The 121,574-nt window shown below is 43.6% G+C and overlaps 7 protein-coding genes, 1 long non-coding RNA gene and 1 gene segment (V, D, J or C); 6 read left to right on the forward strand and 3 right to left on the reverse strand.

Moving 5' to 3' along the window:
• The first annotated feature begins 551 nt into the window (after positions 1–551).
• Positions 552–7,707, forward strand: LOC111836254 (AN1-type zinc finger protein 3 homolog). 2 transcript variants are annotated; one of them, XM_023797347.2, is made up of 7 exons: positions 552–892; positions 1,649–1,785; positions 2,872–2,912; positions 3,055–3,246; positions 4,712–4,777; positions 5,214–5,372; positions 5,832–7,707. In XM_023797347.2, the coding sequence occupies exons 2-7, from the start codon at positions 1,772–1,774 to the stop codon at positions 5,984–5,986; spliced, it is 627 nt and encodes a 208-aa protein (XP_023653115.1). In that variant the 5' UTR covers positions 552–892; positions 1,649–1,771; the 3' UTR covers positions 5,987–7,707. The 2 variants fall into 2 exon arrangements, with proteins under 2 accessions (XP_023653115.1, XP_023653114.1); XM_023797346.2 differs by lacking the exon at positions 1,649–1,785 and having other exon boundaries at positions 554–892.
• A 14,472-nt stretch (positions 7,708–22,179) lies between these two features.
• LOC111836253 (immunoglobulin lambda-1 light chain-like) lies at positions 22,180–25,472 on the forward strand. 2 transcript variants are annotated; one of them, XM_072703026.1, is made up of 4 exons: positions 22,180–22,312; positions 22,482–22,766; positions 24,054–24,092; positions 24,923–25,472. In XM_072703026.1, exons 1-4 carry the CDS (start codon positions 22,264–22,266, stop codon positions 25,249–25,251), a joined length of 702 nt encoding a protein of 233 aa, XP_072559127.1. In that variant the 5' UTR covers positions 22,180–22,263; the 3' UTR covers positions 25,252–25,472. The 2 variants fall into 2 exon arrangements, with proteins under 2 accessions (XP_072559127.1, XP_072559128.1); XM_072703027.1 differs by having other exon boundaries at positions 22,482–22,762; positions 24,053–24,092.
• Positions 25,473–31,071: 5,599 nt separating this feature from the next.
• LOC140581220 (uncharacterized) lies at positions 31,072–32,010 on the reverse strand. The gene is made up of 2 exons (XM_072703110.1): positions 31,908–32,010; positions 31,072–31,768 (listed from the first exon to the last, which is right to left on the reverse strand). The coding sequence occupies exons 1-2, from the start codon at positions 32,008–32,010 to the stop codon at positions 31,161–31,163; spliced, it is 711 nt and encodes a 236-aa protein (XP_072559211.1). The 3' UTR covers positions 31,072–31,160.
• A 13,334-nt stretch (positions 32,011–45,344) lies between these two features.
• Positions 45,345–51,998, forward strand: LOC140580847 (uncharacterized). Its single transcript, XR_011984033.1, has 3 exons — positions 45,345–45,402; positions 50,487–50,582; positions 51,361–51,998. It is a non-coding gene; the product is annotated as an uncharacterized lncRNA (long non-coding RNA).
• LOC140581168 (immunoglobulin lambda constant 6-like) lies at positions 45,775–47,405 on the reverse strand. The segment is given in 2 exon segments: positions 45,775–46,332; positions 47,195–47,405. Coding segments are annotated over 2 exon segments (348 nt in total).
• A 2,613-nt stretch (positions 51,999–54,611) lies between the features above and the next one.
• On the forward strand, positions 54,612–59,278 carry LOC111850696 (protein LBH-like). Of its 2 annotated transcripts, none has more exons than XM_023824877.2 (3): positions 54,612–54,839; positions 57,603–57,700; positions 58,088–59,278. In XM_023824877.2, exons 2-3 carry the CDS (start codon positions 57,626–57,628, stop codon positions 58,283–58,285), a joined length of 273 nt encoding a protein of 90 aa, XP_023680645.1. In that variant the 5' UTR covers positions 54,612–54,839; positions 57,603–57,625; the 3' UTR covers positions 58,286–59,278. The 2 variants fall into 2 exon arrangements, with proteins under 2 accessions (XP_023680645.1, XP_023680646.1); XM_023824878.2 differs by lacking the exon at positions 54,612–54,839 and adding an exon at positions 54,862–54,969.
• A 17,098-nt stretch (positions 59,279–76,376) lies between these two features.
• LOC111850678 (transmembrane protease serine 9-like) lies at positions 76,377–88,151 on the forward strand. 3 transcript variants are annotated; one of them, XM_072702967.1, is made up of 15 exons: positions 76,377–76,461; positions 79,055–79,075; positions 79,217–79,379; positions 79,693–79,961; positions 80,175–80,320; positions 80,441–80,705; positions 83,997–84,017; positions 84,175–84,337; positions 84,613–84,881; positions 85,096–85,241; positions 85,361–85,625; positions 85,915–86,080; positions 86,367–86,599; positions 86,703–86,794; positions 86,971–88,151. In XM_072702967.1, the coding sequence occupies exons 1-15, from the start codon at positions 76,407–76,409 to the stop codon at positions 87,244–87,246; spliced, it is 2,550 nt and encodes an 849-aa protein (XP_072559068.1). In that variant the 5' UTR covers positions 76,377–76,406; the 3' UTR covers positions 87,247–88,151. The 3 variants fall into 3 exon arrangements, with proteins under 3 accessions (XP_072559068.1, XP_072559069.1, XP_072559070.1); XM_072702968.1 differs by having other exon boundaries at positions 85,918–86,080; XM_072702969.1 differs by having other exon boundaries at positions 84,766–84,881.
• Positions 88,152–93,222: 5,071 nt separating this feature from the next.
• LOC111850670 (protein yippee-like 5) lies at positions 93,223–96,262 on the reverse strand. 2 transcript variants are annotated; one of them, XM_023824806.2, is made up of 4 exons: positions 96,060–96,262; positions 95,175–95,228; positions 94,507–94,689; positions 93,223–94,290 (listed from the first exon to the last, which is right to left on the reverse strand). In XM_023824806.2, exons 3-4 carry the CDS (start codon positions 94,645–94,647, stop codon positions 94,066–94,068), a joined length of 366 nt encoding a protein of 121 aa, XP_023680574.1. In that variant the 5' UTR covers positions 94,648–94,689; positions 95,175–95,228; positions 96,060–96,262; the 3' UTR covers positions 93,223–94,065. The 2 variants fall into 2 exon arrangements, with proteins under 2 accessions (XP_023680574.1, XP_023680573.1); XM_023824805.2 differs by lacking the exon at positions 95,175–95,228.
• Positions 96,263–99,494: 3,232 nt separating this feature from the next.
• On the forward strand, positions 99,495–120,051 carry LOC111850674 (phospholipase B1, membrane-associated-like). The gene is made up of 42 exons (XM_023824809.2): positions 99,495–99,534; positions 99,660–99,723; positions 100,011–100,074; positions 100,214–100,248; positions 101,638–101,713; positions 101,877–101,928; positions 102,060–102,137; positions 102,221–102,286; positions 102,649–102,719; positions 102,974–103,046; positions 103,228–103,335; positions 103,439–103,513; positions 103,887–103,964; positions 104,054–104,155; positions 104,548–104,608; positions 105,243–105,301; positions 105,398–105,471; positions 105,589–105,632; positions 107,750–107,858; positions 107,943–107,994; positions 108,306–108,386; positions 108,486–108,551; positions 108,642–108,742; positions 108,923–109,004; positions 109,267–109,371; positions 109,615–109,710; positions 110,568–110,639; positions 110,806–110,883; positions 111,609–111,669; positions 111,895–111,953; positions 115,063–115,130; positions 115,786–115,829; positions 116,192–116,291; positions 116,900–116,951; positions 117,062–117,142; positions 117,830–117,895; positions 118,099–118,193; positions 118,310–118,391; positions 118,648–118,752; positions 118,890–118,985; positions 119,100–119,174; positions 119,487–120,051. Exons 1-42 carry the CDS (start codon positions 99,499–99,501, stop codon positions 119,754–119,756), a joined length of 3,312 nt encoding a protein of 1,103 aa, XP_023680577.2. The 5' UTR covers positions 99,495–99,498; the 3' UTR covers positions 119,757–120,051.
• Positions 120,052–121,574: the final 1,523 nt, after the last annotated feature.

The following is a 121,574-nucleotide window of genomic DNA, read 5'->3' on the forward strand; positions in this document are numbered from 1 at the left end:
TATAGTAACATGGTGACAGTGACTGTAAAATAAAATACCTGGGGCTTTGCGGAAAACATTCAGGCCTTATTCCTGTAAGCCCACCCCAGAGGCCATCCATACATGTACAGTACGTTATTAGCTCAACATTCTGATAACATGTAGCCAGACATATTTTTAAGGCTATAAAAGTTTACTAACATAAACTTCTTTTGTCAGTGCCTATGTGTATTACAGAAGAATCCGAAACGTTTACAAAGATTTGGTCAAAGCTGTCGTAGTTGTTAATATCATTATCAAAAGTATGTCTATAATGAAACTAAAACAACACTAATGACTAAGCACACGCTGTTCCTAGACCCGATTTACTTTGCAATGCTCGGCCACTGGATGATTCCATTACAAATATGGGACGCACTACGTGATTTACGAAAGAAAAAAAGATACATTTTAATTAAAAACAAGTTGGCTGTATAAACTTGTTTTAAAATGAGGCAGTTAATGTATATAATACTGAGGGTTGGTGTCATTTCCTTTCCCACCCCTTTGCTGATCAGAATGAAGTGACCAACTCCCCCTTTCTTCTCTTGGCACAGCCCCATTCCAGCTGATCTGCCCTGCTTCCCGGTGCACATACGCGGGATCGTTCGTGGTCGTGTTACCGTCCAATTCCTCTTCTATCCGCGCCTGACGGCTTCTGTAGTCGTCCGGGACGGCGAGAACACTTGATGGCCTTCGGGTTTCTGGACCTCGGACCGTCTTTGTGAAGCGTAATTTCCAACGCCCGGTTTTGGCTTGAGTCCCATAACGGATAGGCCGCTTCTTCGTCCTCGGTTTAAACTATGGGGGACACGGGCAGTGAGCGCAGCAAGCCGCCCAGTTTACCGCCCCGATGTCCCTGTGGATTCTGGGGGTAAGACGCTGTATTGATAGGTTACATTATTTCGCTGAAGTGCTGGCAAGAGACCAGAAATTTATATAACCACTGGCCTTTGGTGTTGTTAAGACTCATTGTTATGGACCCGGCCTGGGGGCGGGTAGGGGGTAGTTAGCTGATTTCTTTAATTATTAGTGACATACAGATTTGGCGGGTCAGTCGGTTTGGTCATTATAATCGATCACTTTTAGTCTCTCTAGCCGAGTAACCAGAAGCTGACTTGGTGGATATATCGCAACACGGCGGTCTTGCGAAATGTCATCTCTGCTGTTTACTTTGACAGTTTCTTCATCTAGTTAGTTAATCTGTGTGCATGTCCTCAAGCCCGTTTAGCAGGTAGTCTCAGGCAAATAACTTTGAATTATGTTGCTGTCAGCCTTGGTCTCTCTGTCATTGTAGATGGCAACAATAAAGTAGGCAATAAAGAGCTGAATGACCAGTAGCATTTCCTGTCAACTTTTCCTAGGTCTCTGAGTGTGTGGGAAGGTGTAATCAACAACAATCAACCTGTTTGAATAAATGCATATGTGTTGCACAGTCTATTGGGAAAATATATATCTGGAGGACTCTGTATCCCAAAAAGCCTTAGATCGGATGGGAACAAATCAATTATTTTCATCCTGTGATGTAAGAGTATGTCAATTCTGACTGGGTGTAGTGTTTCGAGGTGGAATGGGAAGCACTATTTTCTGGTAGACTTATATTTAAGCTGTACATACTGTATGTCTGCAGTCCTTGGGGATTCAGGAAAGATTCTTCAGGAGCATCTCTAACCATCTAAAAGTTGCAGGAAGTAGCATAAGCAATTTGTTGTGTGTTACTGCCCCCTACAAATTCTGCACTAATATATAAGAAATGAGAATGTACAGGTGAGCTTTAAAGCCCCAGATACATGGGGTTAAAGTGTCTATCAAACATGTCAGTTTGCCCCTATTTATTAAAAGATGAGGCTTTCTGCCTTTTTTGTATTTGTGGGTAATTTCATGAGAGAGGTAATATTTTTCTCCCTGTAGACTGGGCTAAATTCCAATAGAGGAGTTCAGGCTTAGTAACTGTCTAGCTGATAGTTATCAGGCAATACTCTTTTCATGATAATGTCTTATATTCACAGGAATGCAGATTATCATTATTAAGACCCAATGTGTCTACTTGAAATGATGATACTTTATTGATCCCATAGGCAGTGAAGGGTATCCACCTGTAGCTGAATGTTAAGGGCCTTGCTTATGGGCCCACAGGCCTGATTATTCTGCCAAGGCTGGGCTTGAACTGGTGACCTTATGATCTCAGGCACAGAGGCTTAGCTCACTGAGCCACACCCGTCGGGTTCCCAAAGTGGCATACATCCAGTATTTTTATATGAATATTTAAACGGAGGGACTTCGACACAAGTTTGTATTCCTTCAGATTTTCATTGAAAATCTGGGTTTATGGTTTTAAACCTCCTGGTTGATGCTGTACTGTATATATCTGAGAACTTTGCTTGGCTGTGCTGTTAGCTGAATTAATCAAGTAATTACATCCAGATTGTATTCAGTAGAAAATAATTTGGGTCATTGAAGAAGATACATAAGACCCAGATTATTTTATATATATATACATTTTAAAAATATATATAAATATGCATACTAATTCATACTAAGTCATTATTAGTGGTATTTAATTAAAACACATTTCACCTAAGTTGGCAGGTTAGGCCACTGTGGCTGTGATCAGAAGGTCATGGTCCAAATCCCATGGTTGGAAAAATGCTGCAATGGCCCCAAGTACTGTCTGATCCTGCATTCTCAGTATGTCACTTTGGATAAAAGTATCTGCTAAATTAATAAATATGGATAAAAGAGATCCTTTTGATCTTAAGGCTTATGCTTCCTAAATTTAATTAGATTTTCAACTAGCATGTATGTAGGAAACCTTCTAATTGGCATTAATCTTTCTTACTGTTTATTCCCCAGCTCCAGCAAGATGAGGAACCTCTGCTCCAAATGCTTTGCAAGTGAGTTCCTAGTTGCTGTTTTCCGAACTCTGCTTGCTGCAATTCCTGTGCTTTTCATGGCAACTGCTCCGCGCCCCAGTGGAGACGACCTTGCTGTCTGTCTTGGGTCTCACCCCTCTTTTCCACATCTGTCTCATTTTAGACGTACAGAAGAAGCAGCTGGATGAGGACTGTGCTCCAGGACCCAGCCCCAGCTCTGGCAGCAGTCAGTCCTCAGCCTTTAGCAGTGACATCAGCAGCAGCAGCAGTAGCCATTCGCTCCCATCAGACCCCATCAAGTTAGAGCAGATGACAGCAGAAGACAAAGCAACCATATTAATGCCCGTTCAGGAGAGTAAGAGAAACTTTGATGCTCTTCAAAAGTATGAGTTAATCAGCAGTCTTATTTGCCCTGGTCAGGCCCTGTTCTGTGACCCAAATGGTTACCTTTCTAGTAGCAACTAAGGGCGCTTAAACCCTTAAAGTTTATGTCCACTGCATATGTTCTCCGAGACAGTCATGATTTTCATCCTTGCTGTTTAAATCACTCCTTGACGGGTTTGTGAGATATTGATGTTAAACTCCTTTTTTGTTTTATAAATACCCCAATATTTATTACAGCAAAATCACATTGCAATACTTGAAAAATTTCTAATGCTGTGCTATTAGTATATTATACAAAATTCTTTATTTCTTGTAATGACATCCTGAAATTGTTGTATCTGTTCATCTGACCTGATCGCAGTTGGGTCACTTAATTTGTCCATGCATCCATTATTTTATTTTTTTATTTAGCTTTGTTTATCATTGTTTTCTGAGTTTGCGGCTGTTTTCAAGGTGGCCGAGTTGTGTTTTATGTTGTAATTGCTTAACCAATTGACAAAGAGAGTTTCAAGTCCCACCCCAAAGTACTGAAGTGGCAAAAAAGTACTCCAGCTGGTTTGGCAATTTTGGTACTGGAACGTTTGATACTGGTACCAAAAGTACAGTATTTCGTGTGGTGGAAAAGCGCCCCAATTTACCTTCAGCAGAGATAATGTGAAGTCAAGCAAAATCACCATTGATTTCAGTTCAGCCTTGATCCAAGTATAATAATCTAGGTCAAGACTGTTAATGTCACTTGTCATCAGATTTCCAGGAAAGATTCAAGCTCCCTTTCTCTAGGTTAATACCAGCTTTCTCTATTTGTCATGCATCAATATAAGTTACTCCATTGTTCAAATTAATTGGGAGCTATTTAACTAACTTGGAAAAAGGTTGTGTGGTTCATTTAAATCATGCTTGAGGAACAGTAGGCAAAAATAATTAGGAAGAACCGTTTGCACCCCTCAGATGTCTGGTGATCCTCACTTCAAAGATCTTTCTCAGGAGGAAGTGTCTTTAATCTGTCTTCAAAGAGTCACAGTGCACTGTTTTGGTTAGTTACTTCTTATTGGAATTTTCCCAGAGGGTCCCTGCTTCCTTGCGGATAAGAACCTACAATAGCAATGTGCAGTGTGGCAAGAATCTGGCACTTTCAGGAAGGGTGCTAACACATTCTGTCTGGTATGTTATTGGCAGTCCTCTGGGGCTGCTGGGAAGGAATCTATCACTACCAGTCTACCAGAGGAAGACTTCTGGTTCACATGAGCGTGTTGGAGGTGCAAATCCCTGCGTCTCTGTTACAGCGGGGTCACTAAGGGCAGGAGTGTGCAAACGGCATATGTCTGAGTTTTTTTTTGTCCATATCTTATATGGCTCTTATATACTAAGCTTACCTATGCTCAGTCCCGCCTGCCTTCAACTGGGCCACATGACTTGTCATCTTATTTCCACCACAGAAGTTTCCAGCACAGACACAGGCTCGGCTACGCTGCTGACAGCCTCCAAACGGCCTCACGACTCAGGTATGTTCATGCCTTGAGAGGCTGCCCCTGCTTCCTTTGAGTGTGAGTTGTATTGTAGTCAGAATCGATTAAAGCTGGTTCTTGTGCACAGCCATGAATCACAGCAGTGACGCTCATGAGACTGGGCATGTAGGATAGAGCAGGGTTTCCATATTCATTTCCCCAATTTTGTTTGACAGCCTCTGTTCCTTTAAGTAGATGGATGAATGAATGAATGAATAGATGGATGAATGGGTCCCTTTTCCTGTCCAATTTCCCTGTTTCTTTTCTATATAATCCTTCATTCCAGTTCATTCACTGTATATTCCGTACGTGGTGTGATGCTCCTTAGTGATCCAGTGAGGGCCTATAGGATGGAGAAGCTTCCCTAAACAGGCTTGTTCCTCGTCCATTTGTGCTGTTGGGACTTGTGGCCCTAAGTGTTCTGTCTTCTCAGACACGGGGCCAGAAGAGGAGGCGACGGCGGCGAAGAGGGCGAGGCCCAGTGAGGAGGGTGCGTCCCACGGCGGGCAGAAGCAGAGGAGCCGGCGGCGATGCCACTGCTGCCAGAGCAAACTGGAGCTGGTGCAGCAGGAGCTGGGCCTGTGCCGCTGTGGTCAGTCACGGGGGGCGTGTGGTGGGGGCCACGCCAATGCGGGCCATGCCAATGCGGGCCATGCCATTGCGGTCAGTCACAGGGGCAGTGTGTTTGTCTTTGTGTGCGTTCCCTCACATGCGAGTCCCATGACTGTGTTACATGTGTTGAAGCTCTCATTGGCAGTGACCATTTACTGACAAGTCAACAGGTTACATTGCAAACAATAAATAAAATGAAGTTTAATTAGGGAGGCATAAAATGCCAATGGATACTTCGTAACTTTTCGTAGAATTACTTTTTTGCTGTTTTTAAGTCTTTGGTTACTACTTTGTTTTTTTCTGTTTATTCCTTTAAATAATCATTTCCAAAGTTATTCAGTGGTCCATTCAGTTATTTTATTTATATTAAGCTGGCTTGAGAATGCATGGTGATGTGATCAGCAGTGACCGGTGATTGGTGCATCTCTCCGTCTCCCAGGTAACGTCTTCTGCATGCTGCACCGTCTACCCGAGCAACACGACTGCCGTTTCGACCACCTGGGTCGCGGTCGCCAGGAGGCCGTGCTTAAGATGGTAAAGCTGGATCGCAAGGTGGGCCGGTCATGCCAGCGCATCGGGGAGGAGTGTTCCTGAGTGGAGCAGAGACAGAGAAATAAAGGAAAAAGAGGATGGGCAGGTTCTCCTGATCCACTTTGACTGGGCCGTGGCCCAGCTCTGTATGACTCTTAACTCCAAAACTCCCCCCTCCCTCCTTAGCCCCCAAGCAGATGCAGCTTAGAACACCTGTAGCCTGAGATGCACCCTCCATCCTGGTCACACGGTTTCCGTGGGACACCCTGACTGGACCCGGCATCTGATCTCACTCAGCCTTAACTTCAGCATGGACCCTGTGAAGGAGCTGACCCTAGATCCTACTGCTTTTTCTCCATGGAGTAAAAAGTGACAAACTTCAAAAAATAACTGCAGATGCAAACTTTCTGGAGGTGGAGGAACAGGGAACAGAATGCATGCTTGTTCGTGGCCCTAAGTGGGAATTGACCCCATGCCTCTGAAGCTGGCTTATAGCACACACCCCCCAGGTCGTCCTGGATGCACCTGACATGGAATGGTGCCTGGAAGCCCTCTTGTTCTGTGTCGGCCAGGCTAGGGTCATCACCTTCCCAGGGTGTCATTTTGGTTGTATCACTGGTGCACTTTGTCACAGTGTCTGGCAGTCAGTCTGCACCCAACTTCCGAAAGTGAGCGAGACCATCGACACTCTGTCCTGTCTCATTTTATGGATGGGTTGGACTGTTTCACCATTGAAGGCAAGGCTCTTAGAGTCAAAGGGCATTTTGTCCCTGGTCTCTCTCTCTCTCTCTCTCTCTCTCTCTGCCGATGAGTAATGGACTTCATGCCACATAATGGGAATGAGGTACACGTGTACAGATGAACATCAGCCTGCTTTCTGGCTGCCTTCTAGAGTGTCTTTGTTGTACATGTGGATGTTAGCGAGTCTTCGGGGGCTGGTCACACAGGGAGGATGAATGTGCACCACATGGTACCACATTGATTGGTCAGACCTGGTTGATGTGCTGATGAACTCCACCAGAACCGGCGTATGCAAGACATTAACCGCCTTTTATTCATTTGGAATGCGTGCTCTAAACTGCATTTGTCAAGAGTGGGTGACTTTCTTTCTCCTTCCTCGTTTACTGGTTTTGGTCCATTCACCGTTTCTTTGAATATGAAGTACGTTTGACAGTGGCTGCTGTTCTACCATTATATTCAGGAAATGCTCTATTTTGATGCTGGATGCTGGTGAGGAGGTTGGTGGTAAATCACAGTAAGTAGTACTGATGCGGATTTCAGTATGAAATATATTTGGATCAGTTGAGTTAAGCTGCAGAATAAAGGCTTGTGATGAAGACCAGCAGCTTGTCAGGAAGCTGGCAGGAGTTGGACGCCCGCTGTCCTGAAATGCCTCGCTCACGCCACCCTGCCTTACTTGGTCTCCTGTCCTCTTCGGCTCCTGTTCCCCGTGAGGAGCGAGCGCTGCCCTCTTAGCTCTGACCTCTTCTCCCGGCCCGGTCGGGGTCCTACACTGCTTTAGGAGGGGCTGGAGAAGGATTTTCAGCTTTTTTTGGTGAGAGCTGTACTCACAACACAGAATGACCTTATTGTCACCCAGCATCTTAAAGGATAACTCTTATTTAACACTTGTGTTTAATTACTTGTTTTATTTTTGTTTCAGATTTACAGTAGCACATACCTGCATTTTGGTTAAATTTGTGAACTAGAACTGTTCTGGAACTTTCTTTGCTTTTTGCCCTTTTTTCTTTGCTTAAAAAGGTAAATAAACTGGATTGACACTTTGTGGTGGTGGTTGTTCCATGTCCATTGACTAGGTAGTTGAAGCAGACCTGTGTTTGGCTAGAACTGAAGACCCCTGCTGTAGTGAACAATGCTGGTTGAAAACAATTAGTGTGTAACAGTTGGGTTTTGCATTTGTTTTATCAGAAGCTTTTATCCAAAGCAGCGTTTTTGAGGAAGCAGGGTCAGTCAGTCCCTGCAGCAATTGGGTGTTAAGGGCCTTGCTCAGGGACCCAATGCTGAAATCTTTCTGCCAAACCTGACATTTAAACCAACAACCTTCTGATCAAGGCATAGTGTCCTGCCCCCCCCCCCCCCCCCTCTGGAGCCCCCAAGGAAATCTGCATTCATGCTGCAAGGAATTTAATATATACATGTAGATGGTGCTGCCCTCCCTCATTTAGGTTCCCAGCAATCCCTGTTCTCCATGTTGAAGCCTAAGGACTCTAGCCTGTTACATTGTGATTGTTTCATGGATATCCATCTATATTGCCCAGGTGATGAAATGGTTACTAAAATGCTGTGTTTTCTTGGTAGATATAATCAACCTCACAAAGTGGCTTGTGGGCAGTACCAGTCCCAGCTTAAGTGGGTCATGTGCTGCCCCGTGAAGGCAAGATAAAATTGGCTGAGATATTGGCATTCCCTGAGAAGTTGGCACTCTGTTTGGCCAGCCCTCCTTATACTGTAGGCTTGATTCCCACCTTGTTCCTGTGTTTGTGCAGATTTCTTCTGGGGACTCCACACCTAGACTGTTTTAAATTTAGGCTTCGTCTCATTTGGCCCACTTGGTGTGCACATCCGTGTGCTCAGTGCAAATATTCAAGGGTGTCCCGTTTCTCGAATAAGCCAAGTGCAGAGCATTTGATGCGCTCTTTATCAACACTTTGGTAAATACTGCATGGAAGCAGTCTTTGGCCACAATGGACCTCATCAGTGACAACTAATTTTAACATCGAAAATAGGGATGCTCCTTTTGACCGTTTAACCGTTAACCGAAATAATTAATTTTAACCGAATATTACTATCAGTTAAACGGTTTAAAATGTTTTTATATATATTTTAATTATTAGTAGTAGTATGAAGTTTTGTGGCATCTCAGCTGAAGATCGCTTTTCACGTTCTAAATACACTGGGTTTGAATCGGCGACTGTGATTACAGGCACACAGGCTTAGCCCACTGAGCCATGAACACAGGTACGAGCTTTGCTGCTGAAAATGGAAACATTGGCGCAAAGCTTCAGCGGCAGAGACGTATCCGTGTGCTATATTGTAGCCGATCGGTGTAAACACTACCCAGACATGTGCTCTTGTTTTATTTCGGTTACAATGGGCGTATTCACATATTTCTTTATCCAATACTAACTGTCGGATTATCATGTTGTTATCATGCGAATAACGCAATTTGCAAGTGGGAAGGCGATCAGAGCTGCTTCGAGACGCAGACGCTTATGTCAGTCACTCTTGTTCTTTCTATTCGTATCACGAAGCTATAAAAATATATTTAGTTTCTACTTATATATATATTTGAAAAGTAGACCGTCCAAGGTTTCTGAGGGTGTTTTTTAAATGTGTATATGATAAAACCTCGCAGAGTTATTTAAATGGTTTGGCGAAATTTCTGTCAGATCCCGCCGGCGGGACCGCCGACCCCAGAGGAATTTAATATTCTAATCTAATCAGTTAACGGTTAATGTTCGGTTAACGAACGGCGGTTGTCGGTTGGGAAAATTAATTGAAATGAGCATCCCTAATCGAAAACAAAGAATTCTGTCAGTTTATCAGAGTTCAATGTATCTCCAAAGATTATATTTTCAAATCTAAAATTATATAACCAATGTTTACATAGCCTATGCTATAGGGAATGTCCCCCCAAACACAACCAATACAAAGGACAGCATGGCTGTATGGTCATGGCCGGATCTAAAAGCGGGCAAAGTTTTCTGCTCTGCTTACCGAATTGGTCAACTTTAGTCTGTAGCATCTGAATCTGCCAGTCGCATTTAGGCCTATTGGTAGTCGCCTTTGAAAGTGGAGGAGGAATTTTACCTCATTCTTATTAAAGCTCCTTCTTGTTAAAATCTATCTTTTGTTGCTGAAGTTTGTGCAATGTTGTGTTGAATAAGGATCTTTGCTAGTGGTTGATTAGTTAACTCTTAGTTAGCTAGCTAGCTAACATTACTGTTGGCTAGGAAGCTCACTATAGAACTGAACAGTGGAACCCCTGTATCTGCTGATTTGGTAACGACGGTCTCATTTTAATTTATGAATTAAACTTTATCTTAGGTATGAAAGTACACGAAAAACAAGTAGGCCTAATTTATAGTGTTTGCTAATACCCACGGTTTCGATCTCCACGGTAGGTCTTGGATCGCATCCCCCGCTGACACGGGGCACTACTGTATTTAACATTTGACAGTTTGCTAACGTTAATATCATCGCAGGGTTGCCAACTTCGGTCAGCTGGCTGGAGTGAGATTTTTCATTCGAGACAAGTCTGCACACACACGCACATTCATTTACATGTATGCAACAGTTTTATTACCTTAACTCTCCCACCGTCATCAGCACCTTTCGACGTCTGACCACCTTGTATTTCAGATGTGTGTGTGTGGGTAGGTTGCTTATTGGGTTCATGTTACACTCCTGTCCAGAATTCGGTTAAAGTGCGTGTTCTCTCCCGGCAAGCAAGTATATCCTCGTCCTTCGCTACGTCCGCAATGCCTCCGTCTGTCCGCCGCTACAGTATTGTAACTATAACAGATATAGTTTACGAATAAAAATAAAACGAACTGTATACAACTGAACATTTATTTTCAATTATACACATCCAGATATAGACATAAGCTTGAACATGCATTAAAAAAAACTGGCTACAGACAACGTACTACATAAGGTTAAAAGCAGCACGTTCAAGTGAATTATAGCACGTAATCTATCTAACCGGGTAACTTTATACTGAGCACTGTCGGCAGGGTACTCCGGCTTCCCCCCACAGTCCAAAAACATGTTGAGGCTAATTGGAGTTACCAAATTGCCCGTATGTGTATATGTGTTAAGTGAATGCGTGGTGTGTGAGTGGCGCTCCATCCTTGCAAACCCTACAGACTATTATTGTTATTTATTAAACAAGCTAAGAACACGCGAGGATCGGACAGGATACACAAAAGATACGAACGGGCAAACACAGGTGCGACAATAGGGAAATGCAACCATATAAACAACACCAGTACACCAAGGGCTATTTACATTGTCCGCGAGCATTGCAGGATATGCTGATATACAAGATACAGGTGATGTAGCACCTGCTTTGCATCAAGGTACTGTAGCTTGTAACCTTTGGGACGGTTCTTAAAGGAACCATTGTTGTTCTTTACTTAATATGTCACCATCTGAGGCAAAGGAGAGGAAGGCACTGCTCAGTCTTGGGAAAAGTAAGAGAAAACGGACATGAACCGTCCTTGTCTCACATTCATGTGTCCGTGTCCACCACAAAGGAGTTTTCATGATTTCTTTTGCACTTGAAACCAGTGAACAAGTCTATATCTAACAACTATGGACAATAATAATAATAATCTTTATTTATATGACACTTTTCATAGAAGGAATGCAGCTGAAAGTGCTTCACATATGAAAATAAAACCACAGACAGAGAAGCAACTAATAAGCTTAAAATGCTCTGTGACTACATGTTTTGCATAGGTTCCAATTCCTATTGTTTCCTGACTGTTTCCATACTTTCTTTTGCAGAAGACTGATGCCACACATGCAGTAAGACAGGAGGTGCAGAGACAGACCCAAGGAGAGAAGGCATGAACATCACAGTGTGCTCTCACATCAGTCATCTTAAATAATGCTGACCTGTCACTCAAATAAAGATGTACTTATGCAAATGCTCCTTACAGCTGTTTTTCAGCTGTTCTGGTGTCTCAGTAACAGTAGTTAGTTGATGCATGAAACCCTGGTATCCAAGTCATATTATGATGTTTTGACCTGAATTAAGATGCAGGCTGGACAAGAGGGAATACGGAGATCTCGGGGTGATGCATCAAGGAGCATGACTGATTGAGAGTCAGAGTCAGGCATGTTTTATTAATTACACCTTTACTGAGCATCACATTCCGTAACGGATACTCCGATTTGCACAACAATGGCAAATTTCCCTATAAGAAATAATGTAAATAAATTTAATTCATTCCAGACCCCCAAATGACTGCCTATTTAAACTTATCTACCTACCTAACTAATGATAAAAAGCGTTAACAATCAATATAAACCTAATGCACACATGAAAAAACACACATACTAAAGCAATAAACATGAAATAAATGACAATTTATGAGCACTTTAACTGTACTGAGGTGTGCTGATGGCAGGTGGAGACGAGGAAGGAAGGCGAAACGCGTCTTGAGCCGTACAAATTACAGCAAGTTTGTTTTGATGTTTTCCGAATTTTTGGTTGAGTTACGGCTAGATTTCAATCGAGGGACAAGTCGAAAGAAATTTGGCAGACCCATTCAACATCTGAGTTGGTTGCATTAAGAGGCATTCGAGATCCAAGGTTCTACCATAGAAGTATATTATGAAAATTGGAATTCAGCTTCTCCTTTGTAATGGGAACCTTCAGTTCTTCCTTCTCAGATGATTCCCATAGAACCCAAGACATTACAAAGAGCTTAACGAAGATGATCATTACGGACTTGCAGTCTGTTTTAATGGTTGAGGATGCAGGTATAAGTCATCTTATGAAGATGGTTGATCCCTGATACAAAATTCCTGGTAGGAAATCCCTGATGTCTAATGAAATTCCAAAGCTATATGAGCAAGTCAATAACTGAAACATTTCATAGAATCTACAAGCAGTGTGGTTTTGTACAGTAAGTCATATGTGGACAACAGAACAACTAAAGCTTATTTGACTATGTCAGGATGTTTTATTGACCAGAATTGTCAGAGGCAGGCTTGCAATCTTGAGACATTCCAAGCAGCCATACAGCACAAAATATATCTGAATTCCTCACAATAATATCTGGTGACTGGGGTATTACCAGCAAGGTCCATGCTGTTATTATGGACAATGGAGCCAATATGGTCTCAGGTGTGCAGAAAACCCACTGGAAACACATTGTGTTCTTCACACACCCTCAAATTAGTTGTGAAGGACTCCAGTAAGGCTGATATGAGGTTGGACTCCATCCTGGGAAAAGGTGGTGCATCATTTGGTTCTTCCACCATAGCATCAAAGCATCAAAGCCAAAAGAAATACAAATTCAGCTGCAATTGCCTGAGCAGAGACTAATCCAAGCAGTAGAGATGCCATGGAATTCAGTTTTGTACATGCTGGAGAGACTGTATGAGCAACAATAAGTGTTTATATTGTGCTACATCTCAGTGTATCTGCAGTGCTTTGCTCTGTGACTGTGTTGTGTTGCAGGACATTCCAGTGACGGCGGTGGTTAATTATCCCTGTTCCTGCCATCGGTGATTGGGTGCACGGCTGTTTAAATGGGTGCTGCTCCCTTGAGATAGGAGGCCTCGCTCTTCCATTAGTGATGCCCCACCCAGTCACTTTTGTCGTCATGACCGCTTTTTGCTTGTGTGAGAGACAGGCATGGCTTTGCTGTTGTCCCTTGTTTTTTTTTGTTCAGACTCCCCATGACCCAGTGGAATAAGCAGTTTGGAAGATGGATGGATGGATGGATGTGTTTTACTATTTGATCATAGTACTTCTGCAAAATACTGGACTATTTTTAACACTTATTAGCACAAAAATTATTTAATTGTACTAATATTGCTTGCTTTTGTAATACATTTGCTATTAATGGCCGGTATGTGTCATGTGATTGGCCTTTCAGTGCAATGATCATTTCATAAAAATTACAATTGCTTTAAAAAAAAAAAAACACATATCCATTTAAGAAAGTATCAGTATTGTTATTGCGAAAACTGTAATCAAAAAGTATTGGTATCATATCGAATTGGAATTGAAAGTGTGGTATCACCCATGCCTAAAAGACAACCATACAGACTCCCGTTTATTTTTCATTCTTACTCAAGCCAGCTTCCTGTTATCAGAGGGTCACATGGATGGATTTTACCAAATCAAAATTAAAGAAACTATATCCATTTGGTTTACTCATTTTAAACATGTGCTATACAAATATTGATTCAATGACTGAGTTACAGTCAGTCTTGTGTGGTTTTTATGCTGTACTGAATAATATTTATCTTTCTAGCCCACTTTAAAAAAGCAAGTTGCTGATTTGTTAACCAATGGAATTTCTTTTAAACTCTGTTATCCTTTGGAGATGTAAATCAGTGTTACCAAGTTCTTTGTTGGCCCTCCGGGCACTTTGAGTTTTCCTTTTTACATATATTTAGTGCAAAACTGATAAGGTGCAAAGACTGTACAATATGATGGACTGGACTGGCATATATGTACACAAGTAAACATATATATTATTACTGATCAGAAATGATCAGGACACGACATTTTAGTTACACTTGCAAACATTTATTTTTGACTGAGTTGGTGCGCAAGATTAGTCTAGAAGAGTGTTGTTAGCAAAAACTGCTACCAGCATTTTGTTTTTTTTTCTTACTGATATAATTTTGCAAATGGTTTTGCTTGGGTTTTTATTTCTTTGTGTTAGACTTATGGTTTGCTTGAACTATCTCAAGTCTTACTAAATAACTATTTCTTTGGAACTCTCTCTCTTTTTGGCAATACCATCCTACAGCTGGTAACTCTCCGTCTCAGCTGGTGTCAGGAGTGGGATGGCCAGTAGAGGGCAGTAGTGAGTGGTATTTTTCCCTTTTTTTTTTCGTATAGTTGCTGTTTTTCTGCTTGCATTATCTGCCCAGACAGCTTCTCGTTTGGATGTCATGGGGCCTAAAGGGGCACGCATGGTTTCTCATGACCTCCAAGTATGGAGAAAGGAACATAGCCCCAGTTCCACTGCTGAAGCCTCTTTCTTTGTTCATGTCTTTGTAGCATCCCAACGCAAAGTCCAGCCCTGTACTTATGACCAGTGGAGGGGAACAAGGAGTTAAAGAAACATCACCAGCCACCTCAAGCATCCACGAGGCCCGTCAGTGAAGCTAAGCCTATAGGTGATAAGTGTGGTTCAGCCAAGCAGAGCCTAGTTTTAAGTCTAATCTCTCTAGAGTTCCTGTGTGTTTCAGTGTGGACAGGAAGGTCATATTAAACCAATATGCCCTAATAATCCATCTAGCCAAGCTAACATACGTACAGTGCCTAGACTTAGTTCTCCAGAGAAGCCGTTAGCGCTCCATTATCATACAGTAGAACTGAATGGTCACTTTATGCCTGATCTGCACTCTCTGCCACGTGCCCTTATATATTGTATTTATTTATTCATATTTTTCTTACTTGTATTCTTTTATTTGTATAAATGCTACTGTTAACTAGGGTTTGTGAGAAAACGGTATTTCAATTCTCTGTATGTTCTGTACATGTGGCAGAATTGACAATAAAGTTGACTTTGACTTGACTTTGACTTACTGTAGTAGATAGTAGCTCAGGACTTGAAAGCTGACTTGCTTATTTGAATCAGGAGTTTTATTAAACTAGCACCACGGAAAATAATTAGGGCTTGCACAATATCGGATTTTCACTACATAATTATCATGCCCAATAGAATTCACGATAAAGGTATTATTGCCATATCTATAGAAAATTTTAGCTATATAGTAATTATTATACTGTGAATCAAAATTTATCTTAAAATTTGTTTATTTTGTGTTTTGTCTCTTTTTGGCAAATAAGTCACACTCAAAATATGAGTAATGATGTGGAGAGTCCATAACCATAACTGTACAAAGAGTACTCCAGTACTCCAGTTTTTTAATGTAAGAGCACAGACTACCACTGCTGCTACTAAGAATATTATTAAATAATTCTCTAATGTTATTTAATGTTGATACACATATGTGGCAGGGGGAGAGAGCACGTGAGCGAGTGTGTCTGCATTTATTACAGACAAACAAAGTAAACATTTATTGTGGATAAAAAACCTTTCCTGCATGTTACGCTAAAAATGCAACAGTGTTCTGTCGAGATGAGCTACTTTGTCGAGTTACTCTACCGTAGTGCTAATCGATAGCCCTAACCCTAACTCTTACCCTAACCCTAACCCTTCAAAACCCCTTAAAACCCTTACCTTAACCCTAACCCCTAAAACCTAACCCTAATCCCAAGACGGTGGAACTGCACATACGCAGAAAGGCTCGATAGCACGTCTCGATAGGTAGTATTTTTTGACAGAACACCGGTGTTCTGTTGAGTTGAGCTACTTTGTCGAGTTAGGCTACCGTAGTGCTAATCCATAGCCCTAACCCTAACCCTAACCCAAACCCCTAAAACCTAACCCTAACCCCCAGACGGTGCAATGGCACATGCGCAAAAAGGCACGATAGTACGTCTTGATAGGTAGCTCAACTCGTCAGAACACCGGCTTCCGCTCTCGTGAAACGCCATAGACTTCAGTGAGTGTACAGCACAAATAAGACAATTGTTGAGGAAAAACCTGTGAACAGCAGGTGGCAAATTTCATTTTAAAACGTGTCCGGTTGTGTGCGCATACTACAGTGATGAACTGTAAATAAGATAAATTACATAAGGCTATTTAGTTTGTTTAATAAAAGGACAAGATATAGACCTGTTCTGTAGGAAAGGTAGCCTTAAATGACTTCTGTTGTGATATGGCGCTATATAGAAAATAAAATTAACTTGGGGCGCCCCCCTAATAGAATGGTAGGGTAAACACTTTGTGGTATATGTAGCCACATTTGATAATAGCCGATTGTGTTGACATCCTTCCCAGACAACCACGACTTCACCTGTGTTCAGGTGCACATATGTGTGTGTGTGAAGGGGCGGGGCGGGTAACGCGGTCAGCAGTAACGTCATTGAAGTTATCCAATCTGACAGTAAACGGCTCATTAACAGGAATATTCTCAGTGTTGTGGTCTCGGCTGGTCTCGAAATAAAATCCCGAGTCCATGACAAGAACGAGAACAAATATGGCTGATTCAAAGACAAGATTGAGACCTTCAAAAACTGATCTTGAGTACGACAACATTTGATATTACTATAAATTTCTATCATGAAGAAATGAAGCAGTGGTGTAGTGGTAACAAGAAATTTAAGGTGGGTAAACTATATGCACAGCAGAAAGACGGTGGGTAACTATTCATATCCTTAACATTAGTGATCTCAAAAAAGGTGAGTAAACGCTCTTTTGTAAATTTAAAAGGTGCGTAAACGAAGTTTATGTGCATTTACCCTCCACTACACCACTGAATGAAGGATTTGCATTAATTAATCTGAATAATTGCATAAAATAATAATCTGGGTCCTATGAATCTTCGTCAACAACCCAAAGTGACCAGGGCAGCTCTAGCGGGGCAGTAATGTGGAGAACTGACTTGTTGGAAAGATAGTGTTCTGTGATGGTGCCAAGTGGGAAGTCACTCTATACAAGAAATATCTCCTAGATGCACTGGGACTCATCCTCAGTGATGTATCCTGAGGTCATCGGGTGTTTTAAGTCTCACAACATCATGCACCCTCACCCTGGCGACACAGCTGGGGTTGATCAGGCCCCAACCTGCGTCCCAGCAACCATCCACAGATCAGCCCTCTCCAACCAAAGCCACCTTGTGGCTTTCTCTGTGGCCTCACTTGCGGCTTGAATGGCCCTCCTCTTGGCCGCTCCTGTGACACCCAGCCGTGTGAGGACTCTGCAGAGTGATCATCCTGCAAATCCCCTACAGCTGACTTCTATGGGCTCACAGAGTGTCCCCCAGCCACATTCCCTGCATTCTATGGGCTCACAGAGTGTCCCCCAGCCACGTTCCCTGCATTCTATGGGCTCACAGAGTGTCCCCCAGCCACGTTCCCTGCATTCTATGGGCTCACAGAGTGTCCCCCAGCCACGTTCCCTGCATTCTATGGGCTCACAGAGTGTCCCCCAGCCACGTTCCCTGCATTCTATGGGCTCACAGAGTGTCCCCCAGCCACGTTCCCTGCATTCTATGGGCTCACAGAGTGTCCCCCAGCCACGTTCCCTGCATTCTATGGGCTCACAGAGTGTCCCCCAGCCACGTTCCCTGCATTCTATGGGCTCACAGAGTGTCCCCCAGCCACGTTCCCTGCATTCTATGGGCTCACAGAGTGTCCCCCAGCCACGTTCCCTGCATTCCTCCACTAGCCCCTGGTACTTGGCGTGTTTCCTCTCATCGGCTTCCTCAACACACTCTTCCCAGGGCTCTGTCAGCTCCAGCATGATCAGTTGTTTTGAGGCCTCAGAGGTGATGATCATATCTGGCCGGAGTGATGTGGTGTCTCCTGTACAATCACCCATTCTGCTGCTAATTTTTGTTGGAGAAATTGCATAACTGTGTGTATAATAATATATCTGTGTCAGCATAAGGTGTGGCATAATTAGGTAGTTCCTGTAATCAAAAGGGGTACCCACGTACTTCCAGACTTATAGTGAAATTCTGTAAAATTAATAATGTCAGCCTCCAGAAGGAGGCACTACATTCACATTAAACTTTTTTACTTCTATAAATTACTGAAAGTCAACAACATAACTGAGGGAAATGTGTGACTGTTTTCACAACTTTTACAGCACGACTAATGGTTAGTATCCATGTCAAACATCACACATTGTTAGTTTAGGTTCAAAATGCTCAAAATGCTTAATGTTCATGGTTTAAGACAGAGGTTTTTAATTGCCAGCACAAACCCACCTCGGTGAATAAGATGCAGACCTCGCTGATGGGACACTGCCCTGATAATTCCTCTCCGATTGGTTATTCTGATGTGGAATGGTGTGATCCATCCAAGGAACTACGAGGGAAAGACAGTGCCTCTGCTCAGGATCAAAGTTAACACACACACACACTGTGTAAAATGTTATATATCTTTCAATATTTAACCTCCTGAGTCCTGGGCTTTTGTTTGATGTACATGTTTTATTTCCTTTAGCTATTTAGGATTAGTAGGACCTCATAATCATAAAAACCAAACATTATTTTTTTTTAACAATTAGTAGTTTTAAACAAAAATTATGTCCTTATATGAGGACATAGGGTCTCAGGAGGTTAAACTGAATTACATTTTAAAAATTATATTTCCAGTTTGTTCAGCTATAGGCCTACTTGTATACAAAGCAACAATGGGCAGAGTCAGATGAGGCAAGGAGCAGGTTCTGATCACAGTGTGTTGCCACACCCACCACACGACAAACCACCTCAGGGATGAGAACCTGAGTGCAGCCGTGTGGTGGGTGATACCTCAGCACCACACTAGTCCGAATAGACAAGTGTGAGGTTTTTTCCAGTAGCTGGAGTGCCAATCCTACCGCTATCCGCCAACTTTTTCCATGTAAGTTGGAGGACCTCCTTATAGAGCTGGATGTAGATTAATGACATGCCCAGGATGAAGCAACTGCAGGTTAAGGGCTTTGCTCAAGGGCCTGATGGAGTAAAATCACTCCAGGAATACATGGGATTTGAACCAGCAACCTTCCGATTGTTGGCACAGATCCCTAGCCTCAGAGCCACCACTCTACCCTTGGCATAGCCAGCATGTATAAAATGCAATACACTCACTGTATTCACAATAAAACAAGCACAATAATATCAGCAGTATCCCTGTTACTTAACAAATAGCATTAGAAGGGTTTGTTTCCTCTGAAGTAGTAGGTGGCCATCTTTGGTGATCAAAAAGCGACAACTGGAGGTGGTCTCAACAGGGAAACTTGATAATTGATTGGCAGCGAATGAACAAAGTCTCTCAGGAACTCGGGAAGGAGACACTCGGGCAAAAGTAGCCGCTGCTGTCGCCCTCAGCACGCCCTGCATGTCCCTGATATGAAAAAGGTTTTCAGGTTACATGAGCGATTCAGCCATTTTGACAGATCTTGGAATTTTGTTCTACCAGCTCTGAAGGGCAGCTGAGTACAAATATGGAAATTTCAAGCAGTGGTCATTAATTAAGCAGTGATTACTGGCAGGAATGCTGCTAGAGATTTGGGGCCTCGAGAAAGCAACCCAACCCAACCCAGACCAACCCAACCCAACCCAACCCAGACCAACCCAACCCAGACCAACCCAACCCAACCCAACCCAGACCAACCCAACCCAGACCAACCCAACCCAACCCAACCCAGACCAACCCAACCCAACCCAGACCAACCCAACCCAGACCAACCCAACCCAACCCAACCCAGACCAACCCAACCCAGACCAACCCAACCCAACCCAGACCAACCCAACCCAGACCAACCCAACCCAACCCAGACCAACCCAACCCAACCCAACCCAGACCAACCCAACCCAACCCAACTCAGACCAACCCAGTAATGCTCCAAATTTGTCCTAGGAACACCCCCCACCCCCCTTTACAGCTCCCCTGGTTACTGGTCCCTCACTGGAAGCTCAGCCTAGCAGCACTGGTACCTCAGTTGGCCCCTTGACAGCTGTATGCTTGTGATGTATTATCATAGAATCAAACAAAACTGGTAACCAAACTGTTGCTGTTACACTGTCCTGTGCAGCACAACACAATAATTATTATTTCAGCAAGTAATGTGTTGCCATTTTTATTATTATTATTATTATTATTATTATTATCTTATTCCATTCTAAACCTAAAATTAGCTACATCAGAAACATAGTTGGCCAACCCTACAGACTATTTACAAGATAATTCACTCTTACATACAGTACATGTCAATTTATGTGCAGGTTTGTCTCAAATTGAAAATCTCACTCCAGCCAGCTGACCAAAGTTGGCATCCCTGTAATATTATTAATATCATTATTGTTGCTGTTGTCTTGTACAAAACATCCATTGACAGTGGCATTTATGATTTTGTTTTAATTTGGAAATTCCCCAAGAGCATGATGTATTCTTCAGCTACTACAGCCCATAGCAGTAAGACTGAGAAAATGCAGATACAGAAAACAGTGAGAAGAGGAACCGAAAGCAGCCCCCCCCTCCACACATCCTGCCCAAAAAACATAATTACCCTCTCTGAGCTCCACAGCCTCACACCTGTCTCCTCCAGCCCCCAGGGACACAATTACTCACCTTGAAAAATCAATACATTTATTATTTGGTTTATAAAGCAAAGTAGCATTTTATTAATCTCATGTTACCTGTGCAAATAGGTCCAGAATTTGAAAATGCTGCATGTGAAATGGCAAAGCCAAATTTTCTACAATTTAGCTATACTGATAAGATTAAGCTGTTTAACTTTATTAATTTATTAATTATTAAGCAATAATTCACATACTGGGATCATAAAGGGTTTTGATACCTTAATGCTCAAGATATAGCTTTTCTAATCCTTAATGGAGCAAAGAAATCTGTGTATACCATCCTCTCAATCACCATAGTGAATACTTACACTGAGCAAGATTTTTCTGGCTCCATTCTTTCATATAAATGGTTTTTTGTTTGCTTTTACCCTCTTTGTTACACATTGGTGACCATGTGAGTTTTAAAGAGACAAATAAAAACTGTGTAAAGACCCGCATGCTTTTGCAGACCACTCTAATATTGCTAAGGCCCATGGTGCACGACACTGTCCTTTGAGCGGAGTGATCTGCTAGCACAGCTCAGCAAACATCTCTGCTCTTCATTTGCATATGTTCTGTAAGCTTGGGCTGCTCTTCACCCAGCATGGTGGTGGGGGGGGGGGGGGGTTGATCGCCTAAACTCTAGCAGTTAGACTGAGAAGCTGCACAGAAACAGGTAGGTGCGGAGGATGTGAAAACTGGACACCCTCCTACTGACTTTTCAGAAGCCGCAGCTGTGACACCTGGCCCCCTGACCCCCCCAGTCTCATTCTCAAAAATGTTCAAACAGACAAAAATATGTCCCCGTACATTTTCACTCTATAGATTTATGAGATAAAGTTTTAAATTTGGATAACTTCAGTGTTTCCTGCTGGGTTGAAACTATGGTTTACAGGGCTGTATTTCATGAGGCACACTGAAGAGGAGTAGATAAAACACTTAGGATGTATTTAACACAATTCAACTAAAGCTTCCCATTCCATTCAACATCCATGACTATTAATTCAGTGCTGGGTTCCTGCCAGGCTATCTGATGAAATGCAGGACACTTTTGAAACACCAGTTCACCTAAAACATTGGCCTTCAGAACTTGGTTGGGGTCCACATCACTAAGAAACTTGTCACACACAGAACCAGAGCAGAAATCAAGCCCCCAGCCCTGGGGGTGTGAGGCTACATTACCCACTGAGGCATCAAACCACCAAAAAAAAACATCTCTTGCTAATTATTTATAGCCACTGCATTCAAATGAGAAAGATGTTTCCTGTGAAAGGAGCCCTGGGACTGATTTTTATTTTATTTTATTTTTTTTTTGGGGGGGGGGGGTGGGGTTATGTCTGCACTACAGTATATGAGCAGAAGTTCATCTCAGCTCCACAGAAGTGAGTGACTGTGTCCTCTCAGCTCTGACCCGTCTGTCTGCCAAGACCCTGACCATCAGTATGAAGCTCAGCACAACCCTGTTCACCATCATAATGGTGGCAATATCTGGTAAGGGGCTGGATACGTGACTGAGACTGCCGGTGTGATCTCTCTGTGAATATTATTAACAATGTATGACCATTCATGCAGATTGGCCCTTATAGTTTACATGCTGATTCCTTCTGAATTACAGACAGGCAAATACTAACAAAAAAATTCTGTTTTGTTAAATATGCAGGTTTGGAGGCCCTTGTGCTAACCCAGGAGAAGTCTGTGTCTTTGTCTCTTGGGGCAAATGCCAAAATATCTTGTTCACTAAGCAGTGGCAGTTGGACCATTTCTTGGTATCAACAGAAGGCTGGAAGTGCTCCTCAGTTCCTGCTGGCTGATTCTAACAGAGCATCTGGATTGTCAGACAGGTTCACATATTCCAGTTCTGGGAATCCGAAATACCTTCACATCAACGGAGTGAAGGCAGAAGATGAGGCAGTGTACTACTGTGCCTGTGCTGGCTGTGGCTCAGCCACAGTGAAACACTTCACTGAGACACTCATACAAAAACCCAAAGGGGAACCTAACTTGGGGTCGGCCTCACAGTGAAACCTTGTCACCAAGCACAGGTCCAGTACAGCTGGAAATGGATCAGACACATCACCTCCACTGGATTAACACAATTCCAAGAGCTTATTGGGGGACTATCTAGATTTTTTTCTTCACCGCTCATCCATGGATATGCAACAAGGTGGGATTTTGTGTGGCTGTAAGTCACTGTAAGTCACCAGATTTGGGGAAGGAACAAAACTCTGTGTCCTGAGTAAGTACATAAGGAACACACCCAAGCACCCTGAACAGAAATACTGCAACAGTACTCTATTTATTATCAATATATAATGAGCACAATTAATACAAAAACGCCATATATATCTTCCTGAGATTCACTGTCCTGTATATTGGACACTATATTTTTGTTCATGTCTCTCATACTATATGTCACTCCTTTAATTCCTGTTGTTCAATCCTCAAGGACCCCTCCCACCCCAATAACTCTCTGTTTTCAGGCAAACGCTTCTGCAGCCTTATGACCAGAACTGAATGGTTCCCCCAGATCATAAGGCTCATAAACCAGGACAATACTCAATGCCTCTAGGTATTGCTTCACAATGTCCCAAATTGTTGGCACATTCCTCAGGCCTCTTGCACATTGCACTTATATTGCACAGCAAAATAGTTCTTACCTATCATTTATGTATAGAATATGTACAGCTGAAAATTTCATATATTATTTTATCTTATATTATTACTTTTCCTTATTTTTTCTCTATATTTTGTTATCATGCACAGCTGAGTGACCAGGTTTACATTCCACTACATGTGTACAACTGTGTACGTGATGAATAAATGCCTTAAATCTTGAAATTGAATCTTGAATCTTGTTCCTTAAAGTGGACAATTATGGGTTTAAGATGACATCACATGTGTGGGGATGTACTTTGGACCATCCCAACACTTAAATTGAGTACAAAAAAATCTAAATTATTAAGCTTTTTTCCCACTGAATCTCTGGAAGATATAGTCTTAGTATCTGGGGAATTCTACAATTTGGCAAATACAAGAAAAAAATTGTAGTGATATGTAACATTACAAAAATAACCTGGGGTTAAATAACACAGCATGCCTCCATATGTATGTATATGTTACAAAGTTAAAAATGCCTTTACTGTGTTCAGTATCTTGAAACACTGACAGTGCTGATCCACTGAGCGAAGCTGTACACGGCTGATGGTTTTTGTTAGGCTCTGTATCACTGTGTCAGACTCCGGCTTTGGTGGGGGCACAATGCTGAATGTTGGTAAGTTAAATATCTCACATCAGAAGCAGTAGCAGGGGCCATAAGGGATCACTTTTCTACTCAGTATCAATGCATTGTGCAATATATTTATACTGTTTGTTTCTGTTCTTTTAACACATTTGTGGTCCTATCATTATTAATCATCTGACATGTTTTGGGACAAAAAATCAACTTTTTCCTCAGGCTACAAAATTTTTGTTACATTTTATCTGACATGTACACTACTGATGATTCTGAATTTGCAATTTTAACTAAAATTCTGAAATACTAACGAGTTTGTTTTCCCCTTAGATTCAAAATAATTTTCAAATTGCGAATATGCAACTGACTGTTTGTCATTTATAAATCTAAAGTGGCTCATTTGTAGAATCAGTCATAACTTAGTGTAAAATACATAACTTTTATATTTTACTATACATCAGGAATGACTGCATTAATTCAACAGGTGCAGACCTTCGTTTCTGCTTAAGAATCATCTATTAGATTGTGTTTTGAAATTAAATTAAATATAAAATACATTTGAATGAAACGATATATGTTGTTGTTTGATAGTCATAGTGCTCCTTGAAAGTCCCTGACTTAAACCACTCGAAATCTAACTGAAAATGGACAACTTTATATAATGTCCTCAAAAACCCTCTTTTACTCTTTTTAAAATAGATTAATAATGTATATTTTTATATCGCCGTGTAATTAAGTAATTTACATTAACAATCTAATCAAAAGTATTTTTCGTCCCCTGTAATACTACCATTCAGGTTAACTGTAAGCTCTTAGTACTGCACTGCACGGAGCTGACGGATCGGTCTCCCTCGCTTGTCCTCCGGCAGGTCGCTCCCCGTCTCCCCCATCGCTGAGCCTCATGCCGCCGTCCCAGACTGAACTGTCTCAGGGAAAGGCCACTTTGGTGTGCATGGCGCAGGGCTTCTTCCCAGACACGGCCGCCGTGTCGTGGACCGAAGGCGGCAGCAGTCGGACGGGCAGCGAGGTGCAAACCGCCGTGCCGGAGCGGCGATCCGATGGCACATACTCGCTCATCAGCCTACTGACCGTGACGGCGGCGCAGTGGAGCTCCGGGGTCTCCTACTCCTGCCAGATCAGACACTCCGCCCTGACCTCGCCGCTCAGCCGCAGTGTGAGCCAGGCGGAGTGCCAGTAACTGCAGCTCACCACCAGGCGAAGGCAGCACATCAGAATAAGCGATATTTGATGTTACGGCGCTTCCCAGTATTGTACTCGTCTTAAAGAAGCATGTGTGTGCTGATCGGTAAATGTGTTTGTAAAATGTTACAGTCCGAGATGATCGGAAATAAAACGCTTTCAAGTTATTGCAAATGCTTAGATAAATGGCAAGCTCAATAAAGGCAAAATACAAATGTCCGAGTTTAATTAATTAGCAGTTTGTTTTATAATTGCATGTGATTGAATGAGATTGCATGGACTGGTGTCTCTGTTCGTAGCGAGTGTGTATGTGTGAGTGTACAGGAGTGTGTATGTGTGAAATACACAGCTATTATATACCGTAACAGTAATATTCCACATGACAGATAATAGAAATACCTGCATACACGCTATCCTAACAATCATTAAAATCACCGATTCTTGAAATCTTGGCAAAAACATGTCCCACTAAGAAAAGTGCTCATTCTGTTGGAAATTAATAACATTTTCATGAATAAAAAGAACCAAGGTTATAATTAGGGGGGTCCTTTGCACATATGTAAGGTTCTTTTATAGGCTTATTTTTTATTTTTATTAATTTAATAATTATATGCTGGCCCATTGCCTACAAAATCAGTTGTCCTCAGATAGGGGATAATCATTTCAACTTGATTAAAAAAAACAAAAAGTAATAATTGAACTGAATAGGATCTTGAAAGAGTACATTGTAATATGTATTAAAAACTACAAACAGTGAGTTTTGAACAATATTTACTATTACTTTGTGGTTGCTCAAAATGTGTCCCACATATTTGTCACCACTGTCAGATATTTATAAAAAACAATAAAATCATAAAATATAAAAGGTCATTTTATATAACACACTCACATGCACATAGTAGGTCCCCCCATATCCGAGAGTGATTATAAAACAGTGTTGATAAAATAACAGACACCTTCATTAAGGGCAACCATGCTTCCTTTTAATAACTTCTTGTCAAGTAATAACTCTCTTTTAGAACAGAGACCAAAGCATTACAGTAAAATGAGGGTTAGAATACACTTAAAAGAAAACATAAGCTCAACAATGGTTATGTAACACAAGGCAGAAAATTACAGTTTAACAATTACCTGGAACGGCATAAATTGATTGGCTAAATCACACTAGGTATCTGTATGTTCATTTGTTATTTACGTGAAGTTGGATATGTTACCTTATAATACTATGTAGTCCTGGTAGTGCCGGGTGGGATGACCGATTCTCCCTGAGACGTTCATCATGTAGGGCTGGCTGTTCATTGAGCCCTCTGGGCACACTGTAGTGTGCACTGGAGAGGTGGACAGTGGAGGTTCAGCAATAGCTGCTGTGTCTTGGGAAGGAGTCAGCAGTGAGTCTTCCTGCTTCACAGGAGCAGGCTCTGGAACGTGGAGCAGGTATGTTTCTGACACAAGTGCTACTCCATGAGGCCGCAATGTAGTCGTTAGGTTGACATGTAGGGCTGTTCACTACCGCTAACGTGTCAAACCCACAGAGATTCTGCATCCTGACTGTCTGCCCTGCTGTGAAAGGTAGGAGCCTATCATAAATAGCTTGTGCTTGGAGTCGCTTGCACAGAATGGCATCTTTCACCTGGGTGGGGACGACCGGTGTTATAGTGGCCTTGCTCACAGGCATGAAGGTTCTGGTCTGTCTGGAGAGGGAAGGCCATCATGTGGCAGATTGCTACTCGCCTGAAAGTCTGGCGTGTCACGATGGCATTTCTCCAGCAGATGTTTTGCAGACCTAACTGCCCGTTCTGCTAGGCCATTGGATTGAGGGCAGTGAGGACTGCTGTGGACATGTTTGAAGTTCCAGGTGTGTGCAAAGTCAGAGAAGTCCTTGCAGACAAACTGGCTAGCGTTGTCCATCATTAGGATGTGGGGAACCCCGTGGATGGTAAAGTGCCTCTTGAGTTTCGCAATGACTGTGTGGCTTGACATCTCACGGAGGTAGTCCACCACATACCAGTCAGAATTGGAGTCAATGAGAACCAGATGTCTCCTGCCCCTCTGCTCAAATATGTACGCTGCCGTCATGGACCAGGGAAGGTCCAGAATGTCGGGCAGCTGCAGAGTTTCCTTTGTCTGATGGGGTCTCAGTGCACTGCAGAGTGCATAGCGGGAAAGTTCCCTTTCTATGTTGGCATACATGGAGGACCAGTACATATTCTCCTTGCCTCAAGGCCCGGATGACCCTGGTGAAGCTGATGAGTACAGAATTTCTGAAGTGCAGGTGGAATGAGCAACCTTTGACCACGAAGTATGAGTCCATCTTGGACCGTTAGCTCATCCTTAATAGCAAAGAAGTGCCAAAGAGTTTGGGGAAGCTGGAAGAGCACAACATCACACCCAGTAATTTCCATGAGCTGTATGCAGGTGGCATCCCTTTCAACAGCATCTCTGAGTTCATCAGTGCAACGAGAGGACAGTATCAGGATTGTCATGACCTCCAAGAGGTGATCAGCAACAGTGGGGTACGATGTGCAATTCTATGCCACGTTTGTAAATCACGTCTGTAACAATGGAGTTTCAACAACATGCCTTGGCAGCGTGGCAAGGCAGAATGCAAAGGTTTCCGCAGTATGGTGATCAGGGGCTGATGATCAGTGACAGTGCGGCCATCGATGAACTCAGGAAATTTCTGAGTCACAAATACTAAGGCCAGGATTTCATTTTCAATCTGTGAGTAGCGCGACTCCGAGGGCATGAGAGCATGCAAAGCGAAAGCACTTGGACGGCCATGCTGGAGACACACTGCCCCCAGGCCATGTTGAGATGCATTGGCTGAAAGGACCACAGGCTTGGCCCCTTCGAAGTACTGGTGGGTGGGCTGTGGCCATTTTCAACTTCTCAAATGCCAGTTCATGGGCATCATGCCAATGCCATTCGACATCCTGGTAAGTTCACTGTAGTGGGAAATAAATTTGAATAAGTAATTTGACATGCCAGGAATCTGCTGCAGGCCCTGCCTATCCTGGGACCTGGGCATTTGGCAGCCTGAGTTAGTTTTGTCTGGGTCTGGTTTTACACCATCAGCAGTGAGAAGATGCCCAGCATATCAAACAGAACTGACTCTGAATTTGCACTTCTCTAGATTTAATTTCACATTCAGCACCTGTTGAGATTCTACCGCAGATTTTCATCGTGTTCGGCTTGTGTGCAGCCCCAGATGAGAATGCCATCCGCTACTATTTCGCAAGGTTGTCCAGAGAACACTTCCTATGGAGATAAAGTATGACATTTTTAAAAACGTGTAGTGTCCATAGGTGGTCAGTTTAGATGATGCTTCATCTAGAGGGATCTGCCAGAAGCCGCACTTTGCATCAAAAAACTGAACACTTTGCACCTGGCATATCAGCAATGATCTGGGTGACATGGCTGGAGTAAATCCTGGTTCAGGTGGAGAGGCTCTATGCAGATTCTGACAGAATCATCATGCTTCCTGGCAGCAACCATGGCAGACACCCATTCAGTTGCATCCTTCTCTGGTGTGATGACACTGAGCTCAGTCATGTGACCAAGTTCTGTCTTCACTTTCTCCTTCATAGCTATTGGTACTTTTCTGGGCATGCATGTGGTGGGCTGGTAGAACCAGTGTCATGTGGTTCACAACTGGCAGTTTTCCAATGATGGTGCAGTCAAAATGGTCACTGTACTAAGGTGTTTAAGGCTGTAGCACATGGGCATCAGGTCCCAGACCAACAGCAATACTGTCCCATATACCCTGCAGCAGTTTCATGTCACAGTTAACAACATAATATCTGAATCAACCACGGGTACAATTTAGAATTGTATTTCCTTCTGTGTCAACTTGCTGTCCGCCATAAGCTATCAGATTTACCCTCTTTGCAGCATTGACAGGAATGGTGTGATGAAGTTTGCACAGTATCTACTTAGAAATGACATTACGCTTAGCACCAGTGTCACCTTTAAGCTTCAGATGCCCTCTACCATTTACGAGTGCCAGAGTGGTAAAAATGGCATCCTCCTCAGTGGTGAGGTCAACTGGGTCACAATAAAAGTTGTCTTCTGAGGAGACGTAGGGTTGACCCTCAGCTTCATTAACTTTGCCTGCCGGCTGTCCTCTGGACCTGTTGGTGAACTGAATAGTGCCCTGCACTGGGGAAGACCGACAGCATAGTGCAAAGTGATTCAGCTTGCCAGCATGCATATATTAATAGCTAATTCAAGGGTAAGGGTCTGTTCACAAAGCAACTGCTTATGAACACTGTCATTTTTGAAGCCATATACAATGCAGTCTCTTATGAATTCATTTTTAAGAGCACTGAAATTACATTTTTTCCTGAGTATTTTCAAATTTGAGACGTACGACTGCATGTATATCCAAGATAACATTTTTTTGCAGGCAGACATAACTCCTGAAACTTCATCACAAGGGTTCTTTTTCCTCTCCTACCTCATAGACAAACGAGAGAATCACTGAAATGATGTCAGCAGGTCCTTTTGTGGCAGGGCTGAAGTGCAGTGGAAATGGGTTTTTTGGGATTAAGTTAATTTTGATGGCAAAGAGGGACTTTGCAATTAATTGCAATTCATCTGATCACTCTTCATAACATATACATTAACCGTACAGACAATCTAACAACTCTACAGTGATACGTTCCAAGACCAACCACGGGTGACCGATACCATGGATAATAGAGAACCATCCACGGACACCACATGTGAGGTGATTCTCCTGTACATTATAATGAATAGGCATTATTGTCATGCCTATTCATCTTGTGAAAATGAGCTGTCTTCAAAAACTTAACATTCAGAACAAATGCATTCATTACATTCAGCATTAATACTAACTTTTATTTTAATATGTAATTGTGTTCTTACATTTACATGGCAGTACATCGTCCTCATTTTTTATATTTTTTTTTGCACTGTTTTGTTTCCTGTGTGCATTTTGGGATATTTGAAGTGGTGCTGTAATTGCGTGAGCCTTCATCACTGCGGACCACTGACCCTTATCCCTGGCCATTTGAAACACTTCAACAGCGACTGGTCTCTGGAATGTGCAAACGAAGACCGAGTGCTGAGGCAGAGTGTGAGGGACCGGTTTGGGATTGGGCCTTACATCTGCCCACAAGGACCACGTACTCACTCTTTTTGCGACAAGTCAGTCCATTTACACAGTTATACTACCCTCTAGTGACCAACCCTGGTATTACAGCCTGGTTACTACACACCCTCCCCTGTAAAAATTGCACTAATTTAGAACTAACATGGCTTTCCATAACCAAGGAATGTACAAAAATAATATTCTTTGAACTTAAACTGAACTGCTGCTAACTCATTATCAGTGGACTTAATCAGTGATTAAACTCAAGGCAGGAGAGTTGGAATTTGATTCCTGGGTCCTAACCTAACTCACCTCAATATCTTGATGGAGGTGATATTGCATAATATCCTCATACCAGCATCTATTTCTCATTTGGGCAGCACATGTTATCAAAATACTTCTCAGCATAGTGTAGCATTTGCTGCTCAGTTTTCTCAAAAATATGCAAGGACCTTGCTGAACATGAGCTACCTACAGTAGCACCTCGAGACATGACCAGGTAGATTCAAGATTCAAAGCATTTATTGTCATATGTACAGTAGAAAGTGCATTTCTCTGTGCAATTAAATTCTTACTTTGTTGTCCACACAAAAATGCCGAGGTACAATGTAATAGAAAAAAGGGAATATTAAATACGTTTAAGTGTAATGTGCAAAAGAGCTTAATGTGTAAAAAATTACAGTATGAGGTAGTATGGCATGGTATGGTAGTATGATGTCCATTAATCATACTCCTGTAGGCTGTTAAGGAGTCTGACGGCAGTGGGGGAGAAGGAGTTGTTAAGTCAGGAAGTTCTAGATTTCACACTTCTGTACCTCCGTCCTGAGGGCAGAAGTGTGAACTGTCCTTGTTGGGGGGTGTGTGGTGTCTTTGAGGATGGAGGCAGCTCTCCTCTGGACTCTGCGGTGGTAGCTGCTCTGCAAAGAGGGCAGAGGAGTCCTGATGATCTTCTCCGCAGTCTTCACCACTCTCTGCAGGCGTTTGCAGTCCATAGCTGTAGTGCTGCCGTACCACGCGGTGATGCAGCTGGTCAGTGTGCTCTCCACAATGCAGCTGTAGAAGTTGCTGAGGATCTTGGTTGACATACCAAACTTCCTCAGCCTCCTCAGGAAGTACAGCCGCCGTTGAGCCTTCTTGACTAGCTGTGTGGTGTTCAGTGTCCAGGTGAGGTCCTCACTGATGTGGACACCCAGGTACTTAAAGATGCTCACCCTCTCCATTTCAAGCTCCTGGATGAACAGTGACTGATGAGGCCTCCTCCTCTTCCTCATGTCCACTATCATCTCCTTTGTCTTGTCCGTGTTGAGGGTGAGGTTGTTGTCCTCACACCATGACACCAGACTGGCCACCTCTCTCCTGTAGGCCGCTTCGTCCCCTCCGGTGCTGCGACCGATCACAACTGCTGAGGGTTTTGGTGCCATAAAGTGAAACCCCTTTTTCACCTTACCATGTATTACCTTACACTGGAAGCAGTAAAACATCTATTCTACAACAGCTAAGAAAAAATAACTGTTATAAACGTGTCACATAATGGACCTCACCTTCCTTAATATGCAGTGGTGGCTGAGCTCCACCTGTTTCCCCAGGTCCCCGGCTTGTGTCCCGAGGTGTCTCAGCTCCACCCGTCTCCAGAGATGCGCCCATCAAGCTCCAGCTGCCTCCTGTGGTCCTGGCCCAGCTTCACTCACCACCGGGCAGCCTGTTGGCTCCTGCTTGATGCTTGCCGGAGGAAGATGCAGAGGGGGCCGCTGCCCCCTGCAGTTGTCTCTCCATTCAGCACAGTGTCCACAGTGCCCGACCCAGAGTCTAGCCCCAGAGGAGTCATTGCCTCTTGTCCTGTGCTGCCACAGCCCAACCCGAGTGAGTCCGTCGTGATATGTTCAGTCCCTTATGGCTCCTCCGTGTTCCCAGAACTCATAGCTACTGCAGCCATACCTGGCTGCCATCCCCGGTGCCCTGGCACTGCCCTGCTTGTGGCTTGGTACCCTGGTGTTTGCCCCAGAGAAAGATGCTTCCCCTGCACTCTTCTGTTCACGGAGGGGCTGTCGCTGCACCCTGTCTAGGAGGGACCGTGGCCCAGAAAGAGTGGCCTCCCCAGTGCCGGTGCCAGGAATCATGGCTTGGCCTCACTCGCTGCCAGCTACTGCGTAGGATCCAGCTCTGTCTCCTGGTCCCTCACTGGCACCCACCTCCCTGCCTGGGGTTGCCTAGACACCCTCTTATTGTCCCTGGATGTCTCATCCATGCCTGAGGTCCCACTAGCTCCTGCTTCATTGGTTCTTGCTGGCCCACCAGCCCCGGTGGTCACGGTGGCGTCCGCTTCATCTCCCGCTCTGGTGACTGACCCATTCGCTGCAGATCACCAACTGTCTGATGCCTGATCCCCGGGCCACCATCAGCCTGGAGAAGAGACTCAAGTGAGACCCAGCCAGGGGGTCTGAAATGGAACCCTCTCGGCCCAGTCTGGAGCCCCACTTCATGGACCCCCTCTGCCGCTTGTTGTATGCCCTGTCCCAAGTACCAGAACAGTTGGAATGGTATACAGAGGCCCAGGAGAGGAGCAGGCAGGCTAACCCCGCAGACCCTGATCCATCTGGCACCGTCCACCAGGACCCGTCGGCGGCCACCTTCAGGTCACCTTCACTCTCTCAAGCTCTGGTCTGGCCACCCCGACGGCGCACCCCGTTCCCTATCCCTCAGGTCCTCCCTGCTCTGCCATCCAGGTGGCGCCTTTTCTACCCTGTCTTGCAGGTCCCATTGCTCCATCGATCCACACAGTTCCCTTGTCACCCTCTGGTTTCAATATTGCAGCAGCACCCTCTTTTCCGAGTCCTGTAGGCCCCTCGACCCTTCCAGCCCTGACCCTCCTGCTCCCGTGGCACCCTTTAGCCCTGCATTCCTGGAAATCCCCTCCTGTCCTGCTGGTCCCTTTACACCCTTTCCCCTGTCCTACAGGCCCCTCGGTGCCATCCAGCTCTGTTGTTTCCCAAGCTCCACCAGACCTCATGCTGCCCTCAGTACCTCACAGTCCCACTAATCCAGAGGAGCAGGAGGCTCCACATCCCTGGGTCGGCACCCCACCACCAGAGGTTCAGAGGGGCCCCTCGCCAAGCCCCATTCCCGAGAGCCCTGCCTTTATTTCACCCCCTTGCCCTGTCCTGTTTCTTTCCCCAGTGACCCTGCCTAATGTCTTTGACCTGGGTATCCACCTGTCATCTATATTCCTGTCTCACTGTCTGTCCAGTCTGTAGCTCCTGCTACCCCTAGCCCTGTCTGTGTTCCCTTCCTGGCCCTGGTAGTACCCTGCCTTGTCTACCCAGTGTCTTGTCCTGTATTGTCACTTGTCTGCGAAACTGTCCTGGTGTGTGTCGTGCATACTGTCTTCCTGGTTGTCCCTGCTCTGGTCCAAGTTCATCTAGTTTCCCTAGTGGTGTCCTGTCTGTTCTCATGTCCAGTGTGGTCCTGTCTTGTCCCACAGAGGGCCAGGTCCTGTGTCCCTAGTGTTCTGAGCCTTGTCCTGTGTGGCTCACTTGGCCCCGATCCTGGTCTTAGGCATTCCCCCAGGTCAGTGTTAGCCCTGCTTGTCCTGTTTTGCCATCGAGTCCAGTGTCCCTGTTGTCCCATGCCCTGTTTGGTCTGTATGGGTCTCCTCCCTGGTCTGCCTCGCATGCCTGGTGCGCACACATTGGGGAGGTACTGTCATCCCACATTCCTGCCACCTTGTTCCCTCCATAGTGTGGCTCTAATGAGTCACATCTGTTGCTTCTTTTGGTTTGCGTCTTGTTTCAGCCCTAGTGTAGATCACTCCAGCTGCCTCTCATATGCTCCCTCGTCAGTCCTGTATAAGAGTTCCTCCCAGTCCTGTCCTCCCCAATCCTGTCATTAAAGGGTAATCTGCATTGTATACACAAGTCCTTCCCTGCTCTTGGTTTCCTGTTTATTGACCCCTTGTGGTCTTTTTTTGTTTCCCAGCCCCTGCTTAAGTGCACTAAAAGCTCCTTTGTCATCCACCCACTTGCTTTCACCTCCCTGATTTTGTGAAGTGACAGGAACCATACTTCTCCAGGCAGTAGGGATGGGGAGATTGATACTGCAGGATTGATACTTTGATACTCACAAACTACTCATTTGGTGTCGATTCCATTGAAAAAAATCAATAAAATATATATAAATACTAGTGCTGTCAAACAATAAATTTTTTTAATCAGATTAATCACAGGGTTGTTGTGGATTAATTTAGATTAATCACGATTAAATATCATTCATTTTTTATCTATATTAATCACAATTCATTTTGCATGAGCAAACAGACTAGGTAATATACACTCACCTAAAGGATTATTAGGAACACCTGTTCAATTTCTCATTAATGCAATTATCTAATCAACCAATCACATGGCAGTTGCTTCAATGCATTTAGGGGTGTGGTCCTGGTCAAGACAATCTCCTGAACTCCAAACTGAATGTCAGAATGGGAAAGAAAGGTGATTTAAGCAATTTTGAGCGTGGCATGGTTGTTGGTGCCAGACGGGCCAGTCTGAGTATTTCACAATCTGCTCAGTTACTGGGATTTTCACGCACAACCATTTCTAGGGTTTACAAAGAATGGTGTGCAAAGGGAAAAACATCCAGTATGCGGCAGTCCTGTGGGCGAAAATGCCTTGTTGATGCTAGAGGTCAGAGGAGAATGGGCCGACTGATTCAAGCTGATAGAAGAGCAACTTTGACTGAAATAACCACTCGTTACAACCGAGGTATGCAGCAAAGCATTTGTGAAACCACAACACGCACAACCTTGAGGCGGATGGGCTACAAAAGCAGAAGACCCCACCGGGTACCACTCATCTCCACTACAAATAGGAAAAAGAGGCTACAATTTGCACAAGCTCACCAAAATTGGACAGTTGAAGACTGGAAAAATGTTGCCTGGTCTGATGAGTCTCGATTTCTGTTGAGACATTCAAATGGTAGAGTCAGAATTTGGCGTAAACAGAATGAGAACATGGATCCATCATGCCTTGTTACCACTGTGCAGGCTGGTGGTGGTGGTGTAATGGTGCGGGGGATGTTTTCTTGGCACACTTTAGGCCCCTTAGTGCCAATTGGGCATCGTTTAAATGCCATGGCCTACCTGAGCATTGTTTCTGACCATGTCCATCCCTTTATGACCACCATGTACCCATCCTCTGATGGCTACTTCCAGCAGGATAATGCACCATGTCACAAAGCTCAAATCATTTCAAATTGGTTTCTTGAACATGACAATGAGTTCACTGTACTACAATGGCCCCCACAGTCACCAGATCTCAACCCAATAGAGCATCTTTGGGATGTGGTGGAACGGGAGCTTCGTGCCCTGGATGTGCATCCCACAAATCTGGTCTTTATCTTCGTTCACTTACAATTAGCCCGAACTGCCGTAAATCCGACAAATAATTCGACTAATCATGAAATCCAATTCTAGCCCGGTTAATTGCCATTGTTAGCAATATCAATTGATAACACATTACGCGCGGTGCTTTATGTATAAAACACGTCCACAGATAAGTTGGACGGTATAGTGTGCGCGACCGATTTAATGAGCCACAAATGAGAAGTAGTGCTTAAACAGTATAAAACTACAACTTTCCCTTCTGTTGATAAAAGGCGCAGCCATCTCAGATTCTGAACTCGGGATCCTCTGTGCTGCTCCAAGATATTTCTCAGATGTCCGAGAAACGGGAGCGCGCATGTTGTTACTTCCGGCTTCAAAACTCCGGAATAAGACTCGGAATACGAGTTCCCAGGGCAAATGGAACGCACTAAAACTGGCCAAAAAGTTTCTGATGTAAAACAAGACAATTACTGTCTTGTACTGGTTGCAATATAATTATTTGTTCTGGTGGGTATCTGTATAACCCTGTACACTAACTTGTACCAACAAAAAAGAAAACTTTTATTTTGGAGGCAAAGGAGGGTGGGGGGTGTCTGGCATGCATGTGTGAAAGCCGGGAGGAAGGCACTGGCAAGGTGACAGCTCGAATGAAAATAAAAGGTTTATTTACTTAACTTAAAATGTGTGTTTTATTATTATTAACATTGTTAGCAAAGGATAGTTAGCAACAATAGAGTCGCACCAACATTTGGTGAAGGGAAACCACATGAAAGATGGAAGAATTAAGTCTGGACCAGAGTTACTGAACATTAAATTGCAAACAGGCTCTTGCTATGGCTATGGAAAATGACAGTGTAGTGATGTTCAATCAACCTGCAAAACTTGACTTTACAAGCCTATACTGAGTTTACAATATTTATACTAAGCTTACAAACGGGACTCGTTACAAGAAAAAAATATCTTTCATAAACTACCTCAATCCCTACAAGCTGCCCAGGTGGGGTAAGGTCTGGGGCAGTTTTAAATAAACTTTGCCTTTACCCCACTGAGACTGTTTAGGCAGAGGTAAGAGAAGGCCTGAGGCGATTTTAAATAAATTTTGGATGGACACTGCATTTAGCAGTGGTGGGGAGATAATTAACCAGTACCCATACTTTTGTTGACTGAAATTTGGTGACATTTGGGAGTATTCCTTTGCAGCTATAACAGCTTCAACTCTTCTGAGAAGTCCACAAGGTTGAGGAGTGTGTTTATGTGGATTTTTCACCATTCTTCCAGGAGAGCATTTGTGAGGTCAGGCACTGATGTTGGACGAGAAGGCCTGGCTCACAGTCTCCGCTCTAATTCATCCCAAAGGTGTTCTATCGGGTTGAGGTCAGGGCTCTCTGCAGGCCAGTGAAGTTCCTCCACACCAAACTAGCTCATCCATGTCCTTATGGACCTTGCTTTGTGTGCTGGTGCACAATCATGTTGAAACAGGAAGGGGCCATCCCCAAACTATTCCCAGAAAGTGAAATTCTCCAATTTGGCTTTGAATGCTGCAGCATTAAGTGGTCCTTTCACTGGAACTAAGGGGCCAAGCCCAACCCCTGAAAAACCACCCCGCACCATTATCCCCCCCTCCACCAAATATTACACTTGGTACAATGCAGTCAGGCAAGTACCATTCTCCTGGCAACTGCCAAACCCAGACTCATCCATCAGATTGCCAAACAGCAAAGCATGATTCATTACTCCAGAAAACACGTCTCCACTGCTCTAGAGTCCAGTGGCGGTGTGCTTTACACCACTGCATCCGAGGCTTTGCATTGCACTTAGTCATGTAAGGCTTGGATGCAGCTGCTCGGCCATGTGAACCCATTCCATGGAGTTCTCTACTAACTGTTCTTCGGCTAATCTGAAGGCTGTTTGGAGGTCTGTAGCTATTAACTCTGCAGACAGTTGACAGACTACTGCTCACTGTGCATCAGCATGTGTTGTCCCCGCTCTGTGATTCTACGTGGCCTACCACTTTGCCAATTGCTTCCACTTTGTTATAATGCCACTAACAGTAGACCGTGGAATATTTAGTAGCAAGAAAATTTCACGAATGGACTTATTGCAGAGGTGGCATCCAATCACGGTACCACGCTCGAATTCACTGAGCTCCTGGGAGCGACCCATTCTTTTGCAAATGTTTGTAGAAACAGTCAGGCATGCCTAGGTGATTTTATACACCTGTGGCTATGGAAGTGATTGGGACACGTAAATTAAATGATTTGGGTGGAGAAACACCCAATGGGGTATTTCTTCAACGACCGGGTCTTGATGAAGAAAGTGGACGCCCCTAACTCATCTTATGACTGGGCTGGTTTTTCCAATTGTTGCACCGACGACTTGTTGAAAGTACGTTTTATGATTACGTCATGATCACCTCTATTCAGGACACTTTGGTATTAGGAAGACGCTAACACATTTTCTATAACATTTCTTTTCGCCTGAGGTAAGTCTTGATGTTAAGCGGTACTGTAAGTCGTGTCACACATGACAACTAGTAGGGAAGCAAAATCAGACCATTGTGCCCCATTCCCAAAACTGGGGAACCATTTGAGCATATAATAATCAATTTTGTGGGGCCGTTGCCACAATCCTGTTACCGATGAGGAGGAAAACATTCGGCAAACGTGTGCAAGTTCAAGCAAGAAAATTGTCACATTTGTTCCAAAATAAGACAGATTGCACGTGCCTGTAAAAATAAGAGAGCACAATATAAAACCCAATATGTAGAACAGAAAGTTACAGAAACCCAAGCAAATGAACTGAAAAATTATGCAGTTTTTTGAGATGCAAGAGGTTTTTGGAGTTTATTCAATAGATATGGTGTACACAGCATCCTCGGGGATTGATGGATATACTGTAAGCATGAAGATTGAGGGTGAGGATGTGGATCTACAACTAGAAACTGGTGCTGTAGTCATCCTGAAAGTACTTGCCCAATTACCATTGACAAAATGCAATTTGCCACTTTCTACCTTCTCAGGAGAACTAATTCCAGTGTTAGGACAAGTGGGGGTGGAGGTACAGTATGGAATAAAGAAAGCAATGCTGCCTCTTGTGGTTGTAAGAGGAGATGGGCCAACTTTATTAGGAAGAAACTGGCTGCACTCCAGTTAAATTGGAGGGAAATATTCTCTGTAAAGACAGTAGGGGGTGCTGTAGATAGTGAATTAGAGAAACTTATGTAAAAGCACAGATCAGTATTTGAGGATGGGCCAAGCACCATTAAGGACTTTAAGGCTTTAATTAGGGTAAGGCTAAACAAAGTATCAGGAAGGCAAACCCAGTGCCACATGCTCCAAAGGAATCTGTGGAACAAGAGTTAGGCAGACTAGAGGCCATGGATATAATATCAAATATAGATAAAAGTGAATTGGCGGCTCCAATTATTATAGTACCAAAAGCAGATAAAACACTGAGGATTTGTGGAAACTATAAAGTGACTGTAAATCAGTGTATTGAGGAGGAAATGTACCCACTTCCAAATACAGACCTGTTTGCAATGCTAGCAGGGGGTAAATTATTTACTAAACTGGATTTATCACATTCATACCAGCAGTTGGAGTTGGATAAGGAATCACAGAAGCACCTCATTGTAAACACCCATAAAGGACTGTATACTTACCACCGGCTATCCAATGGTGTCTCCAGTGCACCTTCATTTCCAGGATGGACCAAATACTTAAGGGTTTAGGACAAGTCACATGTTTCCTGGATGACATCTTGGTAACTGGCAAATCAAGAGAGGAGCATCTGAGGATTTTGGATGAGGTTCTGTGTCACCTGGAAAAGTACTATGTGAAGGCAAGCAAGTCCAAGTGCAAGTTTCTTACAGAGATTGTGGAGTATTTAGGTCATAGACTAGACCGTGAAGGGTTGCATCCCACAACTGAGAAAGTGGAGGCAATTTTAAAAGCATCTAGCCCAACTAATGTGACCGAACTCCGCTAAATTACTATGACAGGTTTCTGGGAAATCTGTCTATTCAGCTGTTGCTCTGTTCAAAGAGAAAGGTCTTTGGATTTTGACAAAAGAGTGTGAACAAGCCTTCTGAAATGCAAAGCAGCAGTTACTGGACAGCACTGTGGTTGTTCAATATGACACTAAGAAACCACTAAAACTAACTTGTGATGCCTCCACATATGGTGTTGGAGCTGTAATATCACATGTAATGGAAAATATAGAAGAGAAGCCTATCGCATTTGCGTCCAGAACCCTCACATCTGCTGTATGTAAATATGCACAGATTAAAAAGGAAGCATTGGCTATTATTTATGGAGTGAGGAAATTCCATAAATATTTATATGGTTGAAAATTCACACTCACTACTGACGATAGACCACTTCATGCTAGTCTGGGCCCAAAGTCAGCAATACCAACACTGGTTGCTCTAAGGATGCAGCGATGGGCACTCATTTTAATGGCATATAATTATGACATTGAGTATCGCAAGTCCGAAGGGCATGCCAATGTCGGTGCACTGTCTAGATTACCGAGAGCTGTTCCAGATCACACAGCTTGTCACGATCCGCTCCGTTCGATCCCGATGTGTGCCACGCCCCCTCATTATCCACGTGTGCTTTCCCAATCGTGCCCAGCTGTTCCTTGTTATTTCGACTTGTCTTCTGTATTTAGTCCATGTCTGAGTCAGTCTTCCCCAGATCCGTCATTAATGTTCGTCGATGTTTGTTGTTGCCTTGGTTCTGTTCAGTAAAACCCGTTTGCCTGCACTTCCGGCTTCGCTTGCCTGTTTGCCCGCTCGCCCACACGTACGAAACGTAACAGAATGACGGATCTCGACAACGTGCCTCCGCGGCTCGAGGACCAACGCCTCGATCTGCTCCAGGAGGTAATATACTGGCTGAACCTGCCGGAGGTCCAAGAGGACCCCGAGCTGCGGGACTTAGCCAGCCGGAGCGGGACCCTCTTGAGTGAGATGTCGCCGTCCGGGAACGCGCACACCATGGCGGAAGTGCGTGACAACCTCCGGCAGCTCGTCGACGGGGTGACGGAGAAGCGGCTCCAGCCGCTCACCCTCTCTCTGGCAACCCCGTCGCAACCACCCAACCAAAGCCGGAGGAAAAAGAAGAGGCGCAAGGGGAGAGGACTGGAGGAGACCCCGACCGTTTCCCTGGGGGCTTTCTCTCTCCGTTTTGCCTCTCTCCCCGCTGATTATCGGGAGGAGCCCCTCCCGACACAGGACTCAGCGGGGATCACTGCAGCTGCGCAGCTGCCGTCACCAGCAGCCTCCATATTCCAGGGTGGCCACCTGGAATATGAGGGGATCAGGGCTGTCTGGGATGCTATTCCCCGGATTCCCAAGGCCCTTAAAGGGACATCGCCTGTACGCCCGGCGCTGATCCTGGCGCCTATCACGGACCTGCCTACTCCGGACGTGCCTGCAGCATCAGCTGCTGCTGCTGCCGCCGCTCTGCCCGCGGCACCGCCTCCCGCTGCTGCTGCCGCCGCTCTGCCTGCGGCTCCGCCTGCAGCACCAGCTGCTACTGCCGCCGCTCTGCCCGCGGCACTGCCTGCTGCCGCCGCCGATCTGCCCGCGGCTGCGCTGCCTGCTGCCGCCGCCGATCTGCCCGCGGCTGCGCTGCCTGCTGCCGCCGCCGATCTGCCCGCGGCTGCGCTGCCTGCTGCAGCCTCCGCCGCTTTGCCCGCGGCACCGCCTGCTGCAGCCTCCGCCGCTTTTCCCCGCGGCACCGCCGGCTGCAGCTTCTGCCGCTCTGCCAGCAGCTACGCCTGACCCGCCTGTCCTGCCTGACCCGCCTGTCCTGCTTGACCCGCCTGTTCTGTCTGACCCGCCTGCCCTGCCTGTGGTCCCTGCTGCTGCTGCTGCTGCCGTTGCCGCTCTGCCCGCGGCACAACCTGCTGCAGCTGCCGCCGCTTTGCCAGCGGCACCGCCGGCTCCGGACTTGCCTGCAGCACCAGCCGCTACTGCCGGCGCTCTGCCCGCGACACCGCCTGCTGCTGCCGCCGCTCTGCCCGCGGCACCGCCTGCAGCACCAGCCGCTGAGGCCGCTGCTCTGCCCGAGGTACCTGCTGAGGTGCCCGCAGAGGCGCCCCCTGCTGGCTGCACGCCTGAGGTGCCCGCAGAGGCGCCCCCTACTGGCCGCACGCCCGAGGAGGCCGCTCTGCCTGCGGCACCGCCTGCAGCTCTGGCTGCCGCTCAGCCCAAGGCGCCTGCTGGGGCGCCCCCTGCTGGACTCACGCCCCAGGTGTTTGCTGAAGCGCCCCCTGCAGCTCCGGCCGTCGCCACTCTGCCCGAGGTATTCGCTGGGGCGGCCCCTGCTGGTCGCTTGCCCTGCTCGCCTGACCTGCCCGTCCTGCCCTGCTCGCCTGACCTGCCCGTCCTGCCCTGCTCGCCTGACCTGCCCGTCCTGTCCTGCTCACCAGCAGCCACGCCCGCAGCTCCCCCTGCTGATGCTGCCGCGCTGCTTACGGCGGCCCCTGCGGACCGCTCGCCGGCCCTGCCCGTCTCACCGGTCCAGCCCGGCTCGCCTGTCGGCACTGCAGCCACGCCCGCGACTGCCGTCGCCGCTCTGCCTGCAGCACCGCCTGCAGCTGGCTGCTTGCCTGAGGTGCCCACGGAGGCGCCCCCTGCTGGCCGCGTGATGGCGGCGCCCCCTGCTGGCCGCGTGATGGCGGCGCCCCCTGCTGGCCGCGTGATGGCAGCGCCCCCTGCTGGCCGGGACCTGAGGGTGCCTGCTGCGGCGCCCCCTGTTGGCCACGTGCTGGTGGTGCCTGTGGCTGCGTCTGCGGTTCCGGCGCTGCCTCCGCCTGCACCCACGCCTGCCGAGGTGCCTGCTCTGCCTGCGGCACCTCCTGCTGGCCGCACACCCAAGCCCGTCTCGCCTGACCTGCCCGTCTCGTCCGGCCAGCCCTGCACGCCCGCAGCGCCCCTGGCTGACCACTCGCCTGTTCTGCCCGTCTCGCCTGTCCAGCCGGCCCAGCCCTGCTCGCCGGTCCTGCCCGTCTCGCCTGTCCTGTCCGTCCAGCCCTGCTCGCCGGTCCTGCCCGTCTCGCCTGTCCTGTCCGGCCAGCCCTGCACGCCCGCAGCGCCCCTGGCTGACTACTCGCCTGTCCTGCCCGTCTCGCCTGTCCAGCCGGCCCAGCCCTGCTCGCCTGTCCAGCCGGCCGCGCCCGCGGCTCCATCCGCTGCTACGGCCGGGCCCACGGCCCCGCCTGAGGCCGCCGCTCTGCCCGCGGCCCCGCCTGAGGCCGCCGCTCTGCCCGCGGCCCCGCCTGCGGCCACGCCCGCGGCTCTGGCTGCCCCGCCTGCGGCCACGCCCGCGGCTCTGGCTGCCCCGCCTGCGGCCACGCCCGCGGCTCTGGCTGCCCCGCCTGCGACCACGCCCGCGGCTCCGGCTGCCCTGCCTGTTGCCTCTATAGAGGCCTTGACTTCTGTCCGCCCAGCACAGACCTCCCTCTTGACTCCCTCACCCTTGCCTCAGCAAGGCCGACACACCCCAGGACCGCGCCTGTCCGTTTCCCGTAAGGGACGGGGGCACAGGCGTCGGGTCCTGGTCCCGCCTGCCCTAACCCCTGGCTCGCCCGTGCGTCCCCTGGCCGTGGCTCGGTGGCTGCCTGCGGGTCCTCCGGCTCCGGCTCGGCTGCCGCCTCCGGGTCCCCCCGCTTCGGCTGGGCGTCGGACGGCGCCTTCCCTGGCTCCGGCTGCGCCTCCGCCTGCGCCTCCGCCTGCTGCGGCTTCCCCCTCCTGCCTGCCTGTGCCAGTGTTCCCTCCTGCTCCCTCCTTGTTTCCTTTGTCGGTCCCTACGTCTGTCTCCTTGTCCCGTGTGTGGTCCCCTCCTGCTCCGGCCTCCCTTCCGCCTGTGGCCCCTGCGGCTGCCTTCCCTCGCCCGCCTGGGTTCCCTCGAGCTCGCCCTATTCTTCCTCCTCCCTTTGTTCCGTCTCCTCGTCCCTTTGTTCCTCCTGTCTCGGTTCCTCGTCCCTCTGTGTCTCCTCCGTCCCCTCCTGGTCCCTTTGTCCCTCCAGTTTTTGCTGCTCGTCCCTCTGTGCCTCCCGTGTTCACTCCCGGCCCTTTTGTTCCTCCATTTTCTGTCCCCTCTCTGTCTCCTTTCTTTGTCTGCCTGTCCGCGTTCCCTGTCCTCTGTCAGGTCTTGTCGTTTTTCTGGTCCTTGTTCCTGTTCTGTGTCTCTGTCCTGTTTCCGGTGTCTCGTTGATGTTTTGCTTTTGTCTTCCAGGTCCTGTTCCCCGGTCTCGTCCGTCGCCTCCTCTCGGGCGCGCCCGGTGTGCGCGCCTTTGGGGGGGGGTTCTGTCACGATCCGCTCCGTTCGATCCCGATGTGTGCCACGCCCCCTCATTATCCACGTGTGCTTTCCCAATCGTGCCCAGCTGTTCCTTGTTATTTCGACTTGTCTTCTGTATTTAGTCCATGTCTGAGTCAGTCTTCCCCAGATCCGTCATTAATGTTCGTCGATGTTTGTTGTTGCCTTGGTTCTGTTCAGTAAAACCCGTTTGCCTGCACTTCCGGCTTCGCTTGCCTGTTTGCCCGCTCGCCCACACGTACGAAACGTAACACAGCTGTAGAAAGTATCATCTTTATGTAATGCCCTGCTCATCTGATTCTCCCGTGTGTCACGCCCCCCCCCCCCCCCCCCCCATTTACCTCATGTGGAATCCCAGTGTTCCCAGCTGTGTCTAGTTGTTGTTAATTAGTCCTGTATATTTAAGTCCACGTTCGAGTATGTTTCCCCATCCAGTCATTAACGTTGTGTTGTTATTGTATGGTCCTGCTTGTTTCTGCCTCAATTAAACACCTCGTTCACCCAATTTTTGGAGTTAAAAACCAAACCAGAATGCAAACCACAAAACTCAGGAACTAGAAAAACTAATAAAGGAAATACAAAAACAGAGGTGGGTGGACTTGAACACAAGACTGATAGATTAGTAGCCACATGCTCAGGCCATAGAGCCATGCGGCAGTCCAGGGAGTGGAGGAAACACACTAAGGACATGGACAACAGGAAGGACAGGATGGCCAGCGACACCTGCTGGCCAAACGGGATGGAGACATAAATGGCTGGGACAGATGGGTGCTGACCCTGACACAACACTACTGTTTCTTTTTTCCTTGTTGTTACAGCAGCATGTTATGATGCAGATTCCAACAGTAACTTTAACCCAGGGGGGTCCACGCTCCCCTAAATCGGGTTTGCCAAACTACCCCAACACTTTTGATGTTGCTAATTTTAGGTTTATAATAGAATAATATAAATTTGCCGTAGGATTTCCTGCCTAAATCCAACCTTGCTAGTATATATATATATCCTATATATATATATATATACTTTGTTGTTATTGGTGTTATCAGTTAGGACTCATCTGTTACATACATGTGAATATGTGTGCAGACTTGTCTCGAACTGAAAATGTCACAGAAGCCGGCTGACCAAAGCTGACAACCCCATTAACGTGAACTTGGAGGTGGGCAGATGCTGTTATCTGACTGACTAGCATACAGTTGTAGGCTATTGAGAGAGAATATGAATAAATGTGGTAAAAGAGACATTAGAAAATATTCTTCACATGGAATGGACGACTCAAAATTGAGCAGATTTAACTCCAGTCAGTGGCGCAGACTTCAGCTGTTAAGACAGGTCAGTCGAGTTTGCTTCCCTAATGAGTGTCTGTCAGTTGTTGTGTTACTGTAACATTGTCATAGCAGTAATACTAGAATTACTACTGATTACCACTGATGAGTTAAACTGTACCCCAAAAACTCATAGCCCGTCCTGTTTCATGGTGCCGGGGCTTTTACGGTCAACATATTTTAATGATTGTTAGGACAGCGTGTATGCAGCCATTTTTATTATCTGTCATGTGGCATATTACGTACAGTAACGGTATATAATAGCTGTGTAATTCATGGTCTTAGAAAGTGTATACCTACTCGCTACGAACAGAGACACCAGTCCATGCAAACTCCACTCATTCAATCACATGCATTTATAAAACAAACTGCTAATTAATTAAACTCGGTATTTGTATTTTGTCTTTATTGAGCCTGCCATTTATCTAAGCATTTGCAATAACTTGAAAGCGTTTTATTTCCGATCATCTCGGACTGTAACATTTTACAAATACATTTACCGATCAGCACACACATGCTTCTTTAAGCCGAGTACAATACTGGGAAGCGCCGTAACATCAAATATCGCTTATTTTGATGTGCTGCCTTCGCCTGGTGGTGAGCTGCAGTTACTGGCACTCCGCCTGGCTCACACTGCGGCTGAGCGGCGAGGTCAGGGCGGAGTGTCTGATCTGGCAGGAGTAGGAGACCCCGGAGCTCCACTGCGCCGCCGTCACGGTCAGTAGGCTGATGAGCGAGTATGTGCCGTCGGATCGCCGCTCCGGCACGGCGGTTTGCACCTCGCTGCCCGTCCGACTGCTGCCGCCTTCGGTCCACGACACGGCGGCCGTGTCTGGGAAGAAGCCCTGCGCCATGCACACCAAAGTGGCCTTTCCCTGAGACAGTTCAGTCTGGGACGGCGGCATGAGGCTCAGCGATGGGGGAGACGGGGAGCGATCTGCCGGGGGACAAGCGAGGGAGACCGATGCGTCAGCTCCGTGCAGTTACGTACTAAGAGCTTACAGCCTGAATGGCAGTAGCCTATCAGGGACACGAATATACTTCTTAGTTATCAAGCTTATATGAACAATCTAACTACACAGCGATATAGAAATACATATTAATTATCTAAACAGCTAAGAATAGCTATTTTTCTGGACAGTTAAATCGTTAGATTGTCAGTATTTCAAAATCGTACTCAAAATCAGTAAATCAGAGTCATCAGTATGATGTCAAATAAATCATCAGTGTTTACAGATATATCTATGAGAAAAGGTTGATTTTCATCCCAGCATCTGTCAGAAGGTGAATAGTGATAGAGCCAATTATTTTATTCAACATATTAACACTGATAAGACAGTTACAGGACAGTCTGCCCTTATCACCCCTACTGTTACTGCTTCTAATGTGAGATATTTAACTTACCGACATTCAGCATCGTGCCCCCACCAAAGCTGGTGGCAGACACAGTGATACAGAGCCTAACAAAAACCGTCAGCCATGTACAGCTTCGCTCAGTGGATCAGCACTGTCAGCATTTCAAGATACTGAACACAGTAAAAGCATTTTTTACTTTTTAACATATACATACAGGGTGCAAATAACCCCAGATCATTTATTTCTTGTATTTGCCAAATTATAGAAATTCCCAGGTATTAAATATGACTATATCTTCCAGAGATCCAGTGGGAAAAAAGCTTATTAATTTTGATTATTTAAATACTTAACTATAACTATAAATGTATATTGGCAATAAATAGGTCACTGTTGCTGTATTAGTGTTAAGCATGCTTTGGTGTGTTCATTATGTACTTACTTACTAAGGACAATGAGTTTCATTCCTTCCCCAAATCTGGTGACTCACAGTGACTTACAGCCGCACAAAAGCCCATCTTGTTGCATCTCCGTGGATGTGCTGTGAAGAGATAAATCTAGAAAGTCCCCCAATAAGCTCTTGGTATTGTGTTAATCCAGTGGAGGTGATGTGTCTGATCCATTTTCAGCTGTACTGGACCTGTGCTTGGTGACAAGGTTTCACTGTAAGGCCGACCCCAGGTTAGGTTCCCCTTTGGGTTTTTGTGTGAGCGTCTCAGTGAAGTGTCTCACTGTGGCTCCCTCACAATTAACACAGGCACAGTAGTACACTGCCTCATCTTCTGCCTTCACGCCGTTGATGTGAAGGTATTCCTGACTCCCAGACTCGGAATATGTGAACCTGTCTGGCAATCCAGGTGCTCTGTTAGAATTAACCAGCAGGAACTGAGGAGCACTTCCAGCCTTCTGTTGAAACCAAGAAATGGCCCAACTGCCACTGCTTACTGAACAAGATATTTTGGCATTTGTCCCTAGAGACAAAGACACAGACTTCTCCTGGGTCAGCACGACAGCGGCCTTCAAACCTGCAGATTTACCAAAACAAAATTTTGCAATTAATATACGGCTGTCTGTAATTAAGAAACAATCAGTATGTTACCTACTACTAATCTGCATGAATGGTCATGCATTGTTAATAATATTCACAGAGAGATCGCACCGGCAGTCTCAGTCACGTATCCAGCCCCTTACCAGATATTGCCACCATTATGATGGTGAACAGGGTTGTGCTGAGCTTCATACTGATGGTCAGGGTCTTGGCAGACAGAGGGGTCAGAGCTGAGAGGACACAGTCACTCACTTCTGTGGAGCTGAGATGAACTTCTGCTCATATACCGTAGTGCAGACCCCCCCCCCCCCCCCAACATTCAGTCCCAGGGCTCCTTTCACAGGAAACATCTTTCGAAATGCTTTCTCATTTGAATGCAGTGACTATAAATAATTAGCAAGAGATGTTTTTTTTTGGTGGTTTGATGCCTCAGTGGGTAATGTAGCCTCACACCCCCAGGGCTGGGGGCTTGATTTCTGCTCTGGTTCTGTGTGTAACAAGTTTCTTAGTGATGTGGACCCCACCCGAGTTCTGAAGGCCAATGTTTTAGGTGAACTGGTGTTTCAAAAGTGTCCTGTATTTCATCAGATAGCCTGACAGGAACCCAGCACTGAATTAATAGTCATGGATGTTGAATGGAATGGGAAGCTTTAGTTGAATTGTGTTAAATACATCCTAAGTGTTTTATCTACTCCTCTTCAGTGTGCCTCATGAAATACAGCCCTGTAAACCATAGTTTCAACCCAGCGGGAAACACTGAAGTTGTCCAAATTTAAAACTTTATCTCATAAACCTATAGAGTGAAAATGTACGGGGACATATTTATGTCTGTTTGAACATTTTGGAGAATGAGACTGGGGGGGTCGGGGTGCCAGGTGTCACTGCTGCTGCTTCTGAAAAGTCAGTAGGAGGGTGTCCAGTTTTCACATCCTCCCCACCTACCTGTTTCTGTGCAGCTTCTCAGTCTAACTGCTAGAGTTTAGGAGATCATCCCCCCCCCCCACCCCAACCATGCTGGGTGAAGAACAGCCCAAGCTTACAGAACATATGCAAATGAAGAGCGGAGATGTTTGCTGAGCTGTGCTAGCAGATCACTCCGCTCAAAAGACAGTGTCGTGCACCATGAGCCTTAGCAATATTAGAGTGGTCTGCAAAAGCATGTGGGTCTTTACACAGTTTTCATTTGTTTCTTTAAAACTCACATGGTCACCAATGTGTAACAAAGAGGGTAAAAGCAAACAAAAAACCATTTATATGAAAGAATGGAGCCAGAAATCTCCTGCTCAGTGTAAGTATTCACTATGGTGATTGAGAGGATGGTATACACAGATTTATTTGATCCATTCAGGATTAGAAAAGCTATATCTTGAGCATTAAGGAATCAAAACCCTTTATGATCCCAGTATGTAAATTGTTGCTTAATAATTAATAAATTAATAAAGTTAAACAGCTTAATCTTATCAGTATAGCTAAATTGTAGAAAATTTGGCTTTGCCATTTCACATGCAGCATTTTCACATTCTGGACCTATTTGCACATGTAACATGAGATTAATAAAATGCTACTTTGCTTTATAAACCAAATAATAAATGTATTGATTTTTCAAGGTGAGTAATTGTGTCCCTGGGGGCTGGAGGAGACAGGTGTGAGGCTGTGGAGCTCAGAGAGGGTAATTATGTTTTTTGGGCAGGATGTGGGGAGGGGGGGGGCTGCTTTCGGTTCCTCTTCTCGCTGTTTTCTGTGTCTGCATTTTCTCAGTCTTACTGCTATGGGCTGTAGTAGCTGAAGAATACATCATGCTCTTGGGGAATTTCCAAATTAAAACAAAATCAGAAATGCCACTGTCAATAATAATAATCAGGAGAGGAATGTTTGATTCTATGATAAAACATCACAAGCATACAGCTGTCAAGGGGCCAACTGAGGTACCAGTGCTGCTAGGCTGAGCTTCCAGTGAGGGACCAGTAACCAGGGGAGCTGTAAAGGGGGGTGGGGGTGTTTGTAGGACAAATTTGGAACATTACTAGATCGGGTTGGTTTGGGTTGCTTTCTCAAGGCCCAAAATCTCTAGCAGCATTAACAATGTACTCTACCAGTAACAATGGCAGGATGTTTGTAGGAAAATCACTGCTTAATTAATGAACACTGCTTGAAACCTCCATATTGGTCCTCAGTTGCTCTTCCAGAGCTAATAGAACAAAACACCTGCATCTGTCAGAATAACTGAATCACACATGTAACCTGAAAACTCCTTTTTCATAGCAGGGATATGCTGTGGGGGGGCAGGGGGTGCCTGAGCACCTGCATCTCATGCCCAGTTGCCTCCTTCTTGAGATCCTGAGAGCTGTTTAGTCATCACCGGCAATTTTCCCCGGGGGAACCCCCACCGCTGCTTGTCAGATTTTATCGAGTGTCCCTTTTTGGTAACCGACAATTAGCAGCATTTACTGTCAAGAACCTAACCCCCCCCCCCCCAAAAAAAAATAGCTGATCTAACCCATCTAATGCTATTTCCTAAGTAACAGGAATTCTACTGATGTTGTTGTGCTTGTATTATTGTATATTGAATGTATTGCATTTTATACCTGCTGACCATGTCCATTGACACTTTGTGTGTAAGTAGGCTTATAGCTGAAGAAAATGAGAATATAAATATGATTTTTAATGTAACTCAATTTTACTATTGAGAGGCATTTGGATCACACCATTCGACGTCAGAATAACCAATCAGAGAGGCAATATCAGGGCAGTGTCCCATCAGCGAGGTCTGCATCTTATTCACCGAGGTGGGTTTGTGCTGGCAATTGAAAACTTCTCTCTCAAACCATGAACATTAATCACACTCAATAATCATTATAATAATCATAATAATCATGTAATAAAGGCCATTATTACAGAGGATAAAAATATCAAATCTGAGTATGAAAAACCTGAGAAAATCTGCAGTTTGTGAACCTAAACTAACAATGTGTGACATGGATAGTAACCATCACTTGTGCTGTAAAAGTCGTAGTTGACTTCCAGCAATCTGAAGATTTTTTTAAATGTGAAATTAGCGCCTCCTTCTGGAGCCTAATATTATTAATTTTACAGAATTTCACTATACAGTGGTGCCTGCGGTTCACGAACACAATCCGTTCCAGGAAAGTGGTCGTGAACCAATTTGTATGCGAACCAAGGGAATTTTTCCCATAAGAAAGCACTGAAATTCGATCACAAGCCTACCAAATAATATTTTTTGTTAATTTTCTGGTTTTTATAGTAAAAACTTTAAAAAAAAAAAAAACATACACACACAATACAAAAATACGCCTATAGTGTGGCGACTGGCAGACTGAGGCATCGCGGGAGCAGAGTGTGACTTGTTCTTAGACCACAGCGTTCGTGAACGGCAGGCATCACTGTACAGTATGACCAAAAGTATGTGGTTCACCCAACATCAATATCCAACCTGGATGACAGCATATCCCACCCGCCATATGTTACATCCCCTGCATGTTCTGCAGTGCATGTTCTGCAGTGCATGTTCTGTTTCTTATCTGTCCGTGTTTTGTTCTATTCCAGGCCAGGCTCCCTACGCTAATTGGTGGGATGTGCCGGCGTGTGAGGCGTGTCCAGAACGATTTGATAAAGGGGCCTGGTCTGTGTACCAGGGGGAGGGGGAGCTGTTGTGTTTCTGTTGTATTTTTGTTTCGTCGGTTGAAAGTTCTTTTTGGTAAAATCATAATGTTATAAACCCCTAGACGTCTTGAACTTGACCGCTGCCTCTCCTGCACTTTGTTGCTGTTTTGAGCCAATGGTGACACAATGGTGACACATGCTCCAGCATCTTATGGGAGTGTTCGTTGTTGTCTTTTGCTGATCAGAATTCTGTTGTTTTTTTCTGAGGTGTTATCCAATAGAACGGTTAGGCATGTGCTAATATTGTAATTTTTCCATTGTCTTTTTTCGTTTATTCTTGTTCATATATAACCTCCACTGCAATTTAAACACTGTCTGTTGCACTTAATCCAGTACACTTTGTGTCTTGAATTTTTTCTGCATGTATTAATAACAAGAATAGAAACACTACTGTGTTGACTAAGTTACCTGAACCATATATACACACACCTTAAAAATCTTTGAAATTAAATAGAAATGTAATGCAAAAATGTAACAATTATAAGGCTAAATTAATATTGTTCATAGTTTTTGCACCATCACGTCACGACGAAATAAATACATCTATCAATTTTCTAAAACCGCTTATATTATTCAGGGTTACAGGGGGTCCAGAGCCTATCCCAAAGGCTATGGGCACAAAGCAGGGAACAACCCAGGATGGGGCACCAACCAAGCACAAGGCACACACAACACCATTCACACCTACGGACAATTCAGTAAAATTCCAATTAGACTTAGCATGTTTTTGGACTGGGGGTGGGGGTGGGAACTGGAGTACCCGGAGGAAACCCCACAACGGCACAGGGAGAACATGCAAACTCCACACATGGAACAATGGTGGAAACTTGAACCCAGGTCCCAGAGGTGTGAGGCGACAATGCTAACCACTGCACCACCCCACAACAAAATAAATAGGTTAGTAGGGTCATTCGTATATTCTTTTATTCTTAAATGACAGGTTAATGTAGTTCATGCTCATTAATATAAGCCAGGCCAAATGCATAGCCCAATTTTTAATGTGTAAGGAGGGAGTCCCTGCTCTGTCTCTCTATCCACCATGGAGTCCCTGCTCTGTCTCTCTATCCACCATGGAGTCCCTGCTCTGTCTCTCTATCCACCATGGAGTCCCTGCTCTGTCTCTCTATCCACCATGGAGTCCCTGCTCTGTCTCTCTATCCACCATGGAGTCCCTGCTCTGTCTCTCTATCCATGAAACAGGTTGAAGGCCCCTTGCAGGCCAATATCATCTATGTAGGGAGCTATAGGAAAGTCAGGGACACAGTAGGGGCATGGATAGTCTGGTGAATGTAGCATCAATTACATCATCAAATTTGCTTGTGATACTACAGTAATTAAAACTACAGGAGTGAGGTGGCAGGTCTGGTGGAGTGGTGTAGTGACAAGAACTCACCCTACGCACCACTTACACATAGGAGGTCACTGTGAACTTCAGGAAGCACTTTAGAAGTCACCCAACAATCACCACTGATGGACATCTAGTGGGCACTTATGGATCGAAAGGTAGTAGATGAAGAATCCCGGGTCCATCCTCACCAAATCCCATCAATGACTTCAGTTTCTAAGACACCTGAGGAAATGGGTGTGAGTGAGGCACCACTTAGCAGTTACTACTGTAGTACCACTGAGAGTATTATTACCAACAGTATCAGGGAATGGTATGGTGAAGCCATAAAGAAAAAAGTACCGATTTATACTTGTCAGTGGGGCTGTACCCTCAAGAGTCTGCCAATTGTACCCTAGTTGTAGATAAATGTACCTTTTAAGGTACAGAAATGGAAGGAACACTTCGCTCTATTGGGGGTACATTAATTGTACTAGGACTGTGCCCTTTTTTTCTTACAGTGTGTGACGAAAGATTGCGATCACAGGAACTTAATTCCCCTCCATCGATCAGCTGCACCATAACCGCTGCTGTTATAAAGTCCAGTCAATAATTCAGGACCCTAGCTACTGTACTCCCACCACAAACCATTCACAATACTGCACTCTGGAATGAGGTTTTGCAGCATTAGAACACTGACCACCTGACTCAAGAGCATCCTCAAGCCATTTTAGGCCATTCCAGTTTCCAACATCTGCATTTTCCATAACAAGCATGTTGGTGGCACTCTATAGACCAGGATTCTCCAACTCCGGTCCTGGAGAGCTACTATCCAGTAGGTTTTCTGTCCCACTTGGCTTCTGATGAGCCACACCTGTTCCTGGTATTTACCTGAGAACAGGTGTGACTCATCAGAAGCCAGGTAGGATAGAAAACCTACTGGATAGTTTAGTTGTTGAATTTGAGCTCGATTTTCTTATGCACAGTTGAAACGCTGTGAAGTCTATTGCATCTGTTCTATGTAATTGGAGACCCCTGCTATAGACCTTTTACTGCACTTCTTCAGCCACAGACTACATATTGTTCCCTTTTGCCCTATTTTGTATTGTTTTTGCACTGACTTGCATTGATTTTCACGGCTTTGTATTGTTTTGCGTTATATCTTACAGTTTTCCACCACCTGTATTGTTTCGTACTGTCCTTAAACTTTTATAACGGAGTGAGGCTGAATGACTAAGCATTCTCCTGCCGCTGTTGCACATTGTTGATAAAGATCTTTAATCTTGAAGGAACTAGGTTGTATCTTTACCATAAAATGTTTCAAGGTCGCACTACTAACATTCTTTGTATTTTGGCTGTATTAACAACCGGAAAACTGGTTCCTGTGTTTAATTTCGCTTACATTAATAGAGTAGTTCCCGACTGTAATATTCATTATCGCTTAACAGAAAGCATTTGTTAGTTGTCGGATTGTATTGTGAAAATCAAATCTGAGACATAATTTTAATGTACAGGGGTTGTTCAGACCAGCAGGGAAAAAAGAATGGAATGAGTGTTTTGTCCCGTACGTTCCGCAGACATGTGCAAAGGAGGAATGACTCAATGAATGTCGCCTACATTAGGTATACGGCTGCATTGAAGTTGGAAGATGCTGTTCATTTTCCTGAATGAACGTGATATCACTGTTTGTGATTGGCTAGCCGGCACCGCGCACGCCCCTTGCCATTGAAGAATTTCCAGGCTCTTGCGCTGACGCACTAGGCCACGCCCCTCCTTCGAAATCATTCTGTCCGCACGAGGTATCGGAGCTTGCCAGCGCTGGAAGCGCGCGCTGATTGTCTGCGCTGCACGTTTTCTGCATCATTAAATAATTGGTAGATTGATTTACTCGTGTGTTTCGCATCATCGTAAGATTTTCGCACGGAATTTGTCATCGGGCTAAGAAGTGCTCGTCAAGGAGTGGTGACGGCTTTCCACAAACAATTTAAGCTGACCAAAGCACAGGTGTGACTTTATGTCTGCATTTTACTCTGAAGTGGTACGTATCATTAGTCTACTGGCGCCGTATTTTAAAAAAAATATCTTCCATTAAAAATACAACCACATCTTGTCAATCTCATAATATAAGCCCAAGGACTGAGACGTTTTACGATCGTACGTTACAGCAGGTTGGCAGATGTTTACATTCCCTTTATTGAGAAGCTGCATTTCAGTGCGCTATATCAATGATTCAAGCTGCAAAAATCTAAAAGAGCTGTAATGAACACGAGGGGGGTTGGGGAGAGTGTTAGATATGTTTGTCCTTAAATTGACCTTTGTTTTAATATACGAAGGGCTATATTACGCAGAGCGATGTCAAATACAGGGGAAAAATTGGGTCCAAGACTGAAATTTTGGTATCCATTTAAAAAAAAAAAAAAAAAAAAAAAACCGCTTGCCTGTTGTGTGCATTTATTTTTGCGTATATCTCATTTGGAGAACTATTGTTTTGCTGTCTTGGGGAGTTGGTAATTTAGTAATGTAATTACATTTGTAAAAAATCTGCCGAATCATTTACCCCCATGAATGCATTTTTTCTTCTAGTTCTGGTTCACAGACGGTTTAGTTGTTAAATTTGAGCTCGATTTTCTTATGCACAGTTGAAACGCTGTGAAGTCTATTGCATCTGTTCTATGTAATTTACATTCAGGTTTTCAGGTCGCTTTTATGAAAACGCACGTGACCAGAGAAATCCAGATTATACCAGTAGATTCTTTTGTGGCTTTGAGTCTAACTCATGGTTACATCATACATGTGTGTTTAGGGCATAGAATTGTATACCGGCTGGGAGTGCGGCTCCAACGCTTTGACAGCCCATTTTATCGAATGACTGACTGACACATGCAGGCTGAGCTCTGCTGGCTTGCGTCTCACCAGCGGTCCATATAGCTGATTGCTCAATGGTTATTTTAAACATCTTGTCTCCTGCGGAATTTTTGTCCACCTCTTCTGTTGTGTTCAGTTTCTGTATTAGTAGGCCTACAGGAATTGTACTTTGTGCTCATTGCTGGTTATGTCACTTATGACATGTTTAATATTGACCTTTTTAGCCTAGATGTTAATGTATGAGACATACATTAATGTTGCCGTTCCTACATGGTTTTTAGAGTGCGCTTTTCCCATAATAGAGATGATATTTTAGATGCATGCTGGATTTTCTCCCCAAATTGTGTAGAGAGAGAGAGAGAGACTTTACATAGCTTATGGTAGTATAGTAAACTATCACCTCAGCTACATTCTATTGGTACTGTAGATGTCAGTGATAGGCTGCTCTTTAAGGTTGGAGAGAAGTGTCATCAGTGGAGCGTAAACTGAAGCAGGCCTGTCTGGATGGTGCCGTCTCTGCTTCCGGCTGTCCTGACAGTGGAGGGCGCTATCCTCATGGATGGCCTCTTCTCATCTCCATACTACTGGGGTTTGTTGGCAAGATGTAGTAAATACTGGGTATTAAGAAAATGGTGCTTTATCTGACATTAATCCAGTGGTTCATCTAGAACATCTGCTGTGCATTGTAATATTGTAGCAGAATTTGGAAAGCTGAAGTGCAAAGAATATATGCTTGAATTTTGATTTGTTGTAGTTCAGCTTGGTGTCTGCGAACTTGTTTTGGTGGAAATCCTGGAATTTCTAGATTTGTCGCTTGAATAATTTGATATGGTTGTCCTGTAGCAGTGTGGGTACTGTGGACAGTACTGGTGTTCTCATGTTAAGCACTAGCAGGAATATGGTCATTCACTGATGAAAGTAGCTGTTTAGACAAATGTAGAAATCGGGGGATGCAACATCAAAGTCCTTGCACTTTATCCATTTTTTTTGTGTGTTTTTCCTCCCCTTCTGAAATATGCCAGGTGGTGTATTAATAGACCCAAATAAATCATGAATGCCAGTGTAATCGATGTGCAGTGTCAGTGCTGCTATGCTGAACATTGCCATTGAGTCTGTTGGCATTAATGCTGCTTATGGCAGTCATTTTCCTTTTCTTTCTTAGGTCCCATCATCACAATGGACATTCTGGCTTTGAATGACTACATTTCTTACAATTCTAACTTGCAAATCAATATTGGCAAACTTGTTGCGGTCAAGGAACAATTGCTATTACCAAGGAAAGGAAGTACTCACACTTGTCCTGGGGGAAAAGTTATTCATATGTATACTGCTGTGTTCAGATTTTGTTAGATTTTTTAAATAGCATATTCCACTGTTGGATTGTTTATAAATGTTTCATTTTTATTTTCATTTAAATGCTGCTTTCTTGTACGTATGCTGACTTAATAGTGAAGTACCCAAGTATACAAAGCCTTCCTATGACCTGACACCAGTTCAGTTACACTATTGATTCTGACTCTGTTCACTTTACAGGGCTCTCTGACAGGCTTGTAAATGTTCCCCATCTGTTACTGAGGCTGTGTCTGTTCTATGAGCGTCTGTATCCCCATCCTGCCTGAATGACCAGCTGTGTACTATATATTGCAAAATAGGGAATGGAGATGAGTATGAAGGATTTACGTGCAGATTAGAGGGTAGCCAGTGGCAGCATTGTACTGTAGATTACACCTAGTGATCAGATAATCATCCCTCTAAGTCCTTGGGGGGGGGGGGAGAGAGACTTCATACTGTAACCCTAAGTGGAACTGGCTGTAACGCCCTACATGTGAACCCCTTTTGGACGGCTGCTCGCTTGCCAGCACTGGGCATTTCTGAGCTGTGTGTGTTGGTGAAGCAGAATTCTTACTAATCCCACTCTCTGGATTTGCTGTGGCAGCTCCTTATCCCTGGCTGGCAGCGATGACTGAGATGATGACCAGCACTGCCATGGAAGACATGCATCTTGGTGCCAACCAAGACAGGAACTCCTACCAGGTGCAGCCATCCGTGGGTCACATGGTTTGCTGCAAGTTTGTCTGTTTCAAATGTGCCACAGGCTTGATCCCTATACTGTCCATTTTGCATAGGAAAACTCGAGTTTAATTTGAAGCATGGTGCCTTTAAAAGTTTGACATGAATCCTCATGAAAATTGTTCCAAAATACCTGCTGCATCCTTTTTTGCATCCCTCTCTGAGCTGCATGACTTTGTTGCACATGTGGGGTCTCATGCTCCCACCCGCAATTTCCATTTTTTGATGTGAAAGGTGCTGATTTTTCTCCTAGTTAGTCTGGTCTCTGGAACCTGCAGTACAGTATGGAAATCATTACCTGAGGCTTTCTGGTGACAGACCTTTAAGGCCTCCACTGCTTTCTCTCCCCAGATCTTCCCTGACCCCACAGACTTTGAGCGGTGCTGCAAGCTGCAGGAATGCCTGCCCTCCATCGTGGTGGAGCCCACAGAGGGTGAGGTGGAGAGCGGGGAACTGCGCTGGCCTCCAGAGGACTTTTTGCTTTGTGAGGAGAGCAAGGAGAAGAGGGAATGCAATGGTGGGCAGCTGTGCTCTAACTCTCCGCAGTAGCGGAGCTGTATGCTCTCCATCTCTCTCCCTTCTTTCCTCTGTCCTCTCCTCTGGTGCTTGAATGTGCTGGTTCATGCATCACAGCACATGGAAACTTCCAGTCCTTTTAACCCTGGCTTGGCTTAGGTTCAGACTTTGCCATGCAGTCAAGTTCATTGTGTTTAACACCCCCCACCCACCGCGAACAGGCACATGCACAACTTGCTCTCTGATTAAATGTCAAATAGATGTAACATGTTTGCATTTGACTTTAGATGGAAATCCATGTGCTATACAATAGAACATCGGTGTTGGGTTCCTTTCAAGAGGCAAAACATTCAGCCTATTAAAAGATGTGACCAGAACAGGTTCTTTCCCTAAGCTGTTTCAGGACTACAGAAATCCTGTTCACTGTGAGTAGTGATGTGGCTGAAATGTCATTGCAGTTTAGACATTGTGTGAATGTTGTCACATAGAAATTGGATGCTGTTTTAAATTGTCCTCAATTTATGTATTTTTCTTTTCCTCTGAGATGGTGGGGGGGGTGCAAGAATAGTTTAAAATGCCCAGAAATAGTGATGTGCAACCATGCATTTTCATGTGCTGATCTGTATATGTGTATCGTATGTCACTTAGGATTTGAATAACCTCTTTGGAGAATATGTAGTTGGCTAAGGAAAGCTTCAGAATTCACAGTGACTTGGCCAAGGTTAAGATCCACTAAAAGTGGCCCAAACTAACATGACCTGAACTGGGCTTCAGTCTTTTGAATTGTGATGTAGAATTAATAGATGCTCTGTCTTGTCTGCCTCTTTTCTAGCTAAATCTTTTCTTTTGGGGCTGTAGCTTTGATAGTGTTACTGTTCAACCAGTAGTTGGTTCATTATTTTGTACAGCTCAGGGAGATGTGATACCTTTTTTTTCTTTTCCACTGTTTTGTATTTCTGCTCCTTTTTGTTGTGGAAACTGTTTTTTGTGTTTTCCACTTCAATAAACCCATCAGTGGTGTATTCACTCTTGGCCCCGTCATGGATATAGAAAACGCATCCTTCCCTCTTGGGTTACACCTGTGGAAGCATGGGGGCAGCGTGTGGCAGAATAATCCTATCAGTGTGGGGCCTTTTATGTATGTGTGTGTGTCTGAGAGCCAGATGGGGTACACAAAACCACAGAATGCCTGTGTACCCCTAGAAATGAACTGGTCTTAACCCTCATGACTGCTAAAGAAAAGTGGAAACTAGTCTCCCAAAACCTTAACAGAGCTCCTGCATCTTGCCCTGTGTCACATCTCTTGGCTGAACACAAAGCTCAGCAGGAGTCACGTCCAGAAAGGCCCTATGATGAAGAGACTAATTACAGCAGGAAATGCACCAGAGAGGGAATCAGGAGGCCTCTCCTGTGCAGGCAGGCTGCTTTGGGGTCCTGAAGATCTCGAGGAAACATCCTGCTCTCTTTCCAGCCATGTTAGATACACATGGAGACCTGAAACGGCACAAACATTAGGTTTGCATATCGCAAAGCGGCTTATTGCCGGGCTTTACCTACCAGGTATATGCATCTCCATTTTTACCAGATGCTATAATGTGACCTTCCAATATCTAGCAGTTTTATATATTTAAAAACCCCTTTTTCATAAAAATTGTTTTAGCATGAACCTCAACTTCATTACATTTATTGGTAGTCTGAATATAAATATATAAAGTTTTGTGTGTGTGTGTACACACAGGATGGTCTTGGCTGTGTTAAGCACATGAATAGGTCTTGCTTCTGTGGTCCAGAGAACCAAGTCACCATTCCCTCGCCCTTCCATTCCCGACATTCTTTCCGATGGAAAGAATCCACCATTGATCCTGGCCTGTCAGCACGGTACACACACACACACACACGTTACAGCCATCCAAGCCACCCCACTTCCCAAAACCAGGTCTGCTCATATCTTCACTTTCTCTCATACTCTCATCACCTTTTTTTTTTTTTTTGACAACCTACAAAACCCTATTTAAACCTCTTGTGTTAATATGACAAGCATGTGCGTGCCTGGATGCACTGCTACTGTACACACTGACGAAAACAACATGCTGTTCAGGGCTAAATCACTAATCCTAACAGCTTCTGGACTGTTTAACTGCAGCATTCCGCAATGCCTCCCAAACGTCAACACACCGCTTAGCCTGAAACACTCAAAAAGGCATATTCAAGTGCCAGAGATCATGTCCATAATTAAAAGACAATATATAAATACACTGAGCCCTAAGGTAAATACGAAAGCATGGTATTTCTTCTCATTATCGTGTGGTGAAAATTGCAAACAAATTAAATGGAAATAATCTACAGATTGACTGAATTCTATTCTGCAGGTTTCAGGACTTGTGCGCAACACAAATTCATTACTGTGTTTTTTAATTGCACACCGCATCATTCAGATGAGAACAAGTGGTGTGTTTTTAAAGCCAACTTTAGAAATATCACCCCCTAGTGACAGTACAAGTTCCATGATTTGTGAGTAGGAACCATAGACAGTGATGCACTGAGAGGTCGTTAAACAGGAGCTGTGTTAGGAGGACTGCTCTGTGCTCCATGATCATTCCCTGTTTGTTTCCTGATTTGTACGTTTAATTTCTGACTTTTTTTTTTTAGTGAAATAGAAGATACGGAATAAGCTGGATGTCTGAGTGCAAGCCTACAGTTCATCTCAGCATATATTTGTTTCGGTTCCTGTTTCACTCTACTATAATTTTTGAATCACGTCAAGCAGACTTTTGCACATACCCATCAGCTGCTAACGTGCTAATTGCACCTTGTTAGTAAATGTATATATACACTCACCTAAAGGATTATTAGGAACACCTGTTCAATTTCTCATTAATGCAATTATCAACCAATCACATGGCAGTTGCTTCAATGCATTTAGGGGTGTGGTCCTGGTCAAGACAATCTCCTGAACTCCAAACTGAATGTCAGAATGGGAAAGAAAGGTGATTTAAGCAATTCTGAGCATGGCATGGTTGTTGGTGCCAGACGGGCCGGTCTGAGTATTTCACAATCTGCTCAGTTACTGGGATTTTCACGCACAACCATTTCTAGGGTTTACAAAGAATGGTGTGCAAAGGGAAAAACATCCAGTATGCGGCAGTCCTGTGGGCGAAAATGCCTTGTTGATGCTAGAGGTCAGAGGAGAATGGGCCGACTGATTCAAGCTGATAGAAGAGCAACTTTGACTGAAATAACCACTCGTTACAACCGAGGTATGCAGCAAAGCATTTGTGAAACCACAACACGCACAACCTTGAGGCGAATGGGCTACAACAGCAGAAGACCCCACCGGGTACCACTCATCTCCACTACAAATAGGAAAAAGAGACTACATTTTGCACGAGCTCACCAAAATTGGACAGTTGAAGACTGGAAAAATGTTGCCTGGTCTGATGAGTCGCGATTTCTGTTGAGACATTCAAATGGTAGAGTCAGAATTTGGCGTAAACAGAATGAGAACATGGATCCATCATGCCTTGTTACCACTGTGCAGGCTGGTGGTGGTGGTGTAATGGTGTGGGGGATGTTTTCTTGGCACACTTTAGGCCCCTTAGTGCCAATTGGGCATCGTTTAAATGCCACGGCCTACCTGAGCATTGTTTCTGACCATGTCCATCCCTTTATGACCACCATGTACCCATCCTCTGATGGCTACTTCCAGCAGGATAATGCACCATGTCACAAAGCTCGAATCATTTCAAATTGGTTTCTTGAACATGACAATGAGTTCACTGTACTAAAATGGCCCCCACAGTCACCAGATCTCAACCCAATAGAGCATCTTTGGGATGTGGTGGAAAGGGAGCTTCGTGCCCTGGATGTGCATCCCACAAATCTCCATCAACTGCAAGATGCTATCCTATCAATATGGGCCAACATTTCTAAAGAATGCTTTCAGCACCTTGTTGAATCAATGCCACGTAGAATTAAGGCAGTTCTGAAGGCAAAAGGGGGTCAAACACCGTATTAGTATGGTGTTCCTAATAATCCTTAAGGTGAGTGTATATATATGTGTGTGTGTGTGTGTGTGTGTGTGTGTGTTTTAAAGGCTAATATCTATTTGTGATGTTACTTTATAATCAGCATTTATATTAGCTAATTGAAGCAATTGACTCAATTCATTCTAATTAGTTTGTTTTGCAGAATCATTCCGCAATAATTACATATTTATGTCAAGAATCATTCTTGTCTTCATATTCTGGGGTAATGTTAAAATCTGCTGGTATTTCAAAATGTGCCTGTGAAAATAAAGCAACGTGAGAGCTTTGTGGTTTCAGTCCTATGAGTTTTAAAACTTGTTTAAAACTGTAATGAGATGATGAGATGGGTAGAGGACCGAAAGGTGACGCAAGGTCCCCATGGCAACATAGTTGCCTAGTGACATGGCTATTATCTTTATTTCACACCAAGATATTGAGAAGTCAGCTTGTGGAATGTGCACGAGAAAGGGAGTGTGTGTCTCACTTTCTAGAAAGGGCTTCACTAACTTTATCATTTTATGTTAAACCGCTGTACCTGGCAGAGGTGTAGATGGTAATCCAGTCTGATGTTATATTATTATGAAGAAGGGAATATTTTTATGCAAGGTCTGCTTAATTCACAATTTAAATGTACTATAGAGGTTCCAAGCTCCCTGCCAGACAGTCCACATTTTTGTTCCCAGCTGGGAGGCCAAAGATGGTCCCTGAGGACTGGATTGGGGAAAACTGCTGTACATCTTTATATATCTGGATATTTGTTTGTAGGAAATCAACTCCTATTACATGTCTTGGGTACAACCACAGGAGCAATTCAGGAAAATGAACCAGAACTATTTTGGTTAGAGGTTATGACACCTACTGCCTTTGCTGCTAGTTAGTTTTCAGTTTTCGTGTCATCAGAACCATTAAAGTTAATACATCTGACACCTGCTATTGGTACAAATAACAATAAAATAACATTAATTTCTAACCCAGCAGCCATTCATGGGACTCAGTATTATTACAGGCTCTTGATAATCCTGTCAAGGAATTTTTTAACCCAGTTCCATTGTTTGTTGACAAAATAACAAATCCATCATATTTCAGAGAGAATAAGAACAAAAGGGAGAGCAAGGAAATAAAAATAATGGGGGAAAAAACAGAGGAGAAATACGCAGGACTTCTGCAGCTGGTCCAAGCCTCACCAGTCTGTCCATTAAGGAGTTTGACATCCTGATTTTCACAAGCTCAAGGTGTCCCTGGTTCATCAAAGAAGGGGCTTGTCCTTCACTTCTTTAACCAATCATATTCTGCATTGTATGACATCACCACATTGTTTTTTTTCTTCTCATTTTCAAACTCAAGCCTTCCGGCCATCAAGCTGTGGGCAGTGTGTGACTCAGTGGGCTCAGCCTCTGCGCCTGTGATTGGAAGGTTGACTGGTCACGTCTGGCCTCTGCAGATTAACTGCATGTCCGTGGGCCCTTGAGCAAGGTCCTTAGCCCCCAGCTTCTTATTATTATCATCATCGTCACCATGAAATAAAGACACGCCCATATATTGCTCCATACATTCTTTGCGGGTAAGCATGTTCCAGTGTTTTGTATCTATGACGTGTCCCTTAAAATGTGGTGATGCCAAATAATGAAGGCTGTGATTGGTTAAAGAAGTGCAAAGCAAGTCCCTCCCATGATGCGTGTGTGCTGAACTTGGGAAAATCAAAATGTGCTTAAGGAGTGACAGGTTGATTGTTTACCTTAATTTAATGTTTGTTTAATGCTGGCCCCTATGGCTGAGATCCATTCATCCTTACACTTTGTATTACAGCCTACATCCCGAATGTCACAGGGACACTCAGGGTAGCTTTGATAGTGTTACTGTTCAAGGCTGTAGTCAGGGTAGCTGCAGGTCCATCACAGGACACACACTCACATCGTAAAGGCAATTTAAAGAAACCAATGCTGTAGCTGTGAAGCCACTCACACCTCACACCTAGTCATCCAGCCCCCACAGAAGTGAGATTTTTTCAAGTAAATGCCATATTCATGAATTTAGAGGTGCATTGCTTCCACCTTTTCTCTATCTGCTGTGACTATTGCGACAACAAAACGTGAAAATGACAGAGACATGAAATTAAAAGTAAAGCGAACAGAGGTGGCGGAAGAGAGAGAGAAGAAAGGCAGACAATTAGTGGGCTAAAAAAAACAGACCACAAAAGGGGGCGAGAATATCTGCCCCCTAACTGCTTTGATACAGTGCAGGCTACAGTGTGAAGATGCAGTGGCCGTCACAGCTGGAGGGTCTGCCCCACCGTGACCCGCAAGGCAGCATTTCAGCAGCAACTCCCTGCTTAACTGTTCCAACAATGAGTGGCCTACTAATGACAGTCACTGTTTGAGAACTATAATTATTATCAGCTCCCGGTCTATAAATATATTTCCTCAGCCCACCCATATACGCTTACGGATGGACTCCATCCACCTTTATTATGCTAATGGGGTAATTACATGCCTGAGCTGCCTCCCCACTAATGGAATATTTCTAGAGAGTGCGTCAGAACACAGACAGTGTTCCCGTCTATGAAGCCCCTGCCGTTTTACGCCTCCCCTTCTTTTCCAGTGTACCTTCCTCCTCTTTCTTGCATCCTTCTCTTTCCATCTCTGCCATTTATCCTTCTCTTCCTTTCCACGTTTCCCTAGCTTCAGCTGACTCCCTCCTAGTGACCTTTCTCGTCTTTTTGCTGTTATCTTTTTGTACTGTTTTAATAGTTAATGGAGAATGAAGAATGTAGAAATACTGTACAGCGTCACCTTGTGTTCAGGCTGGGTATCGAAACTACAACATATATCCATTCACCCGACCATCAACCTTCTAACCAGTTATGCTGGTTGGGGTTATGGGGTATATTGCTAAAATATAATAAATTTATAATTAAGAGAACTGCCATTTTTTTATGGTTTCGGCTATGCAGGTGGAGAATTGTATTCTTAGTGGTCAATATATTTTACTATGTCTAGATCAGGGGTCACCAACCTTTTTGAAACTGAGAGCTACTTCACGGGTACTGAGCCATACGAAGAGGTACCTGTTTGAAACGCCCTCCTAAACTTATCTAATCTTCATGTATAATATATAAATGCAAATGTGATTAAAGAAGAATAGCAACAGGATAAAATTAAATTAAAAAATTTAAAAAATTAAATGCTGCTCACTGGTGAGTTGTGCTATTTTTAGCACAGGTCTGCAGGTGACTCATGTGGTCCTTGGGGGGCACTAATTTAATAATTAAATTAGGTTTTTTATTGTACTAACCCTTACTAATAAACCTGTCATTATGATGTATATGTTCTTTTAAGTTTATTATTATTTTGTTTTCCAAAGTGAAACATTTGTCCAATACAGTCACTGAAGAAATGCTTCGCTGCTGATGGTTTGATAGAAAATGACTCCAGAAAACTCTTTACATGATTTTATTTCACATCCACTGGTGGAAAAAACAACAGGTTGCATTTTTAAAATGTTCTAAGTCTGTGATGGGTAAGTGGATTTCTCTTACTGGGACAAAAACAGTGACCCTCTTGATATAGTCTCTATCTGAGCCTCTCCGCAGTGCTGTAGCTCTGCTCACCAGATGAAACGATATCCTTATATGGGAAACCATATTTACTGAAGAGAAGGATCGCCACCTGGGGCAACATGTCATCCGGGACGAGGGAGCGGATCACATCTTCGACGAGAATGGGCTGGATCAAGATGAAGACTGGAAAAGACCGGACTTTGCACTGCATGGGGCAGGGTGTCATTGCAGGTTTGTCTGACGACTCCTTGTGGAGTTCAGGGCCTCTTATGGCTGGTCATACAAATAGGAGGAGTTACGAAACGGGAGGTGAAGGCAGGGATGCTGCTCCCCACTTTCTGACAAAGGGGCTTCATTTTCATTTTACCAGCTCATGTTCCAGGATGAAATTAAGCTTGTCATTTTTTATCTTATTTTTTACCTAATTTTTCTTGACATAGTGGTCGATTTTTTTTTTTTTTTTTACTTTCCCTCCCTAAAATGCAAAAATAGTTTGGTCTGTTCTTTTAGTGGCGGTCAACAGCAGACCAGTGGTCACATGACAAGGAAGAAAGAAGCTTGACACCACAGTGCCAGGATGTTGGACTCAGAAGAGAAATCCATAGCAAAAAGCAGGGGATGTAGGAGGATAGGGAGGAAAAAACAGTCGAGTATCATATGAGGAGGCCACTCCCTGTTGGAGAAATTAGTTACATTACTGTGACCAAGACTGTCTGCGGCACAGAGAAGAGGAGGAACCAGCAGCAGCGTGAGGAGTGTGAGAGGTGCTGCCAGTGCAGGACAGGCACAGGGACAGAGGCAGCAGACATGGGGATGCTTTATGGAGGAGTCTCAGGAGAGCAAATAAGGGGAGGGGAAGCAGGGGGACAGTGATGGACAGCTAGAGCAGAGGAGGGGAGGAAATTAAAGATTAATAAAAGATAAAAACGCTGATGATGAGAACTGGTTCAAGGTGAAGCACCTTGTGTAGAAGTGGATCATTATATATTTAGAGGCTAAGCATGAAGCTGGGAGCCACCTATTGTAATCAATAGAGTTTTTTATTATCACTATACTTTCTGCAAAGGGAGTCTATGGCAGCCCGTAGAACCCCTTTGTGGATTTTGACTAAATTTGGCATATTGATAGAGGAGAGTTCACTGTATTCAGGCCTCAAATTTGGGGTCAATCCCTCCACCTCTGTAGCGCCACCAATAGGCCAAATTTCAAGGTATATTTTTGCTGATAACTTTTGAAATGTTGCCCTAGGATTGTGATCAGTTTTTTCACCCATTGCTGTTAAAGTCCACTATTGGATTTTCTGCTATTTTGAATTTTTGAAACAACCTACTTTTCCAAAGTAGCAAATTTGGTATGTATCATCTACAGAGGGTGAAGTGAGGTCATATCTCAGCAATGCTGAGGTACATGGACTCAGGACCCCCATTTTGAGGACAGCCAAAATAGTTTCTGTTTTGGCTAATAAATGTTGATTGTGTTTGTCTTAGAAAAATAATTCCTGTATCTGATAATACTGTGAGAGGTCCAACTGATGAGACATGATAAATTGTCATGTCAGCATAATTGATGAAGCTACCATATTAGATATCTCCACAGGTCACAAATTTTGTCCAATCTTCACAAAGTTTAACACAGATGATCTTCGGACCAAGCCTCAAAAAAGTTATGCAAGACATTTTTTTGTCATTTGATCACTGGGAGGCACTAAAAGGGGTAAAAACACATTTTTGCAAATACCTTTTAATGTATTGGCCTAAAAAGCTCACTCAATATTCAAATGTAGACTAAAACTCACTTGTTTAGTCTAGCTCATAGGGACTCTACTTCTAGCTGTAGCTAGCTACTCACCCCTAGTTAGGCCTACAGTGTGAGGTGTAGCGTTGGGTGGGCATCAGTGCTTTGGATGAGCTGTCATACACTGCGGTAGCCTTATCTGCTACAGCTTACTTACTGCACTCACCTGTTTCCGCTGCCTCTAGTCTCCCCCGCTTTGGCTTAGAAGGCATTTTTTATCCCCCCGACCCTCCCCCAGGTGTGCTGTCTGGAGCCCCCATAACATCAAGATATCCTGCTTACCTTGCTGCCTGTGACATCTTTGGGGGAAGCATGTGGCTCAGTGGGCTAAGCCTGTGTGCCTGTAATTAGAATGTCACTAGTTCCAACCCAGCTTCAACACATCTGTGGGTCCTTAAGCAAGGCCCTTAACCCCCAGCTCCCTGGGCGCCCCAACAGGTGGCTGCCCTTTGCAGACAGCTTGCTCTGCAAAGAGCAAGTTGAGGGAGGCATAAAAAGACAATTTCCCCACAGGGATTAGTAAAAAGCATGTATTATTATCCTGTATGTCACTGTTCATCCTGCAGTCAGAAGCAGTACCATTACCAGTCTGCCCTCCACATGTAGACTTGAATTTTAAAATTTGTATTGTATAAATTAGAATTTTGTCATTTTGCTCCCCTTTTGTCTGGTTCCTCCCAAGGTTTCTTCCTACTAGGCAATTTTTCCTGGCCACTGTCACCTCTGGCTTTCTCATTGGGGGCTTTGTGCAGGGATAAAGTAAAACGCTTTGAGACAATATAATGTTGTGAAAATGCACTATGCAAATAAAATTTAATTAAATTGAATTAAATGATAAAATTGGTAATGTCTGATGATTGTCAAGTTCTGTCTCTACCAGTCCTGCTATGTCCCCATTTTGCCAGCAGATGTCACTGGCCATCCTGTATGCTCCTAATAATTCCCAGCCTAGTGTTTTAGTTACTCACACCTGTCTCCCATTACCAGTGTATACCTGTGTTTCCTGTTACCCCATCGGTCATTGCTAGGGCTGTGTGTTCATTCCCATTTGTGAATCGCTATTGTTAATATTCTGTGTCGCAGTTTTACCCAAGCATTCCCTGTGTCCTGGTCAGCCCTCCTCCCCCCAGTTTAATGTCCCTGCCTTTTGTTTTGACCTTTCATGGCCCTTTTGTTTGTGACCCAATATATGTGTCAGTCCTGTAATTAAGTCCCCTTCAGTGTACTAAAGTCTGTATATGGATCATCACTCCTCACATTCAGATGTGACAGTGATCTTAAGAGATCCCAAGTATGGGACATGACAACTTATCAATTCGACCAAATTAATGTGGCCATTATTTTGGATTAAATTAAAAGCCATATTTTCAGTGGCCACAAACCTTGTTGAATCTTTACCAAATTTTGTGCAGATGATCCTCAGACAAAGTCTTACAAAACTTATCAGACAGATTTTCTTTTCAAAACCATCACAACTAGGAGTGGGACTAAAGCAAAGCTACAACACAAACTAACATGAACACCCTGACTGAGTGAGGTAGAGGACAAGGGCATGCACTAATATATACTATACACTAACAATGACCAGGTGTGGACCATCACAAAACACAACCAATCAACAAAGGAACAGGACAACAAGCAAGAGGTGGAATAAATCACAAATAACAAACACAGGAACTAAGAAACATTGGCAACACTGAGGGCTAATACTAAGGAAGACTAGGAAGAAGCAGAACCAAAATAAAACGGCACATGCAAAGTAAACCAAAACAGGGACACAAAGATAAACCTTAACAGACACAGAAGACCAAACCAAACACTGAAGAAGAATAAAACCAAATATAACTTAACCAAACCGTGAGACTGGCCTCTCTGGCCAGCCTTAAACTCATGATAAAAGGGTAATAGTTTTAGAGTGACTCTCTCAACCTACTACACACGAGCTACACACGAGGCACTAAGGCTACAAGACTGAGGGGGGAAGCAGGGTGACCAGCGATGCCTGTTGGCCAAAAAGGGACAAGACATGTAGGGCAGGGATGGATGGGCACAGACCCTGACAGTCCATTATAGCCTACGAAATAGCAGTGAAGATGCCAGGCATGAAGTGGGCTCATATCTTGGCGAATCTTTGGTTGTGACATTGCTGTAAATGCATACAGCCATACCCTTGACAAAATGACATGAAATTTCCATGGCAACTATACCATCATAGTGTGATTAGCGCCATCATTGTTGTTTGCAGCTATTATTATGTATTAATGATTATATTGTATCCATATAATGTGCAGTGGGGCAATACATAAATGAGGAAATAGCTCTAAAACCAAAAGAGAAAGACAATTATGTTGGGCTGTGATCATCTAGTTACTTTTCAGGTGTGTCTTCCTGAAGTCCAATTTCTTCATGATGTAATTCAGGCATTTCTGCCTTTACAGTTACTCACTGAAACATTGGCTAAGAGCCTTGATTTCTTCCGGTCTTACATAATGTCCCCAAACTACTCAAATCATTTTTAACACTTGAATATGAAAAACTGTCTAGGATTTTTCTCTTTTCAAATCAAGTGGAATTAAGATGAATAATTTAAGTGTGAGCACTCGACCTGAAAACGACTGGCATCAATATATTTCCATCTGGTAAAATATGATCAGAAGGTCAGCTGCACCATGACCTCACACCTTCACTGGATGGTTCAAATTCCAGGTTTCTGTGTGTAGAGTTTCCATAATCTCCCCATGATGTGTGGAATTTGGCTTTAATGCGATCCTTATTCTGACGTTTCTGTTGTAGCATTCCACCTGATAAGAGCAACAAACTGTAAATTTTACATGTAGGTAGATATGAGTAACAGAATTATTTGTATTATACACCCATCTATCCATTGTCTGAAACCACTTAACCTGTTCAGGGTAAGAGGGGGTCTGGGGTCTGGAGGCTATGGGCGCAAGGCGGAGAACAACCCAGGATGGGACACCAACCCATCGCAGGGCAGACTCTCACATTGTTCACACACACACGGGCAATGTGGTAACTCCAATTAGCCGAGTCCAACTGAATTAAGTGATCGCACTAGTCAAGCAATCATAGTAGATAACAAACTGGACTTTGGGGGTCAAATTGTGCTCGAGCACAGAACACATCACCTAGTGCGGGGGTATTCAACTAAAATTTAAAGAGGTCCAGTTAGAGAAAAATTCTTGAAGCAAAGGTCCGGAAGATCATAATGTCTAAACATTTAATAGTGTGATATATATTTAAGTAGCCTATTAGTTGCATCAACATTCTATGTAATCAGTACTTGACTGTCAAATCAAATTAATTAAGTACAATTCAAAAACGTTTTGACATTATTTATTGCCACGTGACAGAACTTCGGCCAGCTGGCTGGAGTGAGATTTTCAATTCGAGATGTCTGCACACATGTAACAGTTCTTTACATTGTAAATAAACCTTGTAAATAGTTTGCTTTTGTATTTAACCGTGTAAATACACTTTTGACGTATCTAATTTTAGGTTTTATAATAGAATAATATAGATTTGCCGTAAGATTTCCAGCATGAGTCTGAAAGCGTGAGTGTCATGCCAGATGTTTGAGATTTGGCAACCGTGAAAACGTACATTTTTTGTTTCACATGAGTTTATTTATAACAGATAACATTACTTTATACATAAGTTAAAATGCAGAAACTTCAACGAACATGAAATCAACAATAAACTACGTCTATTTATCCAACGTGTTATACAGTAATACATATTGTATTTGAAAACTTTTCAGCTTTACGATTTCAGGAGAGCGCAGCCACTCTGTTAGGGACATTACGCTTTTTGTTTGCGGGTGTTAGCTTCGCTGCTGCTATTAACACGAAAGGCACATTAGCGCAGACAAAGGGCTGCATACGCCGAACTATACGTCTTGCTTGGCGGTCAAAGGCGTTTGACATTCATTGGCATGGGAAACGGCGGTTCTACTGATAAACCACTACCGAAAAGACTACAAACGCTGTGCCGGTTAAAATAAAAGCGCCCCGTCAGGTTTTAAATAATAAGTAAATGTTTTGGCTGGCGGTCCAGGTCCGTATTTGACAGCTTCTGGGTCCAGACCCGGACCGCGGTCCGCCTCTTAGTGACTGCTGACCTAGTGTGTGTACATCCTAAATGAGTATCTGTCTGTCTGTCAATCAATCATCTATCTACCTTGACAGCCTTTCCCACATCTGCGAGAGTTATGGTGTGGAGAAGCCCCAAAGAGGCCTACCACCTGTACTGTTGCATACTCAGACTGCAGTATAGGGGTGGATCAGTGATGGTTTGGGCTGCAATATCATGGCATTCCCTAGACCCTCTACTTGTTCTAGATGGGCACATCACTGCCAAGGACTACCAAACTATTCTCGAGGACCATGCTGGTTCAGTCTTTCTACCGTGAAGGTGGTACCATGTATCAGGACGATAATGCACCAATACACACAGCAAGACTGGTAACAGAGTGACGTGATGAGCATGAAAGTAAAGCTGAACATCTCCCCTTCCCTTCACCAGATCTGAATATTATTGTGCAACTTTGCGGTGTTTTGAAGTGAAGTAGGGAAACATTTTCCTCCTCCCAGATAGTGATCTGGCCACTGATCTGCTAGAAGAATGGCTCAAAATTTCTTTGGCCACTGTGCAGGATTTGTACCTGTCATTCCCAAGATGAAGTAAAGCTGTATTGGCCACAAAAGGGGGCTCTATACTATAATTTAGTGATCAACTGTCGACACACCACAGCACACAACATTGAAATATGTTCTCTGCATTTAACCCATATGTGACAATGTGACATAGCAGGGGGCAGCTAATTCAGCACCCGGGGAGCAGTGCTTGGGGGCGGTACTTTGCTCAGGGTACCTCAGTGGTGCCTTGGTGGTTAGGGATTCGAACCTGCAAAGCGCACATCCCTAATCATTAAGCCACCACTTCCCACTTAATTGTTCTGGTCTAAAAGCAGGTGTGTCACTTTCACTGGCCAACCCCTGCATGTACACAAGCTGTGAAGACCCCAGATATGACTAAATTAGATGATGATACTTTTATTAACTACTAATTGTTGAAATTATTAGACTAGTGTTTTCCAAACCAGTCTGGACCCCCAGGGGCTCAGGGACCCCCAGACAGGCCATGTTGTTGCTTCCTTCCAGCTCCTGGTGGGACCTGTCTGGGGTTCCCCAAGGTCCAGGTTGAGAAACACTCTATTAGACAACTGCAGGGTATGTTTGGTAATGGATTATTTCACATGGCAAAGGATGTTTTTATGGCCAAGAAGATGCTTAGAACCGCATGCCAGAAACTGCTGGTTATATAACAGGAATACATCTACGGTAAGTGGAATGCTGTTGTCCTTTGAATTATCATATTATTTTTAGATACATTTGAACACATAATGTTGTGACATTGTGCTGCTGACACGATTGTATGAGTCTTTGTTCTCTTTGGACCTGGACCAGCAAAGTGACATTTCAAACACTGCATTCCAAGGTGATTCAGGCTGGAAAACAATAGAGTAGCTGCATTCATTCTTTAATGCAAAGACTGGAAGTGAGCTACATGTCATGACATGCTGGAGGGTGTGTCCCATTTGGATATTTAAGGAGATTAAAGATTATGCCACTAATGCAGGTAAAATGTACACTCTCTGAAAAGGGGGTAAAAAAATTGTACCTTTGCTTGTCACTGGGGCTGTACCCTTGTAACTGTACCATACTTAGCTATGGGGAACATCGCAAAGGTACAGCAGCATTAATGTACCATCAATGGTACAGAAATGTTCCTCAGAGTCCATTTCTGTGTCTTAAAAGGTACAATTACCTACAGCTAAGAGTACAATTGGCAGACCCTTGAGGGTGCAGCACTAATAGCAAGCAAAGGTACAAATTTTACCCTATTTTCTGAGAGTGTACAGCTGATCAATGGAGGGTAATCAAGTTCTTCACACACTGTCAGACACAACCCTGGTACAATTAATCTAGCCCAATGAAACAAAATGTTCCTGAGTCCATTTCTGTACCTTAAAAGGTACATTTATCTACAGCAAGGGTACAATTGGCAGACCCTTGAGGGTACAGCCCCAGTGACAAGTAATTGTACCCTCAAAGGTACAAATCGGTACTTTTTTTCTGACAGTGCATGAGCAGTGGCTTCACCATACCATTTGTTGATACTGTTGTTAATAATACTCTCAGTGATACAACAGTAGTAAATGTTAAGTGTTGCCTCACTCACATCCCATTTCCTCAGGTGTCTTTGAAACTGAAATTGCTGATGGGCTTTGGTAAGGATGGATCCAGGATTCTCCACCTTATAAGATACAATTACCTACAGCTAAGGGTGCAATTGGCAGACCTATGAAGGTACAGCCCTAGTGACAAGCAAAGGTACAATTTTTTACCCTTATTTCTAGAAGTGTATGTAATGTTGCTACAGTGCCGTGAAAAAGTGGTTTCTTCTGTTTTGGTATATTTGTCATTATTCATTGGGTAACACTATACTTGATGTGGCACAAATACTTAGTAATAACTTGGTAGCTACTAAAGTACAAATTATGAACAATTTGTAAACAAGTATAGTTGCTACTCAAGATGAAAGATGAGTCATGATTTATTAATGATGAACAAACATGAGATCAGAATTTCACTTGTGTTATTCATTACTAGTTCCTTCAGTAGTTCCTTCAATAGTTCACAAAGGTTAACCGGATTAACAGATATGGAAACAGACACAGGAAATGCTTGAGACAAAACGTTACAATTCATTAATGATGAATTAACATGAGACATAGTTTGTGATGTGCCCCATCAAGTAAAGTGTTACCCTTAATTGTTTCAGTTCTTCAATGAAAAAATAATATGACAAAGCACCTTAGTAAACACCAAATACATGGTCAGCAGAGTTATTTCACCATTAGGCTTTTGAGGAGGACCCTCATGGCTTCCTGCTACTCCAGGAACTAACTGACCCTCAAAACAGAATATAAGTTGCTTTGGATGAAAATGGCCTGTTACATCTGGTGTAACACAATATTCTACAATAAGAAGATCACAGTTGTTGCTGCTAAAGGTGACACAACCAGTTGTTAGGTTTTGAGGGAAATCATTTTTTAAATAGGTGATATAGGTGTTGGATAACCATTTTACTTCAATAAATGGAACAACCTTTTAGTGTATGTGTTTTTTTCCCCCTCATGTTCCTTGTCTTTTATTACATTTTGTAGGTCACACTTTACTTGAGGGGGACATTGAGTTGACTTGAGAGGAAAAATTTAGTAGTACATGCTTACTTAATGCATTAATTAACTAAGTTAGTTACATACTGATCCCATGCTAATTTGTCATTAATCAATCATGACAGTTCATATATTACATTCAGGCACAAGATTAGTTAACTAATTAGTTAATAATGGTAAGACTTGGAGCAAAAATTTCTTAACTCATTTGCTACTCAAGAACAAAACACGAACTAAGGTAGGTTTCCCCATGAATTACATGAACTGATGATAAATTAATGATGAATGAATTTTGCTTTGACAAATGTATGATACTGTATATTTTCTCTGCTATCATTTATCATGGTGTTGCTGTTTTTTTTTTGAACACTTTATATACAGATAGTAATGTGGTACTTCGGAATTTCGAAAGTGGAACATGTTACTGACCGCTGTTAAGAAGGAAGTACTGTACATGTATCGGGGCATTTGCTGCAGGTAACTGTGAGTCATGCGTTCTTGGAACAATGCTGGATTTTCATAGTGTTGCAGAAAAAAAAAATCATGTTTTTAAGTTTCAGGACTGCTGGAATATGCCAGCCTTAAAAGAACCTCCATGTTTCCATTTCTAAGTGTCTCTCTGTACATTGTTCAGTGTGAGACAGTGGTATTTTAAAAATCCATCTCCTTCAGACTTAGGGCACATATAAGGGCATAGATTTGGGTACGAATGGTAGGGACATATCCCAATGGCTATTGTGGGAGCTTTGTGTGTGATTAAGGGGGTTCCCAATTGCTCTGGTAATATAACCTTTACACTCTGATTTGGTCCCTATACTGTCAGAAAAAAAGTATCAATGTGTAGCTTTGAGGGTAAAATTACTTGTCACTGGGGCTGTACCTTCAAGGGTCTTCCAAGTGTACCCTGGCTGTAGGTTAATGTACCTTTTAGTCTAATTTAAAGTACAGAAATGGACTCTAAGGAACATTTTTTAATATTGGGGGTAAATTAATGTTGTTTGTACCTTGAGGTACAAAACTGTACCAGGGTTGTGCCCTTTTTTTCTGACAGTGTACCAATGTTGTAACTAAACCTACACTCAGGGTTTGCATGTAATTTATTTATAAATTTATAAAACCATGCCAAAAATGTTCAAATATCTATACTGAAAATATGCAAACAGGTCTGCAAATTTTGCGGGTTGTGTGAAAAAAGGTAATAGTAATTTAGTAATTAAAATAGTAATTAAAAGCTGGATTAACACTAAGCAAAAGTACATTTAAATTAATTGCACTAAATGCTTCGCTGACATTTTTGATACTAGCTTGCGATGAAAGGAAAGAATCATACGGTTGCATATCAGAAGTGGCAATTAACGAGGAAGCAGGAAACACGGCTGAGAAAGGTGATGTCTAAGGCGTTGGGAATGTTTGAAAATCCTGCGGCCAGAGTAGGATGTGCTAGTAGCTAGATTTGTCCACAATATAAATTAGAAATGATGTGCAAAGACAGACAGACCGGAGTCTCTGCTTTATGCAATGGCATTCAGGAGCTGCGTGCTTTTTGTGACGGTGCTTAGCCTGCTGGATAGAGGTAAGTGCTGTGTAGTCAACAAGCCAGCATCTGCGCTTCAGTGCTGTGTGATTCTTACATAATAAATATTTGAAATGCAGGAAAGAAACATTAAAAATTAATGTAAATTACATAAGAATGGGAATCTTTTCAAATGTGCTTTACACTTACTTATTATGTTTAAAGTACCGTATCATGGACTTGTCAAGCTTTTCTGTATAGGTTAATGAAAAATTAGTAATACTTAAAAAAAACTTTTATCATATAATTAAGTTTACAAGATGTTTGCTAATTGGCAATGATATCAGTAGCTTTATCAGAACTGTTGTATATATACTCAGCAACAAAAGAAACGTCCCTTTTTCAGGACTGTGTATTTCAACAATAATGTTGTAAAAATCCAAATAACTTTACAGATCTTCATTGTAAAGGGTTTAAACAATGTTTTCCATGCATGTTCAATTAACCATAATCAATTAATTAACATGCACCTGTGGAATGGTCGTTAAGACCTTAACAGCTTACAGAAAGTAGGCATTTACTGTAAGGTCACAGTTCTAAAAACGCAGGACACTAAAGAGACTTGTCTACCGACTGTGAAAAACACCCAAAGAAAGATGCCCAGGGTCCCTGCTCATCTGCGTGAACGTGCATTAGGCATGTTGCAGGGAGGCATGAGGACTGCTGATGTGGCTAGGGCAATAAATTGCCATGTCGGCACTGTGAGACACCTCAGACAACGCTACAGGGAGACAGGAAGGACAGCTGATCATCCTCGCAGTGGAAGACCACGTGTAACAACACCTGCACAGGATCGGTACATCCGAATATCACACCTGCGTGACAGGTACAGGATGGCCACAACAACTGCCCGAGTCACACCAGGAACACACAATCCCTCCATCAGTGCTCAGACTGTCCGCAATAGGCTGAGAGAGGCTGGACTGAGGGCTTGTGTGTTCCTGGTGTGACTCGGGCAGTTGTTGTGGCCATCCTGTACCTGTCACGTAGGTGTGATATTCGGATGTGCATGTTAATTAATTGATTATGGTTAATTGAACATGCATGGAAAACATTGTTTAGACCCTTTACAATGAAGATCTGTAAAGTTATTTGGATTTTTACAACATTATTGTTGAAATACACAGTCCTGAAAAAGGGACGTTTCTTTTTTTGCTGAGTATATAATACTTTTAGAATGGTTTATGGTCAAATTAAAAATAATACCGGTGATGTACTCACGACACTTGTTAAAGGAGCTAATCACAAAAAAAATAATAAATAAAAATAGAAAACAGGTAAAATATTGAAATTGCTGTAGTTTGAAATAAAATGCTTAAATAATTGCAGAAAGAACCCACAAACTCACACAATTCTATGTAACCTCAGCATTTTGCTGCAGGCTTGACTTTCTGGACGTATGCGGAACGCTGACCTTGCCGAGCAAAGAGCATTTCAGTCTGTGGCACTCTGTCCTACCACACTTCCCTGTCTAAGAATGATAATTTAACCCAGGCGGTCATGCAAAATAGATACAATCTATATGATCTATACGGTCACTATGCCATGACTTGCTTTGCAGTCAGTAATGCATTTTTTTTAAAAAGCACTTCCTCGTTCAGGCAACTACCAGATCAACCTGAAGTACAGGAAATATCTGTGTCAGTAGGTAAATTTGCCTGAGGGCTAATTGTACAAGAAAGATACGTACCAGAGCATCATGAAAATAGGAAAGAAATTCAGAATGGAAGGTTTTTAGCGGCAGGCGTTTATGGCAGCTATTCTAGAGGCACCCAGTGTCCCAGTATCCATCTCAGGGCTGCTGCAAAAACAGCCACCCAGGTTTCTCAACTAAAACGCCGCATAGCTGAGCCCATGAGGACACCATGATTACAATGAAAATAAGGGCCTTAATTACCCAGCTGCAAACATGTGGGGTTTAGGTTACAAAGACAAATGTGAGTGTTTTGCGTGCTCTACCTTCACTGCCATTCATGCTGTTGAAGCTGGTATATTGAGTAAAACCTGTAGTACCAAGAGCCACATGTCACTGCTGATTTTGTATAGAAACATCTGAGATTAACTAGATGAATGGGTGGGATTGTGATGATGGAGGGTTTGGGAAAGTTACTTTTGCTGGTATTCATTTGTTTGAACTGTATTCATATGTGAAAGATTCCAACTACTTAAAAGGTGTCACATTGAGATTAACCAGGGTTCGAGTCTCTGCCATGGCTCCATGTGCATGGAGCTGGTTCTCCCCGCATTGGCGTGGGGTTTCCTCTGGGTACTCTGCTTTCCCCCCACAGACCAAAAACATGCTGAGGTTAATTGGAGTGTATTTCTGTAGGTGTGTATTTCTGAAGTGAATGGTGTGTGAGTGTGCCCTGCGATGGGTTGGCGCCCCATGCTGGGTTGTTCCCTGCTTTGTGACTGTATCTTCTGGAATGAACTCCAGACCCCCTGCGACCCTGAATAAGACAAGTGGGTAAATAAAATGGATGAATGGATGAACATTGACATTAGCCATGTAAAACAAAGAAATAATCTTCATGAATGCATTTTCAATCACTTTATATTAATTAACCAAAGCTGTTCTCTCCCATTTTTTTAGAGTCAGATGCACAATTGAATGGTAAGTTTGTTAGTATCGTGGCTTTATTCCTTCTCTTAAAATATGTGACATAGTGCTTAAAAAATGAACTGACCAATATCCAACACTGTGGGAACATTGTGCAAACTGCTCCTTACCTGATTCCCCTCACCCCTCCCCTAGTGTGTGGTCAAGCTCCTCTTAACAGCAGGATAGTGGGGGGTCAGAATGCCCCCGTGGGGAATTGGCCCTGGCAGGCCAGTCTACGTTCGTATGGTCAACATGTTTGTGGAGGATCCCTCATCAACGATATGTGGGTGCTCACTGCTGCCCACTGTGTCACCAGGTGAGTCATATAGGTTAGTGTCTTCAATCTGGTCCTTAGGGACTATCAGACAGTCCATATTTTTGCTCCCTCCAAACTCCATACCTGGGAGCTGGGAGGGAGCGAAAATGTGGACTGTCTGGCAGAGAACAGGGAGAGAGCAAAAATGTCGGTCTCCCCGAGCACCACATTGGGAAACACCAACAGAGTTGATTTTATATAACAGTATCAATGTTAAAACTGACATGAATAGTCTGAGAGGTATCCAACTTGCAAAAAGTGTCTATTATTTAACTTGATTTCTGCTAACTATTTGATGCTCTGCTTCCTTCAGCACAAATACAAATGGCTGGAGTATTTATCTGGGGCTTCAAGATCAATCTTCTTCAATCTCAAATGAACAAGTCAGAACCCCCAGTCTCATCATTATTCATCCACAATACAACAGTTTTCCACATGACAATGACCTCGCTCTTCTGAAGCTCAGCAGCAATGTAAACTTCACCGACTACATCCAGCCCGTTTGCCTGGCAGCCAGTAACAGTACCTTCTACACTGGCACTGAGACGTGGGTCACTGGCTGGGGAAATGTTCGCCCGGGTGGTACGTGATCATATCCATCCTGACATAACACTGCCAGCTTTGCTCCTTTTTTCAGTAACTAACGTGCTGCCTTTCTGGTCAGGATGTTAATAATAATTTTGTATCTGGATTTATGCTTGTAATCACTGAAAATTCACAGATTTTGATAGCTACTAAACATTAAAGCCTCTTGTTTATGATGTTATAAACAATGTTGTTTATTTTTCCTTTCAGTCTCCCTCTCCTCACCTGGCATCCTACAGGAAGTGCAGGTACCAATAGTTGGAAACAACAAGTGTAATTGTCTGTATGGGCAGGGCACCATCACAGCCAACATGATGTGTGCTGGTCTGCTAGCAGGAGGAAAGGACTCCTGTCAGGTGCGGCAGCTCCTCCACAGTCTTTTTATAGATCATCTGCTCCTGAGAGCAGCCATGCCATGTTCAACGTGATTGATATTTGTTCCAGTTTTGATGGAATTCTGTTTTCCACCTGTGCAGGGAGACTCAGGAGGTCCCCTGGTGGTCAAACAGGGCTCTGCATGGATCCAGGCTGGGATCGTTAGTTTTGGAAAAAAATGCGCCCTGCCCAACTACCCTGGAGTCTATACCAGGGTGTCTCGTTATCAGGCCTGGATCAATTCCACCATCAGCACCAACCAACCAGGATTTGTGACATTTACCTCCAGTGGGACGAACAGTGACTCCTGCAGTTCGTTTCCCTCCATTACCTCAATTCCAACCACTGCCACCACCACTGCCAAACGTGAGTGCCTGATGCTTCCCATCTCTAATTTCCCATTCTGTCCTTAGGTTATTGTTATTGTGTCTGTTGTGCGATTGCCTTCCTCGGACCTCAGACAGACCACTTACAACACAGGAAACCTTCAAATAACTGTACCAACTGCTCTCTCTCTGATTGCCTGATCACTGGTTAATGTTATAAATGTACATCAAAGGCAGAGTAACAGACTATGAGCAGCGTAGATCTCAGCAAACGATCCAGGGAATTGTATTAATACTCTGCCTTTGTTCCCCCACCTCCGTCACCTCAGCAGGTGTATGTGGTCTCGCCCCCCTGAACAAAAAACTGCAACCCACGGCTACAAACATTTGTAATTCACTTTACAGACAAACAAACCCAAAGTGGCTTAGAACAAACGGACTTGGCAACTGTGGGTCACAGAAGAACTTGAAATTTCACATGTCTCTGCACTGATTGAGGTTTCACTGCTGTGCACATTAATGGTGATTGATAGATAGGTAAAGAGTCTGAGAATATTTTAATGCAAGCTTATGCAGACGAGAAAGAAATTTTTTCGTAAAATAATAATAATAATAATAATAAAAGAGAAAAATCCTAAGAAAAACAATCGAGGTCTATAACACAATTGCTTTGGACCCCTAATAATAATAATACAGACGCTCCTCTACTTATGAACTTTCAACTTATGAACTTCCAGACATACGAACGAAGAGGACTGCAAGTCCAAATTGTGTTCCTTGGGCTCCTGTTTCCTGTCCGCAACATAAATATTTTATTCTGCGGCCCAATTCCTCCTAGTACGACTTCTGGCCGCTATTCCCACCATGCAGCAGTGTAGCGTGCGTACTCCCAACATCCTAGTTCTTTGTACTTGTGTATTCCCTTAAAATGATGTTGAATAACGACTACGAACATTTCAAGTTATGGACTTCCTTTCGAAACGTAACTCATTCATAAGTAGAGGAGTGTCTGTAATAATAATAGTAATAATAATACGGTAATAATAATACAGAAATACATAAATGATACCATTTTCTTTCTCTCTCCGTCTTGGGTGGGTGGGCCTGTCCTGTGATTGGGAAGGCTTAGTCCACCTTTTCCCCCCTGAGGAGCTGGGCCTGACTGGTACTTAGACACGTCTAAAGTCAGAAACATGAATACTTAGAATAACAACAAAGAATTAGAATAGCAGGAGAAAAAAAATAGTAATTAAAAGCTGGATTAACACTAAGCAAAAGTACATTTAAAATTAACTGCACTAAATGCTTCGCTGACATTTTTGATATTAGCTTGCGATGAAAGGAAAGAATCATACGGTTGCATATCAGAAGTGGCAACGAGGAAGCAGGAAACGGCTGAGAAAGGTGATGTCTAAGGCGTTGGGAATGTTTGAAAATCCTGCGGCCAGAGTAGGATGTGCTAATAGCTGGATTTGTCCACAATATAAATTAGAAATGATGTGCAATGACAGACAGACCGGAGTCTCTGCTTTATGCAATGGCATTCAGGAGCTGCGTGCTTTTTGTGACGGTGCTTAGCCTGCTGGATAGAGGTAAGTGCTGTGTAGTCAACAAGCAGCATCTGCGCTTCAGTGCTGTGTGATTCTTACATAATAAATATTTCAAACGCAGGAAAAAAACATTAAAAATTAATGTAAATTACATAAGAATGGAAATCTTTTCAAATGTGCTTTACACTTACTTATTATGTTTAAAGTACCGTATCATGGACTTGTCAAGCTTTTCTGTGTAGGTTAATAAAAAATTAGTAATACTTAAAAAAAACTTTTATCATATAATTAAGTTTACAAGATGTTTGCTAATTGGCAATGATATCAGTAGCTTTAACAGAACTGTTGTATATATAATACATTTAGAATGGTTTATGGTCAAATTAAAAATAATACCAGTAATGTACTCAGGACACTTGTTAAAGGAGCTAATTACAAAAAAAATAATAAATAAAAATAGAAAACAGGTAAAATCTTGAAATTGCTGTAGTTTGAAATAAAACGCTTAAATAATTGCAGAAAGAACCAACAAACTGACACAATGCTATGTAACCTCAGCATTTTACTGCAGGCTTGACTTTCTGGATGTATGCGGAACGCTGACTTTGCCGAGCAAAGAGCATTTCAGCCTGTGGCACTCTATCCTACCACACTTCCCTGTCTAAGAATGATCATTTAACCCAGGCGGTCATGCGAAATAGATACAATCGATATGATCTATACGGTCACTATGCCATGACTTGCTTTGCAGTCAGTAATGCATTTTTTTTAAAAAGCACTTCCTCGTTCAGGCAACTACCAGATCAACCTGAAGTACAGGAAATATCTGTGTCAGTAGGTAAATTTGCCTGAGGGCTAATTGTACAAGAAAGATACGTACCAGAACATCATAAATATAGGAAAGAAATTCAGAATGGGAGGTTTTTAGCGGCAGGCGTTTATGGCAGCTATTCTAGAGGCACCCAGTGTCCCAGCATCCATCTCAGGGCTGCTGCAAACCAGCCACCCAGGATTCTCAACTAAAACGCCGCATAGCCGAGCCCATGAGGACACCATGATTACAATGAAAATAAGGGCCTTAATTACCCAGCTGCAAACATGTGGGGTTTAGGTTACAAAGACAAATGTGAGTGTTTTGCGTGCTCTACCTTCACTGCCTTTCATGCTGTTGAAGCTGGTATATTGAGTAAAGCCTGTAGTACCAAGAGCCACATGTCACTGCTGATTTTGTATGGAAACATCTGAGATTAACTAGATGAATGGCTGGGATTGTGATGATGGAGAGTTTGGGAAAGTTACTTTTGCTGGTATTCATTTGTTTGAACTGTATTCATATGTGAAAGATTCCAACTACTTAAAAGGTGTCACATTGAGATTAACCAGGGTTCGAGTCTCTGCCATGGCTCCATGTGCATGGAGTTGGTTCTCCCCGCATTGGCGTGGGGTTTCCTCTGGGTACGCAGGTTTCCCCCCACAGACCAAAACATGCTGAGGTTAATTGGAGTGTATTTCTGTAGGTGTGTATTTCTCAAGTGAATGGTGTGTGAGTGTGCCCTGCGATGGGTTGGTGCCCCATGCTGGGTTGTTCCCTGCTTTGTGCCTGTATCTTCTGGAATGAACTCCAGACCCCCTGCGACCCTGAATAAGACAAGTGGGTAAATAAAAAGGATGAATGGATGGACATTGACATTAGCCATGTAAAACAAAGAAATAATCTTCATGAATGCATTTTCAATCACTTTATATTAATTAACCAAAGCTGTTCTCTCCCATTTTTTTAGAGTCAGATGCACAATTGAATGGTAAGTTTGTTAGTATCGTGGCTTTATTCCTTCTCTTAAAATATGTGACCTAGTGCTTAAAGAAATGAACTGACCAATATCCAAAACTGGCACAGTAATGTCTGTGAGAACATTGTGCAAACTGTTCCTTACCTGATTCCCCTCACCCCTCCCCCAGTGTGTGGTCAAGCTCCTCTTAACAGCAGGATAGTGGGGGGTCAGAATGCCCCCGTGGGGAATTGGCCCTGGCAGGCCAGTCTACGTTGGCATGGTCGACATGCTTGTGGAGGATCCCTCATCAACAATATGTGGGTGCTCACTGCTGCCCACTGTGTCTCCAGGTGAGTCATATAGGTTAGTGTCTTCAACCTGGTCCTTAGGGACTATCAGACAGTCCACATTTTTGCTCCCTCCAAACTCCATACCCGGGAGCTGGGAGGGAGCAAAAATGTCGGTCTCCCCGAGGACCACATTGGGAAACACCAACAGAGTTGATTTTATATAACTGTATCAATGTTAAAACTGACATGAATAGTCTGAGAGGTATCCAACTTGCAAAAAGTGTCTATTATTTAACTTGATTTCTGTTAACTATTTGATGCTCTGCTTCCTTCAGCTCATATACATATGACTGGAGTATTTATCTGGGGCTTCAGAATCAATCTTCTTCAATCTCAAATGAACAAGTCAGAACCCCCAGTCTCATCATTATTCATCCACAATACAACAGTATTACACATGACAATGACCTCGCTCTTCTGAAGCTCAGCAGCAATGTAAACTTCAACGATTACATCCAGCCCGTTTGCTTGTCTGCCAGTAACAGTACCTTCTACACTGGCACTGAGACGTGGGTCACTGGCTGGGGAGATGTTCGCCCGGATGGTACGTGATCATATCCATCCTGACATAACACTGCCAGCTTTGCTCCTTATTTCAGTAACTAAATATTACTGAATTACTGCCTGGTCAGGATGTTAATAGTAATTTTTTATCTGGATCTATGTCACTGAAATTTAACAGATTTTGACACCTACTAAACATATTAAAGCCTCTTGTTTGTGATGTTATAAACAATGTTGTTTATTTTTCCTTTCAGTCTCCCTCCCCTCACCTGGCATCCTACAGGAAGTGCAGGTACCAATAGTTGGAAACAACAAGTGTAATTGTCTGTATGGGCAGGGCACCATCACAGCCAACATGATGTGTGCTGGTCTGCTAGCAGGAGGAAAGGACTCCTGTCAGGTGCGCCAGCTCCTCCACAGTCTTTTTTTAGATCATCTGCTACTGAGAGCAGCCATGCAATGTTTAACATGATTGATATTTGTTCCAGTTTTGATGGAATTCTGTTTCCACCTGTGCAGGGAGACTCAGGAGGTCCCCTGGTGGTCAAACAGGGCTCTGCATGGATCCAGGCTGGGATCGTTAGTTTTGGCCAATCATGCGCCCAGCCCAACTACCCTGGAGTCTATACCAGGGTGTCTCGTTATCAGGCCTGGATCAATTCCACCATCAGCACCAACCAACCAGGATTTGTGACATTTACCTCCAGTGGGACGAACAGTGACTCCTGCAGTTCGTTTCCCTCCATTACCTCAATTCCAACCACTGCCACCACCACTGCCAAACGTGAGTGCCTGATGCTTCCCATCTCTAATTTCCCATTCTGTCCTTAGGTTATTGTTATTGTGTCTGTTGTGTGATTGCCTTCCTCGGACCTCAGACAGACCACTTACAACACAGGAAACCTTCAAATAACTGTACCAACTGCTCTCTCTCTGATTGGCTGATCACTGGTTAATGTTATAAATGTACATCAAAGGCAGAGTAACAGACTATGAGCAGTGTAGATCTCAGCAGACGATCCAGGGAATTGTATTAATACTCTGCCTTTGTTCCCCCACCTCCGTCACCTCAGCAGGTGTATGTGGTCTCGCCCCCCTGAATAACGTTGGGAGCAGCGGGTCGCCGGCGGCAGGGGCGTGGCCCTGGCAGGTCAGCCTGCAGATGAATGGGGTCCACATCTGTGGGGGCACTCTCATCACAGAGACATTCGTCATGACCGCAGCCCAGTGCTTCAACAGGTCAGTACAGGCAGAACTGAAGGTTAAAGATTATTAAAATCTCTCTTACCTCAACAAAATGTAACAGTGGGAGCTTTATGGGTGAAATATGCAAAATCCTGAAAACAATTAACGAAGCAAATCTGGTATACAATTTGAATTACTGATTCAAAGACACAATGAAGTCAGGGATAAAACTAATTCCTTACCCTAACCCTAACTCCAGTTCAGTATTTAAAAGAAAGGGTCTCCCCTACAGTGCGACCCCTCTTATATTCGCATTGATTGCATCACCGTGTTCCCCCAGCTCTCAGCTTAATAGCAGCCAGTGGACAGTGGTTCTGGCTATGAATGTGTCAGTGAAGGTGTCCAACATCACCCTGAGCAACCTGCCGGGTCCCAACATCGCTGTGCTCCACCTGGCCACAAGCGTAAACCTGACTGACCACATTCAGCCCGTGTGCCTGGACCTGGGAAATGCCGCCGTGCAAACTGGGACACAGTGCTGGGTGACGGGATGGAGGGGCGTCCAGAGAGGAGGTGAGCGAGTGTGTTAGTGCCTGAACCACTGTGTCTGTATTACACTGCATTAATTATATGAAATACTTAATGAGTATAAAACTATCCTTCCCGCATATGACAGTCCCAGATATTCAGCAGCAGAGTACAACAGTAGCAGATTGTGGGGACAGTGCATCTTCTTCCATCTGTATCACAGCTGTGTCATTGCAGCAGGTAAGGATGCACATCTATCACTGCTTGTATCTGCCAGTCACTCCTTAGCAGTGCTGCGCTTTCAGCTCCAGTCATATGGTACTCAGACTGAAGGCTGTTTTGTGTTTTCTCCCTTTTCACTCCTCCTGTCTGCCTGTCACTCTCTCTCTCTCTCTCTCTCTCTCTCCTCACCTCAGGGTGATGCAGGTGACCCATTACTCTGTAAACAGGGGAGCACCTGGTTCCAGGCTGCAGTGATAACGACCAACACCTCCAGCACCAGCAGGGCCACATCTTCCCAGATACAGACCTTTACTAAGATGAATCAATTTGCCACTTTCCTCAAAAACACTGTTGGCATTCTATCCCCAAACTCTGCTGCAGCAATTCGCATCAACACCATCATCCCTTTCCTGCTGCTTCTCCTCTCTCTCCCCACCCCACTCTTATCCATATCCCTTCTGCCCATCTGAACCAAATTTCAGGTAGCAGCCTAATGTATTTGCATGTGAACGATCAGTCATTGGTGAGTGTGGCCGACTTGGATCTCACAATAGGAGACATGCAGTATACAGTATGGCTGATTATGGGAATATACTGACTTACTTTGAAATGGAGAACAGAGTTCAGCTCACGCCACTGTAACTTAATGGGTCTGTATTTGGGCACTTTACTGCTGTACTGAAGATCTCAGTGTCAATGTCAGTCACCCATACTATTGCTCTATGGCCTGGTGCTTATGAAGAGTTTGTCTGTGTCACCTTAATTGTTACATATTTGCAAATGTAAGAATACCATCAACATCTTCTACCTGCATTGTCATGGGAAGAAATCTGAAAGATGTTCTGTACTGGAGAAGGGAAGAGAAGCTGTTTCAACCATCCATCCATCCAGTCATCATACTTCTGAGCAAGATCACAAGCAAAAGCTGTTTCAATAATGTAAAAAATTCCCTGAATGTATCATAGTGTATTTTGGAATGAAGGAATGATTCCTGATCTGGATTTTGTACGTAGAATTTCACAGGACATTTATTTATCATCACTACTTTCATAAAATGTAAATTATAGTCAGATTTGTATAAGAAAAATATTTTTATGACGTATATTTTTTAAAGTTGCACAAGTATGTGGACTGTTTGGCAGAGAGCAGGGAGGGACCAGAAATATGGACTGTTTCAGGGTCCCCGAAAATACTTGAATACAACAATACTTGTACTTGATACTTGAACTTAATACAAGAATACTTGGACTTCACTGAGATTAAAAAATGTGCTTTCAAAGTTATAGGTTAGTGATATATGTATTATATGTGTTAATGATAAATTGACTACGAATCATTGTATTATATCTTTGTGACAAGTGAAATTTTGAATGCAGTGGTCATTAAAAATATATTTTAAAACATATGGACTGATGATATACTGTAGATCTACTGGTCAGATTTAATAATAAATAATAAACATGTCACATTAATAAATGGTGGTGTCCCATATTGATTGCAAACAATCACCCCAGTTACTAACTATATGACTTCATCCTATATTATTTTGGGATGAAGGTATAACAGCTTGTCCTATTCAGGGTCGCAGGGGGTCTTGACCTTATCCCGGACGCTACAGTCACAAGGCAGGAAACAGCCCAGGATGGGGCACCAACCCATAGCAGGACACACTCACACACCATTCATCCACTCACATACACACCTATGCGCTATCTGGTAACTATAATTAACCTGAGCATCTCCCATGCTTATTTAGTATAAAGGTCACAGTTTCTGTTGCATGGTGGGAAAGCAACACACGAAAGTGATCAGTAGCTATAAAGGTTCCCAGTTGAGACAGCCCAGCAACTTGGAACGAGGAACTAGGTTCCTGAGCTTTTTTGGGAAAGCACCTTAACGTACAGTAGGCCTACTCGTCATTAGCATTGGTAGGTCTGATCACCCACGACTATAGCCCCAAACATTTGTAAGCCTAGCCTTGAGTATTTTTGCACTGAAAAAAGGAGAAAGGCATGTTTTCAGATGGAAAAAAGAGGTGTTATAGCAAATCAACACACAAACTGTATAACAGAACAGAACTTGACTCTCAGCGTCTGAAGGACAGGGGAGTAATCAACTGCTACACAGGACACAAAAAGACACATGCATCCATATGAAGAGCTCCAGTTTTAAAAATCTATCAATGTCATGGGAAAACCTGTTCTACTGGCTCCTTATCACCAATCTCTCATCTCCTGCCAGAAGAACCATTTTCCTATCAGAAGCCACGCCCTTCTCAGCTGTGGTAGATTCAGATTGACTAGGAGCTCTATTTCACTGTGCCTTACAGTATGCTGCTCTTTGGTATGAGATGGTCTCAGTTTCAGAGTTTAAATGGTTCCTGTATGATTATCTGTTTACTGATTCTGACTCCTGTCCCCCTGATGTCTGCTTGTGCCTCACTCCTCGCCTGACCTGTGTCTTTTACTGACCTTCATTTGCCTAACTATTTGCATCCTGTTTTTGCTTGTGCTGGCTTTGAACCAGCCCTTATGAAAATTAACCATGGTTTTACTATGATTAAATAACCATGGTTTACAATGGTTTGCTGTTTTTCATTGGTGTTTTGGGTAACTATGGAAACCATGACTATGGTTTTATCATGGTTTCACTACAGTTAAACCCTAGTATAATCTTGATCATAAACCATGGTATTTGTTTTACCATGGTCTTTGTTTTACCATGGTCTTTCCAAACCATGGTTTTCTTATTTACCACAGCTACCATGGAGTGCTATGGATAAACCATGGTAGTACTATGGGTAGTACCAAAGTACCATGAGGTACTATAGTAAAACTGGGAAACCACAGTGAATTTTCATAAGGGAGGATTGCCTGACCATGAGTTTGCCTGCCATTAAATCATTTTGGTTTATTTACCCTGCTTCCACATTTCCACCCATATTTATTCACCACACACCTTCACAATTCTTGGCTGAATCATTGAACGTGGGTATGCAATTCAGTTCAAATAGGCTTGCTGTATTGACCTGACCATAAGAAAGGGTATTGCCTAAAAGCACACTTGGGGAAACAATGCCTGTTTTATTGGACATTACATGGGTGTCAATAATAGCTTAAGTGTCCCAAAAAATAAAGCCCCAGAGAAACTTGACTTAGCTCCTGATTTTTTCAGTAGCTAGAAACGCCCCTGCAACTCATTCAAATTAAAAGTAAATTCATTAAAAAAGTACCTGATACATAAATATGTAGAAGGTAACTAAATGGCCATGAAGCGTAGTTTTGGCTATTGTAAAAAGTACAGGAGAAAAAATTAGGAATGGGGGACATACTGTATTATGCACTATCCTAAAGATATGGTCTCAAAGGAGTGGATGGCACAGCTATGAAGCCGTAGCACTCACATGCTAAACTCCAGCTTCTGGCTCCGAGGGCATGTTTTTTTTTTTTTTGCAAAAACACAGAAAATGGTAAATTGAATTAAATAAAAAAATAATTTGAGGGCTTGAAATAGAAAATAAATTGAGAACACAAAAATGAAATCTTGTGCACATTTTTGTGATTATGTGAGCTTGGTTTAGTATTTAATAATTGATACCTTATTGATCCCCTTGGGAAATTGTCTTTACGCCTCCCTCAACTTGCTCTTTTCATAGATTAAGCTGTCTGTGAAGGGCAGCTACCAGTAGCGGCGACCAGGGAGCTGGGGGTTAAAGACCTTGCTCAAGGACCCACAGAGGCTGGGTTTGAATTGGCAACCTTCTGATTGCAGGCACACAGGCTTAGCCCACTGAGCCACACGCTGCGGGAAAGTTAAAATACTGAAAATAATAAACACATGATTTGATGCACAGTGGCCACGAAAAAAAACCTGTCAATGTTAAATGAGAGACCTAAATTCACCCATGTTGAAAAGAAAGACAATGAAACAACATCGCAATATCAACATCGATTTGATTTTCAAAATCAAAACTAAAGTCAACAGTGATTGAATGAATGTTGAATTCCTTTGTGGTTCACAATCATGCTCGTGAATTTAAGAGTGCTTCAACACACTCGTTATTTTCTACGTCGTTCTTTACTCAACTTTTGCCTGCTGTCCTGTCACAGAGACACAGAGATAGAAATAAATAAAAAGAGATAGAGCCAAAAATAGATTAAAAACATTGTCACTCTTTTTGGGACAAATATGATGATTATATAATAATAAGAAGAGTTCAATGATGCAATATCAAACTATAATGTAGGCTATAAATTAGTGCAGAAGGGTGTGTTGTTTTAACACCTCTTTGCAATCCGAGTACATAACAGGGTTGTGTACAAATCGTATTTTCTTGTTAATCATTGCAGTAAATTTCAATGCCTGTAACACTAACAGATGCTAATTGACATCTTTTTTTTAATTATTTCTCTAGTTATTCTTGATTCTTTTACTCTAAAATATGTCTTTCAGTAATGGGTGTAACCTGGTCGTGTCATGAAAGGTTTTTTCATGTGACAGGTGCTTCCACCTCCGCTTACACCTCTGTGAATTGATTAGGGAGCCAGTGGCATGCTGTGTGGGATGGAACTCTAGGACATTTATTAGCAAGCTTTTGTCTCTTGTGATTGTATGGTATGTAAACATTGTTTACACATGGACATGTAGGTGTATTTTTTGTCCTCAGGTCAACAACACCCTCTTGTCTTTGTAAGGATTTTGGGTGCATTAATGAAAATGCCTGAGCTTTGTAGTTTTAGAGGAGCATACCAGCACGGTTAGCCTTGTGATACAAGATTAGCTTGTTACTGTGAAAAGCAGAGCGTGCCATTATTATAGGTGCGCCATTGTAACTGACTGCACTGTCTACAGTTCCTGGTCCGCTGTCATTTGTATAGTTTTCTATTGTTCATGGCTGGTTGCTGCTCATGTTGGTCAATATTTATTTGCACAAAAATGCACTAGGTCTGGGCTATATATTGACATTTTATGCAATATCAAAATATTTTCAAAATGAGATGTAGGATGAGGATTAATCGTTTATATCGACCTACTTTTATTTTTATAAATCTTTCTTCTGTAAAGTTGTGCCACATTAAGAGCATTCACTGGAACTAAGGGGCCTAGCTCAAACCCTGAAAAATAACCCCTTACCATTATCCCTCCTCCACCAAACTGAACAGTTGGCACATTACAGTCAGGCAGGTAATGTTCTCCTGGCATCTGCCAAACCCAGGCTCATCCGTCACACTGCCTGGCAGAGAACCGTGCTTCATCCCTCTACAGAACATGTTTATACTACTCCGGAGTCCAGTGACAGTGTGCTTTACACCACTCCATCAGATGTTTGGCATTGTGCTTGGTGATGTGAGGCTTGCATGCAGCTGCTTGGCCATGGAAGCCCATTTCATGAAGCTCCTGGTGCACAGTTTTAGTGTTGGAGATGCCAGAGGATGTTTGGAACTCTGCAGTTACTGAGTCAAGAGCCCTGGGGACTTTTATGCACTATGCACCTCAGCACTCGGTGACCCCGTTCTGTTACGTTATGTGGTCTGTCACTGTCAGCGCTTCGGTTGTTACTAAACGCTTCCACTTTGCAATAATGCCACTTACAGCTGACCGTGGCATATCTAGCAGGGAACAAATTTCATGGACTGGCCTATTACAAAGGTGCCATCTTATGGCAGTACCACACTTGAATTCACTGAGCTCCTCAGAACAACCCATTATTTCACAAATGTTTGTATACCTGACTGCATGGCTTGATGCTTAAGTTTATGCACCTGTGGCAATTGGGCCAAATGAAAAACCTGAATTCAGTGACTAAGAGGTGTTTCCCAATACTTTTGTCCATACAGTATAAATGTGTATATCAAACAAATGCATATAAAATATTTATGTCTCTATATATTTTTCTTCTTAAGGCCATTCTACACCTTTACTAAAAGTACACTGAAGATTGATTAAATATACATGACGAAATGGCTGCAACAACCCGGTTGGGTTCAGTGAAAGATTCACCTCTGACAGCACTGATGAAATGTGATCTGTGGCTGACAGTTACGGCACTCAGGATGCTCAGAAAATGGACTGCATTGCCTAATTACGTTCTTCATTCCTTTAATTGCGGTTATATTTGCGGACAGGTGTCTGCTGATTGAGGTTGTTCTATATAGCTTTTACTCACAATACTAAGAATCCAGTTTAAACTACTGTCAGTATCATCAGTGTTGAAGTAGTGCTGAATGTTGAGTGCACTGTAGCTGAAGTTTGCCTACGAGCTACATGATGAACGCTAGGAAACAACTGTGTATATTCAACACAACACACCGGCACGACGGCAACACATTCTCTCTCCTTCTCAATGAACTGCCTGACACACTCACGTTCTCCATGTTGTGGGTTCACAGTAATAATTAAAAGCACAAGGGGCCGAGGAAGACCATTAATGAAATGAAGCAGAATGATACTTTCAGCAAGAGCACCAACTTTATTCAGACACCATCACTAGCGATGAAACCCAGAAAAAGGGAAAAGTAATCGCAACACAAGGAATATTCATATCCAAATAGAAACGGTTAACAATAATAAGTAATAACATATGAATCACTCCTGCTTCAAAGCAAAATGTCCTGAAAAAGATGATCACTGCAGGTAGAAGATACTGTCTTAATAACCCACCATCACAGCACCACACAAGACAAGACATACAGACGTGCACACTTGTGATGTCTGAAAGCACTTACTGAGGACTGAATGTTTTGTAGGCCATCTTCAGGGCTTCTCTATCTCTGCATTATCAGAGAACATGGTATTCTAATGCGTTGAAAATATCCTTCCCCTCCCCAAACCAACTTGCCTGAAGCAGTTTGAAATATATACTCTTTACTGTAGTATGCAGTTTGCAACAGCTTACAGACAGGAAGCGCATATAGTTAAACAATCACAGCACGCTGACATCACAAGATCGAAAATGGATATCGGTCCAGCTTGGAGGATGTTTGTGGCTCCTGCATCTATGCAGTGACCTCTAGAGGACGAGGCCAGATCTGCTTGATTGTTACATACCTACCTCAAAGCACCGCCCCGTATCTGTCCAAATGGCAGATAACAGGATTAGCAAGTCGGGGATCTGCCCAACCCAAAGCCAAAAGGGCTGCTCCCTTGGAGGAGCAGAAGTCAGCAGTGCTGCTCCGAGTTTGAGATGAGGCACTGAGATGTGTGGGGGCCATGGGGGGGTGCGGGGGCACTGGCACTGTCAGCCATCATTGAGACAATGGGGGAGGGTGGACCTGGAAAGGGGCGGGGCTTCAGGAGTTTTCAGAGGGGACATGTTCCTCAAAACCCTCGCTCTCCCTCACCAGCGCCCTCTCCAAGATGACGCGGCCTTCTTTGTACCGCTGGCTGTCCTCTGTGGCGAACTCGTAGATCCAGCCAAGCTTGCTGTTGCAGTTCTTGCAGCTGACGTCGCGCACCATGTGTCGACCTGTGAGCATGACGCGATCCTGAACCTCGCTATACTGGAGGTTCACCACCTGATGGCGACAAAGAGCATAATGACAGGTGAAGGATCCTGCAGCAAAGCATCATTTGGGATTGAAGTTGCTTTTGTATATCCTATGGGGCAAACAACACACATTTAGAATTTCTGGCCATGTGTATGGGAACATTTTAGTGAAGCACCTTAATGGAGAAGGCATAGCCTGTGACCCAGGCAAAGAAGGCAGAGGTATGTGGCAGTGTTTGAGTACCTTGTTGAAGAGGAAAGCACGGCCTGTAGCCCCAGTGAAGCGCGTGGAGATGAGCTCCGCACGGTTGGTCAGGATGGTGTCACAGTTTGCACAGGAAAAGAGTCGCGTGCCTCCAATGTGATCGAGGAAAATCCGACCCATTGCTGCTGTCGTAAGGTAGGAGTGACCACTGCAACCGATAGTCTAAAACAGTGCAAATTCTAAGGTTACTCAGCACAGGAGTATGTTTATGTGAGTTTCACTGAATAACATCTACTGAATATATGCATATTTTTCTCTAAACTCCATAGGATGTACTTAAAGTACAAACTTCATTTGAGTGTACACATATTTCTATCCAGTAACACACGAGAGTGATCAAATCAACACATTTGGCAAAAGAATCAGGAATGAGATCTGGAGTCATTCTGTTTTTTGGGCTCCGTTTCATTTTACAGTAAATTCACGCCCATATAAAAATAGGAGGAAATTAAGGAAAGCTCTGGGAGCACCCTGCTCCCATTCATTCTTTGGAGGTAATATGATATACATCCGTTCTGCCGGTGTGCTGTCATATATTTGATGACAAAAACTATGGAAAATAAATTATCACCTCCATAACAACCGTATTTACTACTTAGGTATCCGTTAAAAAAAGAGGATCAATAAACCATTTTAATATGACTCACTTGTTGATAACACGTTAATCCAGATATCAAAAACAGATTGCGGAGTGTCTGTCTCTAGATCACAAGAGAATGAATAAAAATACATTAATATTAGGAAGGACCGCGAAACTGCCAAGATTTCATACCCCGCACTGCGTGTGGCGACAGACAGGTGCTATGGGTTGATAGAGGGAACACAAAGTACTATACAAAAATACAATATTAATTAATTACAGTATTTATATATGAATGCTACTATGATACAACGATTGCGAACACCCAGGCTTTTTGGCTCCTCGTAAAATCAGAGGTAAACAAACAGATCATCCCTGCGTATTCGCTGCGGCTAAGCCCGTGGTGAAAACAAAGCAGACCACAAACGTTCATTTAAGACATGGAAAGTCACATTTTAAATGAAACAACGAAAGGAAAAACAAATTCAATATACGAATTGAAACGGCAGGGGCAGGTAGTGTAGCCGACGTTTTCAGCGCTGGTGATTAACAGCAGCGATAAAATGGAAATGATATGAAGACGATCACTTAGCATCACTGCCTAGAGTAAACAGGAGGAGCAAAAAAGAAAAAAGAAACCTTACGCCTACAATCAACTTGCCTACAGCACGTAACGTAAAAATGGAAAAGGAACACTTTCGGTCGTCTGGCGCTTATTCAAACAGGAAGCGATTTACAAATGTACTTGTACGGTCTATTTGTAAACTTATTACCAAAGCACAAGGCGGGCGACAAAAATCAGCTTAAAGACTAACTGAATCTCATTGGGTAGACGAAGGTAAACAACAGCTCGAAGTCTGTCACCCATCCCCCACTAATTAGCCACCCAGCTAGTTACACAGCTACACTGCTATTTTCTCCACACAGGACTCAAAAATCTCGCATCTCTCACCTCTTTTCAAGTATTTGTGTCGATTTTGAGCTGTCTACAATCTCCTTTTCCTGTGTTTGTTGGTTTTCAGGATATATATTACATATAATTAGCCTCACTCGTTTCTTGTTTATGCGCTTTTTTCGTTTGCTTTTCGAGCTAAATGTCGCAGCTGTTTTTATTCTCTCTCTCAGCTGTTCCTGCAGAGTCTATCAACATCCGGTATGTTAGATTCGCCCGTCCCTTCCATCAGATGATTGGCTGGCGTTTGGGAGGGGCGTGGTTTAGAACGTTTATTGTTAATACATTTTCTTGTGTGTGTGTGTGTCTGTGTGTTCGGCATATTGTGCATGGTGTACTTCCTTGTGCACTGTACTGCTTGAGACAGTAGACAGAGCCATCAAGTGACCATGTACTGGATAACTGGTTAAAAGATTACTCTCGTTCTAGTTATTCATTATACGAAAAAATTTCCGCTCTATGAAAAATAATACCGATTTTTAACTATATTAAAATTCTATAACATTTGACCTTTCCATAATTTTGAGGTCGAGTTCACGTTCCTGTCTTTGTTTTGTCTTCTACATATTGATTTCTATCACTAGAGGTGGTTACTTTCGAACACTACTACAGCACACAGCAGACAATATGTACTCTGAACAGGTATTACATTTCGACACCAGGGGTCAGTAGAGAACAGCTCAGGATTTCTTGCGACCAAAATATGTTTACATACAGATGCAAGGAATCGTTTCATGCTTTTCACAACTCAGACTGTACGCATTTGGAACGCCCTAAATTAATGCTTAAAACTAAGATGTCTTATCGCCGATTAAACGCAAGGATTCAAAAAAAGTCTTAAAGCCTTGTAGACTTTACATGTGACACATGGATGTTATGTACTATAACTTAATTTTCATTGATCTTTCTGCATTTCTGTGGGAATTCTTTTATAGAAGTACGCTGAATAGTCAGAATATGAATTGCATAATTTGACCAACACTCATATTTATGCTTGGGAATCTTTTTATTTATTTATTTATTTGTTTATTTATGATGTACTCCTAATTGTTTAACTTAAGGCTTATCCTTGTCAGAGTCTTGGGTGATTTAAATTTTTAATTGCTGTTAGTATGCTGCTAATGCTTATTAGCATCAATGAAACTGTAAGATCTCATGTGGACTGAGAAGTCCCTTTAATGGCACATAATAATGTAGTCCCAAGGAGACATACAAATATCACAGTTTTTTTCTGCTCTCACATCAATGAGTAACTGAGCAGGGTTATCAGAATATGCTCATATCCTTTTTTATCTGATCTGCCGGTTTTCCAGCAAGTGAAAGTGATAAAATCTGACATTTGTTTCAGAAGAAACCAGTGCCTTGACAGAAAAGTATTCTGAATATGCTGGAAGATTCATAAAAAGGTCCAATGCAGGCACTGGGTCTTACAGTTTTCAAAATTTTAGGTAAAAGTTTTATTTCCTAAGAAATGTGTTATTTTGGCCAATATTAAACAGTTGTATTAAATAACTTGCATACTTATTTTGGAGGATTTTGAGGGTTCTGCTATTTAAATATCTCTCCTTTCACATACTACTGAAAGGCTGATTTGGACAGACTTGGCTCACAGTTAAAAGTAAATGATATTATAGTGATCATATAACATAATAAGATATCAGCTTTGCTTTGACTGGCGCAATGAAAGAATTACAGATAAAGTTATATCATTAGGTGGGTCCATACTGTACTGTATTGTCTTAGATAGTAGGCAGTCCTCCCCATACAGCCACCACCACAGTCACAGGCAGTGACACTATGCGGGGGGGGGGGGGGGGGGGGGGCACAGATACATGCATGGGGCAAACTTTGCAGAATATTCAAATCAATCCTGAACAGATAAGGGATAGACATTAATACATGTGGTGCATTTATACATATACATATCCAGCATTTTCAGTGTGCATTCAAGTGCAAATATATAGAGTATACCAAGTAAGACATGCAGGTGTATTAACACATATATTTTGCCATTGTGATTCCCAGAGGATAATTCCACCAGCTGATGTTTCCCCAAATTCACCTCTCTTGTGAATAATGATGACCTCACAGCCCAAACCCCACTTCCAGCGCAGAGTTTAATAACTGTCGTATGCATTCAGCAACAACTGCAAGACAAACGCTAATAAGTAACAGAAATGAATGGGCCAGTATTGATTAAAATTATTAATTGCAGAATAATTTCAAATATTAATACAGAGGTCCTGGCATACCCATTTCAGATGATTGAATTGCGACTGTACAGTTCAAGGAATTCATGCATACAGGCTTGCTGTGCAGCAGAACACATTACTGACAACCTCCAATCACTGACTCAGGAGAAGAAACAGCAGACAGATGTCCTTGAGAAAGGATTCAGCCCCACCCCTGCCCTACAATCCCTCCATAGATTCTGTACTTTTCTCTCCTACAAACGATAACCATCTTTGCTCCACAGTGATTGGCTGACAACCATTATTACAAAGCACAGCAGTCTTGCCAAACAATGGGAAAATATATAAATGAAGTAGGATAAAACAGGTGTTATAAAGAAGTCGAGGTTAAAGACGCTGCAGATACGACACCTCAGCTAGAAGATTAGGTTAAGGAACCTGCAGATAGGACACATTAGCTAGAAGAACAGGTTACAGAACATGCAAATAGGAGAAATCAGCTAGACAAACAAGTTAAGGAACCTGCAGATAGTAGACATCACCTAGACAAACTGGTTAAGGAACCTGCATATTGGAAACGTCTGCTAGACAAACAGGTTAAAGATCCTGCAGATAGGTGACCACTCAGATAATCATGGATGCTTTGGGACGATTTATCCTCTCTGTTGTAATTTTGGCCTCACTTGGACTTCACTCAAGCATTTCAGGTTTTTATACTTTTTTATTCAATACATACTATGACATTTAAGAAGAATCACTTCAGCAATCAAAGACTTCATCAAGTTTAGCAATCTTCCAGACTATAATGCTTAATTTTATCTGCCTTTCAGAATTTAAAAGCTCCTATTATTATTATCATCAGCATCACTGTATTATTATTGTTGTTGCTGTTGTTGCTGCTGCTGTGGTTGTGTCAGCGCGTATGCCATATCATGACCTGACAGCCCGTGAAATCAATGCCAGGGCAATTATGACAATGAAGCAGCAGCTGCCAGGTCATACATATAGGTGTCCCACAAGTTAATTTCTTTTGGCATCTGCCATGCTGCACAACACAGCACTTATAGAATTATGGGAGAACCAGATAAAGCAAACTAGCTGTTGTGCATAATTCAGCAGTTGCATGCACCTGATTCTGCAAGACTGTGGGACTGAATACATGTGTGCAAGCACAGGCTGAACTGACTCTGAAAGTCCCCTCCTTCTCAGGTGAAGACCTGAACTCAAAAAAACCTGAAGTCAATCAAATGCACACCAACTGCGGTCAGACAGCTCCACAGGAGGTAAGTCCCTCTGTGCGTGTGTGTGTGCGTGTGTGTGTGTATATATATATATATATACTGTATATATATATGTAAGTGCATCCAACTGCGGAAGGTGACGAGCTCCCTGTCTGCATGCCCTGCAGGGGGCGACGCAGCTGCTCCTGCCTTGCGAGCTACCCTCTGCTTCCTTCCCCCCACCATCTTCTGGTAGGTCAGCTCAGGAGTGACTAATCTCTTATTGATGGCTGCGGAATAAAAACTGAGCTATACATTTTGGCACAGTCTTGAAATATCTGTGGCATATCGATTAAACGATGGATAACTTGTCTTTGCTGCACACAAATTGAAAGGCCATCGGAATGAAATGATTGGTCCACTGCACGACAGTTAACCGTGGGCTTGGTTTAATAACGCTATGTGTAGTAGAAGTTTATTAAAGTGTACGACTCTCAGTGCCCGTGTTGCACATATTTGAACTCTGGTCTTCTCTTCAGTTCATGGTCTGAGGCCAGTGGATGTGTCCCTTTTAACCACCATTGGGGTCCCACGGTCCCTGAGGTAGGCATAGCACAAGCAGGTACACAGTATCTCCACGGCAACAGTCAGACTGACATATCGGTCTGGACGGTTAGGAGGGCGGACAGAATCTGAGTCATAGTAGTTCAGGGATTCTCTCTCTTTCTTTCTCCCTTTGCAGCAAACAAGTGTCCAGGGTGATCAGCAGATTATATGGTAAGAAATCACTGTGTATAGATTCTCTTTCGAATGCATCGAATTTGCTTGTTGAAACATGAAAATCCCTCAATGTATTTCACTATTCACACCAAAAATTTTGAAGTATGTATAAACTCCTCCTGTAGAAATGTAACAGATAGACCTTAAATGACACAGTGCACTACAGTAACTGATATGCTATATTAATGCACAGTATCTAATCTGATGGCCTGTGGGGAAGGTTCAATGCTTTCTTTGGTACTGTGCCTGACCTTTAAATAACTGCTATAACCACCTCAATAAAACGTTTTGCCGTCTGCAAGATAGGTGGTACTCATGGAAAAGCAAAAGACTTATTCCATGTTAGCTGTGCTGAGGTGACAGAGGACACAGGTACACAGACAAACAGTTTATCTACTTGACAGGCCTAGTAAACATCCTAATTTTCAGTCAGATAATAGGTCATATAAGAGGCCTACATGCTAAAATAACAGTTTAGAGGTGAGAAAGGAACCTAAAGGAAAATATCCAGCTCATTCTTTCAAAGCCTGGCTTAGTTTGGTCCTGCTAAAGACCAGGCTTGTCCAATAAGAGTTTAAGTGAGGAGCATTCCTATTGAACAATCATGACAACCAACTTAAGTTCACATAGCTAACTGAGAAATCCTGCTTCACGAAACACCCCCAAATCTTTTACTGGCCCGTTTTCTTCCAGGCTATGTCCAGCTTGGTCCAGTAATGTTCTAGTTTGGTCTTTATTGACTAATACCCCCCCCCCCCCCCCGTGGCTGCAGCTCCCTTGGGTCTGTCGCTACACCTGTTTCATGTATTGTTATACTGCCCACAGACAGAGGGCGCTGTGACCAGCTGACGTGTGATTAAAAAATTGACGTGCTGCTTTCATTGAAAAAATAAAAAAATGCTGATTCATGTTTCTTATAAGGAAAAAGGCAAGAAGACAGTTTCATCTCTCTTTATTGCCTTCATATCTCTCTGTAGTTTAGATTAACAGTCAGCATATATGCATTTACATAGAGACCAGCACTTTTCAGGAGGACAAGTTCATAAGGAAGTGATAACAGATGATAAATTGTACCTCTCACACCATATTATCAGTCGACCACAGAGGCAAACAGGAATCCACTGACCACCTAGGCTTTGATCTGGCCTGAACATGTGCTGATCTGTGAAAGCCACTATATTCTAAAGCAGTGTTTCCCAACCAAGTCTTCAGGGAACCACAGATGGCTCACATTTTTGCTCCCTCCCAGCCCCTGGTACAGCAAAATCGTGGAGTCTGTGGGTCCCCAAGGACCAGATTGGGAAACACTGTCCTAAAGCCATAAATTTCCTCCAATCCTGTTTATCTTTCTGTGGCCACCTATCATAATCTGTCCACTTCCTTTAGATATTATATCCATGTTCAACCCTGATTTGACCAGCCTGCTTCCAGAGCCAACAGAGAGCCACCCCTCACAGTACAGGTAAGTGTTAGCACACTCACGAGAAAACATAACGCACTTTTGGTATAACAGCGTACGCACACCTGCAAAGGTAAACACACCAGCTGCATCAATCACACAACATGTTTAGTTGTACGATACACCAGTGTGTCTTCATTACTCATTGTGGGTTCCCTCTTTGTAGGAGTCTGTCAGACCATGCCAAGGAAGTTGTCTTCCTCCTCCAGACCATGCAGGTTAATCCATCAAATGTCAACATACCTGTACACAGCCTCAAAAAGAGTTGGTTTGTCTGGAAGTCCACAGAATCCAGTATTCATACTAAGCCAGAGTTTCTGTCTCCACTCTATTTCACACTAATGTGCAGACCCTTCATTCGGGAAGACACTGGAAGCTGGTTCTGCTTCTGGTCCCGGTGGAAGGGCTCTGTGTCTGTCCAGAGCAGGTCAGTGAACAAATATTATCTGTGCTGCTTGTATTTAACATTAAGAGAAAAAGCTGACAAATGCACGCCTTTCTTTCACTTAGGCCAGTGCTGCAGTACAGAGAGCTGTGGGACAGGTGGATGAAGCCTTGGAGATCCTGCATAACCAGGTATCAGGTGGTTACATCTCAGTAGCTCATTTTGGATACTCTGTTTGGTTTATGTTTTGCTGTTACCTGTTGGTAAAAATCAGCTGATGTCTGGAAGGTAGCTGAACTGCTAAACCCAGAAGTCACCTTCTTCCCAAATGATTAATATAATACATCCATTCTAGGCTATAATTGGCCACCACATGCCACTGTATGTTGCTCCACCATGAGAATGTTCCTCGCTACTCTAGCTAACAAATTGCTTGTTTCCTTGTTGCCATTCGCCGTTAGCCATTTCCACAGTTTCCGAGTGAATTATTCAGTTGTTGAAATGCAGTTTCGGTTTTGCTCTTGCGTAACTGTTTATGCGTTCAACACTGCAGCTGAATGACACCTTGGTCAGTGTGGCTGTATGGGGAGGTCAGTTTGAAACCACTCAGCCTGAACAGGACAGGTGAGGCGAGAATCGGCTCAGACACAAAAAACTGCAGCAGCAAAGCCTTTAAAACGAGTCTGCAAACATTAACAGTTTGAAATCCCACTACCTGTCTGGTATTTAAAATAATAGGACATGCATTACCATTTGTGTTGTTCTTGCAAATGTTTGCAGAGCTTATTGCTGATGCAGTGGTAGCTGCTTTTCACCATGCTGTGAAAACCTGACAAACTAAGTTCAGCATATGGTGCTAACAGCAGCTCTTTTGCTAGGCTGTGCCACTGTGAGATGTGCACTGAGAAGGAGTTCAGACTGAGAAAGGCCCTCCTCACCCAGACCTTGCAGGTACAGTTTATGAATTTTGGTGAATGGGGGGGGGGGGGGAATGCAATACATTTTGATAACCCACAAACCCATCTGGCCACCGTGTTGACTGTCATCTCTACCCTTTCATGCCAAGGTTACACATTACATCCTCATTTAGTTCTGCTGTCTGCATGTGTTTATGTACCTGTTTGGTTCCCAGGAGTCTCTAGGTCACCTCCTGCTGGAAAAGCAGCGGTATAGCATGAGGGAAGATTTCACAGTAATGCTACAGGCTACCCCATCCGATGTAGACCCAGCCTCCTTCACTGTAAGCAAATGACCAATTCCTGAAAACTGCATTCCAGCATATTTCTGACAAAGGAGAATCTGTCCACACTTAGCCATTGAGACTACTTCTTGTCTGTTTACAGGAAAGAAGGGCTCCCACTGGTGGTCTTACCTCATGGCATGCAGACAAACTGGCATTACAGCTCTGGACCAACATGGTAGGTGTAGCACGGTTACAGATGTTCACTGTAAGCCAAATGCGAACTCACGAGACACAATTTTACATATCTTGGTATCTCAGGTGAGAGAGGGTTAGTGTGTGTGTGTGTGTGTGCCCTGTGATTGACTGGTGTCCTGTCCAGCCTTCTACACTGTGCTGCCTGGGACTGGCTTCCGGCCCTCTCACATCCCTGAACAGGGCAGGTAGCTGGAGGAGTGTATTGCTTCAAACTGAACCACATTATTCATTATTAACATATAAACACTCCTACAATGAACATTTTTTTCCTTCCGAGTAGGAAGGATTAATGGCTGACCTTGCAGTCTGTAGACAGGCGTTTGAACCTCATTAATAAACTTTCCATCATCCAGCTGCAGCCGACGGATGGGCAGCCAAGCGTGAATAAGGACATGTTCCTCAGCAGTGACAGCACTCTCTGCCCCAGCCAGGTGAGAGGGTGGCAGCCCAGTGTGCCAATCAGTCACGGTCACTCTCTCCTAGAGTGTTGCCATTATTCCTTTCCTTCTCCTCCTTGTAGGACCGCCCCTTCTTGCGGACAGAGAGAAACTCCTCCCCAGGACCTCGTGTGGGTGCCCACAGCCCTAGGGACCACGTGGCCAATTCACCTCTATCTGACTCTGTAAGTTCCTGTGTGAGGATCAGGCTTCTGCAGCAATGAGTCATCAGTGCAGGCAAACTGCATGTGGGGGCTCTGGGTGTAACCTGAGGTCATTTCTCACATTTCAGTGCTAATTAGTGATTTCAGCTTCTGCCCAGTTTCTCCCTGCTGTTATGACCATGAAATTGGAGTTTATTTTATCATGTTCAATTTGCCTTGACATATTTTTTCACATGCTGTAGTCATTTACTTAATAAGTGTTTAAAAGATGGATGGATGTACGGATGGACAGATGATGGACAGATGATGGATGGATGGATGGATGGATGGAGGTTGAAATCTGTGATGCATGTGATGCATTGATATCAAAGTTATGTACTTTGTGTTGGTTTGCTGTCTCCTAATGTGACCAGGTCCTGGGCAGTGAGCTGCCTTGTGAAGACAGAAGCCCCTCCCACTCTCCTCCAACTTCAGGTAAGTGGTAACACACAGACACACACACACACACACATATACACTAACCCTCTCTCACCTGTTTTTGAGAATAAACCACATATAAAGAGTTACGATTACTTTCACAGTAACAGAAGCTATAATCCAGAAATGAAACTCGCTACAACAGTAACTTTGGTTGTATGACAAGATGCAGAGATTGTCAACCTGCACACAAACATACACGTCCATGGCAAGATTCTTCTGGGAGGGCGCAAAACCGTGGACCGGGTCCTTGAGCTGACAAACAGGCTGGGAAACACTGACCTAAAGTGTTTGAGGAAACATAGAAAAGCAGCTAATTTGTACATTTAAATAAGATCTCTGAAGTGAATCCCAGTTTTTAGGAGACATCATGGATACATGCTTATCCAATGCAGGAGGTGCAGAGCAGAAAGTGGGGGTCACCCACGATAGGGTGTCAGCAATAATAATCATACCATTAAAATATAGTAATAAACATATGTCTACATTGTGGACCCTCACTGTGGACCCATATTTGACAGTGAAGCACTTATCATGGAAACCACAGGGGTGTCAGCATAGCACATTTTACACACCTAGAATGTAACATGGAGATATAGGTGCTATAGATGATTTCCATTCCCCTGCTCAGTTCACACCCTCCGCCCAGGAGATGTCAAGGTGGTGGCCGCTATAGGAGACTCTCTGACGGTGAGTCTCTCTGCCTTCCTCACTCCTTCTGCCCCGGAAAGCTGCATGTGTTTCAGTTTGCTGAGGATCTGAATCTGCCTCCTGTCCATCCTGCAGGCCGGCAATGGAATTGGTTCACCTCCTTGGAATTTACTGGACGTTCTGCGTCAGTACAGAGGGCTGTCCTGGAGGTGGGGCCCACATATGGGGCTGTTCCTTTGAGTGTGTGTCTCTCCATCTGAGTGTGTCTTTGTCTGGCTTTAGGCTTTAGTCTGATGGGTATTTATCTCCCTGTCTCTCTGTTGCAGCATTGGTGGGGATGAAAACCTCACCACTGTCACAACTCTTCCCAGTAGGTCAACCTTATGTATTTCACATGTCTTTCACTATAAATCCAGCTCAGGTGTCTCTCAAATGGACTGGCAGTTCACAGAAACCCGTAGAAAATTCTACACCACATTCTAGCTATTAATAGGGACAGTTTAAAGGAAACTTGAAGGGCAAGTGTCCAAAACTCACTCAGTCCACAGGATATGTTTGAGAAAATTTCTGTGGACTTAACCTATGGAAGATTATAAGCACAAAAATTCAGATGGCAATTCATTGTGCAATTGGCAATTCAATATTCAATCAGAGCATGCGTTTGTCATTTCAATATTTAATCTGAACATGTAATTTTTAAATACATTTTGCAATCGGCAATTCAATGTGCAATGTGCTTATGCAATCCTTAACTCATTTTTAAATATTTTGAATAATAAATAGAATAACAAGGCACTGAATTGCATTTCGTATTGCCATGGGTTTTTTGCCTCTTTATTCAAATGCAATGGCGTCCCCGGCAATTGCATTGCATGTTGGGAGGAAAACTCAATTCGCAATTCCCAACTGTCAGACCGCTCATCAAGGCGGACCTTCACTAACGACGTCACTTCCTTGTTAAGGGCCTCACCAGCATTCAACGGATTTGTTCGTTTAGAGAGTAATGGTGACAGAAGAGCCTGTACCTAATATTTGTGCCTTAGCAGATGAGATGGAAAACAATCGGGTATCAGCAATAGATGTGTTTGATAGGCTGCTTTTGCTCTCACAGAGGGTAGAGGAACTTTCCATCTTAACTGGACTTCACACGGGAAGGGTGCAAACTAATCTAAGCAGTCAGTGAGGCGCAGAGTGGGGAGACCCACCATCGTGATACCTGTGGTGGCCATTGAGGGCTACCTCTATGGGCTGATATTTGTGCTAATAGAAGCCAAATATGAATTGTGTATACTTGAATCTGCAGTTGTCGCATTAAAAAGCTCAATCTGAGTTTATTAGTTGAATCTGAATTCAGTTCGCAAATTCAATTTCAACTTATTGAGGAAAAGTCATCAACCACAGGTTCACAACGCCACTCATTTCCACGTTTACGACGGTCCGGCCGGTCGGGGTAAAGAGGAGGCGTGTGCCGGGGTGTCGCAAGAGCAAATACGGGATCATATACGCAGTCATCATATACGTAATGAGAAATAAGCGGTACCCGCACTGCTATATTTTAATCTTTATCGTACCACCACTTCTCACAAGTTGCCAAGACTCTGCTACTCAGAGACAAGCGTCACGCGCGAGTGGCGGGGCACCGCGCGCCGTACCATCAGTGTTGTTGAGGCGCTTCTGTTGTTCCCAACACCCCCATGCACTTGCGACACCCCGCAATTTTGTGATCCATCTCATTAGCATTAGCACCCACAAACGCTGCTCCTTCTACTCATTAACATTAGCATCCAGAAACGTGCTCCTTTTGCGGTCCTACTTATTTGGCAGCAGTATCTACAAGCACTGCTCCTTTGTGATCCATCTCATTAGCATTAGCACCCACAAACGCTGCTCCTTTTGCAGATCTTCTCATTAGCATTAGCACCCACAATTGCTGCTCCATTTGCGGTCCTTCTCATTAGCATTAGCACCCACAAACACTGCTCCTTTGCGATCTTCCGTCAGGTTTTCTGGTTCATTTCTGCTCTGCTTGGTTCAGATGGTTTTATTGCTATGCTAAATCTAAATTTCTTTTCAACATTTTCTTTTAATTATTTTGTTCTAGCATTGTGACGTGCAACCTCATTTGTATTACTGGCTAAAATGTGATTTTTTTCTGTGCAGGCGTGATGCAGTTTTTCCATTTCATATCAAAAGTCAGATAAGCAAAACATAATCTATAAAACATAATTTAGGAAGACATAGTCAAATAGTCTTACAACTCAACCAGTTTTCTAAATATACATTTCTCTAGTTCAGTTTGCATTTATTGCAAAGCAATTCATTTGAGTTTCATTTAATTTAATAAAAAAGGAAAAACAAAAAAATCAAACAACAAGTTAGTGTAATTTTTGAGAGTGGAGATCCAGTTCTATGGCGACGCACAATCACGTAACGTCAGGGACTTCTGTCAGATTTCACAGTTGTGCTGGGACATGTTTGTGTGTCCAGATATCCTGAGGCAGTTCAACCCATCGCTGACGGGATTCTCAGTAGGCACTGGAATGCAGAACAGTGATAGAGCATTCCTTAACCAGGCCGTAGCGGGGGCTACCAGCGAGTGAGTCATACCCACCCATCTGTCCATTCGTATCACTATCTGTTATGTTCTTCTCCCAGAGTCAAACTGAATATTTTCCTTCAGAGATCTAGCTGGCCAAGTGCGTGTCCTGGTGAACAAGATGAAGAACGATTCAGTAAGCCAACCAGTACATCATCATACATTCATAGATACATGCATACTGTATATATGAGACTCTTATAAGCAACACATGAGTCTGAGTAGTCGCATGTTGCAAGACAAAAACTTAAATGGCAGTACTCTGCATCGGCATACAATGAGCCTACACACGCATGTAATGCTAGATAAAAATGCATGCACTGGAACATAAATGCCTAGGCAACAGGAATACACATAGCATAAGATACTCAGCATCTGAAACAGCCCCAAACGGAAACAGTCACAGTGCACCAGTTCACCGCCACTATTGTCTTCTCTCCCTGGCAGCGTATTAATTTCCACTCGGACTGGAAGGTGATCACGGTGTTTATAGGAGGGAATGACCTTTGTGACCACTGCACCCACTCTGTGAGTATTTCTGAGGACCTCACAGAATGGGGTTACTTCTTATTTTAAGCCATGACACCTCACCTCCACCCCACTTCATTCTCTCCTTCTCTCTTGCAGGTTTATTTTTCTGCCAATAACTTTGTGTCACGAATCCAGCAAGCTCTAGACATCCTCCACAAAGAGGTATGAACAGTTAAAAAAAAAAAAACACTTTTTGTCTCTTCCTTAGTTTTAGTCCTGATTGCCCGCTCACTATTCTTATGCTTCTGGAAGGTTCCACGTGCTCTTGTGAACCTGGTGGAGCTGTTGCATATCATTCCTTTGCGACGACTGCACCAGATCCCCAGTCTAAACTGCCCTACCTGGCTGGTCAAGTAAGTTCTAATTTTGCCAGACCTACAGGGACCAAAGAGGGAACAGGACTATATTGGAGAAACAAGGGCAGTGGGGGTAATCTGACAAGGTTCCCCTATGTACCATAGCTTTATCCTTGTGAATGTCCTCCATGTTCCAGACTGTACTGCCACGTTAGAGCTTCGTTTGTCTCCCCTCAGCATCATGTGTCGCTGTGTCCTCTCACCCAAAGACAGTTCAGCGGAGCTGCAAAGAGTAAATGACATGAACAGAGCCTATCAGGTATTGAGAAGTCAGTCACAAAGCAGGACATATTTCATTATTTTAAAGAAATCAATTGTATTTTTCAACAAGGAAAAAATAACTGATGGCTACCAGAAATATGTTTTATAATATGCAATAAGTACGTTGGCTTATGTGTTATGATCGTGTTAATTCTGTAGTAACATGGCCTTTCTAAGAGCAGTGGTGTTTTACAGCGATAATGAATGTTTGGCCTATTTCCACCTAAGATAACTGAAGAGTTTGTCTCTGTCATTCTCAGCATGGCCTGCAGCAGCTTGTGGAATCTGGTCGCTATGACACCAACTCCTCCTTCACTGTGGTGCTGCAGCCGTTCTTCAGAGATGTGATACTCCCTCTGCTGGAGGTTAGACAAAAATACCATATTTTTCTTTTTATACTAACCTTAATCTCCACTTCACCTATGGCTGGACTTTTACTATCCGGTCAGTGTGAATAAATTAATAGCTGAATGAATGAGGTAATTAGCAAAGCTAGCTAAGGGGCCTCTATGGTTTTCCGTCATTTTTGATTAGTGCGTTTTCATGCTTCTCTGTCTTGTGTCTAATATTTTCTCTGAGTCTTTTTCCTTTCGGCTCTTGTTTGTAAGGACGGGCGCCCCGACAGGTCCTTCTTCACCCCAGACTGTTTCCACCTCAGTCAGAAGTCTCAAACTCTGATGGCACGCGCTTTGTGGAACAACATGGTGAGTCGTGCCGACTTAAAGTCACAGTGAGCCCACGGCACCACGGGCCAGGTCCTCCTGTGCTAACAAACCGGGCCGCAGAAAATAAAGAAAACAGCATTCTTCCCTGCAAGAGGAAGTCAAGCCAGAGCCTAATTGTACTCAACCAAAGCTTAACAAGCAGAGGTTGTTGCTATTACTCAGGCCTAACAAGAATATATTTTAAATTGCAGTTAGGATTTACTGGATGTCCTGCATAGCTTAAATAAGCCGGGATTTGGAGATGCCACTGCCTGCTAGCAGCATCCATTCTGTTCTTTATCTTTACTCATCCTCACCCACAGGTAGCTCCACAAACGTAGCTGTAACATCACACGTACCTTGCACATGCGTTGAATGCATTACAGTACATATGCGTTATGATAGGGGTGGCACAGTCATGCAGTGGTTAGCACTGTTGCCTCATACCTCTGGTCTCGAGTTTTCGCCATGACCCCAAGTGTGTGTAGTTTGCATGTTCTCGCCATGTCATTGTGGGGTTTCTTCTGGGTATTCCCCCAGTCCAAAAACATGCTAAGGTGAATTGGAGCTACTGAATTGCTCATAGGTGGGCTTGTGTGTGTGACTGGTGTGTGAGTGTGCCCTGCGATTCAACAAAGATAGTTTAACATATTGAAAACTGTATCATTGTGCCCGTAACCTCCGGGATAGAATCCGGATGCCCCACGACCCTGAATAGAATAAGCAATTACAGAAAATGGATGGATGGATGGATGCATTAAGGTACATTACACTGCATTGTGATGTCACAGAGATTTCAGCATGCAGTGTCAGACTGAAGCCGTGACACATTGACTTTCTGTCTGTCTCTTTTCTAGCTAGAGCCCCTGGGGAATAAGACCCAGACACAGAACTTCACCGCTGATATCTCTTTGAAATGTCCGACTAAGGTGACTTTGCAGGAGGACCTGTGTAACTTTGCTGGTGGAACACCAGTGTGATCAAAATAATTGTGCTTTGTGCAAGCCAGTAATTTAACTGAGATGATTTTTCTGTATTGCTGTGTTACTGTACAAGCAAGATGTTTATTATGTGCAACTACTTATTGTTCTTCAGGACTCACCGTTCCTAAGTACCTATCAGAACAGTAACTACACTTACCAGGGCCCCCCTCCAACACCACCCCCCATCACGGTAAGAGCATAGTTGTTATCTCACTCAGCGGGCTGGTGTTTGCTGAAGGTCCCTCTGCTGTCAGTGGAAGATTAAACTGGCTACTGTAGGTGAACAGTCATCTGTTAAACTGCACTGCAGGAGATTTGTTTATTCTTGTAAGGAAAATGGGTGTTTCGGATATTTTGGTGGCTATATGTTTGCTCCAGTCGAAAATTAATTCTAGTCTACTCTATGGCTGCATGAGAGTCAGACTGGAAACTATTTTGTTACAGTTGGCAGTGGCTCAGGAGAGAGTTTGATACCTGGGGGGCCCAAACTCTAATTTAAAAACAAAGGTATGTTTACTGGGGGACTAATGAGGCCAAATTAATATTTGGGGAAGAGATAGCCCCCCGCTCCCCCAGTTCCTACACCCCTGACAGTTGGTGACTGAAAACATTAGACTGGTCTCATGGCATAGAGCCACTGCCTAAGTATACTTTACGTAGAGCTCAGTATGAATTATCCATGCGATCAGTATGTCAGCTACTCTTCCTTACCCATTCGGTGTAGAATAATAGGTGCTGTTTGAATTACACAAGAGCACCTCTAAAGTTATCAGATTTTTTTGTTTGTGCTCTAGGTCTAACAGCTGCTATAACACTACACATGCAAATGCCCATGTCAGTGTTAACTCTGTAGCTTTGACACCCATTTGTGGATTATTGCCTATGACCTGTATAACCTGTATCTAACCTGTTCAGAACTGGGGTAGTGACCTGTCATGTGCAGAACGTAGCCCCTCCAACACCGTTCCTGTGTCAGGTAAGGAGACTGCATTGAAGAGTAAACGTTGGTTGGAAGGGATTTAAGTGTAAACCTGCACTGCCTGAGCAGAAAAGTGGCCTGTGATTGGCCATCCATCCCCCCATCAATGTTCGCTCTGCTTATGTAGGTCAGGATCACAGGGCGATTGACTGGCCCCATATGGGGCCATATGTTAACATATGTGGAAGAGGAGAGGTCTAATCACAGCTCTCTGGATTTCAGCTCACAAACTGCGACCAGCAGACATCAAGGTTGTAGCTGCCTTAGGAGACTCAATCACGGTAAGTGTGCACGAGCCGCACCACCTATACTGTGTGTGCACGAGCCGCACCACCTATACTGTGTGTGCACGAGCCGCACCACCTATACTGTGTGTGCACGAGCCGCACCACCTATACTGTGTGTGCACGAGCCGCACCACCTATACTGTGTGTGCACGAGCCGCACCACCTATACTGTGTGTGCACGAGCCGCACCACCTATACTGTGTGTGCACGAGCCGCACCACCTATACTGTGTGTGCACGAGCCGCACCACCTATACTGTGTGTGCACGAGCCGCACCACCTATACTGTGTGTGCACGAGCCGCACCACCTATACTGTGTGTGCACGAGCCGCACCACCTATACTGTGTGTGCACGAGCCGCACCACCTATACTGTGTGTGCACGAGCCGCACCACCTATACTGTGTGTGCACGAGCCGCACCACCTATACTGTGTGTGCACGAGCCGCACCACCTATACTGTGTGTGCACGAGCCGCACCACCTATACTGTGTGTGCACGAGCCACACCACCCACGGTGTTTGCACACAGACCACACCACTTACAGCGTGTGTGCATCAGACACACCGCCCACAATGCTTTATGAAGCTCTCATCTACAATATACTATAGATATAGGTATACTATAGGTCAGGGGTCTCCTGGAGAGCTACTATCCAGTAGGTTTTCTGTCCCACTTGGCTTCTGATGAGCGACCACTGGCCCTGGCATTTACCTGAGAACAGGTGTGGCTCATCAGAAGCCAGGTAGGATTGAAAACCTACTGGATAGTAGCTCTCCAGGACCGGAGTTGGAGACCCCTGCTGTAGGTGCTATGAAGTACAAAGCATCCTTAATTCTTACACTAACCATTATAATGCATTATGAAGGACTCTATAATGCATTATAGATGACAGCTGTAAGGTAAATGTTACCAGACAAATTTATTAAAAGATATACCGACATCTTGAAGTAGTTGTGCCAGCACACAGTTTCTGTCATCATGGTTTTATAAGCATTAAAGCACCTGGCATAAAAATAAATCATGTGATCATTTCTCATATCTGGGTGCCTTCACAGAAATTAATATAACATCTGCTAGCATAGTTATACCAAGATATCCAAATACAGTAAAAAGTCATCAGAGGTGATACGATCTGGCTCAAAACCGTAACAAAAAGGAAAAAAAAATAAAGAAAATCCAAGAGAAGACACGGGACCCAAGCTTACTAGATAATTAAAAATTTTTATAAGAATAAAAGAAAAAAGAATGCTACACAACATATATATAACGCATGGTTGTCAGTAGTCAGTAGTGCAGGCATGCAATGTTCATGTAATGTAAACTAAATACAGAAAACGAAAATCAAATACAAAACAAAACCATAACAAAAAGCAAAACAAATGGCAACGTGCAACAGGCGCCTGAGCACAAGCCCCATTTTCCCCAAAATCTAGCCATTTTAAAAGGGAACAAATCAGCTACAGCCTTAACACGCATCAGGTGTAACTGGCTCAGAGTCATTACAAAGAAAATTGCCAACACTTGATGACCAATCCACAACCCACACTCAAGGTCGAAAGATTAAATCTTCCTTTATTAGCTGGGCCTTCACCTTCACCTTTGCTGAACCCACCCCCATAGACTAGGGGAGGCACCTGAACATTTACCCAGGTAACTTTTAGAGCATCATTAAGAACGATCAATAAAGAAAAGAATTACCTCACGTAAGGCGAATCGATAAAACTTATCCAATAAAAGCCTGAATTGTATCTGTTTGTTAAAAACAAAAAATGTGATTTTTACAAGAACAATACTGGTTATTACATCATGAGGAACACCTCTCACCTCATGCCTGCTTATCAGCGTCAGGGTAACGACCCACCCTGTTTGACGTCGAGGTTGTTTAATTGCCGACTGCATGTGTGATAATACCTCTCCAGGCTGTGCCATTCATCAATGCCATAACCTTCCCTGGGAGTCTCAAAGCTTGCCGATTAGCCATCCTAATCACCAGTGTTTCACAGCAGTATAAACTGCTGTCTGACTGCAGCAAGCCTTAGAAAATATCAGAAAGACCAGATAACATAAAGAATCAACAATCTATCTGGCATACTGATACACTGGACTGAACCTCTTATGAAGTTTAATCACTGGCAGGTACTTATTAGGTTAGTGGGTCAGTGCTGTTTAACGTTTGAACATTAGAACACATTTGTGTCTTTTGCAGCTAATGTATTCTCATATGTGTGTTGTGTCTTCCTTTATCCCGACTGACTCAGCAATACTTATCTCATAATTGAAGAGCAAATTTCCAAAACTCAGTCCACAAGATACATTTCTGAGAAAATTTCTGTGGACTATGAGTTTTGGAAAAGTAATTAAAGTTCTTTGTTGGGTTACATCAGGACAGGGTGAGTTTTGCTTCCCAGTACTGAAACATGTGATGAGGATGCCTGATTTTAGGTCATTAGCAGTGTTGTCTCAACAACAAGAAAAAACAGACCGAGTAAGTGTAGGAAATTTGCTCTTCAATTGCAATACTCCTCTTATAATGAATCTTACAGGATGTTTGATGCTGTCCCTGTTTGCACTTTATTTTTCCCCAGGGATCAATAACATTTATCTTTCTATATATCAGTTATTCATCTGTTATGTTGCGTCAACATCTTCAGTTTATTGCTCTCCTTTGTCCTAAGTTGTTTCGCCATTGTTGTTTCTCTCTGTACGTCAGTATGTCTACTGGAAACATTGCTTTAGATTGTTCTGCCTGTGTCGTCTGTACTAAGCGGTCGAGTGCGGTCTGTACTAAGTGATCGAGTGCTGTCTGTACTAAGCGATCGAGTGGGGTCTGTACTAAGTGATCGAGTGCGGTCTGTACTAAGCGGTCGAGTGCGGTCTGTACTAAGTGATCGAGTGCTGTCTGTACTAAGCGATCGAGTGGGGTCTGTACTAAGTGATCGAGTGCGGTCTGTACTAAGCGATCGAGTGCGGCCTGTACTAAGTGGTCGAGTGCTGTCTGTACTAAGTGATCGAGTGCGGTCTGTACTAAGTGGTCGAGTGCTGTCTGTACTAAGTGATCGAGTGCGGTCTGTACTAAGTGATTCACTGTTGTCTTTTTTCAGGCTGGTTCTGGTGCAAAGTCAAAAAACATCCTTCAGATGAGAAATGAATACCGGGGGGTGTCCTGGAGGTAAGACAACAGATAACTGGTGATTCCAAACACCCCTTGTGATTCATGTGTGTGAGCCCTGTGATGGACTGCCATCCTGTCCAATAGTGTCCCCTGCCATGTCCCCTGTGCTGCCTGGGATAGGATCCAGGTAACCCCCAAAATGATGGGGAGCTGGACAGAGATAGCACCAAAAATGCAGAAATTTCACACACGCACACACAATTATGTCTTTTTGGGGACTCTCCATCCATTTCTATGGGGAAAACTTTAATCCCAACATGACGACTTTAACCTCTACCCAGCCCTAACCTTAACCATAAGTAACCAAAAAAAATAGAAGACTTTTGACATTTTTAATCACAGATGTTGGTGGGGACCTAAAAATAGTCCCCACAATGTCAAAATAGCAGGTTCTTATTACATTGCAGGGGACATTTGGTCCCCTCAATGTAATATAAACCTAATTCACGCACACACACAGCCACACATCCACATAGACACATACTGAGACACACACACACATACAGACCCACAAAGATAGTGTAACATATTGAAAACTGTATCATCAGACACATCAGAAGTATGTTCATTTCCAAAAATCAGGGCCCCTACAGTCCTACAGTGTGACATATGTTGAACTAATTTAGCGTTATTTCTGCTTGTGTGTCTACAGCATTGGGGGAGACAAGTCTCTGGACATGGTGACCACACTTCCCAGTAAGTCTGTACAGTAGAAGTATGTCTAAACAGGGATGGAAAGAACAGAGCTTTTTTTTGGCAGCAGGACCTTATTGGGCAAAAGAAAACAAAACTCAGTGTTACACTGGTATATAATGATTGGGGATTAACGAATGAGTCTTCTTGCCAGCTGACATTACCCCACCCAGGACAATCAGGCCACACCCCCGCACTCCCTACCCACAACAAATGCAAGTCAGACTGTAGCATTTACTGTTATTTACTATGTGAAAAGCCAACTTTGCTGCTAATAGATTGCTCCTTACTATACTAAAGTCTGAATCCACCAGGGCTTTCTAGATGTTTGCTTCTGGCTGAGTGTCCCTGTCTTCTTGGCACAGATATCCTGAGGCAGTTTAACCCCACCCTCCTTGGCTTTTCTAAGGGTCAAGGGTCAAAGCAGAAGGGTTTCAATATGGCCGTGTCTGGAGCCAAGGCCCAGTGAGTGACCCTTAAACCTGCCCTCGTCCTCTTTTCACCTGTCTTTCATCTCTCTGTTGTTTTGAGTGCTTGTCTGTGTATAATCCAAGCTGCCCCTGGCTGTGGATCAGAGTAACACACAGTGCAGGGTGTTTGTGTTTCTATATGATGTGTTCAGCAAACGGTCCTTCCAGGTTAATGCCACCCTCAGACCGTCCGTCTTTGTGTCCTACTGCCACTATCATCCAGTTTTCTCATTAAATTAATTCCAAATTCTGTCACTTTTTTGAAAAAGACAGCACTTTTGTTCTGGATTTGCATTTGCCCGGTGAATGTAACATTAAAACATACAAAATTAAATACAAAAAAAAATCTTCGGAAAGAATGACTATTTTCAGTGTAAATGTTAACAATAGTTTGTCCATATATACTATGGCATACATACGTTACCAAGGAACAGTAATATCAACATTAGCTTGACACTGGAGAGGATGCACCTTTAAAATTTTGTTGCTGTGGAAACAACAATGACAATAAAGCATCTGAATCTGACTTTGAATCCAGAAATCCCATTCTTCCTGCTGTCATCACTTTTGTTGTCCTTTGAACTGCCTGCTTCTGTCTTTCAGCCAAATTCCTGCCCAAGTACAGACCCTCATCCAAGGGATGAAGGGCAGCAAGGTGAGCCCAGCGTGAGAGAACTCTGGCAGTAAAAACAGCCTCTCATATTGCCAGTGTAACAATCTGTAGGCCAGTGTCTCTAATCTTATCTCATTGTTTCATGCATTAAGGATGTTGACTTTGAAAATGACTGGAAGCTGGTTACTCTCTTCATTGGGGGCAATGACCTCTGTCAGTACTGTATGGATCGGGTGAGTGTCAGACAGACGGGATATAGTACTGTATGGTTTGAGTGGGTTAGGATGTTGTCAAAAGGTCACTGGTCCAAATACTATGGTTGGCAGGGTGATGTTACCATTGGGCCCCTGATGAAGGCCCCTAACCCCAATCACTCTAGAGGCTGACAGACAGGTCCAGCTTTCTCAAAAATGTTGCTTTTGGGTAAAAGTGTCTGCTAAATAGATGTATTTCTATATATGACCTTCAATCACACACAGAGCAGATTAGATACATATTAGATACATATGTGTGGACTTTGCAGTGACTCAAATTTAATTGCAGTTAACGATCCCTAACCCTGAACTATGCAGTGAAATACATGCACCAGATATTTGACGCCACAAGATACGGAGTCCTTGAACAGACCTCTGCAAAAAAATAAAATGCTCTTACTTTCACGTGTGCAGGAGACAATTTTGCGTGCGCACACAAAAGTAACATCATTTAATTTTTTTGCACAGGTCCCTTCGGGGTCTCTATACATATTCTTTTCATAATATGTGCAAATATTTTCTTCAAATTTGTCAACAAATGCAAAATAACATAATTGACACACTATGAGCAGATCTTTTTATCTGCATGTTTGTGATTGTTCATTATAATGGTTTTCGACATGAAATGTTGGTACTGTAACTGTAATGCCCTTCATTTACCATCAGGGAAACCTTTCACCTCAAAACTACAGTCACCACCTGATGCAGAGTCTAGACCTGCTCTACCAAGAGGTGAGTCACTGAGCATGTTGGCTGTATCGAGGCAGATATCCTGACTATAGTGTTGAGCTCTGCTGCACACTGATTATGAGCGTTCCAGAGGAATATGCACTCAGTGTGCTGCTTAAGGACACAGAATTTCGCCCTCAGGAAATGCTGTCATTGTATCCTTGAGCTGAGCAGTGTATCTGTCTCCCCCTTATGGTCACTGTCAGGTACCGCGTGTGATGGTAAATATTCTGGAGATTCTGCAAATCGATGGCCTTCGGAGGATCAAAAAGGACACACTGGGCTGTTCTCTGCTACAAAGGTTATTCTATCTGCTTGTAGCTACCAACCCATTTCTGTGTTCTTGTCCTCCTGATTCACAGGGCTGTCTCTGTTTCCAACTGCCTAGATGTGAAATACAGTATATCTTTGTCACAGGAATCTGTGCCCATGTATGCTGAATCCCAGTGAAGATTCCCTGGAACTCAGTGAAATGAGGAGAATAAACCAGGAATATCAGGTGAGCATTTAACTGATTTGGATGCAGATGGAAAATATTTTGGTCATGAATTTGATTGGCTGATTTCTGCTTCTAAATTAACTAGAAACCACGTTTCTTTTGAGGAAACCTTTCAGATAATAGGTGAAAAAAGTAGAGATTTTAGCCAGGGGCTAATGTGAGACGTCTAGCAATGTGGAGATGGAAATATAGAGGACTTTGTTTTAAAGGGTTCATTCTATGCCTACATCCTGCATCTTGCCATTTTTCTCCTCAGGCGGAGACGGAGCGCCTTGTCTCCGGGGGGCGCTATGATGGCCGGGAAGACTTTGCTGTAATAATCCAGCCCTACTTCCGAAATTCCATAATCCCCCTGAGCTCGGTGAGTCTGCCCTCTCCCCAACAGTGCAGCACACAGTCACATGTGCTACTAACTACAACATGTGCAGATGGACACACTTTCAGCAATAGGACACACAAAGACTGACAAGAGGCTGCACTGCACAAAACTCTTGGCAGGATGGCGGACCGGATCTGAGCTACTTCTCAGTGGACTGTTTCCACTTCAGTGAACGGGCCCACGCAGAGATGGCCGTCGCTCTCTGGAACAACATGGTGAGGGTTGGATGGATGACGCTGCCACAGCTGTGCTGCGTAGTTGGGGTGCATTTCACAGGCAGGGTGCAGCCACACGGAAAGATGACTGTTACCATGCCGATGTCATTACAGCTGGAACCTGTGGGAAGGAAGCAAGTGTACAACAACTTCACACACGACCGTAACAAGATCAAGTGTCCTTCAGAGGTCCGTTACACCAAATGGCGCTGACAATGCACATTGACAATAAAACCCAAAAATGACGGAATCTTTATAGTAGTATATGCATTTATGTTATTGTATATATATATAAAGGTTCTGACTTTAAATTCACTTTTTTATTTCCGCTGAGATGTCCAGCGAATTCTTTATTGGTAGCTACTTTTAATGTGAAGATTCTTATGAAAGTGTACAAGAGTAGACTTGCAGATTCTATTTTGTTAGCAATTCAGATTCAGTTTGACAGAGGCTTCTTGTCAGGGCCACATGTAATGCCGCTGGGTTCTTTCCTCCTGTCAGGCCCAGCCCTACATCTACACCAGCTTGAACAGCTTCCTCAGTCCCCCAAGCTCTCCAGTGCCCACCACCAGCACGTCCGCCGCCGCCTCCGATGCCGCTACAGCCCCCGCCTCTGTCTGCCCGTCCACCTGGCCCGCCTGGGCCTTTGCGCTGGTCGGCGTGGTCGGTTTGCTGATTGGCTGGGGCTTTACCTGGCTCACCTTTTCCTGCAAACAGCGGAAGGATTTGAAGAAGAGGAGTCAGACAGAAATGAAAGGAAGTGAACTGTAACACAGATGGTTGATAGATACCTGTGCCTGGTCCAGAAGTAAACATGGAATAGAAAAAAGGGATTTTCTCATTCTTTCTTACAAAAAGAGAAAGGGAGAGGCTCTCAGATAGTGTGGGCAGACCCCCACCCCCCTCCCCCTTTGCAATAGCATCCCTTAGAGTTTTGTAGAAGTTATTTGTTTTTTCACAATTGAATTGGAAAACTTTTATGCTCCATGTTTTAAAAATAATAAATTTATCGTGTAAATATATGAAATTTGTACTACTTCAAATAAAACATGTCATGTTCTGTAAACTGTGTTTTAATCAGCATTACTGGTATTGATTGTTTCACAAATGGAAGGGATTCCAGAGGTCCATGAGAACCAAAGCTGGAGACACCCTAGATGGGATGCCAGTCCATCACAGGGAAACATGAACAAGCGCCCATACACACCGTCAAGAAGCATGGGCAGTAGAGATCCCGCCTAACTGCATCTGTTGCTGGGGAAATTCTATAAAACTCTTTCAGCATTTAGTCATATGCAAAAATGGCAGAGAGATGTCAAGTATCTATCATAAATATCACAATTAAGAAAGTAAATACGATTTAGATCACTATATTGCCACCAAAGAAGGTTTGTATATATTGTAAACGAATGGGATGTCATTCAGACAAATGTTAGGCCTATATTTTTAAATCTTTTTATTAGTGTTTCAAAGATTTTATGTCTTCAATAATATAGGTTCACTTTTGCACTTTAATATACGAAGGGAACAAATTAATAAAATGTAACCACAATTTAAATAAAATGAGGGAATGAATTGGTATGTAGGTAGGTAATGTATAATTTGTATTATGTTATGAGCAGGGGATGTTTGTAGGTGGAGAAGTTGCCAAAGCTGGAAATTACACATTAATTAATGATTGGTTCAGAGATATAACCAATCTGATTGCAGAGGAGGTGGGTCCAAGCAACTAGAGGAGCTGAAGCAACCAATTAGATGTCTTGGTCACTCCTCCACTAGTTGCTTGGACCCACCTCTTCTACAATCTGATTGGTTATCTCTAAACTAATCAATTTTCTCTCCGCCCTCAGAACATTTTTGTGTAAGTATAACTCCCACAAGCATAATTCAAGAGTGTCAGAAGCTGCACAGAGCCTTATAAATGTGCTCATTCAGCTCTGCATAACCCAGTTCAAGTTTAGCCCGCACAACATCCGATACCTTAGTGAGTGGTCTTAAGAGTGTTTTGCCTGAATTGCCAGTTAGACTATCTGTGTTCGGTGACAAACTGTGTATGTCTTTGAAAGTAGGTGTAGACATTTACTTTCACAGTTTCATTGATAGCAAAGTTCAATGACAAACTAAGTTTACTTGTAGGCTAACATTGTAAGATACAGCATTTAAACTTAGCAGAGGTCAGCGCTGCCCTGCTAGTTTCTCTTTTTGCTCCTTCACAGAGCACAAACCCATCCACTCTCACACACATCTACAGACTAATGCAGGCACACACTGGAATGCTTATTAACGCATTGAAATGAAAACTGCTTCGTGACTAGACAGACACCACCTGAACAACACGCCATCCTCAAGCAGCATGGTAGTGCTATCCTGGTACTCACCAACAAGTCATGCTGTGGTAGATGCCTTCCAAGTTTGCTCACTCTGCATATGTCTTAAGTGATAACTCACATGCTATTTGTTATACACTCACCTAAAGGATTATTAGGAACACCATACTAATACGGTGTTTGACCCCCTTTCGCCTTCAGAACTGCCTTAATTCTACGTGCCATTGATTCAACAAGGTGCTGAAAGCATTCTTTAGAAATG

This window comes from Paramormyrops kingsleyae, chromosome 19, assembly GCF_048594095.1.
Source record: "Paramormyrops kingsleyae isolate MSU_618 chromosome 19, PKINGS_0.4, whole genome shotgun sequence".
NCBI classification, from domain to species: domain Eukaryota; kingdom Metazoa; phylum Chordata; class Actinopteri; order Osteoglossiformes; family Mormyridae; genus Paramormyrops; species Paramormyrops kingsleyae.

Bases quoted from the DNA above. Each gene is read 5' to 3' on its own strand.
- LOC111836253 (XM_072703026.1), top strand. From the start codon at position 22,264: ATGAAGCTCAGCACAACCCTGTTCACCATCATAATGGTGGCAATATCT. The intron at 22,313-22,481 runs GTAAGGGGCTGG...TTAAATATGCAG, and splicing joins CATAATGGTGGCAATATCTG to GTTTGGAGGCCCTTGTGCTA. The intron at 22,767-24,053 runs CCACAGTGAAAC...GTATCACTGTGT, and splicing joins CTGTGCTGGCTGTGGCTCAG to CAGACTCCGGCTTTGGTGGG.
- LOC111850696 (XM_023824877.2), top strand. From the start codon at position 57,626: ATGACTGAGATGATGACCAGCACTGCCATGGAAGACATGCATCTTGGT. The intron at 57,701-58,087 runs GTGCAGCCATCC...TTCTCTCCCCAG, and splicing joins AAGACAGGAACTCCTACCAG to ATCTTCCCTGACCCCACAGA.
- LOC111850678 (XM_072702967.1), top strand. From the start codon at position 76,407: ATGGCATTCAGGAGCTGCGTGCTTTTTGTGACGGTGCTTAGCCTGCTG. The intron at 79,076-79,216 runs GTAAGTTTGTTA...CCCCTCCCCTAG, and splicing joins GTCAGATGCACAATTGAATG to TGTGTGGTCAAGCTCCTCTT. The intron at 84,882-85,095 runs GTACGTGATCAT...TTTTCCTTTCAG, and splicing joins GGGAGATGTTCGCCCGGATG to TCTCCCTCCCCTCACCTGGC.
- LOC111850674 (XM_023824809.2), top strand. From the start codon at position 99,499: ATGCACACCAACTGCGGTCAGACAGCTCCACAGGAG. The intron at 101,714-101,876 runs GTAAGTGTTAGC...CCCTCTTTGTAG, and splicing joins AGCCACCCCTCACAGTACAG to GAGTCTGTCAGACCATGCCA. The intron at 116,952-117,061 runs GTGAGCCCAGCG...TCATGCATTAAG, and splicing joins AAGGGATGAAGGGCAGCAAG to GATGTTGACTTTGAAAATGA.
- LOC111850670 (XM_023824805.2), bottom strand. From the start codon at position 94,647: ATGGGTCGGATTTTCCTCGATCACATTGGAGGCACGCGACTCTTTTCC. The intron at 94,291-94,506 runs GTACTCAAACAC...TGTCGCCATCAG, and splicing joins GTGCTTTCCTCTTCAACAAG to GTGGTGAACCTCCAGTATAG.
- LOC140581220 (XM_072703110.1), bottom strand. From the start codon at position 32,010: ATGGGCGCATCTCTGGAGACGGGTGGAGCTGAGACACCTCGGGACACA. The intron at 31,769-31,907 runs GTGAGGTCCATT...CAAAACCCTCAG, and splicing joins ACCACTGCATATTAAGGAAG to CAGTTGTGATCGGTCGCAGC.
- LOC111836254 (XM_023797346.2), top strand. From the start codon at position 822: ATGGGGGACACGGGCAGTGAGCGCAGCAAGCCGCCCAGTTTACCGCCC. The intron at 893-2,871 runs GTAAGACGCTGT...TTTATTCCCCAG, and splicing joins TGTCCCTGTGGATTCTGGGG to CTCCAGCAAGATGAGGAACC. The intron at 3,247-4,711 runs GTAAGAGAAACT...TTTCCACCACAG, and splicing joins ATTAATGCCCGTTCAGGAGA to AAGTTTCCAGCACAGACACA.